The sequence below is a fragment of the Sarcophilus harrisii genome, chromosome 4 (genome assembly GCF_902635505.1).
Source record: "Sarcophilus harrisii chromosome 4, mSarHar1.11, whole genome shotgun sequence".
Taxonomy (NCBI): Eukaryota; Metazoa; Chordata; class Mammalia; order Dasyuromorphia; family Dasyuridae; genus Sarcophilus; species Sarcophilus harrisii.
The window spans coordinates 66,323,886-66,468,064 of record NC_045429.1 but is presented as its reverse complement, the minus strand read 5'-3'; the positions used below and the strand labels follow the sequence as shown (position 1 = coordinate 66,468,064).

General features: G+C 36.8%; 2 protein-coding genes and 1 long non-coding RNA gene across 3 annotated transcripts in view; all 3 read left to right on the top strand.

The window, feature by feature from the left end:
- Window positions 1-16,659, top strand: part of LOC100933224 (quinone oxidoreductase-like protein 2) — an 18,308-nt gene extending 1,649 nt beyond the window's left edge. The window contains exons 3-10 of the mRNA XM_031936935.1: window positions 1,132-1,228; window positions 3,279-3,337; window positions 3,925-3,990; window positions 5,516-5,625; window positions 6,136-6,217; window positions 8,819-9,000; window positions 11,833-12,061; window positions 14,914-16,659. Coding sequence (XP_031792795.1) covers window positions 1,132-1,228; window positions 3,279-3,337; window positions 3,925-3,990; window positions 5,516-5,625; window positions 6,136-6,217; window positions 8,819-9,000; window positions 11,833-12,061; window positions 14,914-14,982 — 894 coding nt within the window. The 3' untranslated portion in view covers window positions 14,983-16,659. The remainder of the gene's footprint in view (window positions 1-1,131; window positions 1,229-3,278; window positions 3,338-3,924; window positions 3,991-5,515; window positions 5,626-6,135; window positions 6,218-8,818; window positions 9,001-11,832; window positions 12,062-14,913) is intronic.
- A 7,649-nt stretch (window positions 16,660-24,308) lies between these two features.
- Window positions 24,309-95,754, top strand: SEC16B (SEC16 homolog B, endoplasmic reticulum export factor). Its single transcript, XM_012547697.3, has 26 exons — window positions 24,309-24,418; window positions 39,783-40,152; window positions 43,305-43,414; window positions 44,202-44,322; window positions 46,939-47,059; window positions 50,493-50,640; window positions 50,981-51,129; window positions 53,096-53,157; window positions 54,226-54,361; window positions 55,137-55,367; window positions 63,978-64,075; window positions 66,065-66,146; window positions 72,520-72,637; window positions 73,354-73,465; window positions 75,959-76,064; window positions 77,939-78,079; window positions 79,512-79,625; window positions 84,526-84,607; window positions 87,645-87,917; window positions 88,692-88,747; window positions 89,458-89,604; window positions 90,650-90,742; window positions 91,729-91,837; window positions 92,748-92,800; window positions 93,997-94,098; window positions 95,019-95,754. Exons 2-26 carry the CDS (start codon window positions 39,848-39,850, stop codon window positions 95,085-95,087), a joined length of 3,138 nt encoding a protein of 1,045 aa, XP_012403151.1. The 5' UTR covers window positions 24,309-24,418; window positions 39,783-39,847; the 3' UTR covers window positions 95,088-95,754.
- A 9,428-nt stretch (window positions 95,755-105,182) lies between these two features.
- Window positions 105,183-124,617, top strand: LOC116419070. The gene is made up of 3 exons (XR_004229296.1): window positions 105,183-105,798; window positions 121,725-121,798; window positions 123,713-124,617. It is a non-coding gene; the product is annotated as an uncharacterized LOC116419070 (long non-coding RNA).
- Window positions 124,618-144,179: the final 19,562 nt, after the last annotated feature.

Here is a 144,179-nt window from a genome sequence, read left to right as displayed (position 1 = left end):
CTAGGTTCTGCCTCTATCTTTTGTCACTGACAGCACCTGTTTTATGAAGTTGAACTGGGAGTATTTAGAAAACCTATTGGGTATAGCTTGCTCTGGCATGGTGAAGAGAGGTGTGAATTTGGAGTCAGAAGGGATCAATATTTGTATTCTTTTGGCTTTTTTTTCTTTTTTTTTAAATAGCATTTTATTTTTCCAAATACATGTAAAACTAGTTTTCAACTTCATTTAATTTTTAATAGTATTTTGTTTTTTCCAGTTTCATTAAAGACAGTTTTCAATATTCATATTTTGGAAGATTTTGAGTTCCAATTTTTTTCTCTCCCTCTTTCTCCTTCACCCTCCCCAAGATGGCAAGCAAGTTGATATAGGTTATATATGTTTAGTTACATAAAACTTATTTGTACTTTAATCATTAACATGCATTTTTTCTTTTGAGTTTCAAATTTTCTTCCTCTTTCCTTCCCTTCCCCTTCCCTAAAACAGTAAGAAATTATAGAATTATATATGTGCAATCATGTAAAACATTTTCATATCAGCCATGTCGTGAAAGAAAGAACAGACCAAAAGGAAAAAAAAACTGAAAAAAATAAAGTGAAAAATAGTCCCTTTGATTTTCATTCAGACTCAATTAATTGTTTCTCTCAATATGGATAGCATTTGCCCTCATGCCCAAATCCTTTGGAATTATCTTGGATTACTGTATTTCTGAAAAGAGCTAAGTCAGTCATAGTTGATCATTGCACAATGTTGCTGTTACTATGTACAAAGTTCTTCTGGTCCTACTCATTTCACTTTGTGTCAGTTTATGTAAGTCTTTCGCAATCTGGATATTTTAATAGCTGTGAGATCATAGGCAAGTAACTGAACCTTTCTGAGCCTCAGTTTCCTTATCTACAAATTGGGGATAATAATATTTGTAATACTTCCCTCACGAGGATCTTTCAAGGAAAGCCCTTTGCAAAACTGAAAGTGTGCTCTCTAAGGGTCCACTTTAACCAAGGGAATTTGGAGAAATATGGTAGAGGGAGGAAACAAGAGGTTTCTTGATTTCCTGTTCTGTTTTCTCTTCACTAAAGTGATTTGCTGCCTTTCTGTTGCACTATTTAGTTTAGTCTTGCTTTTTCTTTGCAGGTCAGAGTTGATGTTCATTTCTGTGGGGTTAACTTTGCAGACATCTTGACCTGTCGGGGGCTGTATCAAGAGAGTCCATCACTTCCCTTCACACCTGGTAAGTAAGAGAATAGTTTTGGAGTTACTATGGTGCTTCCAGGGACTTTTTGGGAGGTAGCACAGTTGGGAAATGCTGCACGATGGGTAGAGGAAGATCTCAGGGAGTGCTGAGATGAAGCCAGAATCCTAGCTTTTAATTGGTTATGATGATAAAGCATCCCTAGGTTGACATCTGTTCTGAAGAATGTGTACTCTCAAAGGAGGTACTTCATGGTACTGAGAAAACCATTGTTTGAAGTAGTAGAGTGTCTGCTAGTTTGGGGAGATACTTGTATTTGTGGCTAATACAATAACAGACTTCTAGAACCTGGAGGAGCTCTCTAGATCAGGTTGTAGTGAACAAGATTGGGGTCCTGAAGGATTTAGTTATTTGAAGATCATTTAGCTAGCTAGTGACAGCACTAAAACTTTGGTGGATTTTATAATGAAGGAAGCTAGATTGCTCAAAGGATAGAGTGTTGGACTTATAATTAAGAAAAGGTGAGTTCACATCTTAAGGTACTACAGAAATTATAAATACTAGCTATTATTAAATTCACATGTAAAAATACAAAAAACTATAGTGATTTTGAGAGAAGCACTAGCAGTTGGGGAGCATTAGGAAAGTCCCAGGAAAGCAATAAAATTGAGTAGAAAGAATCCTGTCTCTAAGGTTTCCAGGTTTGAATCCCATGTCTGCTGCTGGCTGCTTGTGTGATCCTGATCATGTCATGGAGTTTTCTTAGACCTCAGTTTTCTCATTTGCAAAATGAGGGATTTGTAGCCTAATGGCTTTTTAGGTCCTTTCTAGTATTAGATCTATGATGTTTTGATTATATTCAAGGTGGTTCTTGAGTTGAGCTTCAAAAGAAACTAGGAATTCCCTCTCTATATATCATAAATATAAAATGGATGAGTACAAATGTAGTTTGGGAAGAAGGCATTAGCTGTGGAAGGAGGAAGGATTTCGAAAGGCATGCCAAAGATAGTACCTGAGATGAATCTTAAAAGAAGGTGGAGGATGTAATAGATAAATAGACACTCAGGTTTGTCTTCTGCTTTCAATACTAATATAAGCCCTAGGCCTTTGGTCTTATTATTCCAAAACTCTATTTGCTCAGTCAAAAAATGTATTCAAAACCCCAAAAGGTTGTTACTAGACTCAAAAAAAGATAATAAATGATGCTATTTTAAATGTTTACAAAGACTTTATATGGTCATATTAGTTTAAGTATTTGAAGGACAATCATGTGGCCCCAGTGGACAAATCTAAGAGCAATAGGTGGTGTTGCAAGGAGGTATATTTAAAGAAATATATATTTTTTTCTTTTTTTCTGAGGCAATTGAAGTTAAATGACTTGCCCAGGGTCACACAGCCAGGAAGTATTGAGTATCTGAGATCACATTTGAACTCAGGTCCTCCTGACTTCAGGGCTGGTGCTCTATCCACTGCACCAACTAGCTACCCCAAAGGAAGAATTTCTTAACAATCAGTGGTATTCCAGGGTGGAATGGGCAGTATCAAGTGATAGTATTTCTTTCCATTGGGAGTGTTCAAGTAAAGATCGGATGATTCCCTGTCAGGAATGTTTTAGAAGGAATTCTTCAGACTGGGACTAGATGACCACTGAGATATTTTTCAGTTCTGAAATTTGTGATTTTGTGAGTAAAGTTGCCAAGGTCTTCCAGGAGAGTGTCACAAAAACTTAAATCAGTTGCCACATACTTAGGATGTAATGGATTTTGGGTGCCCTATCCTTCCTTCTTCACTCTCAATTACAATGGTTCTAAAGAATTTTTAGCCTTGAGTCCTTGAACTTATTTTCCCCTCCCAATCCACAAGAAATGTATTTCAATATAATTGGTTTCCTTTGTAATATATTATTTAATGCAATTGAAAACATCATTCTGAGAACGGATTCATACACTAGATTGAGAGGTCTATGGTGCAAAATTAGGAACATCTATGAGGAAGCATGGTATATACACCTTTTGTCTCCATAAAACTGATTAGAAAGCTGATAAAGAAACATGATGGCATGAGACAAATGATCTTATTTTCCTTTTAGGATTAGAGCTTGCTGGACAGGTATTGGAAATTGGCACAAATGTCAACACCGTAAAGGAGGTAAATCGGCAGATCTGAAAGACTCAAGGGATTAGTACATGTTATGGGGTTCACGGGAAATGTGTTGGTGTGATTAGGGACTTTTTAAAAGATCTCTTTGCCAGCAGTCAATGAAGTCAAGAGGGGTCAAAGATGCATATATTTAGAACTGGAAAGGATTGAATCCAATACCCTCATTTTATAGATGAGAAAACTGAGTCACAGAGTCCAAGTGTTATGCTGGCTTTATACAGCTAATATTTCAGATAGGATTCGAACCCATGAGGAAGGGGCAATACTTTGGTCTCTCAATAGTGAGAAGAATGTTCTTAAGTCCATGTGTTTGTGACAAAAATAATACCAATACTGTAATATATGTCACTTGAAAGTGTTTTGAATAACCTCTGTCTGCACTGTTGTATCCCATTTCCACCACTCTCTGCCAGTACAATTCAGATTGCTTTGACAATTGGGTATTGGAATTTTGGTGGGAGCTATCTTACTCTGAATAGGTTACCAAGGGAATCAAGAGTCTCTTAGTGTTAAAGACAGAAGAGTTTTTCAGGCCATAATTTGACTGTGATACTAATACTTTTTTTTCTTTACAGGGAGATCGTGTTATTAGTGTGAATAATTTTAGCACCATGGCTGAACAATGCATTGTTGATCAGAAGGTAGCTTTACTTATCAAAAAGAATTCTGAATGAATTCTCTTCTCCTTTTACTTTTTCCCTCCCTTCTTCCCTTCTCCTTTTCTTTCCCCTTCTCTCTATCCCTCTTTCCTCTTTTGCTCTGCCCTTGTTCTTCTTTCCCTTTTCTTCCTTCCCTTATTCCTCAACTCCCTCTTTGCCTCTTTCTTTCCTTTCTCTCCTTCTCTTATTCTTCTTTCCCTCTTCCTTCTTTCCTCTTCCATTCCTCACCTTTCTCTTCCCTCTCCTTTTTCCTCTCCTTCCTTCCCCCTCCCACTCCATTCTCACTCTTTCCTCTCTCTCTCTCTCTCTCTCTCTCTCTCTCTCTCTCTCTCTCTCCTTTTTTTCTATCATGAAATTCTTTCCTTTATCTGCCACATCTTCCATCATACTACATACCAGGTATGTGCTCACAGCCAGTGTGGGAGAGGGACTCTGAAGATCTTCCAATAGATCTTGCTTTTTGTCCAATTCCTTTTTTTTGCTTCTAAAGTGCCTTTTCATGGAGATGCTGCCAATGATGATTTTCTAAGGGGAGAAACAGAGCCATTCTATAAAGCTGTATTGGGAAGAATTGGCCAACGAACAAAAGAAATACAGTTCACTGACATGTTTCTTGTCCAAACTATTGTTATTTGGTCCATTTCAGTAGCAAAACTGGTTTGGTGAATTGATCTGAAAGTGATAGTTTATCACATTAGAGTTTATGAAAGAAATGAAATCAAGTAGGCTTAAAGTCAATCACAGAATATACTATATCTAATTTCCTGTGATGTAGATATTATTTGTAGTTGAAAGTGCATTTGAGTTTTTTAACCTGGATCACTATAATTTCATGTTTTTATGTGGCTAAACCAAAAGTCATTTGTTTTTCACTTAAAAGGAAGATTTTTACAGAGTTTCCTTTCTTTGGTAAGTCAACCAGTAAATAATAATAGTTCTTTACATGTTTTAGTTCATTTTATCCTTACAATAACTTTATGAGTACTGTGATATTGTCTCCATTTTACTCATGAGGAAAGTGAGATATAGAAGGGTTCACTGATTTTATGACTCGCTCATAATCCCATAGACAATAAGGACAAGAATCAGAATTTGATCCCAAGACTTGCCTAACTCCAAGTTAACTTTCTCCATAATACTGCAATTCCATCCTGAATCAGCAGCTATTTATGGAACATTTACTCAATGCAAGGCATTATGGGGATACAAGAAACTGTAATCACAGGATAGCAGAATTGGAGCCAAAAAAGACCTTAAAGGACATTTAGTCCAACTCCTTTATTTCATAGATAAATAATTCAGTAAACCTCAGAGGCTCAGTTTCCTCATTTGTAAAACGAGAGAGCTACACAAGATGGTCTTTGAGATCTTGTCCTCCTCTCGATTGATATTTCTATGACCACTCCATGGTCACACAGCTTGTAAGTGTTATTTGAACTCAGGTTTTTCTTCTCATCTTTGCTATTCTCTCTCTCTAAGTGAGAAACTCTAATTTCTTTGCTTGTAGAAACTGTGGCAGATTCCAGATGGGATCTCCTACCAAGAAGCTGCTGCCCTTCCTGTATGTTATGGCACTGCCATCTTAGCCCTGGAACAGCGGGCACAGACAAAGCCTGGGTAGGTGTTCTGAGCTGTCTCTGTGGTCAGAAAGTACTTTCACCATCTTGGGAGACAAATAGTGTTTTTCACTTTATTCCCATTAGAAAATAATGTCTTGAAAATAAGACATTAAGGGACTTGCCCAAGCTTATGAGTAAAGGGAATGAGTTTCAGACTTTGGTCTCCTAAATTCAAGGCCAGCGTTGTTTTCCCCCTACAAATAGACCTGTTTCTCTGCTGAAGAATAAGAAATTAGAGAGTAGGGGTATGGACATCTTGTGTGTTCCTAGGGTCCCTCTTTCCTTAAATTTGACAGGTTGAGAAAAAGTTCAAGGGTAGCCCAAACCAAGCAATGTCTTATTTGCTAGTATGGAATTATAGAATGTTAGAAGTGGAAGAGATCTTAAGGTTGGGTAACCTTAACTTAAGAAGGGGAAAGAGACTCCAGAATGTTTCAAAATCTGGAAAATTATAGTTTTGGGTGCTTAAACCCTGGAATAACATTGGTTTTTTTCCTTTCCAACAAAGGGAAACTGTTTTGGTGACGGCGGCAGCTGGTGCCACAGGTCTTGCCTTGATAGATGTAGCATCAAACATTCTCCAAGCCAAGGTATCTGTTGTTATGTTCTGTTTTCCCCTGATACAGGGTATTTCTTTCAAATTGAGACTTCTTTTCAGAAATAAGTCAAGGGATTCATTTCAGTAGGAATCCCTTATACATAGTTCAAGTCAATCTGTAAATATTTATGAAGTGCCTACTACTTGCCAGCAGTGTTCTAAGCACTAGGATAGAAAGACAAAAGACATTCCTTGTCCTCAAGGAATTTATGATCTAATGGGGGGACGACATGCAGACAAATATATACAAATAAGATATAGACAGAAAAAAATGGGAATAATCAACAGAGGTAAGGTATTACCATTAAGGGGGTTTGGAAAAGTCTTTCTGTACAAGATGAATTTTAGTGGGGACTTGAAGGAAGCCAGGGAAGCCTGGAGGCAGAGATGAAGAGGAAGGAAAGCAGAATTTGAATCCAGGACTTTCTTAACTCCAAGCTTACTTTCTCCATAATACTGTAATTCCTCCCTGAATAGCTATTTATAGCATATTTACTCAATGCAAGGCATTATGGGGGATATAAGAAACTGTAATCACAAGATCGCAGAATTGGAGCCAAAAAGGACCTTTAGTCCAACTCTTTTATTTCACAGATAAATAATTCAGTGAACCTCAGAGGTTCAGTTTCCTCATTTGTAAAATGAGAGCTACACAAGATAGTCTCTGAGGGAGACAGCCAGGGAAAGTGCCCATTTTTCAAGGAGGTAGATATTATTGGGTAGAAGAATATGTATGAGTGTGGTATAAGAAGAATTGGAAAGGTGATTGGCAAAAGAGTGTGTGTTTGTGTATGATCAAGTTATGGAAGGCTTTGAAGACCCAACATAGGATTTTATAATCATTCCTAAAAAAGATAGGGAACCAGTTGAGTTTTTGAGGTTAGATCTATGGCTACCATCTTGGACTGCTCCTTTGGCTACCATAGTGTTGACTTGGAACACTGTTCTTTTATAGCATAAAATCTGGGATGCTGAAGGAACTACTAAAGTAGATATTATTTTTTTTAATTTGTTAAGGCGAAAAACCTTAACTCTGAAAATGTTCATGGTGGAAGAAGAAATTAAGGTGATCTGGCTTTTGAAACCTGTCTCTCGACTTCCTAGTTGTGTGATCATGGACTGCTTACAGAATATATTTCATCTTTAATTTCCATATTTAAAAATGACGGTAGTAATATCTACCTTAGATCTTTGTTATGAAACTCAAATGAAATGAGGTACATGCAGTGTCTTTCAAACTTCAAAGTTTGAAACTTCAAAGTACTAAGTAAATGTCAGATATTATCAATTATAATATGAGATAAATTTTTTTGTAGTTTTCTACGTAGGATTCAGTCAGCCCATAAGCATTTGCTAAGATTATTTTTCAAAGTTCTTCCCATATGGTAGGCATTGTGCTAAACTCTAGAGATACAAAAAAAAGACAAAAACATGGTTCCTGCTCTCACAGAGCTCACATTCTGATGGGGAGAAATGCATAAATGACTATGTACATACAATATGAATATGGTATGAATGAGAGGCAATCTTAGAGGGTACGGATTAGTTGGCGAGGGAGAGAAACAAGGTAAAATCACATTTAATCTGAGTCTTGAAGGAAGCCCAAGAAATAACAAGGGAGAGATGAGGAAGGAGAACTTTGTAGGTGTGAAGGATAGCCAGAGAAAATGCTTAGAGTTGGATGATGTCAGGACCAGCAAAAAAAAAGTACAGAGTGCTGGAGAGGAGTAAAATGGAAGAAATCCAGAAAGATAGGAAAGGATAAAATGGTAAAAGGCTTCAAAAGGCAAATGGGAGTTTTTGCATTTGATCCTAAAGATAATAAAGAATCATTTTACAGATGAGGAAACAGGCAAATGGGAGTAAGTGACTTGCTCAGAGTTACATAGCTGCTAAGTGTCTGAGACTAAATTTTAACTCTTGTCCTCCTGGTCCCAGGCTGAGTGCCCTATACTGGGCCATGTAGGTGCCCGAAGCCAAATTATAAGATCACAGAATCTCAGAATCAGAAAAGACTTCAGTGAGGAGGAATTCTTAACCCTCCCCTACCCTCACACACTGTAGATCCCTCTAACAGAGACTATAGACTATCTTCTCAGGATAAAATATTAAAAAGAATTCTTAATCGGCAGAAATGCTGAGTTTCAGTTAGAGGTAAGTGGAAATGATGTCATTTAAAAAAACAATCACTTTTGGCTCCAAAGTTAAGAATTCCTTATTTGTTCTGGCCCATAATACCTGATCAAGAATTCCCTCTATGCCATACCTGACAAGTGATCTCCCAGTTTTGTTTGAAGGTCTCCCAGGAAGGGGACTCCCTCTTTCTCTGGAAGCCTATCCCACATCTTAAGGATGTTTTTCATCAAGCCTGAACCTGTCTCCTTTTAATTCCCACCTATTGCTTTTAGTTTTGCCTTCTGTTACCAAGGAAAACAAGTCTAATTGTTAGCTCTTCAGCTAATTGCAATCATATTCCTCTTAAATCATGTCACTCCCTAATTCTTCTTTCTTTCTCATGAAACCTGCCCAGTCTCACCAATCAATCTTTATAATGCATGATCTCAAATCCTTGTTTCCTATTTTCCTCCTGCAGGTGATTGCAGCAGCTGGAAGTGATGAGAAGTGCCAACTGGCATTAAAGAGGGGAGCAAAGGCTGCTGTGAACTATAGCCAGGGCAATCTGAAGGAGGAACTGAAGAGATTAACAGGTGGTCAGGGAGTCGACGTGGTCATCGATGGTGTGGGAGGTGATGTTTGCCTCACTGCCCTCCGCAGGTGCAGTAAAGTCACCCCTTGGAAGGGCTTAGAATGGTCGCTCTAACTCAGGACTTGTCAATGGCGGGGCTAAATTTCTGGTCACCCCTTGGAAGGGCTTAGAATGACGGCTCTAAACTCAAGGCTTGTCAATGGCTGGGCTAAAATTTCTGGTGACCATCTTCTGGCTCTGACTTTCTGCTTTGTCTGATGCACACTTCTGCTCATGGATTTGAAGCACAGAGTTGCAGCTGGGTGGGTGAGAAGGGAGGTTCTTTTTTTAATTTTTTATTTATTATAATAACTTTTTATTGACAGAACCCATGCCAGGGTAATTTTTTACAACATTATCCCTTGCACTCACTTCTGTTCCGATTTTTCCCCTCTCTCCCTCCACCCCCTCCCCTAGGCAAGCAGTCCTATATATGTTGAATATGTCACAGTATATCCTAGATACAATATATGTGTGCAGAACCAAACAGTTCTCTTGTTGCACAGGGAGAATTGAATTCAGAAGGTAAAAATAACCTGGGAAGAAAAACAAAAATGCAAACAGTTTACATTCATTTCCCAGTGTTCTTTCTTTGGGTGTAGCTGCTTCTATCCATCATTGATCAATTGAAACTGAATTAGGTCTCTTTGTCAAAGAAATCCACTTCCATCAGAATACATCCTCATATAGTATCGTTGTTGACGTATATAATGATCTCCTGGTTCTGCTCATTTCACTCGGCATCAGTTCATGTAAGTCTTTCCAAGCCTCTCTGTATTCATCCTGCTGGTCGTTTCTTACAGAACAATAATATTCCATAATATTCATATACCACAATTTACCCAACCATTCTCCAATTGATGGGCATCCATTCATTTTCCAGCTTCTGGCCACTACAAATAAGGCTGCTACAAACATTTTGGCACATACAGGTCCCTTTCCGGAAGGGAGGTTCAAAAGAAAAATCTCAAGAGATGCAAATCATCATCATAATAGATATTAATATATATATTATATAAATAATATTCATATAGTGTTTTAAAGTGCTTTAAAATATTAACTCATTTTATCCTCACAACATTTGTGAGAATTAGATACTATTATTATCACCATTTTACAGATGAGGAAACTGAGGCAGTAAGAAGTTAAGTGACTTGCCCAGGTTCACAGCTAGTGTTATTTGAACTCAACTTTGGACTCCAGGATCATTGCTCTATTCACTGTGCCACCTAGCTGGAAAACATAGAAGTAATTTGCTGAGAAAGTGATGTTTGTCAAATGATGCAAATGATATACTGATTATGCATAAATCTAAGATAAGTGAGCTTGTAGGATGTATCCCTCAGGAGGAAAAACTCATAAAACCCATCCTTTAGAAAAGATAGTGACTAGTATGGCCACCCTACCTCTACATTTATTTTTATTCATTCATTCATTCATTTATGTATTCATTTATTCATCCATCCATCCATCCATCCATCTATCTATCTATCATCTATTTTTTGCTGAGGCAATTGGGGTTAAATGACTTTCCCACAGTCACACAGTTAGGAAATTGTGTCTGAGACAGGATTTGAACTCTGATCCTTCTCTCCTTAGGACTTGTGCTCTATCCACTATGTCATCTAGCTGCCCCTACATTTATTTTTAGTAAATAAAATATTCTAAAATGTCCTTGCGGAAGCTATGGCTTAAAGACTCCAACAATTAGTCAATCAATAAACATTTATCTAATACATAGCTCAGGGCAGCTAAGTGGCACAATGAACAGAGTGCCCAGCCTACAGTCAGGAAGTCTCATCTTCCTGAGTTCAAATCTACCTCAGACACTTACAAGCTGTGTGACCCTGGGCAAATCACTTAATCCTGCTTGCCTCAGTTTTCTCATGTGTAAAATGAACTGGAGAAGAAAATGGCAAGCCACTCTAGTAAATCTGCCAAGAAAACAGCAAATAGGGTCATAGAGAGTTGGACATAACTGAAAACAACAGAGTGATGAATAAGTAGAACTACTCTGCTGGCTTCTGAAGAAAAAAATAAAAAAGAATGAAAGAAAAAAACAAAAATATTCTTTATTATCAAAAATCCCATTTTCTTTTGGGGATGCCTATAGTTAAGACAATTTTTTTTTTAAAGCAAATCTAACTTGAGTTTTGTATGTTTGGACTTTTTTGGATTTTTTTTAAACTTGGGATACACTTGTATAGGTAAGTATTTATAACAAGGAGAATTGAGAAAAGAAAGACTTTGTCCACCTAAAGACTCATTTGTCTTTCATCCTTAAAGTCAAGTATACTGGTTTCTTTTTATTTGAATAAACTCACTTAGTAAACCAGTTTAAGAAAGTGAGAATTATCCTTTGTGTTCTGCTGATCTTGGAGTCAGGAAGACTGGGTTCAAATCCTATAAGTGTATCATGCTGTAAATCACTTTTCTAAGTCCTCACTTATAAACGTTGTGAGGATTGAATCAAATAATGTATGGAAAGCCTTTTGCAAATCTTTAAATTCTAAATCAGTATCAGTTATTACTGTGATCCCGAGCAACTAGGTCAGTGGAGAGAGTACTATGCTTGGAAGACCTGAGATCAGATGCTGCCTCAGTTGCTTGCTAGTTGTATGATCCTGGACAAATCACTTAACTCTGTCTCATTCCCCATCTGTAAAATGAACCAGAGAAGGAAATGGCAAGACCACCCTAGAATCTTTGTCCTCAAAACCCTAATGGGACCACAAAATGCTGAACAGAACTGATAGAACTGAATAACAAATTATTGTGGTTTACTGGGATTTCTAGAAGTAGGAAAGAGGCGCTTTGCTTTTTTTGTGTTAGAACATTATTTGTTGTCTTTTCCCCCTTAGCCTGGCCTGGGAGGGCAGGATGGTGGTGATAGGCTTTACAGGAGGATCAATTCTGTCTATCCCGTCCAATCTCCTCCTGCTGAAGAACGTGTCGGCCATGGGCGTGTACTGGACCCGATATCAGAAAGAGAATTTCCCTGTCTTCTCAAGGTGCATGTCCTCAGCTCTTCAGTACTATAAGGAAGGATCCATCAGACCCCACATTGGAAGAGTCTTTAAGCTGGAGGAGGTGAGATGTTACTAAAAGAAGGGCAGAATGGGGTTTCCTCCTGGGAATGGCCAAATGGTCAGAAAGTCTACTGTGCCATTGAGTGTTGTGCTTTCAGTAAAAGTCTAAATTCTCTTCTCTCTCTCTCTCTCCTTTAATATGGAAGGAAAAAAAGAACTCAGGCTAAACTAATGATATCCCATAGACTGCTAGAAGGTAGGATTGTTGCCAGTATTTCGAGGTAGCCTAGTCAGAGAGACTAATGTCCTCCAAAGCCCTCAGTACCTAGGCATGAGTACCCTAGAGTATGAGGAGATAACTAAGCTCTAAAGGATAGATTCATCCTAGCTTGGAAATTTCTCTCTGTCTTCCTGGGCCATGAAACAGGGGTAAAATAACTGTGTCTTAGAAAACATTTACCATGTAGAATCATAGATTTAGGGTTGTCAAGGACTTTAGAGACCCTTTAGTCCAATCCTTCAGTTTATTAGTGAAGGAGCTGAGGTCAATATCCATTAAATTATCAGCCCAAGATCATACAAGTACTAAATGTCTAAGCAGAATTTGAATTCAGTCCCCTTGCCCAGCAAATTTTCTATTCTCCCAGGCTGCCTTTCTCCCTGGTGCTACTGCTGAGACTGTGCTGTTCGACAAATAACCTGAAAAGCAAACACTGAGATCATTTCTTGAAATCAATTGACCATCATTAATTGTTTCCTATGGGCTAAGCTAGTCTGGGGGCCAAATACCAAGAATGAAACAATTCCTACTTCCACAGACCTTAAATTCATATCAGTGGTCGGTTCCCCAAAAGATTATCCAGAGGAAAAGGGACTTTTGACCTTTGATTTAAAAAAAAAAAAGACATTTAAAAAGTTCTGCTAGATGATATAAATTGAGATCCTGTGAAATGAATGCTAAATCATGGTGGGTATCATGGGATAATATAATTCGATTAGTCACTGAAATTAATTTTGTTAGCAGTTAACTTCCTTTTTTCAGTCCCCCACAGTCCCATTTAAGTGGCTTTAAGCTTCCTCTAAAGTGTAACTATGTGCATACATCTCTAATAAACTTGCAAATGTGAATCTGTTCTGCATATGCTATAGAGCATTTATTTTTTTGAATACTTGGCTGGCATTATTTAAAACCGCCTAAAACTCTTCTGGTGACTACAACTTAAAATTGTGTGTTACCAGTAGGGAATTATTCAAATGGAACTCATCTGGGCTCCCCAAGCTGGTTGAGTGAGCTTCCCTGCCCACGTGTTTCCCAGGGAGCCAGTTTTCTTCCTTTTTTTCCTCTCCTGTGGAGAGATGCCTTTATCTATTTCTTTGGGGGAACCTGTCAACGAGGAATATTTTGTTTATCTTCCCACAATTTTTTGATTGCCTGTTGGCAGAAAAAAAAATAAGGAGACCAGGATAGAACAAAGTATCAAAATATGTTTCTTTTCCTTTTCCCATTCTGCTGGCACTCACTTATATCCTGTTTTATTTGAACCTCAGTTTCCCCATAGATAAAATGGGGTTACCTATACCTCTAATCTCTATCTCCTGGGACTGTTGCAAGGCTGAAATGGGGCAATTGGATGTAGAGAGGTTTGCAAACTTTGATGCACAATATTTTTGGAGAGTTATTATTTTTCTATTATATTATTTTTATATTTTATTCGTATAATGATATCTAGCATTATTCTACTACTGAGAGATAAAGGTGCTGGAGTGGATCCCCCAGAATAAGACCCAGATTATGTAAAGTAGACATTCTTGAGTCTCTCACACACTTTTTATTTGGTTTGCTTTAGATAATTCACTTAATCTCTCCTCACCCTGCAGTTGTTCTCTAAGATTAGGATTCAAATTCACCTCAGGAAGGGAAAAAAGTAATGTTGCTAAGAATCATCTGGGGTTTAGATAACTTTTCTAAGTTGCACCAGCCTTTGGGTCAACCTGGATCCAGTTTGTTTCTAGTGGAGATGCCTAAGAGAGGAAAGCCCCTTAAATACTGGAGAGACCTTTGATAAGTTTCTAAGCCCAGAAGGACCAGTTTTAGATTTTTTTTTTTGCAGAACAGCCTTCTTTTTCTTCCAAAGAAGCTCTAAAGAGGGGCAGTTAGTTGGCACAGCAGATAGGGCACCAGCCTTAGATTCAGGAGTCAAATCAGATCCTTAACACTTGACACTTACTAACTGGGTGAACTTGGACAAGTCACTTTAACCCCATTGCCTCAAAAACCCAAACAAAGAAGTTCTAACACTCAAGATGCAGCACAATAAGGCATGGGTGGCATTCAAAACCTTTGCGTATCAGTCCTTATTAAATATCAAAATCCATCATTTAAGTTTATAGACTTAGGCAGAGGGGGCAGAAAGTGGTGGTATTGAGAGAAATTTTTTTTTTAAAGGAAAATCTATTATATTGGATTACTTGCCATCTAGGGGAGGGGTGGAGGGAAGGAGGGGAAAATTTGGAACACAAAGTTTTGAAAGGGTCAATGTTGAAAAATTATCCATGCTCATGTTTTGAAAATAAAAAAGCTTTAATAAAATAATAAAAATATAAAAAAATAAAATAATAAAAACAAAATGTTTTCTTATGAGTTTCTGGCAAGTAGCAGGGATCCACTATTTTAGTAGTTAGTGGAAAGAGTGATGGTTACCATTCTTGGTCTCAGTTTCCTCAACCGTAAGATGTGGAGATTTGACTAGGTGATCTTAAAGGAATTTTCCTGCCACAACTATTTGGTGCAGAGATCCTACACTGTCAGATAAGTGTGAGTTTGAGGATGGAGCTCAATGCTTTTGCCAATGGCAAAAAAAGTCTGCATGTCTGTATACTTGCATGATATCTTGCTATCTTGTTTTCTTACAGATCAATGATGCCTTTGAACATGTGACCCAGCGTAAAACTACAGGCAAGGTCATCCTCTCTGTTAAATGAATCTGCTTGTGAAGATTTGGATGTCAAAGTCTTTCTTGCTGCTCCTTAGGAATATGTTGTCTCCACACTCCTGCAGTCTAGAGAGAATAAGAATGTGCAGCAAATGGGCTCTCACACTGCCATGTTTTTTTTTTTTTTCCCTGCACTGGACTCCCATATCTAGAAGGCACTTCTTTACCCCAGCATTCTAAATACACAGCGAATGCCACTTCCCAATCCTGTTCTCCACTCTCTCCTTCGCCTACTTAGAGCTCTCTCTTTCTGGAAATCACCTTGTTTCACTTTCTATGTATACTTTTCATCTGCACAAAAGCTCCTTGAGGGCAAGCTGTAATTTTAGTTTTTGGAAAGTGTGCATAGATTTAGAAAGAATGGACGCTTCCCCAGCATCACATCACCTTGTGCAAAGGAAGTGATTAAAGTAAGGGCAGCTGAGCACATTGGGTAGTGTGCTGGTCATGGAGTCAAGAAGATTTATCTTTCTGAGTTCAAATGTGACCTCAGACACTTACCAGCTGGCAAGTCATTTACTCCTGCTTGCCTCACTCTTGCCATTTGTAAAATAAGCTGGAGAAGGAAACAAAAAAAATATCCCAAAAGGGGTCATGAAGAGTTGGACACTATTGAGGAACAGGTGGGGCAGCTGGGCAACAGATTAAAGGAAGATCTGAGTTCAAGTTTAGATTCAGATACTCGCTAGCTATGTGACTCTGGGCAAGTCATTTGACTTCTGCCTTAGTTTCCTGTGAAAAAAGAGGCATAATAATAGACTCTACATCCTAGGACTTTTATGAGGATCAAATGAGATATCTGTAAAGTATTTAGCAAAGATTCTGGAATATAATAGGCACCCAATGAATGTTTATTCCTATCACTTCCCCCTGAACAATGGCAGAGTGACTTTAAACTTCTTTGTACAGGGCTGGTTGATAGGGATGATAGGAACCAAGTCTTTTTGGATAAGTGCTTTATGTTGTCTTGGGCACAGTGTACCCAAAATTTCTCTTTAGGTAGATATCAGATATTAGGTAGATCAGCATGGCTCCCTTGATACCTGCAAAGGATAATAAAAACCCACATCTCCTGGATGACATCATGCTGTGTCACCTACTGGGTGAGATTTGAATTTCTTCTTTGCCCAAGTCTGCATTGAAAAAAGCTGTTAAAAGCCTTCCTGAAACAGGACTTGATTGGTTGATTTTTTTTCATAAAAATCTTTGGTTTTGCTTTCATAAAAATCTTTCTAGTTCTAGAATATCACTAAGTAGTAGGGGTTTCTTAACTGCCAAGTTAATGAGCAGAAGGTTTAGTGAATTAAAATAAGGAAATAAACGTGCTTTATAGTGTGACTACACATTTTCTTTCTTCATGGGCCCTTTTCTTCTTTGTCCCCTTCCATGGTCCAGCCAAAGAATTCTTACATGGTACTCTGCTTGCCTTCTCAAAATATATGACATACAGTTTTTTCTAAAATAAAACAAATTAAAATTAACTTTACTTAGAGGATCTCATGATCCCCACTCAGATAGGAAAAATCATTCCAGATGTCAGAGGATCATCAGTTCTGCATTATTACATGCAGTTGGCAGATTGTCCAGGCTTAGCTTAGTCAGACTTTCTGACATATAGTAGGCGCTTAATAAATTCTAGGTGAATGACTTTTTTTTTAAAGTTTTTTTTTTTTATTTTCAAAACACACACATAGATATTTTTCAGCATTTACTCTTGCAAAACCTTATGTTCCAATTTTTTTTCTCCATTTCTTCCCTCCATCTCCTCCCCTTGATAGCAAGTAATCCAATATATGTTAAACAGGTACAATTCTTCTATACATATTTACACAATTATCACAAGAAAAAATCAAATCAAAAAGGGAAAATGAGAAAGAAAATAGAAAGCAAGCAAACAACAAAAAAAATGAAAATACTCTGTTGTGATCCACATTCAGTTCCTATAGTGCTCTCTCTGGAACTGATCTGAATCACCTCGCTGTTGAAAAGACCCACTTCTAGATGACTGACTTTGAAAAATGACCAGTTGGTGTCTTAAATAACGAAAATATATAGTATCACTTCCTTAGCTCAAAGTGACAATAATTAAGGCAGGTGAGTTTCTTTGCTTTTTGACAAGTATAGGCGAGAATCCCTAAGGAACTGTTTTCTGCTGTCCTCATGTTCCTGCTTCACTGGAAAGATTTGATTTGAAAGTATTTGACATATCTTCTCATCATAGATTTCCACTTGCACCATTAGGTAGCTAAGAAATCAATGAGGCTCCAAGAAACAGACTATATTCTAAAATTCCCAGGTTTACTTAGTTTTCTCTTCAAGGTAGAGATCAATCCCACCCACACCCCTTCTTAGTTCAGTAATATTCAGCTGGCTGTCCACCCACAAAAACTTCCTTATCAAAATGAATGGAGGGTTTGGGCTGAGAAGTTTGCAGTATGTATAAAGTGATGGGATAACTCTGTACAATCTGCTTGCTCTTCCTTTTTCTGTAACCTTTCCCATTTGAGCTATTCAGAGAACAGTGGGAACTTTGATATCTACCAGGTTGGAAAACATATAGGTACCTTCACTTAGTCAAAAGTTCCAATTAGCTGAGTTATTGCTTCTCTTGCTTTTTCTCTAAAAACTAAAATAGTGAATAAAAAGAGTGATTTTTTAAAAAAATAATCACCATTATTTGCAAAGGGATTTTGAGTTAAAAGTCTATTTATATTTAATTCTGGCAGAATCTGAGTAATATATTCTGCTTAGCCTCCAGCATTAGTGCATATTACCAGTGTGGAGGTTTTAATTGGAGATATCAGAAATACTACTTTCTGGAGCTTTTTGGATGATAGTTTGTCAAAGATAAGGATTTTTATTGTGTTTGTCTATTTTCTATTTGAAAAATGGTCAACTTATTTATACTTTTAATGAATCTAGTGGTTACATTTTAAAGTAAATACTTATTGTTGCTTTTTGGTGTCTTTTTAAAAAAAAAAAAATGTTGCTATTACTTCTTTAGACCATGCTCTCCCTTTACCTTCTCTTGTGTTAAAGGAGGATAATCTAGCAAAGAAAAAAAAGACACATTGTTGGTATCCAGTGATCCCTACTCTATCTTTCTACTAAGAGGAGAAAGGCATACTTTATTATCAATCTTCTGGAGGCCATTGGTCATTGCATTAATCTGAATTTTGATGTCTCTTAGTATTCTTTCTCTTTCTTTTCCTTTTTTGGCATGGGAACACATGAAACACTGAAAAATGCAAAATGGCTTCAGTCCTGTGTGATCCCTTTCCACTTCAGTAATACCAATTTTAGAGTGGTTAGAAAAGGAGATAGAAGCTATTAAAAATCATACAAGAATAGTTTGGTAAATCTAGGACAGTTTTCTCTATTTTTATGAAATGTGTTTTCAGCAAAGATTATTAAAAGTCAAATTATTTTTCTAGTATAATTCCCAAAATTATTTCCAGAATGTTTGAACCAATTCACATTTCCATAAACAGTGCATTAGTATGCGCATCTTCCCATAGTCCCCTCCAACACCAACTATTTCTGTCTTTTGTCATCTCTGCCAATATCCTGGGTGTGGGTTGAAACCTCAAGTTGTTTTAATTTGCATTTCTCTTATTGTTATTGCTTTGGAACATTTATGTATATGATTATTTATCATTTGATTTTCTTTTGGAATTGTCCATTTCTCCTTTGACCATTTACTGCAAGGACATAACTCTTGATCATTTGTATTTTCTTACACATTTTAAAAATCAGACTTCTATAAGAGAGTTTTGTTGTAGTTTTTCTCCAATTGACAGTTTTATTCTGATTATATTGATTTTGTTCAGGCGTAAGATTGAAATCTAATGTAATCAACATTTAAAAAAATTTTTTGTGATCTTTATTTCTTATATTTATTATGTTTATATACCTTTTGCTATTACATTTTCTAATAATAATTTTTCTTTTCCTGATAAAACAATTTAAGGAGAGAAATCTATGGAGTTTTAAAAATCCTAACCATGTTGTTATATTTTATATAATGAACATCAAAGTTATTAAATACCAATCTGTCCAAAATGCAAATCGAAGTGAATGTGTGTTCTTTTTATGTTTGTGTTTGTGTATGCTAACATAGGAAGACAAAGAACCATTTTCAGTTATTTAGTTCTAGTTCTGTCATTAACTTGCTTTATGATTTTGGAAAAGTTTCTTAAAATGAAGGGATTGGATCAGATGTCCTCAAAACTATCTTCTAACTCTAAAATCCTAATACAAGGAGACATGTAAGTTCTTGTAGCCATCACTGACACTGATTTGGGGAAGAGTAAATTTCTTAAGGTTAAACAAAAGAGTACTTAGCATTCAGTGGACTAAAATTCAATAGGAGAAATCAGCCCCAAAAGGATGGGAAGCTCTGTATAAATATGGGAAATAACATTCATAAATAAGCAAATTACAAAATACATATGTAGAAATAATAAAAATAATCCTTTTCCTTCTTTCTCCACTAATGATCCTTTAATGGGAGCGACAATATGAGTTTAAAGAAAAAATACATTTTAATAAATGGGAGAGCAAAATAAATGACAAGGAATATCCTCCTATATATAAGCTACAATGACCGTGTTTACTGCACCACTCACTGGTGGCAATATAAAGAATTTAAGGAATATGTGGCCAGGAATCATGTATGAGGTGAGCTTACACCTGGGGAATATATGTAGCCAGGATAACACATTGGAAAGGGGAACACGTAGGGAGCTTGTTAATTTACCCTCCAAGAGCAATTTCTGCAAGCAAAGCTCCTTTGTTTCGGGTCCTGTTGCCGGCTGTTCCCGCTGCGGAACTTTGGATCATTTACCTGCTCTCGAGATGTCATCGAGTTTCAGGCTATTGAATTTCGATCTCTGTCTTTCACGGATCCTCTGAGACTGTGTTGCTCTCTGCCGTCACCTGCCGGTCCTCGGTGTCTGCACAGGTTGTTGTTCTCTTAGGTCCTTTGTTACTCTCTGCTGTCACTGCTTGGAATTCCCCTGAATTACAACTGTTATTAGATTTTTACTCCTATGATTCTTCCCCCCTCTCCCCACCCCCAACTTTAGCTCTGTAGAAGAAATAAGAAGGGAAGGACATAAACCTAACATCTTTGGAAAAGAAAGCATCTTGTGTGAGAGGTGACATCCCAGTTGTGTTCTAAAGGAAGCAAGGGATTCTAAGATTGGAGATAAAGTGGAAGTACATTTTAGACATCAAATGCCTGTGCAAAGCTGGGAGATGGAATATTGTGTACGGGAATAGTAAGAGTCTGGTTTGACTGGAAGAGAGAGTATCTGAAAAGAAGCAATACAAAATAAACTCAGAAAGTTGAGTGGAAGTCAAATTGTGGATTTAAAAAAAACATGTAATGTTTATTTTATTTTTTCTCATATATAAACCAAAAAAATTTAACATGTTTTTAAAAATTTTGAGTTCCTAATTCTCTCTCTCTTCCCCCTCTCCCTTCATTGAGAAGGCAAGCAATTTGTTATCAGTGACACATGCATCCATGCAGAACATTTTGTGGAATGTTTTAACTATTAAGCTATAGCATTTATATTTTATCCAGGGAGAAGTAAGGAAACACCAAAGATTTTGAAGTAAGAAAATGACATGGTCAGATCTATGTTTTAGGCATGTGAATTTGGCAGCCTTGTGGAGAAGGTAAAAAGGTAGTAGATGCAAGGAAATCAATTAGGAAATTATTAAAATAGTCCAGGAACAAAATGATGAGTGCCCGAAGTAGAGTAATGTTTTGGTGAATGGTGAGAAGGGAAGGAGTATTAGAGATGTTGTGGAGATCTGATGATAAAACTTAGTGACCAGGGAAGAGACAAAGTTATGAACTTGTCCTCAACAGAAACAGGTATATTTCAAGGTTTGTGTGTGTGTGTGATGATTTCCATTTTGAACATGTTGAATTTGAGGTGCTTTTGGGAATCCAGGTTTTGATGTCTAGTAGGAAATTGGCAAAGTAGGGCTAGAATTCATATGAGAAAGTGGTTCCACCCTATATCAAAGTGGATATATGATTTGGGTGTAAAGGATTATATTATAAGCAAATTAGGAGAGCAAGGAATAGTTTGCCTATCAGATCTTTGGATAAGGGAGGAATTTATGGTCAAAGAAGAGCTAGAGTGGATTATGAAATACAAAATGTACAATTTTCATTACATTAAATTAAAAAGATTTTGCACAAATAAAACCAACACAAATGAGATTAAAAGGGAAGCATAAAGCTGGGAAAAATTTTTTATAGCCAATGTTTCTGATAAAGATCTCATTTTTAAAATAAAGAACTGTGTCAAATTACTACATGACTTGTAGTCATTCCCCAATTGAGAAATGATCAAAGTATATGAACAGACACTTTTCAGATGTAGAAATTAAAGCTATCTATAGTCAAATGAAAAAATGCTCTGAATCACTATTGATTTGAGAAATGCAAATTAAGACAACTTTGAGGTACCATCTCATACGTCTCAGATTGATTAAGATGACAGGAAAACATGATAAATATTGGAGAGGTTGTATGAAAACGGAGACACATTTTCATTGTTGGTGGACTTGTGAAATGATCCAACCATTCTGGAGAGTGATTTGGAACTATGCCCAAGTGGGATCAAACTGTGCATACCTTTTGATCCAGCAGTGCCATTACTGGGTGTGTATCATAAGGAAATCATGAAGGAGGGAAAATGACTTATATGTGCAAAAATGTTTGTAGTAGCTCTTTTTATGGTAACAAAGAATTGGAAAATGAGTAGATGCCCGTTAGTTGGGGAAGAGCTGAATAAGTTATGGTATATGAAAGTAATGGAATATTATTGTTCTATAAAAATGATAAGCTGATTTTATGAATTGATGCTTAGTGAAGCAAGCAGAACCAGGAGTACATTGTACATAATAACAGCAAGATTGAATGATGATCGACATGGTTCTTTTCAGTGGCAATCCTAATAACTTTGAATGGAAAATGCTACCCACATCCAGAAAGAGAAATATGGACACTGAATGTAAATCTACACAGGCTATGTTCACTTTTTTCTTTTTCTTTTTTTTCCTGTCATAGTTTTTCACTTTTATTCTAATTTTTCTCTCCCAATATGATTCATAAGGAAACATGCTTTTAAAAAATGAATGCACATGTATAATCAGAAAAAAATTAAAAATAAAAGAAAGTGGTTTCCATATTAAAATTTGGGAGTTGTTTGCATGCAGATTAATTTGATATTAGGCCACAATGAGAGACATAGCATTGAGGACTAAAGAAATGATAGTTGTGCTTCCTGTTCTACCCTGGTCAGACCAATTGGAGTTTTCTATTCAGTTCTGCCTACTGCATTTTAAAATCATTGCTAAACAGAAGAGGATCTAGGGGAAATAGCATGACAAAGAGTCTGAAGCTCATGACATCATAGAAATTAGTCTGAGAAATTAGATATGTTTGTCTTGAGGAGAATTTATAAAGAATGTTGTTGCTATATTCATATATTTAAAAGGTTGCCACATGGAAGAAGTATGAGCTTTATTCTCTTTGGCTCTAAAGGGAAGGGTTATAAGAAATGAACACTCAGAACTTTAATATTTGTTGAATTACACTGAGTAGAGAGAAACATGAGGTGCTTCTTATTGAATAGTATGGTGGACATGTTCTTAGAAAGACCTGATATTGACTAGCTAGATGACCCCAAGAAAGTCATTTACATGTCATAAAATAAGAGTAGATATTGCTTGAATCAATCAACTGATCAATCATTCAATCATCTCTATTCCAATTAACTGAATAGTTTATGTCCTAATATCTTAGTCTACTGTATCAGCTATAAAAGGTTTATTAAGACCATATTATGTGTCAGTGCTAAGAAATGGGAATACAAAGAAAGGCAAATGATGGTTTGAACTCTCAATAATCTCCCAATTCAGTTGGAGAGTCAGCCCACAAATGATTTTGTACAAATAAGATATATATATATATATTATATATGATAAATTCAAGATAATCAACAGAGGGAAGATGCTAAAATTAAAGGAGATCAAGAAAAACTTTGGTGGAATTTTAGCTGGCATAAGAAGGAAGCCAAGAGGACTAGACATTAATGATGAGGAGGAAGAAAGCTTCAGGAAAAGAGGATAGCTGGGCAATGTAATAGTACCTGGAATGTGGAGATGGAATATATTCTTTAAAGAATAGTAAGGAGCCAGTGATACTGGATCAAACAATATATGCAGAGGTTTAAGGTGTAAAAAAAACTGGAAAATGTTTTCTGTTTCTAAAAGTTAAGTAACTTTGGTTTATCTTAGTGATATATTGATAATCATTGTTTTGGGGGAGCATATCAGTTAAAGATTAGATGCCCCTATCAAAGGAAATTGTACCACACTCTAAAACCTGATCTTCTAGTATGTGTATATGGTTTGGGAGACTGAACCCTGCCATAATCTTTGTACTACAACAGTCTGTAAAATAAAATAATAATACTTGATAAAGATAGTATTTTAAAAATCCTTTGCAAATTGTATAGCACTAAAAGTGCTATATGAATGCTTATTATATTACATTATCTTAATTATATATTATTATTATATTAGATATTAGGGTGTTTGTGAAGATCATATGAGATAATATATTATAAAATTATTCAAAAAATGTTAAATCTATCTATCTATCTATCTATCTACCATTTATTATTAAGAGAAGGCTTAGGAAAGCATTTGTCTTTAACTCACTAGGTTAATTAAGCTCAAGAACTTTTTGAAATTTCCTATTTGGAATTCTGGAAGAAAGAAAGTTTTGATCAAGGACAATAAATATTTTCTCAATTAAAAAAAAGATACATAAAATTAAAAAAATTCCTTGATAGAATACCATAATCCACCTCAGGAGGCAAAATAGTTAAGACATATTTCATAGAATCAAAGAATTTATCATGTTTTCATCTGGATAATACTACCCACAAAAGGGCAGGAAGAGCCCCTAATGTGTCCTTATTTATCAAATACATTCACAGGTAGAAATGTAAAATAGAATTTGCTCCCTTGTCAGGTTTTAGCCAGTTGCCTTCTTTGGTTAAAAAGTTCATGACAGGGGGAGCTTGAACTTTCAGTTTCTGAAGGAAAAAAAAAAGCCTGTGACCTTCTTTGTTTAGACCTTCTCAATATGGTGAAGGGAACCACCCTTCCAGGCTCCGGTTCCACATGCTAATCAGTCCCATCAGAAAATGGCATCCACAGCAGAAAGGTTCCTGCCAGCTGACGTGGCAACTGACCATCCCTGCCAGCTGTGAGTCATACTAGCAGAGGCTGTGAGCATGGGGTGTAGCAGCTGCAGAGACAGCAGGCATGGGAACAGCAGCAGCAGCAATGGCAGCAACAGCTGCATCTTCTCTTTAGGTGCAGAGGATGTAAGTATTTCTTTTTTCATCATTAACTACGAAACTACAGGGAGCAAAAGTGGGGACATGGCGCGAACGAGAGATCTTTCCCCAGATACATTGGAAAGGCTTAACTTGCTCTGAACCACAAGCCAGGAGAGAGGGATGGAGCAATGAGACTTTGCAAGGAAGCTAGAATACACAAATGGGTTTGTTCCAAAAACTAGTTGGAAGGGTAGATAATTGCAGATGTCAGTTGCTGCTGCTTCATTCAGAGTGGTTTGGAGGGCCTTTCTGCATGCGGGATAAAAATGTTTCTAGCCCGTTGGTCTGTGGGATTGATGATTTCATTCTTCCATTCACCATTTCTAGCAGGCTGATCACAGAAAGTTGAGAGGACATTGAACAAAGTTGCACTGTATAGGAGAGAGCCTTTTAAATATTTCAGGAAGGCTTCTAAAGTTAGTTAAGAGACAGTTTAGAGGCTGGGTGGAAACTTGGAGCCTTAACCTATAGGTCTGATAACTGGCAAAATGCTATCAACAAGTGACAGATTAAGCTCTGGGAACTCTGCCCCCTTATCCTTATTCCCACCCCTACCTCCACTGGGAGCCGATGGCTGTTTTACACCAGCTGTTGTTGTTCCGGTCCCCTTCTTAACTTCTCTGATAAGAAATCCCAAATATCCTGATTTTTCAAAGTAGTGAGGGGCGGCCAGCCACTGCCCCTGAAATATGCACAATCTGGTGTTGAGGGTTCATTTTTTAGAGCTCACGAAGTTATAATTTGTCATAATTCTGTAGGAAGGAGTTGAAGTATGAGTATCTCATTTTGCAGATCACAAAATATTAACATTGTAAAGGACTTTAGAAATTTTGGGAAGTATATTGAATTTGGAATCCTGCTACATACCTTCTGAGCTGTGACCTCTGACTATTTCTCTTCTCAGTGTTCACATTTCTAAAATGAGGGAATTGGGCTAAGTGAACTTTTCTTTTCTTTTCTTTTTTTTTTTTTTTGTGGTACTGAATTCTTTTTTTAATTAAAGTTTTTTTATTTTCCAAACTTATGGAAGGATAATTTTTCAACATTGACCCTTGTATAGCCTCGTGTTACAAAGTTTCCCCTCCTTTCCCCCATCCCCTCCCCTATATGGCAAGCAATTCAATATTTGTTATACATGTTAAAATATATGTTAAATCCAATATATGTAAACATACTAAATGATCTTTTCACCTCAAATTTAGGAGAGGCAGTTGCACCATAGGGTGAATAATAGATTTGTACTCAAATGGCTTGGCTTGAAAACCTATTCTGTCCCTATAGTATTTTATAAAGCTCACCTGAGATAGTGTGTGGAAAACACACATGGTAAGTACTTAATCAGGGTATTTATCAATTTACTGACTAAAGTACTTTGAAAACCTTAGAGTACTCTATGTATGAGCTGCTGACAGAATTGTGTTCTTGATGGGGAAACTGAGGCCTAGAAAAGTGATTTCTTAAAGAAAGTGAAAGATTTAACTTTAAGATTCTGAACTCAGTCCAATGTTTGTTCCATCATACTGCACTCTCCCTGAGACATTGGTTTTAGTCCTTTAAATTGATAGTTTAGTCCATAGAAGAATCCTATAAATGAATAATGGCCTTCTAGCCAGATCATATTGGATTCCCCACAGCTTCAGCTTTTTGTCGGACATTTGGCCTTTTACTTCCCAGTCCACTTTCTTTCTAGGTATCCAAATTGTTGGGATTTCTCTTTGAGTAAGAGTGCTTTCTCCATGATAAGCCTCTTTTATGTGTCAGCAAGATCTCACTAGGTTATAACATGAAAACAAATTAGGTTATTTTTCATTTGTTCTGTAATTTTTTTGCAATGCAAGTGGGGATAGGGCAGAACCAGAGCGCTTCATAGAGAAGAGGAAGCAGTTTGGATCTGGGAGGATATTATCCAGTCCAATGTCATCATTTCTACAGAGAAGTAAACTGAGGCCCAGTGCTTAAGTGACTTAGGTATTGAGTGTCAGAGCTAGAATTCAAACCCACATTCTCTAAATCCAAAGATAGGACTTTTCCTATTACATTACATTATTGATAGGAGCTCTTAATATTAGATGGATTCATTTGGATAATCTCAATATCAAGATCCATTTACTTATTAATTAAAGCAGGTGCATCTTTCTAGCTGCCCTTATAGGGTACAAAGATATAAAATGTTGATATTGCTCAAAAGATGATTGTCAGACTCTATAGAAGGAATTAGGGTGTTTAAATGAAATCAAATTGTGAAATCAGATTGAAAATTGCAAATATCAATGATTATATTGGTACTGTGTGCCCTTCAATGCTCATTGTCATAAGTGGCACTCCTGTCTTGATAGTCACAAGGGGGGAGTCAAATAAATTAGAAAGCTAAAAGAACAGTGATTGATATTTTGAACTTGTCACACAGCTGGTTTAGAACAACACAAAGCCAATTTCTTGAACATAAATGCGTACTTTCTTATTCCTAATTCAATGAGACATGTTGGATGCTATGATTCAATAGTCACAGTCAGACTCTGGGCTTTGTACATTAGTTTGTATTCAAAAAGCAGTTGGGGAGCTTAGAGTTATGTCGATGTGTACTTGTGAAATGCCTGTCTACTTCAAATCTCCAAGGACTTATAACTAGCTATCTTAAAAATAACCTGGTGAAGGTGACAACTGGTGGGTTGGCAAGTTCCTTTATTTTGAAGCTAGGAAGAATGAAATGCAAAGATAATTGGCTTATAAAAAGACCTGGGGAGGAAGCTCCGAGGTCATCCAATTCCACCTTCCCCATCCTCAAATTTTATAGATGGGGAATTTAAGACCCTGAGAGATTCTAAAGGCTAATTACTGTTAGCAGAGCCTGGATTCCTTTTTCTCCTCTCTGTTCATACTAACCCCTCATTCTCATTGCTGTCGAATTATCTCACTGTTCAGTCTCTTTGAAGATTTACCTCAGATTTTGTGAGTCAAACTCGGAGGTGAAGATCTGAATTGACAGAATGATCGTTTAAAGATTTAAATAACTGATCTGGCATTGCCTGCTTTTAGGTGAGGAAAATAACCACTTCCCCTCTGCACAACAATTTATTAAGCACTAATTGCTGGGCATTGGGAATACAAATACTAGAAGATAGTCCCTGCCTTCAAGGAGCTTACAGTCTAATGGGGGAAGACCTCATCTAAAAGGAACTGAAAAGGAGTTGGGAAGATCTAAAGCACTAGAGGTTGGTTATTCCCTATTTTTGAAGAGGACCAAAATGATATCACTATGTTAGAGTGGAATTACAGTATGTCTGACCATGGCTGATCAGAGCAATATGAGCTTGGAGTGCTCTGCCATAGGTTGGACACAAATAGTCCATATAAACACTTGGGATAGGTTCTCTAATTTTGAACATTATTATAGGGCAGTTTGGAGAGGAATGACACTAAATTAAAGAAAATATAATGATTTTAAAAAATCTTGATACTTCAGTTAACCCATAGGTGACCTATTTCTAATTTCACAAATCCACTTCACAGACAAGTCAAGATGTCACCCCATAATGTCACTGGATCTCTTTGAAAGTGGAGGAACAACAACAAACATCTTATCTAGCTTTAATGAATAATTTCACATTTCATAAATGGTAGCAAAGATTTTTTTTGCACCAAAGATGATAGATAATACTTCGTTGTCTATCCTTTTACAATCTATAATTTCTAGACTGGGATAGGATCGGAGGCTAATTCAGCCAACTAGTGGATCTGGTTCCATATCACTACACATGGAAATTATTCTAAAGTATTTTAGGATGGGGTGATAATTTACAAAGGGAGGGGAGTGCAAGGGATGAATAGTAAGATAATATGATACTTCTCTAGAATGATATGATAGAATAATGATATATAATGATAGAATGTTGAATTAAATTATTCTAAATGAAGATAATCTTATATGGGAGAGACATGGCCTATAACTTTAACCAAGAGTCTAAGAAGAAGTTCTATCATCATGAGTTCAAATCTGGCCTCACATATTTAATAGGTTTGTGATCCCGATCAATTCATTTAACCCTGTTTTTCTGTTTGCTCATCTGTAAAATGAGCTGGAGAAAGAAATGGCCAATCACTCCAGTATCTTTGCCAAGAAAATCCCAAATGGGGGTCACAAAGAGTCTGGAACAATTAGACAACTTAAGAAATCTTCTTGTAAGGGCAGCTAGATGGCACAGTGGATAAAACACCCTCTCTGAAGTCAGAAGGACCTGCATTCAAATCCTGCCCTAGGCACTTAATACTTCCTAGCTGTGTTACCCCGGGCAAGTCACTTAACTCTATTGCCTCAGCAAAACCAAAAAAAAAAAAAAAAAAAAAAAAAGAAAGCTGGTTGTAAACACCCATTTTCTCATTTGTTTCCTTGAAAGGTGATAGGTACAGAATGCTTTCTCTGTGTTTTACATAACTCGGTGTTCACTAATTGATTAATCATAATATATGAGCTAAGTACTTTTAAGAAAAGGGTTGGAAACAGTATAGAATTTATAGAGAAGATACAATCTTGTTAAAGAATTTGAATTAGTTTTCTCCCCTTTTGGGTCTTTCTTGTCAATTAAAAAAAATCTTTCCTATTTGTAATGTAAAATGTTTAGAATATTGGAATTATATATATGTATGTGTGTGTGTGTGTGTGTGTGTGTGTGTGTTTGCATAGAGATGATCACAGAATCTATGGAAGTTAAGGAAGTTCCTAAATGATAATGTAGAGAGAAAGGAGGACCCAGACAGAGCCTTATGGAATACCCATGTTTAATGGGAATGTATGGATGATGATCTGAAAGGAGAGGAAACTCAGACAGCCAGGAAGAGAACCATGAAAACCTCGAGAAAGGAGAATATCAAAAAAGAGAGAGTGATTGATAATGTTAGGGGTTCCAGAGAAAGCAAGATGGAAAACAATTGGGAAAAGGCCATTAAATCTGGCGATTGAGAGAATTTTTACCATGTTAGAGAGAGCAGTGTTGGTTGAATGATGAAGAAATCAGAATGCAAAGAGAATGAGACTAAAAGAAATGGAGTCATTTATTGTAGATGATCTACTCAAAAATTTAGCCACATAAGGGAGGAGAGATTTAGAATGTTAGCCTGCAAGGATGGACATCTCTAATGATGGTTTTTTGAGAATAAAAGAATATGAGAATTTTTGTAGGCAAAGGAAAACTGTCAATAGACAGGAGCAATTGAAGATTAGTGAGAAGAGGAATGACAGAAGGGGCAATCTTCTAGAAAATATGGGAAGAAAGAGGATTTCTTGTACATGTAGTAAGGCTTACTTTGGCAAAAGAAGGGCTATCTTTTCATATGAAATGAGTGAAGGAGGGGTTAGTGGCAGAAAGCACCTGAGTTAAGTGAGATGAGGACATAATTTGAAATTTTTTTCAATGAAATAAGGTGGCTCTAAGTCTATTAAACAAGGGTTCCTAACCGATGGACTTCGTTGTCAGGCTCTTGTTTTAATACACAGGACTATAAAAGAAACTAATTCTATTGAAATATAGGAATCGTAATTTTTTTTTTAAGTTGAGGGAAGGAGGTTTAATGAGGGATAAAAAGTTTGGAAAAGACTCTGTGGTGGGTGGAATAGTATGTCCATCATTGAAGAATGAAGTCACATGATCATTTTCGAAAAAGAGCAAAATGACATTATCATGTTAGAATAAGTTACAGTGTATCTGACTGGCTGATCAGACCAATACGAGTTCGGAATGCTCTGCCACAGGTGAGACACAAAGAGTCCTCCATGAACATTTAGGGCGGATTCTCTAATTTTGCACATTTTGCATTTCCTTTGGGTTACTTCAATTCTGCTTTGCTCATAGAGCACAGCTCCTTCCCTGACGAGGGTATACCACGATGAGTGGTCCTGTGTCAGTGTCTCTTATGTCATACAACTAATTCTAAAGTCCATCACTGAAGAATGAATTCATATAGTTAATTGGCTGTAGAAGTTCAGCTTGGGAGTTAGAATTGCCAGGATGTGGTTGAAAGGGGCAAGCTGAGAAAGTGCTTGGAGCAGAATGGAAAGCTGTGCACCAGCACCAAGAATACTGCTGGAGTGAGATGAAATCATGAAATACAGACAAATCCTGTGGAACTGTAGGAAGCCCTAGAGGCTGTCTGGAGCTATCTTACCTTGGCAGTACATGTCCTGGTAAAATAAAAAAAGAGGATGATGAGGGAAAAAAAAGCTATGAAAAGCACCTTTCATTATAGCAGCAGCACATGACAAATGGTGAAAAACAGATATTGTTACAGAGGATTGCTTCATCCCTTTCCTGCTCTTAAAGTCATAGATTTGGAGTTGGAGGAGATCTTTGAAGAAATTTCACCAACCCCTCTGTTTTACAGAGTCCCAGAGAAACTGTGATCTGTAAAAGAACACCAGTAGTAATTGGCTCACTCAGTATTTGAATTCAGGTCCCTCTCTTCAAATCAATTATCCTTTATATGTTGCCACATTGTCTCTCTTAGTAGCAGGAATATAGTTAGAGAGCAACAATTGGGCTGCGTTCACTTGTACCTTAGTAGATGACTTTTTGATTTTGGTCTGTGTACCACTGGTGCATATATATAATGTAGCCTTAAGCTTATAGAACAAGGGTTTCAATCCTCTGGACCCCTTTGTCAGTCTGGCAATGTCTATGGGATGCCTCAGAATCTACAAAGGAAACTACAAAGGAAACTAATTCTATTGAAATACAGGGATCATTGTATTTTTTTTTTTTTGAAAGGCAAATTCTCTGGCCCCAGGTTAAAAATCCCTGTTTTAGAAAGCCAACTAGTGCTGAAGCCAGACCTTCACCTCCATAGATTGAAGATTGGGAAAGAATGCCTCTGACAGATTTGAGCAACCTGAGTATGGAACATGGGCCAGTTTTCTTTGGCACCCATACTGGTAGCTAGCTGTGGCAATAACTCCCATCTCTGCCGCTTTCCAGCTGGCTCATTGCACCATCTTCCTACTCCCATCTTGTGAGAAGGAAAAGTGTAAGAATTTTAGTATGAAATTTTTCAAAAGTTGTCAACTGGTTTAAGACACTAATAATAAGGCCTATCACCATGTGGTGATTTTAGCTCCTTGAGTCTATCAGTAGCTTCCCAGATAACCTTTGCCGTTTGCTAGGAGGCTGAACGTATCAGAGGTCATTGAGAACACAGTTTTTAGCATTATCATAAAGTCTTGGAATTAACCAGCCAGATCTATTAGCCTTAGATCCATTTGAAGTATAAATATTCAGTCAATTTTGTGGCTCTCAGTTAAGATATCAATATCTATATTTATATCTACATGGGCATAATACATAACACCATGCATATATAATATATCACATGCATACTTATTCATATATATGTATATCTATATATATATATATATATACACATCTACAAATATACACATATACCTATATCTATATAGGTATATGTGTATATTTGTAGATGTCTATATGTATATAGACATAGATACATATGTATCATACATAGATCTATATGTATCTAGTATACATTTAGATGTATCTATACGTACACAAATGTATCCAGATATAAAAGCACACATATATACAGACATTTTCTAGGTAAGTCTTATTATTGCTGGTCTATAGGCTCCAATAGAGCAGACTTTTGACTTTTATCTCTCACAGAATCTTAGTTGGAAGAGACCTTAGTCACCAGTCTCACTTCTACCTGGAAGAATCTCTTCTAAAACACAGGGGCAAATGGAGAGCCAGCCTTTGCTTGAAAGAATTGGGGTGAGAGGGAATCCACTATCTCCTAAGGCAGCCTATTCCATTTTCGAATAGTTTTAATTCTTAGAATACTTTTCCTTACAGTAAGAGTAAGTTTGATTTTTCTGAGGGTGGATAGGTAAATTCCACCCATTTCCTCCAGAGCCAAGTAGAACAAAACTATATCTTTTTCCATATGATAGTCCTTGGTCCTCAACACAATACTCTGCTCACCTTAAGTGCTTAATAATTATGTGTTGTTAGAATCCCTTCTCTTTTACTCTCTTGTTAGAGTGAATTTCTAGACAGTTGGAGGTTTCAGTATAACCTATGATTTCCTGGTTGTTTAGCTGTTTCAGAAAGGAGGTATATTAATGGTAAGAGGTCAAAAGAGAGTATACTCTCTATTAATTCCTTATTAATTTGACTTAATAAAAATTAATTTTTAGTGGTATAAACGAAATCATATTAGAATTGGTCACTTGTTGTGAACCCAGTTGAGACTATGGCACTCTGTCTTTTTTTGATTTTTCCCATTAAAGTTGATTATTTTAAAGAATGATACCACAATTATGTCCACTGCTGGGCAATCTTTTCCCTAGGGGCAGAAGATGATGTTGTGGAAGGTCAGAAATGTGGCTTGGAGGCTGAAGCTCATGGGACATGTCATCAGCCTCTTTCTTTGATGTCTTCCTTTCAAAGCAGTACATGGCCTAGATGTGGGTGGTAGGAGACATCAAGGGAGATAAAGAGCTAGACCATGAGTTCCTGGCGCACTTTTCTGGGGGTGCAACAGCTAGAGCCAATCATAACACTGAAGGAAGCAAGGGAGGAAACTCAGACCATTGGTTTGGAACTGCTTTAAGCTTCTCCAGAATCTTACTTTTTTACTTATTTATTTATTTATTTATTTATTTATTTATTTTATTTCCCCACTCTTCCTACACTGGGAATTTTGTCAGGCACTACGATGCTGGCTTAAATATCTGCTCTTTTTCTAAATAGGTCATTAATGGAGCCCCTAAATTTCATTCCCAGTGCATGTACCCAGCCCTTCACTTGATGACAAATTAAGATGAAATATAGTGTTTAGTTATAAGATGATATATGACATATTTTAATGAATATAAGACATATTTCAACAATTTACCAGATCGTATAAATCCAAATAAGTGTGATGCTTTCAAGTAGTTGTCATGGGAGTCAAACTTATTTGCTGCTATTGCTTATAAATATTTTAAAAACTCTTTTTTTTTGAGACTTGCCCTCAGAACCTATCAACAATCTATGCAGAAATAGTCTATAGTTATATAATATATATTTTGTAAATTGCAAAAGGCTTCGCATCTGTGTTTTTGTTTGGTATTCACAAGAGCACTTTGAGAAAGGGCGAATAATAATCTCAATTTACATATGAGGAAACTGAGAGTCAGAAAAATTCAGAAAAAAAGTCACACAATAAAAAGATGTAAAACTTTCACTGCACTGCTATATAGGGAATATCTCATTATTTAAAAGTTGTAATTGTTTTTTAAACCCCAAATAATATTTCTTGATTTGAAACCCTACCTTATTCATTGGATGTAGTTCCAAATGGCTTGGTTCCAAAAAATAAGCTGGTCCTTACAGGGCAGTTTTGTCACAGGTAGAGATGTTGAAAAAGAATTTGCCCCACAGACTCTGAAGGTAGTTTTAATCCCAAAGAGGTACTCCAAAGATGTTTTAAGTAGTGTTGGACTAAGGACTTTGTTCATTCAAGTCCCCAGTAGATTGAGGCTGCTGCAGAATGGGGGAGGGGAGACACTAACCATTGGTATTGATGGCCATACCTTTTTAATTCCTCTGCTTTCAAGTCACTCTCCTTCCTTTCTCAAGGAATTCAGTATCTGGTTCAATCTTTCCTTCCTCTCTAATGCCTCCCTCACACTTGGATAGTTACTCTTTGTATTCATATCCCTTCAAATTTATTAATTTTGATGATCAAGACCAGCATCTCCACTCTATCTCAGCTACCTGAAAGGGGAGTTACATCTTAGATTTTAGAATCACATAGACTTGGCTCATATTAACAATGCAGTAATTCAAGGCAATTCCAATAGATTTGGGATGGAAAATACCATCTGCATCCAAGAGAGAACTATGGATACTGAATGTGGTTTGAAGCTTAGTCTTTTTACTTTTTTTGTTATTTTTTTCTTTCTGTGATTCCCTCCCCCCTTTGATCCGCTGTTTCTTGCTCAACATGACAAATATGGAAATATGTTTAAAAGAATTACACATATTCAACCTGTCTCAGATTGCTTGCTGTCTTGGGGAGGGAGGGAGGGAGAAACATTTGGAACACAAAGTTTTACAAAAATGAATGTTGAAAGATATTTATACAAGTATTTGGAAAAATGAAATGCTTTTGGAACAAAAGATTATAGAATCACAGAATGTGAGAGTTGGAAAAGACCTTTGTGGTCAATCCAGGGGTTGCTAATCTTGGATACATGTACCCCCAGAGAAATGGCAGCTGGATGGTGCAAATGGTAGAATATTGCACCTGGAGCCAGGAAGACCTGAGTTCAAATTTGATCTCAAATAGTTGCTAATTCTGTGACTCTGGGCAAGTCACTTAACTCTAATTATCTGTTTCCTTGTCTGTAAAATGACTTGGGGAAGAAAATGGCAAGCTACTCTAGTATCTTTGCTAGAGACAGTCCAAGGACAGTATTGACATTGACATGGACATTGTGGATTCACAAAGAGTAGGTTATAACTGAAGTACCACAACAACGGCACTTATATAGCTCTTTAAAGTTTGCCAACTGTTTTATATGTTATTTCAGTCATGTTGAACTCTTCTTGATCCCATTTGAGGTTTTCTTGGTAAGGATATTAGAGTGGTTTGCCATTTTCTTCACCAGCTCATTTTATAGATAGGGAAACTGAAGCAAACAGGGTGAAGTGACTTGCCCAGGGTCACATAATAATAAGTGTTTCAGGTCACATTTAAGTTAGGTCCTGCTGACTCCAGGCCTGGTACTTTATCTACTGTACTATGTAGCTGCTTCAAAAATTTATTATTCTGGTGTTAAGACATCTAATTGCAAACTACCCTCATGGTGGCAGATCAATTACTTTATCCTTTTCTAATGGATCCTTTAGCCTATTCTCCACAGCAGCAATTGTTTCCGGCACTTTCTTCTTCTTTTCCTCCTCCTCCTCCTCCTCCTCCTCCTCCTCCTCCTCCTCCTCCTCCTCCTCCTGCTCTTCCTCCTCCTCTTCCTTTTCTTTCTCCTTTCCCTCCTCCTCATTCTCCTCCTACTTTTCTTTTTCCTTCTTCTCCTTTTCCTCCTTTTCCTTCTCCTCTTTCTCTTCCTTTTCTTCCTCTTTTTCACCTTCCTCCTCCTTCTCCTTTTCCTTCTTTTCCTCATCCTATTCCTTCTCTTTCTTCTCCCCTTCCTTCTCTTCTTCTTCCTCCTTTTCTTTTCCCCCTCCTCCTTTTCTCTCCCCAACTTTCCTTCTTTATTGCTTTATTGAGAATACTGAGCTTGTCTGTCATAAACTCTAATTTCTTCTCACTTCCTAATGCTCCTTCTAGCTTTTCTTTGCCTTGTCTCAGAGGAGAACTTAATGAGTTTACAAGGTAGAAATCCTTGCTTGTCCATATCTCTTCCTCATGAGTATGAACATGCCTCCTGGAATCTTTTTTGGTGGACAAAACCAGCTCTTAATTTGTCTTAATGACAGGGTCTGTTAGAAGGTGATTGACTTTGGCTCGAGATGCCTCTTAGTACCTCCCAGAGGATAGTTTCAGTAACTGGGGCTGGAACCTCAAGATGATCTCACTGGTTTGGCTTCCTAAGGGAGGAGCCACCTCTTTGTGTGGGTCTACAGAAGTGAGCCCGCAGACTCATTCAGCCATTTTGGTTCACCCCTTTTGATTTCCCCCTTTTTTTCTGCAGAGGTTTTAAAAGAGAGCAAAGGGAGAAGTTAAGTCCTTTGAGGAGGGTCTATGTCTGCCCTTTTCCCCATCAGCCTTCCTTGTATTTAGAAAGACCATATCATAAGATGAGACAATAGAAGTAGAAATAACAGAATCAGTCCTTCCTGGGAACATAAGATGCCATTTTGTGTTTGCATTTTCAGTGAGAAACATAGGTATTTTGAAACATAGACTGAAAAATACAACTTACGCCTCGCAGATAAGTCAAGTTAGGGGAATTCTTTTTTGGGAGAGGATTTTTAATAGTTTTTGTGAAAGACATTTCAAGTGTTCTGTGTTGGGCATTTTAATCAGCCTCTCTGAAGAAAACAGATTAAATAATACAGTAGGACCAATGAAAACCAAAGCAGAAGAAAAAAGGCAACAACAAACACTTTCTTTCAACTCTGATGACAGTCCTCCCAGTGGGATCATTCTGTTCTGATGAAAGGAAAGAAAGCATGGTAGGGGCCAGCGGAATTAGTTTTGGAGGCTACTTTTTCACTCCATTGCTGTGAGAGTTTAGATGTTTTATGTGAACCTGAAAAGTTTGGGCCCTGAGCAGGGAACCTGCCAAAGTTCTGAGTAAACAGTCATAGCCAGGCCTGGACTTTGCTCTGATTAATGAGCTCAGGAGAGGCCGGGCAGTTGTAAAGGTAACTGTGAGAGTCTGTGATAGTCAGGGGACAGGTAAGTATCAGTGGATGTGGCAGCTGGACTTTGATAGTTCCTTCCAGGAAAGGAGAAGGAGACCTAGTCCAAGAAGCTTTTAAAGCTGCTGAAGTTGGAAGGGGGGATCTGATCTGAGCTGTTGTATGCACGGTACAGTATGCATATATTGGGCCCCTTCTCTTAGATTTTGGCAGGAGACCTCCTGTAAGAGTCAGCTCTGAAATGACAGTATTAGTTGTGTCACTTATTTTGGCATACAGGTAGTGTCAGGATCAATATTGCTTCTCCGTTGGATGGCTCTTGGATATTTTTCAATTCTTTTCCTTGAATGTGGGGTTTATTCATCAGAATCATTAAATATCAAATGCAATGAGCATTTAAATATTAAGTTTCTAATTTGGATTAGGAACTGTTTTAGGCACTGGGAATATAAAGTCAAAAATAGTCCCTGCCCTTAAGAAGCTCACATTCTATTGAGAGAACAAAATGTATGAACATTAAATACAAAATCTTTATAAGATAATTTCTGGGGGAAGGGCACGCATGTATTATTAAGAATTATTTATTACCAGTATTACAAGGGTTCCAGGAGACACAATGGAAAAGTAAGATAGGATGGGACATACAAGTAAAAAAGGGCTAATAAGAAAGATTAAGAGCAAATGAGAAATGGTGGTCAGGGAAGAGAGCTTTAGACTAAGCAACCTACACTTGTGAATCATAGAGATTCCAAGTAGCGCCAGAGGGAAATAGATTCCACAGAAGCAGCGATCATGTTGACTTGATTATCAGTTCTGATCCTCTCGGTCAGTGGGAGGGGCAGGGGTGTTGTTTTGGCAAAGGATGACACATGCTTTAATTTTTGCAATACTATTGGCTGTCATAACTGTGGTGGATATATCCAGTGGAAATTTTAGGAGGATTATAGGTAAGATCCTATAATGTCCCAATGGCATGAGACTCAGCAGTATCTCTGGAGTATCTTTTACTGGATTCAGAGTCATTGTCTATTCTTTGCAGATTTGACACAAAGGGCTTTCATTGCACTTTATTTTGGTAATGGAGAGGGAATGGTTTTGGTTATACAATGCCACAGATTGTGAAAGTAATTGAAGAAGGGTTAGACAGACCAAGGAGTTCCCATGCTAGTCTTTTGTTGAAATTCCAGGAGTGTGTTCTCCCTGCTCGCTGCTAAGTTTTACTTTTGTGTTTCTCAAACATGGATGGAAGATTTCCACTTTGTAGGAATTCTCACTTCTTTTGACTTTTAGCTCTGGTCATCTTATCTAGATCAAAGTAGATATACTGATCAGAATGTTGCCATCCCGAAATATTTCCTGAGGGAGAAGAGGGGATCAGGGCTGAGATGGCCTGGGCATCCAGCAAAGAGACAATCTAGGTAAGGTTGAGATCTGCTGTCAGATATATGGGAGGCAGTTGGTCACTAAATATTTATTAAACACCAATTATGTGCCAGATACTGGGAATACAGAGGAGTGTCTTGTTTGCAGGACTGCAAGGAAAAAGAGGGTCTTTGGATTGAAATATAAGAAGTGTAAGGTGTAAGAAGTTTGCAAATGAAGGGATTATTTAGATTATGAAGTGCTTTTAATGCCAAACAGACAATCTTATATTTCATTTTGGAAATAATAAGGAGCCATTTGAATTGATCAGATACAAGAATGGTTACTTTTTAGGAAAATCACTTTAGCAACTGAATGAAGTTTGGATTGTAGTGGGGAGACACAGAGCAGGCAGATCCACCAGTGGGCTATTACAATAGTCCCATAGTGAGACATCAGAATGGTGGCAGAGTCATAGGGGAGAACAGGACATATTCAAGAGATATCATGAAGAACTGACAGACTTTGAAAGCAGATTGGATATGGTGGTGTGAGAGATAATGAGGACACATGAGTGAGACCAGTATTGCTAGGCTAGGGGATTGAAAAGATGGGGGAACAGGGACATTTGGAAGGGGACGGGTTAAATTTAATTGTGGGTATTATACTAATTTGAGTCTCAATAATGGAACTTGAGTAGTGGAATATGACAGATAGTCAACTGTTGTGAAGAGAATTGATTTCCTATTTTGTTACATAGCACAGTGGAAAGAGCACTGGATCTTGTGTCAGGAAGGGCTAAGTTCAAATTCTGTCTACTAACTGTGTGATCATGGGCAAAAGTTACCTAACCTCTATTGATCTCAACTTTCTCATCTGAAAGTGGGGCTAATAACAATACATGTCTGAAGGCTGTTAAAAAGCTTTACACATGCTAGCTATTATTAGAATGAATAAGCATTTCAGTTTTTCCCTTTGCTGGAAGTAAGTAGGAGGATCTGTGCTTAGAGAATTACTTAGGGATGTAGGAAATATATCTTTTGGGGATGAAATTTCACTTTCTTTCTACTTAAAGAATAGCCTTGGTTGCTCATATTGAAATAAAAATACTTTTTCCTATCTCCCATAGGACCTTTTCATATTCATTTAATGAACTGAATGAATGGATAGATGCATGTGTGAAGGATGAATAGATAGATGAATGGATGGATGACTTAACGAACAAATGTACAGCACAATGTAGAACCAATATGGTAAATTGATTTTTTAAATTTTGCATCAATTTTGTTTAGTTAGCTCCCATGATTCCCTTTCCATTAGCTGGCTTAGATACATTTCTTCTATTGTTTCTAAATATGACTAATATCATTATCTACAAATTACTTAATTCATATGCTAGTTTCATACTTTTCAGGTGTCTGAATGTCCTTTACATCTGTCTGAAAGAGTGTCTTAGGAAGCAGGTCAGAATGAACAAAAAGAACAAAATTCTTTTTGTTCAGCCTAACTCTAGACCATGTATAGACATGTTCTTAAATTTTGATGATGATGATGATGAGGAGGAGGAGGATGAAAATGATGATGTTGAATATTGTTCTCTCTTTTGTTCACAGGAAGATAAAGTAACTGCAACACCGATTGAATCAAAATTCAAGAGAAATTCTGAGAATAGCCAGGGATGAAACCCTGGGTTCCTATTCCTCAGCCCCAGCCTCAACCCCAGCCCCAGCCCCAAGGAAGACCTGTAGCACAGCCTAAGGGGTTTCAGAAAGGTGGCTATCACAAGCCCATAAACCCTCATTCTCAGCAAAGTGATGAGAAGTTCTACCAGTGGTCAGACCTTCGAGGGGGCCCTCCACCATGGCCAAATCAATGGGTAGACTACCAGCGGCCAAGCCATCCATATAGACCAAGCGACCAGAATAGGTCTCATTCTGGGACTGAGTATTATGAAGGTGGTTATCCCAGTCAGCTATATCCCAGGTAAGTTTTTAAGACTTGAGTAGAACCAGCAGTGACATCTCCTAAAAAGTCGAGAAGAAATGGTTTATATCATAGGATGCTGATAGCTTGTTTTTCTGAACAGGCTAGGCTGAGAGACTTGCTTATTCCGTTTACTTTTCACTTTTTATCCTCCTCCATACTGTGTTTCCTTAGCAACTTCCCCCTTTGTCTGTGCCAAACTCTTTTTGCTCCCAAATTGGTTACAGTGACTGAAGATAAATGACTGTGAACTCAGCCCATTGCTTTGTCTTATTTCTTCCCCTGCAGCCCCTTTGTGAGCCCACAGCCATGTGGCCAGTAATAAAGGTTTACTAAGAATTAGAAGACATTGTGGCAGTCAGACAGGAAGACAGGGCCCTGCTGTCTGAGAATCCCAAAGACAAAATCCCTGACCTAATAAAGGCCATTATTCTAGGCATAGCCATAGCAAAATTTGTACCAAGGGCAAGCAGCGTGGGACACTCCAAAGTAATATATTCTCACTGCCTCTCCTCCCCTAAACTTTTAAAGCCAATTTCAATTGACCTGAAGTGGGGAGGAGAAAACCTTAGAATGATAACATTTGATGTGGAGACAGAAGCCCCCTAGATATTAAAAAGCTGCTGCTGACCAGAATAATTTTGTCTTTACTGGAGTTTGACTACCTTGGGGCAGCAAGCAGGGAAGAAGAATGTCATTTAGTAACTTCCTTTTTAAACTAGTTATTCTTGTTAATGGAGAGAGGCAGAATAGTGTAGTAGACAGAGAGGAAATGTGCTAGACCTGGCTCAAGTGCCAGTTTTGACACATCCTTTGCTGTGGGACCCCAGGCATCTAAGTACCTGGAATACTAAGATTTTTCCTTTATCAATACAAAATTACAAATCTAGATCAAAGGAGAAAATATTTTGGTAACTAAGTGTTAAGGTTAGTTGCTTCTAGGTTGCTGACAGATTCAATATAAAGGTACTCTCCAAATTTATTATAGCTTTTTGTTTACAAGATATATGCATGGGTAATTTTTCTGCATTGATAATTGCAAACAAAACCTTTTGTTCCAATTTTTCCCCATCTTCCCTCCACCTCCTCCCCCAGATGGCAAGTTGACTAATACATGTAAAATATGTTAAAGTATATGTTAAATACAATATATGTATACATGTCCATATAGTTATTTTGCTGTACAAAAAAATTGGACTTTGAAATATTGTACAATTAACCTGTGAAGGAAATCAAAAATGCAGGCAGACAAAAATAGAGGGATTGGGAGTTCTATGTAGTGTTCATACTCATCTCCCAGAGTTCTTTCGCTGGGTATAGCTGGTTCAATTCATTACTGCTCTATTGGAACTGATTTGGTTCATCACATTGTTAAAGATGGTCACGTCCATCAGAATCGATCATCATATAGTATTGTTGTTGAGGTATATAATGATCTCCTGGTCCTGCTCATTTCACTCAGCATCAGTTAATGTAAGTCTCTCCAAGCCTCTCTCTATTCATCCTGCTGGTCATTTCTTACAGAACAATAATATTCCATAATATTCATATACCACAATTTATTTAGCCATTCTCCAATTGATGGGCATCCAGTTCCAGTTTCTGGCCACTACAAAGAGGGCTGCCACAAACATTCTTGCACATACAGGTCCCTTTCCCTTCTTAGTACCTCTTTGGGATACAAGCCCAGTAGTAACACTGCTGTATCAAATGTACAGTTTGATAACTTTTTGAGCATAGTTCCAAATCACTCTCCAGAATGGCTGGATGTATAGAATAAAGTCTTAATTGTTTTACTCTAGTTATCTAGTTATATCTAGGCATCCCAGAACAAAAAAAGGAGTTTTCTCACAATGGCTGGACTGCTTTGAGTGATGACATCATTAATTTCTTGCTATTTTGACTATTTCAGAAACTTCAGAGAATATCAGGTATCAGAAATAAATGACAACTGCTACAAATTCAGAAAACAGAGGGTTTGAGTAAACAGATTTCAGGTTGGAAGTTTCTGGACCCTGTGGCCTGCACCTAAGTTTCCCTTCCTGGTTTTTCACATAAGAAAGAAGAGGAAAAAAATAGCAGTTATAGTGGCATGGTAGTATTTTGCCCACAGGCTAATAAGTTGAATTTATTGCAAAGCAATATTTTGGCAAATAACAAAGTAATACTCATATTTGAGGTGAGTGAGAATTAAGACTGATATTCTTTATCTCATTCTCTTGGTCTGTTAGTTTTCAAAGGATGGCAAGTTAAGGACTGAGGAGGAGAAAATAGACATATTTAAAGTGACCTGACCCAAATCCTTATTTCAGTTCTTCATCTTTTATATTGATTCAATATATGACCATAAATTGAATCTTTCTACATCATTATGTCTAATACCACACACTTGTTAAATTGAGTTGTCTCAGACAAGGTTTATATAGGATAAAGGCTCCTAGGAAATCAACCTTTTGTGGTGTCATGGAGGAAAAGAATGAAGTGGAGAAGCATTTACTAAATGCTTATTAATAGGCAAACACTCAACTAAGTGCTAGGAATACAAATAACCAAGTAAGGGAGTCCCCCACTTTCAAAGAGCTTACATTCTAATACGGGAAGACAACACTTATAAGAGAGTTCAGCTTCAGGATGGATGAAAAGACTTTTGGTTCTTTGAGTGCCTCAGTTGGATAGGTGGAAAGTCCTTAAGGTTCAGTAGCAATATGGAGGGCAAAGTCTAGGGAGCCAGTCTATCTGGTGGGCTCTATCTTCTGGTACATCATGGTGGTCTCTGGGCTTTATAGAGAAGTTTTGAAAAGCACCCTTGACTTTCATGGAAGTAACTATAAGCACAGTATTTCTATGAGCACACTATAATCTACAATTTTAATAGCATTAATATGTTTTTGGACCTTATTTTCTTAATCTGTAAAATGAGAAGAATCATCCTGAGGTTCTTTAAGGTTTCTTGAAAATTTAAATTCTCCTGAATTCTGACTTTGTTTAGGACATGATCCCAAGAAGAGCATGAGTCACACACCAACTTTTGGCTTTGAAGCCATTTCTTCCTGAAGTGAATTATTATAACTCTTTTTTTTATCTTGATTTGTACCTTTCAGTGTTTTGTTTTTAATGTATGTGTGTGTGTGTGTGTGTGTGTGTGATTTCAGGTCAGTATATGAGAATCCATATCAGGACCACCCTCCTAAAAGCACAAGGGAAGAATATCCCTATGGAAGTTATTATCATGGACCTTCACAACTGCTGAAAGAAGACCGAGGTATGGATGCGATAGGTCCCTGGGACTTGGTACTAGTCCAGATAGGCTGATGAGCTTGAGGTTCACTAATAGATCCATCCATGGCAGTTTTGTACTATGGAAACCTACCCAAGAGAGGGAAGCCAGATATCTCTATTTCTTGATCTTGAGGGATGAAACCAAGGAAGGAGCTGCTATTCTTCATCTACTAAGAGAATACTATTGGTCTACCATCATTAAGACATGCCCCTTGATTTATTTTTGTAAATTTGAAGACAAGTTGTACTGATCCATCTCCCTTATAGTTTTTGTAACCAAGACCAAAATCTGAGAGCAGAAGGCAGCCAAACTACATGGAAACCAAGTATTTGACCTTAGTCTCATTAGTATACAGTGCAGTCTCATAAATACAGAGGTCCTGCTAGTCATTGTTCACATGTGGAAAATTTCAAATTCCACAGTTCTAGACAGGTAAGCAGCACATTCAGTCGTGGGTGGTGGGTGTTTCAGGCAGCTTGCGACAATGTTGGAGAGGAGAAGGAGTCTGTTTTGGTGCTGTCTTCACACACATAGACATACATATATCCCACCCCCATCTCCCCACCATTGTGTAATTTTTTGCTCTTAATAGTCTGTGGGGGATAAGAATTATATGTCAGAGGCTGGAATTTTCAGACTTCTCCTCAGTGAAGAAATTCTGCCTCATGACGTCCAAATACATTTTTGGATGCATTGCTTAGGTACCCTGCTTCTGGGAAATGCAAGCATGTCATTTCTGACCTCTCATTCTCTTTTTTTTTGGCTGTAGTTCCAAGGCAGGGGAGTCCCCACACTAGACCTGGAGATCATAGAGATCAAAACCCCTACAGTGACTACCATGAGGAAAGACAGAGCAGCCCGTTTGGAACAAATGGTGAAATGCAGTTTTGGTAAGATGGCAACAAAGGAAGGCTCTCACCTTGTTCTTGTCACAGTCACAGTGCCTGAAGCAAAACTTAGAAGAAAGGGTGCTTTCTTCCCTCAACTTCAAGTCCCATTCTGTGCTGGATTAGTTTGTCAATTAACTAACATTTATTAAGTACCTTTTTTGTCTTAGGGTATTGGGATAAACTCTAGAGATACAAGGAAAGTAAAAAAAAAAAAAAAACCAGTTCCTTATTCTAAGGAGCTATCCCTAATGGAAGAGACCTCTTTCTCTCTCTCTCTTTTCTTCTTCTTCTTCTTCTTCTTCTTCTTCTTCTTCTTCTTCTTCTTCTTCTTCTTCTTCTTCTTCTTCTTCTTCTTCTTCTTCTTCTTCTTCTTCTTCTTCCTTCTTCTTCTTCCTTCCTTCTTCTTCTTCTTCCTTCCTTCTTCTTCTTCTTCTTCTTCTTCTTCTTCCTTCTTCTTCTTCTTTTCTTCTTCTCTCTCTTCTTCTTCTTCTTCCTTCTTTTCTTCTTTTCTTCTTCTTCTCTCTTCTTCTTCTTCTTCTTCTTCTTCTTCTTCTTCTTCTTCTCTCTTCTTCTTCTCTCTCTCTCTTTTCCCCCCCTCTCTCTCCCTCTCTCTCTCTCTCTCTCTCTCTCTCTCTCTCTCTCTAATACCTATTTATGTATATATACATACATACACACACACACGCACACACACACATATATATATATATAGTGGGCACAGTTTCAGAGGGAAGACACTAAGATTAAGGAGTTCTAGTAAATGCTCTCTGTAGAAAGTGGGATTATAGCTGAAGCTTGAAGGAAGCTAGGGAAGCCAGCAAGTAGCCAAGAGAAGGGAGAGTTCCCCAAGCATGGAGCTAGCCATTGAAAAACATTCAGAGAAAGTTGTGTTTGAGGACCAGTAAGCAAGGGGGCTGATGTCACTGAATCACAGAGCATGTTGGGGAGGAGTATAAGATGTAAGGGAACTGGAAAGGTAGGAGGGGACCAGGTCATGAGGGGGTTTTAAAAGCCAAACAGAGGATTTTATATTTGATCTTGGAGGTAGTAGGTCAACAGCAGAATTGAGAGAATGGGGGAACAACGTGATAAGACCTGCATTTTAGGAAAATCACTTGTCAGCTGAGTGGAAGATTGTTTGGAAGGCCAAACAACAAATTATTGCAGCAGTTTGAGGGATCTGAAGGAGAGTAGAGGCAGTGTCAGGTACGTGATTACAGACTGCAGTGGACCTTGAGAACCTACTTAGCTTTGGAATACCCCAGATCTGATCTAGTCTTTCATGATAGATCCATATCTGCTATGGTCTCAGGATTCATTCAGTCTGGGTCATGGCCCCAAGCCTGCCCCTAGAAGAGACAACAATAGTGTTATCATCAGCCTCAGAGAGGCAGTTTGACATATATCTCAAGAGAGCCAGCTTTGGATTTAGGAAGATCAGGATTCAATTGTTTGATGATTCATGGCTGTTTGGCCATGGGCAGATCACTTTAAGTCTTAATGCTCTAGGTCAGTGGAGTCAAACTCAAACAAAACTGGATTAAAAATCACATATTGACATCATCTGTGTTGCATTGTATTTTTATTTATTTTGCTAAACATTTGCCAATTACATCTTATTCTGATTCTGTCAGCACTACAGCTAGGAGCTGTATTTTGACATTATTTTTCTAGGTAATTCTATAAGATTATAAATGGCAGAGGTCTTGATCTCCGCTGATGGAGGGAGCTTCCTCACTAGGAGTTCTTTCTATTAGTGACTCACATTTGATCCTTAATTTTTTTCCTAAATTGACTTAACCACTATAATGCTCTCATAGTTAAACTTGATCAGGACCTATGATGCTCACTTGATTCTGAACTGGTAGTATCAAAGATGAATGATCATAAACTGGCCTCTGGGCTGAAGAATGGAAGAACTGAGGCAGTCCAGGGAATAAAGGGAAAGGGAAAGAGGATGGAAATCCATCTGTGTTTGTATCTTTATCCAGCAAAGTCTCTCTCAAATCAAAGTATTTTTATTTAAACTATTTGAATCTACTTAGACCAAAAGGAAAGAAGTCTTTTCTATGGACTTGAACTTATTCCAGGCCATTGCACCAAGAACACAATAAGTTTTTTCTTATTTGTTGAGTTGCTAGGTAATGAAGGCTAATGAGGGAGAATGTATTCATTAGAGAAATGGTGGTATATAATATAAAGGACACCAGCTCCAGAATCAGTGAACCTAGATTCAAATCTCATTCTCTGAATATTACTGATTTTTGTGACTTTTATGTAGGGAATCAAATCTCTCTGGATCTCAGTTTCCCTATCTGTTAAATAAAGATGGACTTTCAGGTTCCTTCTTGCTTGAGAGCTAGGGTCATTTGCTTTATCTTCTGTAATATAAAAAGTACCATCTTGTAGCAGCTGGATGATGCAATAGTAGAGCACTGGCCCTGGAATCAGGAGGGCCTGAGTTCAAATTCAGCCTCAGACATTTAACACTTGCAATCTGTGTGACTTTGAGCTGGTTACTTAGTCCCAAATTGCCTGGCTCCCCCCAAAAAGTACTATTTTATTTGTGTTTGCTTAATGTTGGTTTCTTACTAGGTTTTGTTCCCCTTATTGCAGGTCTAAAAACTATGATAAATACAAGGAAAGCCCCGTTTCTGATTCTGCCAGGCAAGAAAGACCAGGGGAAGAGGAACTGCCATATAGCACCTTGGAAGGGGCCAACACCCAGCTCAATGAGGTACCTCACCCATGGGTCTGAAGTGTCACAATTAGGAAGCTTCTACCTTCATTCTCAAAGTCCGGTATCGTTTGGATTCTCTCCAGTGGCCAGCACTCTGCAAAGCTGTGGCCACATTTGGCTTAATCAGGGTCTTCTAATTTTAAATTCCACATGTATAAAATTTACCCAGAGCAGCAAGGAAGTACCATGGATAGAGTGCTAAGTTTGGAGTCAGGAGGACCTGAATTCAAATTTGACCTCAGGCAATTACTAGGTGTATGAGTCTGGGAAACTCCCTTAACTCTGTTTGCCTCAGTTTCCTCATCTGTAAAATGAGCTGGAGAAGGAAATGACAAACTGCTCCAGTGTCGTTGCCAAAAGCAAACTAAAAAACACATTAAAAAACTCTAAATGGAGCTTTGGAGAGTTGGATGGAACTGAAAAACAACTCTTTCCCTTGAGATTCAGTTGCTTCCTGCTATGTTCAATTTCTCATTATATTGTGAGCTTTTTGAGGGCAGGGACTGTTTTATGCCTTTCTTTGTTTCCCCAGACTTAGCACAGTGATTGTTATTTAGCATTGTTATTGAGTCATTTCAATTCTGTCTGACTCATTGTGAGCCCATTTGGGGTTTTTCTTGGCAGAGATACAGAAATGGTTTGCAACTTCCTTCTTTAGTTCATTCTACAGATGGGGAAACGGAGGCAAACAGGGTTAAATGGCTTGTCCAACAAAACAACAGCTAGGAAAGATCTGAGGCAGGATTTGAAATCAGAAAAATGAGTCCTCTTGATTCCAGATCTGGCCTTCTGTCCATTGTGCCATCTAAGTGGTATGGGGTATTGAGAAAACTAGCACCTCTGGTGTGAGGGATTGGTGAGCCCTTTTCAGGGCTGCTCATCCACCTTTGGTGTCTCACCTGATTCACCCAGCCCTCTTAGGGCTGTGGCTCTAAGAAGCTGTGTAGTATGTACAGTGGTCACATCCAGGTAAAATGCTCAGCAGTGTGGCTAAACCAGTTTGAATTGCCTAAACTGTACATGTTGGTCTTCTTATTTATGTTGTAAGTTTCCCAAAGTCAAGGGCATCTCAGGCCATCTTGACTTTTGTCCAGTGGCAGGACAAGTGCAAATCAAGATATCATCTATCATCTCATTGGTCCTCCTCTAAAACAAAGGGCAAATAACAGTAGATGCTAAATAAATGTCATAAATGTTTGTTGAGTTGAATTGAATTGAAACTCCTTGCCCTTGAACTCAAGTAAATTGGCAGTTTATTTTTCTAGGGGTTTGGTGAGCTATTGGAATATTTTAATTTAAGTAGGAAGAGAGAATCACACATTTTACCTACCTTGGCTAGCATGAATCTCTCTGCAAAACACCTATGGTTTTTATAATAGGTTCCAAAGAATTTAGTATTTGCTTTCTATTCTGTTTTATGTGGTTTTGTTATGGTTCAGAAGGAACTCCAAAAGAATGGGATCACAGATCCATGTCACAAGGTGTCTCAAAAGAATTTTCAGACTTGAACCCATATCCAAGTCAAGAGGCAAAGTTTATTATAATTGAAATACCAATTGAAGTAGGCTAAGTTCCAAAAGAATCAACCAAAAAACCAAGAGCAAGAAGATAGATTTATAGGACAAGGTTAGATCAGAGCTTACAGATAGGTTTGAGGGGTGATTTATTCACTCTTGTCCAAGGAACTTGGTTGTCATTGATCAAAAGATTACCTATTTGACAGTCAGTAATGTTTGTAGGATTATTCTAAGTCCAGAAGACTTAGAATCATTGACATGTTGTTAGAACAATAACACTCTAAGGTCAGAGGACCTCAGGATTCTTAATTTATCTTCCATAAAGTCTGAGAAAAAATATTATTATATTCCTAGGACAGAAGACTTTTATAATCATTGATAGATTGTTAGAACAGAAGCACTTTAAAGTCACAGGACCTTAAAATTATTGCTATATTTCCCCTAGAAGATGTACCCTATCATTTTCATGTATCTTCTCATTTAGGCTATAAGTTCCCTAAAGTCAAGGGCTATGCCTTATGGCCCACACCTGATTGTGGCCATGATCAGATGAAAATGTTTAAGAAATATAAATTTAATATTTAAACTATTTAACAAATGAATTTGATATTAGTCAAATTGAAATTAGTCAATTAGTCAAATGATATTGTCAAAATAAATTGAGAACTATTTAACAAAATAAATGAAAATAAAATAAATCATAGATAATGTTATATTTTGAAACTGAGCCAATCTGTGTCTCATAGGCATCCTTATGTATGGATTAGTGCTCCCAGTTTCTATTTGAGTTTAATATTGCTATTTTACAGTGCCTGGCTCAGTAAATACTTGTTGATGGATTGAACTACTAATGAATCCTTTCACTATCACATTATTTATTGAGGAATTGGAATTTTGGTTTTCTTAAAAGAGCATTAGGAATGAGAGGCCTCTGCATTGATTTACTCAATAGATGCAGTCCAATCTTCCTGATATATTTTTCTTTTTTTTTCTTCTTCCTTTATTTATTTATTTTTTATTATAGCTTTTTATTTACAAGATATATGCATAGGTAATTTTTCAGCATTGACAATTGCAAAACCTTTTGTTCCAACTTTTTCCTTCCTTTTCCCCACCCCTTCCCCCAGATGGCAGGTTGACCAATACATGTTAAATATGTTAGAGTATAAGTTAAATACAATATATGTATACATGTCCATACTGTTATTTTGCTGTACAAAAAGAATCAGACTTTGAAATAGTGTACAATTAGCCTGTGAAGGAAATCAAAAATGCAGGTGGACAAAAATAGAGGGATTGGGAATTCTATGTAGTGGTTCATAGTTATCTCCCAGAGTTCTTTTGCTGGGTGTAGCTGGTTCAATTCATTACTGCTCCATTGGAACTGATTTGGTTCATCTCGTTGCTGAGGATGGCCGGGTCCATCAGAATTGATCATCATGTAGTATTGTTGTTGAGGTATATAATGATCTCCTGGTCCTGCTCATTTCACTCAGCACCTGATGTGTTTTTCTTAAGAATTTTAGAAATGATTGTATGACATGGGAGACACTGGCACAGGACCATCCAGTGTGGAGTGCTCTCATCAGAGAAGGTGCTCTGTTCTGTGAATAAAGCAGAATTGAAGTAGCTCAGAAGAAATTCAAGATGTACAAAATTAGAGAATCCACCCCAAATGTTCATAGGGACTATTTGTTTCTGGCTGTGACACTACCTTCCGAGTTCTGATTAGTTATAATCGGACACACTAACTCTATTCTAACCTAGTGATGTCATTTTGGCTCTCTTTGAGAACATAGGACAGCCACTATTTCCAGATGTATTGCCATTGTCCAATGCTTAGCATGGTACCTGGTATATAGTATGTGCTTATTAAATGTTTATTGATTATTCACTTTAAAAAAAATTTCCAGCTTTCATCGACCGGTGGATCTAGTTTGCTCCAGCAATATAAGGAGTCGGGTCTTAGCTCCAGCAGCTATGAGCTCAGCCAGTACATGTTGGATCCATCTGATCAATTCGACTCTACACCTTCGAAGACTTGGAGTCCTGTTCAGACAGGTTAGCAGCAACCTTCTGCTGAGAAGCTTCTCAGTCACCTGCCCCATTTATAAATGATCCTTGAATTCCCTAATAAAATATAAACTCCTTCAAGGCAGAAATTATTTTTTGTTTTATCTTTGTATCCCCAGAGTCTACAATAGTATATGGCACAAAGTAAGTACTTAATAAATCCTGTTAATTGACTGACCTCATGAACTTCGACTGCAGGGATTTTAATTATGATGTTAATTTGAGGCTCTTATTTTCTAGTCCATCCAGAATCTTGCCCCAATTTCATTTCCATATCAACGTCTTATAATCCAAGACACCAGCTCTAACAATGATTATCTCTGATTAGAAGATGCATCAGTTGGTCCTGTGGATTCCATGAAGTTCTTCATCCCTCACACACCTGTGTGCTTTGGACCAGGAGGCCAATTGATCGTGGTGTGCCCCAACCATCCCGCTGATGGGCAGACAGCACTTGTGGAAGTACACAGTTTGGAGGTAAAACTATTAGAGCCCCCATCATGCAGACATGTTGGATACAGCCCTGCTCTTAACTTCTCCTTATACACTCCACAGTCTGAATTGCTAACCATGTAAAGAGATTATTGATTTGCTTTCACAGGAATCAAGAAGAAAGCAGTTTTTCATTCACTAAATAAGATAATATTTGTAAAATACTTTATTCAGTGCACATTTCTTCAATCATTTCTGACTCCATATGGGATTTTCTTGGCAAGATACTGGAGTGATTTCCATTGTCCTCTCCAGCTCATTTTACATTTGAGGAAACCTGAGGCAAACAGTGTTAAGTGACTTGCCCAGGACCACATAACTAGTAAGTTATTGAGGGTGGATTTGAACCCATGGAGATGAGATTCCCTGATTCTAGGCCTGGTGTTCTGTCTATTGCACCACCATCATTTTAAAGTTTCACAAATTAAGACTCTGAGAACTTTGGTGACCTTCCCATCACTTTATATCTAGAACGCTTCAGACAGGATTTGAATTCAGGTCTCCCTGATTCCAAGCTAGCATTCTATCCATACCAGTCATATTCATACTAGCTTAGGTCCACTTTTCCCTTGACATGCTACCAGTATGTTGCCTTGCCCAGAAATATATCACACTTTTAACATGACAGCTTGGTGGTGTTCTGAATCACAAGTAACCGTATTGTGTAGAGTTCCATTCTTGGACAAACATTACAGCTTAGTTGAGTGTCCTGAAATTTGAGTTTCTTGCCCAGATCGTTATCATAAGGAACTATGATTATAACAAGGCTTGAGAAGAGGAAGTAGGATGCTTCATTTCAAACATGACATCAGTGGGAAATATTCTGGATTTTTAGTCAGAGGACTTAACTCTTGGTTCAGTTTGGTTAAAGAGTTCAACTCTTGGTTTTTCCATTTACCAGCTATATGTTTCTCATTTGTAAAATGAAGGGATTGTATTATATGTGGGGTCCCCTTCAGTTTGGAATTTAAGTTCTTCCTTTTTTTTTAAGCTACCGAATATAAACCATTTATTTTATTCTTTAAATTTAGTATTTTATTTCCCCTTGTTACATGTAAAAACAATTTTAACATTTATTTTAAAATATTTTTGAGTTTCAAATTCTCTTCTTCCTTTTCTCTCCTCCCTTCTCATTGCAATTTGATATAGGTTATACAAATGCAGTCATGTAAAACACATTTCCATGTTAGTCATAGTGTGAAAGAAAACATAGATTAAAAAAATACAAAAAATAAAGAAAAAAGTATGTTCAATCTGCATTCAGACTTTATCAGCTCTTTCTCTGGAGATGGAAAGTCTTTCAGAATTCATTATGGATCCTTATATTGCTGAGAATAGATAAGTCATTCACATTGGATAACATCGCTATTACTATCTCTGATTCTATTCATTTCATTTTGCATCAGTACTTATGAGTCTCTGTGGTTTATAACTTTTAAGTTGGAGGGACTTAGTTTTAAACTGCCTGTCCCACCCGTTACATTAGAGATAATAATAATAGCTCACATCACACTGAAAATAACAAAAGTCAACCTATAACAACCTTTTGAGGTGAATTGTCCAAGTATTAGTATCTCTGTTTTACAGATGAGGAAACTAAGGAGCCAGTAGAGTAAGTGGCTTGCCTATTGACTCATCGATCTATAATATCTATAATCTATAATCCTATCAACTAACTAGTAAGTTAAGTGTCAGAACTAGGATTTTAATCCATATTTCCAAATATCAGCTCCTGCCTTCTATAATGCACTGTCTCCATTTATTAAAAGGCCAGTTGCTTCTCTTAGCATTTTGTTTTGAGTTAGGACAGTCTTGCTTATGTAGCAGAAATGTTCCAAAGTGATTTGTAAAATCATTCTCTCTGAAGGTTGGCTAAGGGAGGCTGACAAAACCTTTCCACTCACTGTTGCAGGCATTAGGTAGGCAGAGGAAATCTACTTTTGTTTTCCAGGTTTTCCTTAATGACACTGAGGAACAAGAGGAGCTAAGAGCTTTCTCAGGACCTCTGATCAGGTAAAGTTCCTGCAAGATTTCTGAGTAAAGCTTTTTTATTTGCTACAAGTCAGTTCCTTTTGTTCATGGCTCACATGCTTCTTATGTTGCTATCTGTTTGGCTCTAGCTTGCTTGCCTTTCCTTGAAGAAAAGATTCAGTAATGGATAACAAAGCAAACTCCTTTGTATTGTGAGACAGAGCCAAATGTGTCATTGTCTGTATTGATTTCATCATTTGTAGGTAAAGAGAACAAGAAAACAGGTTTAAAAGCAAGAGACCACCCATGGAAAAAAAATCAATTAAAATCTGTAGAGATCACCTCAAGGAAATTCTAGGGCTCTATATGAATGACAGCAGATGGATATTAGAATAGCACACCATTGTCAGAGTGGTTTCTGGGAACTTGCCAACGAGTGAATTAATGTTTAAAAAAAATAGCCTTAAAGCATGGATTCCACTAGGGAGAAAATGCATGATGGAATTCAATAGTTGGATTAGAATGATTGGGCACATCTGCCCTCTGTAGGTTTGAATTGGAGCGTCTCTATATCAGTGATTATTTTTCTCAGCTCTATGTGCGTTCCAAGAGGAAAAAAAAACCCAAACAAACCCCAAAACAACAGAGTATTTCTATGGCCACGGGGCATTCTCCTTCAGTTCTATGTGAATAAAAGCCTTGTTTTCTATGGCATATGACTACAGGGGAATAATGGAAAAAATTTTTGAATTGTGAACCAGGAAATCTAGATTCCTGGCTCATCTCTGTCACTACCTAGCTTGGCAAGTCTCAGTTTCCTCATCTGGAAAATAGGTGTTAGGTCCCATGATCCCCTTTAGGTTGAATATTCTCTTTGAGCTGATAACCCAAATCCATTCTCCTTCTTTGGGATGACAGCTTCCTTGTTGCCAGACTGCTCCCCACTGGATTTATGCGGCCAGGCTTTTTGAGAAATCCTCATGGATGAGCCCTAATCTCCATCTCTGAGGCATCTTTCATGTTTGTAGAGAATCCTAATTACCCTTCCCTTGATTATTGTAAAATATGATTGCCAGTGACTAACTCTGCTTCTTGTGTTGCCCCCCCCAGGGAAGACTTGCACAAGGTGGATGTGATGCTGTTTTGCCAGCAGAAGGCAGCTTTGAGTTCCAAGACTGAGAGTCCAAGAGGTAGAGATTTGGCCCTGCTCTGGAAGCTGCTCATCCTTCTTTGTCGGCAGAATGGAGTATGTAGACAAATGGCCCCATTTAGGGCAGATGGAAATGGAAGGGCTTCTGGTTGGATAAAGCTGTGTTAATTTCATGGACTTTTATGGCAAAATGTCAGAAGCAAAGCACTGTTCTGGGAGAAAAAAGTGCAAATAAATTATTGTTATTTTTGGTCTGGATCAGTGAATTCATTAGGATGGGGAGCTCCTGTTATGGGGACTCCCTCTACTGATATAGACTTATTTTGTAGAGACATAAAGGGCTGATTGGATCACTGAAAAAGTGACTTTCTCTTGTTCTATACTTAGAAAAGATCAGAGGCAAGACTTAAACCCACTCTTTTAACCTTCAAGACTGGTTTTTTTTTTTTTTTTTTTTTTTGTATACCACAAATACCAGTTTAAATATAGGAACCCTTCTATTTGCATCCCTACACTATGGATGGTGGTCCAGCTAGGAAGCAACCCCACAAAAATTTGCATTTTTTCCTCTAACTTGATCCTGGTGATCTTCCAGAGAAGTCATAGCTATCATCAATAATGTTAATGAGATGAATGCTGGTCATCCAAGTGCTTTATGAGAAACATTACACCTGTACAAGCATGTGTGTGTGTGTGTGTGTGTGTGTGTGTGTGTGTGTTGGGGGGAGAAATATTATTATATAAAGATGTTTTAGAAAGAAGTTCCTAGGTCATTGTTTTCTTAGCCTGAATCATAGATTAGGACAGATGTAGGCTGTTCTTGGAATCTTGTTATGGACCTCATGCTCTATTCTCTTTGCTCTTTTTTAAGTCAATGGTGGGGTCAGATGTAGCTGAATTGTTGATGCAAGACTGCAAGAACCTAGAGAAGTATAAAAGACAAGCCCCTGTAGCTAACCTGATCAACTTGACAGATGATGATTGGCCACTACCAAGCTCCGGGACACCCAACCTGCTTACTGGTGAGATTCCTCCCAGTGTAGAGACACCCGCCCAGATTATCGAGAAGTTCACTAAACTTCTCTTCTATGGAAGAAAGAAGGCAAGTAATCTTTAATTTTACACTTAAATCCCTCAAGGAGTTGTATTTTTAAAGCAGTCTAGAAATGGTGGGGCCAGCTAGGGGGTATAGTGCATAGAGTACCTGGAGTCCAGAAAACTCACCTTCTTGGGTTCAATTCTGGCCTTAGACACTTACCAGCTGTGTGCCTCATTTTTCTTATCTGTAAAATGAGCTAGAAAAGAAAATGGCAAACCAGTTTGAGTCTTTGCCAAGAAAACTCCAAAAGGGATCATGAAGATTTAGACATGATTGAAAGGACTGAACAACAACAACAACAGACTTGGTTCTTTAGTAAACATTAAAAAAAAAGTTATTTGGGATCTATTAAAGGGATTCCTCCAGCAGTAATATATGTTGGAATATAATGATTGCACCAATCCAGTCATATAAGAGGATGACAGGTTTGGGCTAGCCCAAGGTAGTACTGATAATCTAAGAGGCCCTCTTCCTTCTTTCCCTCCCTCCCTTTTTCCCTTCCTCCCTCCCTTCTTCCCTTCCTCTTTCCCTCCCTCCCTCCCTTCTTCCCTTCCTCCCTTCCATCCTCCCTTCCTTCCTCCCTCCTTCTCTCTCTTCCTTCCTTCCTTTTTCCTTCCTTCCTTCCTTCCTTCCTTCTTTCCTTTCTTCCTTCCTTCCTTCCTTCCTTCCTTCCTTCCTTCCTTCCTTCCTTCCTTCCTTCCTTCCTGTCACCTTGTGAGGTACTAAGTGATTTGCTTAGGGAAATACAGACAGCGCATGTCAGACCCTGGATTTAAACCTGAGTTGTTCTGATTTTGATTCTGAGACCTATCTCTAATCATAATCTCTCTCTCTTTCTCTCTCTCTCTCTCTCTCTCTCTCTCTCTCTCTCTCTCTCTCTCCCCTTTCCCTTTCCCTTTCCTTTTCCTTTTCCTTTTCCCTTTCCCTTTCCCTTTCCCTTTTCCTTTCCCTCTCCCTCTAAAAGGATTAAATGGGGAGTTTTTTTTTTTTTTTTTAGAATGAGCAATTTCTTCTTGCCTGAAGATAGAATTAGCTCATTAGCTCATTAGTGTCCTTAAATGACAAATTTCCTGGCATTGTGGAAATAATGGGTTACACTAGCACAGAGCTTACACACACTCTTCAATAAATATTTGTTGAATGAATCTACATTTTCAGGAAAAGTTAGATATATTTCCTTTCTCAAGGAGTCATTGACATGATTGATTCAGCCTTAGAGAGGTGTGAATATCATCTCTGATGGGAGCTGTTAGAGCATGTAGCTTTTATTCATTATTCATTTAACAAAAGAGTGCAGTGTCTGTGGGCCAGAGCCCATGGATACTGTTTTCAGTTTGCTTGTTTGAGGAGCTGGTTAATCCAACACTGGGATTAAAGATACAACACTAGCGTTTCCTCCTCTGCTTATCATGTTTTAGATACAAGGAAATTTTTTGATCTTTGCTAAGGTTAAGAACGGTTTACTTGGACTGGTCATCAGCAGCTAGACAGGGTTTAAAAGCAATAGCCTTATGGATCTTGATTTTGGGAAGGAGAAGAAATGAAGGAGCAAATTGGTATAAAAATAATTAATTAATTGGTGCAGTGAATAGAACATAAGACCTGGAGTCTAAGACCTGAGCAAGGTTCCTAACTTCAAGGAATTTATATTACATTGAGTTAAATTACTTTTATTTCCTCTCCCCCAATTTTTAAACATTTTTATTACAATTTTGAGTTCCAAATTCTCTTTCTCTTCCTCTATCCTTCTCTCCTTTCTGAGACAGTAAGCAATCAGATACAATTTATATATGTGCAATTATGTAAAACATTTCTGTATTAGTTATTTTGTACAAGAAGACTCTAGTAAAAGAAAAAAGTGAAAGAAAGAAAATGAAAAAATAGCTTGCTTCAGTCTGTATTCAGTCAATATCAGTTCTTTCTCTGGAGGAAGATAGAATACTTCATCATTAATCCTTTGGTATCATCTTAGTTCATTTTATATCTGAGGATAGCTGTCATTCATAGTTCTTCATCAAATAATATTACTGCTACTGTGTAGCTGTGTAGCTGTACTGTGTACAGTGTTCTGGTTCTGTTCACTTCACTCACATCAGTTCATGAAAATCTTTCCAGGTTTTTCTGAGTTCATCCTGCTTGTCATTTCATATAGCACAGTAATATTCCATTACAATCATGTGCCACAGCTTGTTTAGCCATAATCCAATTCGTGAGTGTTCCTCCAATTTCCAACTCTCAGCTACCACAAAAAGAGCTGCTATAAATATTTTTGTACAAACAGGTCCTTTTCCTTTTTTGGGGGATATCTTTGGAATATAGACCTAGCAGTGTTATTGCTAGATCAAAGGGTATGTACAGTTTGATAGTCCTTTGGGCATAGTTCCAAATTGTTCTCCAGAATTGTTGGTTCATTTCCACTCCACCAAGAGTATGTTGGCATTCTAGATTTCCCACATTCCCTCCAACAAACAGCCAACATTTTCCTTTTATGTCACATTAGTCAGTTTGATATCAGTGGGTGCTACCCCAGAATTGTTTTAATTTGCATTTTTCTAATCAGTAGCAATTGAGAGCATGTTTTCATATGACTATAGATAGCTTTGATTTCTTTGTTTGAAAATTGCCTTTTTTATCCTTTGACCATTTGCCAATTGGGAAATGATTTGCATTTTTCTAAATTTGACTCATTTCTTTATATATTTGAGAAATGAGATCTTTATTAGATACACTTGTTACAAATCCCTCTCCCCATCTGTTTTCCTTATAATTTTGGCTCCATTGGTTTGTTTGTGCAAAACCTTTTTAATTTCATATAATCAAAATGATCTATTTTATATTTTGTAATGCTTTCTACATTTTGTTTGGTTCTAAATCTGTCCTTTATTTATAAATCTGAGTAATAAACTTTTTCATATTCTCTTAATTTGCTTATGGGTAAATCATGTTCCCACTTTGACTATAACAGTATGAACTGTTGGTCTATACATAGTTTCTCTCATACTATTTTCCAGTTTTTGCAGCAGTTTTTGTGAATATAATGATTGTTCCAAATACATATACTACATTATTTTGGTCATTTATTATAATATAATTTGGACCTAATATTGTGTGTCTTAACTAGTACCAGATTGTTTTGAAAATTACCACTTTATAATACAGATTGAGATCTAGTATAACTAGACAACCTTCTTTTGCATTCCCACCCCCATTGATTCCCTTGATATCCTTAAGTTTTTGTTCTTCCAGATGAATTTTATTATTATTTTTTTCTAGCCCTATAAAATATTTTTGATAGTTTGATTGGTATAGCACTGAATAACTAGATGAATTTAAGTAGAAAGGTCATTTTTATTATGCCAACTTGGTCTACCCTAATATTTTGCCGCTTGTTTAGATCTGACTTTATTTGTGTGAAAAGTGTTTTATACTTGTGTTTATATAGTTCCTAGGCTTGTCTTGGCAGGTAGACTCTTAAGTACTTTATGTTGTCTACAATTGTTTTTAATGGAATTTCTCTCTCTATCTCTTGTTTGCTGCTGAATTTTGTTGTTAATATATAGAAATGCTGAACATTTATGTAGGTTGATTTTGTATCTTGCAACTAGCAACTTTGCTAAAGTTGTTAACAATTTCAAATAGTTTTTTTTAGTTTATTCTCAAAGGATTTTCTAAATAGAATATCATATCATCTGCAAAGAGTGATAATTTTGTTTCTTCATTGCTTATTCTAATTCCCTTAATTTCTTTTTCTTCTTTTATTGCTATAGCTATTAATTCTAGTTCAAAGGTAATAGGGATAATAATGGGCATTCTTGTTTCACCTCGGTTGTATAAGGAAGAATTTTAGCTTATCCCCATTACAGATAATGATTGCTGGTGGTATTAGATAAATATTACTTATCATTTTAAGATAAGTTCCATTTATTCATTTGCTCTCTAGTTTCTTAATAGGTATTTTGTCTAAAGTTTTTCCTGTATCTATTGCATTTTTGTTGGTTTTGTTATTGTTATGGCCAATCATGCTGATAGTTTTCGTAGCATTGAACCAATCCTGCATTCTTGGAATAAATTCCACTTGGTTGTAATGTATGATCCTGTGTTACATTGCTATAATCTTTTTGTTAGTGCTATGTTTTAAAATTTTTTTTGTATCAATATTCTTTAGGGAAATTGGTCTATAATTTTCTTTCTCTGTTTTGGCTCTTCCTGATTTGGGTATCAGGACCATATTTCTTTCATAAAAAGAATTTGGTAAGATTCTTTCTTCACCTATTTTTTCCAAATAGTTTATATCACATTAAGGTTAATTGTTTTTTAAATATTTGGTAGAATTTACTTGTGAATTCATCTAGATCTGGGAATTTTTTTCAGTGATGTTTTGTTCAATTTTTTTCCCCTAATATTGTATTTTTAAAGTATTTTATTTTTTCTATTAATCTAAGTATAGCTATTCACCCATTGCACATTTAGACTGTCAAATTTATTGGCACAAAATTGAGCAAAATAGCTCTTAACAATTGTGTTAATTATCTTTTTTTGATGGTGAATTCATTCCTTTTGTTTTTGATACTAGTAATTTAGCTTTTCCTCTTTTCTTTTTAAAAAATAAAATTAAACATTGGTTTATTCATTTATTTTTTCATAAATCCAACTTCTAGTTTTATTTATTAGTTTAATGGTTTTCTTACTTTCACTTTTATTAACCTCTCCTTTAATTGGTGTTTGTTATTTTTTAATTTTTCTAGTTGCATGGTTAATTCACTGATCTGCTTTTCTCTATTTTATTGATGTCAGCAATTAGAGATATAAAATTTCTCCTAAGTACTCCTTTGGCTGCATTCCATAAATTTTGGTATTTTGTCTCAATAATTCCATTTTTCACAATGAAATTATGATTGTTTTTATGGTTTTTTTCTTGACTCACTTGTTTTTTAGGATTAATAAATCCTATTAACTAATTAATTTTTAATCTGTCCATTGTACATAATTGAATACACTTACTATTTCTGCTTTTCACATTTGATTGTGAAGGACTTGTGTTCTAATACATAGTTGTTTTTTGTGTATGTGCCATGTATTGCTGAGAAAAAAAAGATATTCATTTCTATTTTCATTTAATTTTCTCTGGAGATCTATAATATCTAAATCCTCCAGAATTTTTTTTTTTCATCTCCTTAACTTCTGTCATGTTTATTTTTTTAGTTAGATTTATTTAGTTTTGAGACAGGAAAGTTGAGGTCCCCTACCATTATATTTTTATTATCAATTTCTTCTGTAACCTATTCAACTTCTCCTTTAAAAAAATTAGATTCTATAGCATATGGTGTATATATGTTTAATATTGGTATGACTTCATTGTCTATGGTCCCCTTTATCAAGATATAGTTTCCTTCTGTACTTCTTTTAATTAGATATATTTTTGCTTTTGCCTTGCTTGAGATCATGGTTTTTATCCTACATTTTTTGCTTCAAATGAAGCAAAATAGATTCCCCTTACTTTTATTCTGTGTGTATCTCTATGCTTCAAATGTATTTCATGTAAACAACATATTCTAGGATTCTGATTTTTAATTCATTCTTCTGTATGCTTCCATTTTATGGGAGAGTTTATCCCATTCATATTCATAGTTATGACAACTAACTATTTCTCTCCATGAAATTTTTTGCTTGCTTATCCCTGTCTTTCTGTTACCCCTCAGTTTTTTTCTCCTCACAAGTGTTTTACTTTTGATCAATACTTTCCCTCAAATACCCTCTCTTTTATGAGTTCTCATTCCCTCTTTATTATGCCTGTCCATTTTTACTTTACTTATTTTTTTTACTTTATTATAGATTTTTATATTCAAATGAGTGTGTATATTATCCCCTCTCTGAGCCAATTTTGATGAGAGTAAGGCTCAAGTTTTTCTCCTAACTTCCCCCAACTTCTTACACTCTATTATAGTAGCTCTTTCAAGCTTCTTTTATAATTTACCCTATGTAGTCTTTCTCCTTCTTCTTGCAATGCAGTTTTATTTCTCACACCTTTATTTTGGTTTTTTGGGCTACCATTCCTTCAAATAATTTTATATCCACACTCTCAATTTACATATACTCCTTACAATTGCTTTTATAGTAGTAATGTTGTTGAGTTACACATCTTATCTTGCCATATGGAAATATAAACGGTTTAACCTTATTGAATTTCAAATGTTTTCTCTTTTTTTGTTTTTTATTTGATTTATTTATTTTATTTGGAAATCAAATTTTTTATTCAGCTTTGTCTTTTTATTAGAAATGCTTGGAAGTCCTCTATATCATTAAATATTTATTATTTGCTCTTGAAAGAGTATATCTAATTTTGCTGGGCAGATGATTCTTGATTGTAATTCTAAGTCCTTTGCCTTCTGGTATTTCATATTCCAAGCCCTCCAATTCTTTAATTTGGCAATGTCCAAATTCTGTATAATGCTGACTATAGTTCCATAATATTTGAATTATTCATTTTTGACTCTTACAGTACTTTCTCTTTCATTTTCAATTTCTTGCATTTGATTATGATGTTCTTGGGAATTTCATTTTGGAACCTCTTTCAGGTGGTTATTGGTGGATTTTTTTTTCAATTTCCATCTCTCCATCTGATTCAAATATATCTAATATATAATATATTAGGGTAGTTTTCCTTGATAATTTCTTGACACCATGTTTTCTTAAAATTATGGTTTTCAAATAGTCTAGTAATTCATATATTCTCTCTCCTGGATCTATTTTTTAGATCAGTTGTTTTTCCAAAAAGAAAGCTCATATTTTCTTCATTTAAAAAAAACTTTTTTGATTTTGTTTTATTTTGATGTCTCATAGAGTCATTCATTTCTCCTTGTTCAATTCTAACTTTTAAAGGAATTATTATTATTATTATTTTTAGTGAGCTTTTGTGCTTTCTTTGCCATTTGGCCATTTTATTTTTTTAGGGAGTTATTTTCCTCACCAAATATTTGTGTATCATTTTTCATGCTATTGTTTCCTTTTTTCATGATTCTTTTGCATTACTTTCACATCTTTCCCCAATTTTTCTTCTACTTTTCTAATTTGCCTTTTAAAAATTCATTTTTTAAAAGATTACCCATTCTTTACCCTAAACCCTCCACATATCTTCTTCTTTGTGGTTTTCAAGAATAAATTGCCCTTGTGTCTCCTAGGCTACAGGTTTTCTTGTTCTTTATATTGGGATACCTCAGTATATGTGTGATTTTCCTTCAATAAAACTTTTCTGCTTTCAAGTAAAAAAAATCCTTTTTAAGTTCCTTCAGCAACTCTTTTGGGACTGGATACTAAATTACATTTTTCTTTAAGACTTCATAAGCAATCATTTTGACACTATTATCCTTTTCTAACTTTCTGCCTTGATCCTATCACCATAATATTTTTTTATACTCAGGTTCTTTTTTTTAATTTGGGTTTTTAATTTTTATTATTTTTGCTCATTTTTCTGCCTTTTTGTGACTTGCTATTTTTATGTGAGAATTGGGCTTTGCTGCTGCACTATCTCAAGCTTTTTGTATGGGGGTCTCACTTCTGGCTTTCCTGGTCTTCAAGGCTGAGCTGCATGCATGCTTTCTGGCTTGTACTAGGAAGTAGGGCATACTTGTTGGTCTCTCCTAGAAGGGGGTTTAGCTACTGGACTGTTCCAGGGATGGTACCTTGATGCTGGGTTGCTATGGAAACAGGATATTGCTGTTGGCCAACCCTTGAGTGGGGCTTCACTATTGATTAGCAATGGCTTGTGCTGGGAGTGGGGTCGCTAGTGTGGGACCTTGCTGCTATGCACAGACTGCTCACTTGCTTTGGGGGATGCTGGTTTTCAGGAAGGCTCTGGTGAATTCACTGGTGAATTGCCCCAAGTTTAGAGCCTTGCTACAGGCTTCCTGCTGTGAGGCTGCTTGCTGCTGCTGGACCTTGCTCCCCTCCCACCCCAGTGGGACAGAGCTTTCTTGCCATGCTGGTAAGCTATTTCCATGTTCCTAGATCAATTCTGAGGCAGTTTTCTAATTGTTTGGAGGGGAATTTAAATTTCTTCCTCACTCCTCCATTTTGATACCAGAAATTTCAATATATGATCTTCTAAAAAGTCCTCATAATTTGTTTTTACTATTAGTAGTAGCTAGTATTTATATAATTCTTTAAGCTTTATAAATCTCTTTACCTATGTTAATTCATTTGATCCTCACTCCAATATTATAAAATAGGTGCTATTATTATTATTATTCCTGTTTTATGGATCAGGAAACAGAATCATCAAGAAGTTAAATGAGCTGCTCATGATTATTCAGTAGGGAGTATTTGAAACAATATTCAAACTCTGGTCTTCTGGATTCCAAGTCCTATATCTCTGTCTCACTTAAATCTAAAAATCTAATTTATGCCCATGTAAGGACATTACTCTGAGATGTCATTGGTCCTCTTCAAAAATTAAGAGTGAACAACAAATGAATGAACTGCCTATAGACTAGTCACTGTACCAAATAATTGCCTCAACCTGAATCTAGTGAATAGACTCCAATCAAAGAAATACTGTTTTTTAGTAGTGGTACATCAAGGAAGCTGATACTGACTCAGATGTATTCTTGATTTTAGGAAGCCCTGGAATGGGCCATGAGGAACCATTTGTGGGGTCACGCACTCTTCCTGTCCAGCAAGATGGACCCAAGGACTTACAGTTGGGTCATGAGTGGGTAGGTAGGAACCTGTGTTTACTCACAAGTCATGGTACCTTCCCTACTTCTATTAATGGATTGTGGGGCTGTGGTAAAGAAGAGAATATAGGATTCCAAAAAATAATGATGTACACAGTATTTCATATTCTTTTTTATTGTGAACCAGATACAGATTAATCTTTTGCAGATTTCCCAAATGTAGACATAACAAGCCCATTTACAGAGAACCTTCTTAGATATTCTGACTCTTTTTTCTTGCCAAAAAAGAGTAAAGAATTTTAGTAATATTTTTATGGGTTATATGGTCTACAAAAAACTAAATGGAAAGGAAGATTATTCTTTAGTATTTATCTTCCCTTGGTTATATCTATAAAGCTTTAGTGTTTATTTGATTTGGTCCTGTCTCTTGTGCAGAGGAAGGTTGAATAGAAAAGGGTTATTTGTAATATTTCTTTAAGGTCTAGTGATTGTTAGGCTAGCAGGAGAGTTTATTCTACATAGTAATTAGTCCAATCATTTTATTGCCCCAGACCTCAGTTTCCCCAGCTGTCATATGGGATTCAGAACAGCCTTGCTTAATCTTCCTTAGTTCAAATATGACCTTAGACACTTTCTACAAGAACATTGCCTAACCCTTTTTGCCTCAGTTTCCTCTTCTGTAAAATGAACTGGAGAAGGAAATGGTAAACCACTTTAGAATCTTTGCTAAGAAAACCATAGAGCCACAAAAAGTCAGACATGACTGAAAAATGACTGAACAACAACAAAAATGTCAAGAAAATTTAAAGCAATGAAGAGTTCTATAATGACATTATTAAAACTTTCAAACTTCCAAGATCAGGGTGGTCTTAAAAAAGAAATACTATTCTGGGAAATAATCCCTTTTGGGTGAATAGTGATGAATATTCACCACTCCCACATTTGCAGGACTTGTCTCTGCTTCAGCTCTTTGCTTTGGCCCATTGCTCTTTGATGGGATCCAGTGAGTTGTGAAAAATATCTCCCACAGAATATCCTTAAATCTCAAATCAGCTGTAGACCTTATTATATCCTTGTTAAGCATATTTTGCAGTTTGTCATCAGTAAAATAATTTCTGGTCCCTGTTCCACGCCTCTTTGGCTATTGATAATGGTCATTAAGTGCTTGTGAGCACAGAATTATAAGCCTGGGCAGCCTTGTGCTAGTGATGAGATAGGGAAATAAATACCCACATTTGGGTCTATGAATTTGGCCCAGAAAGCTGATATGTAGGTAGTGGTTGATAAGTGGCTAAGGAGGAGAAAAAGGGGAGGAAAAGGAAGAGGAGGAGAAGGAAGAAGAGGAGGATGAAGAGGAGAAAGAAAAGGAGGAAGAGGAGAAGGAAGAGAAGGAGGAAGAGAAGGAAGAGGAGAGGAGAAAGAGGAAGAGGACAGGAGGAGGAGGAGAAAGAGAAGGAGGAAGAGGAGGAGGAGAAGGACTGCTTTGTGTAAAAGCCATAGAATAAGGATTGATAAGTTCAGACATCTCTGTGTTATGAAACCTGCTGCTCAGACACTGAAGTATTCTTCCTTGCACAAAATCCAGTGGTTCAAGAACTGTAAGGGTTCAAATTTCAAAGCTAAAGAGGAATAATTCCCTTTATCCTTGAACCCTAGCTAGATAATTCTATGGTCTTATAATTATATGGTACAATGAGTAACTGGGATCAGTTTCTTCATCTGTAAAAAGAGGATATTTATAATATCTACTTCATGGGGCTATTGTGAGAATCATGAAATAATGTATACCTAGTGCTTTAATAATCTTAAAGTATGCAATGCTAGATATGGTTATTGTTGTTATCATTATTAATATTACTGTTATTATCCTTATTGTTGTTGCTGTGACCCAGAGAAGCTCATTTTCATAAATGCATCTTGTCTAAAAAAGATTTTTCTATGTCTGAGGTGAACTGACACCATTGTTTTCTCAGCTTGGTCTGTGATCCCGAACAGTGGACTAATTATAGTTCTTTGGTTTGTTCTCAGCTTCATTAGCTCTCTGGCTCTCAACGATCCCCTTCAGACTCTCTTCCAGCTCATGTCCGGGAGGATCCCCCAGGCAGCCATGGTATTGTATACATGGGATGGCCCCAGCCCCACCCCTGGTGCCCTTGTTGTGGGGTAGATAATATTGGAAAATACAATGTTGGCTTATTTAACAGTGAGGGGCAGAAGAATCCCAATTTGCTTCTCCTTCTCTTCCCCCATGGGCCAAAAAGAGCTGATCCTATAAAATCTGTCACATTGGTTCCTGTAGAGTGATTTTCATGATGTCTCAGGTTGATTGCTGCTCCATGCTGGGAAACTGATAAGAAATTCTTACTCATGTCACATTACTCAGTATCATTTTTGATCAATAGGCTGTAATTTTGTAATTGGAATAATATGAATTTAATAATTATTATTGGAATAATTGGAAGTAATTTGATCAATCCCAATGGCTCTATGGAGAAATTTCATAGTTACTCCTAGTTCTGCAGACAAACAGCCTGAGACATTAAGAGTTGATGTTTGGGCTAAGATAGGATAGATATGATGTTAGAATTCATAATGGAGTTTTTTGATAATCATATAATCTTGAGGTACCATTTTATTCCCTGGAGTATTGTGATCACTACAAGGAAACTACTGATTGGACTTGCTTTACAAAGTCATGGAGTCTCAGAAGTAGAGGTAAAGGGGTTCAGAAATTTCTAGTTCAATTCCTTCTAAATATCTCTCTATGCAGCAGAAAACTCCCTTAAAATATTTCTAAAATATGGTAGTTTGTCCTTCACTAAATATCTTTAAATGAAGGTCAAATGACATTTTGCTATTGTTATTGTTCAGTTATTTCAGTGATGTCCAATTCTTTGTGACCCTATTTGGTTTTTTTGGGGAGAGATACTGGAATGGTTTGCCATTTTCTTCTTTAGTTCACTTTATAAATAAGGAAACTGAGGCAAATAAAGGTTACCTAAGATCACACAGCTAGTAAGTGTCTGAGGTCAGATTTGGATTCAAGAAAAGATCGATCTTTCTGACCACTCTATTCACTGAGATACTTAGCTGCCCAAATGACATTTGCTGTTGTTATTGTTCATTATTAATTCCTGAAGCCCAGAGACATTACGGAGATGATGTCTTAATGTGAATAGGTTTAAATGAGGCAGAACGGTGCAAAGTTGTCAGCCTCACTCTCTCCTCCAGGAAAATCAAAATCCAGTGGGGAAAATCAAAGTCAAGACTACTGGCAATAGTCTAGGATTTAATGGATAACCTTGGCTTTTCTAAATTAGTCTTTCCCAGGCTTCAGTTTGTCTGAGATATATAACATTTTATGAGGGACAAATCACCATATTCTGAAGCAGTCCATTACCCTTTTGGACAGCTCTAATTGTTAGGATCTATTTATTGTATTCCCTTACATCCCTCTTTGCAAATCCTGCCTATTGGTCCAAATTCTGTGTTCTGGTCCAACAGACCAAATCTCTAATTCAAATCTAGAATCTTCGAGATTGATAGACACCACTCTTTTTCTGCTGTACCTAAGTTGAATAAAATGGACCTGGTAGGTCCAATGAAGGAACCCCAAATGATCAACTCTGTTATGAATCCCCATATAAAGCATATTGTTAAAATGAAAATCTGAAGTGATATGATAGCAAAAGAGATTTTTTCCTATGTTATAAACAACTTCACGAATTGATCTGACCTCAAGAACCCTCATCATCCTAGTCTCCCTCTTAAAATTATCAGTGTTGTTTCTTCCTGATTATCTTCCTAAAATAAAGTGCTTAGGGCCAAATTCAATACAGCATTTGAAGTCTGGCTTGGGCAGAGTACAATGAGACTATAATAATACTTGTGTTACCTTTAGCAAGTCCCTTAAGCTTATTGGGTCTCTACTTTTTTCATCTGTTAAACGACAGCATTGGACTATTATTAATGTTCCTTCTAACTCATTGTTTGTATGTTTGTTTGGTTTTATTATTTTCAGATAATATTCATTTCTGATTTTTTTAGACTTTTTGGATACCATTCATTTCTTTAAAAAATTATCTTTATGGAATAAAACAAGCATTTACATAACAGTACAATAAAAATATAATTGCAAATGAAACTGCAAATCTGCTATGCACAACTTGCTATTCCTTTCAAATATACAATAAAATTGTCATATAATTTTTTTTCTTCCTTCCTCCAGTCTCTCTCCTAAAGTTGGCTACCTATATAAATAGGTATCTTTTTTCAAATGTCCTTTATAGTTCATTTGGATATTCATAATAGTCAAAATAACTTATTTCTAAAAGAATTGACTTTTTAATGTGTCCCAAGATAACATTACCTTTTTTTGAGTGCCATATTTCAGCATGGACTTACATCAATTCTAGAGTCCACTAAAATTCCCAGATTCATTTCAGAAGAGGTGATATCTAGCCATTGCTTCCCTTTGTTGTACTTGTAAAATTTATTTCTTTAAACCCAAGAGTAAAACTTTATTCTCTTCTCTATTAGATTTTGTTTTACTAGCTTACATCCAGCTTGAACCTGATTCTGTCATCTCACATAGTAGCTATACCTATCATTTTCAGATCTGATTAATATGCGCTCTTGGGCTTTATCAAATTCATTGATAAAAATATCCAATAGCATTGGTCTAAACATAGATTTCCCAAGTTATTTTGGTAGCAGCTTCCTTTCAAGCTGGCTTTGAGATACTGCTTGATTTTCTAGATGTTTACCAACCAATACTTTGATAACCTTTGAAATCATTTTCTCTCAGGAACTCAAAGCCTAACTCACTGATCTCAGTTTACATTCTTCATTGTTTTCCCTTTTAAAAAAATTACTTTTCTCTCCTCCTTCTATCCTCTGTAGCACATTTTACATTATCCATGGTCTTTTGAAGATCTCTAGTAGAGGATTCATGCTCATATCTGTTTCTTTTCAGTTCTCTGGGAACTTACCATGATTTATCTAGGCCTGGCGCTTTAAATATATTCATTAAGGATGAGTCTGTATTGGCTGACTCTCTCCCTATTTCTCTTAAACTTTTTAAAAAAAAATAATGGCTCTTTATTTTCAAAATATATGCAAAAATAATTTACAACATTCACTTTTGTGTCCCCAATTTTTCTCCCTTCCTTTCCCCTCCTCCTAGACAGCAAGTAATGCAATATAGGTTAAACATGTGCAATTCTTCTAAACATATTTCCACGTTTATCATGTTGCACAAGAAAAATCAAATCAAAAAGGGAAAAAAATGAAAAAGAAAAAAAAAAGCAATCAGCAACTTAACAAAAAAATGGAAATACTATGTTGTGATCCACTTCAGTCCCCAAAGTTCTCTCTCTGGGTACAAATGGCTCTCTCCATCATAAGTCTATTTAAATCTGCCTACTTTGTCTTTATCAGCCTCACTCTCTCAAAAGAGACATTCCAGTACCATCCTGGACAGGGGATTTGGGGAGGAAGGGAGTGTGATTATCGAACTGCCTGCAGATAAAAAAAGAATTATCTGGTCTATTAGCATTAATGATCTCCTACCTCTGAGCATAGCTGATAGAATTGAGTCTAAAATCAGTCCTCAACATCTATTATTTTTTGGTGGATTGTCTAAGTGAAATACAAACAAGTCTGGGACTAGAATGGTACAATGGAAGGATGTTGACTTTAGAGTTGGAGAACCTGAATTTGAATTTGAATTCTGCTATTTAACCCTGGACATGTCATCTTATCTCACTAGATCTTTTTCTTCATTTGATGACTTTCAAGATATTTTCTACTTCCAAATCTGTAATCTTTCATTTTAAGATTAAAATGAAATCAAAATGGTCTTTTTGGATTATTACCCTCCCATATTTAAAACACTTCTTTGTAGAAAATAAATTTATTTCTTCCTTCTTCCCTTTCTGCTTCTAATACACATTCCATAGACCTTGCCCCCAGTGTTGTGTTTCAGGAGAGGGGCAATTTCAAAGGTAGATATGGCCCAAATTGAGAAGTACGTTAAACTTGTCCTTGTTCTTCTGACTTTCATATCTCCCTGTTTGTTTGCTTTTCCCTCCCTTTCATACCAAGGGATATTCTTAAGGCCCCCTCAGTGCTCTCAGTCTGCCCTCTCTAAGCAGGTCTCTTACGCACCTGACTTATTCCATATAAGCATTCTCATTCCCTTGTGACCTTCTTTGTATCAGGAGAAAAACAGCCTGATAAACTCATACTCAGTGACTGCTGACAAATACTTCTGAAGTTCATAGATTTAGCACTGAAAGGGACTTTGACACTTGGATTTTGCAAACGAGGAAACTGGGAGACTTGCTCAGGATCTTGTAGGTCAGGGTGGAGAAGCTTTTTTTCTGCCAAGGGCCATTTGGATATTTATAACATCACTTGTGGGCTATAAGTGGGAGATTGTTGTACTTAGCTTTCAGCTCATTATTACCTGTAGTTGCCTTAGCAAATGATGCATGTAGATCGGATGTTTCCCTCTCCCCACATAGGTAATAAGTGTAAGAAGTGGAATTTTACCTGGGTTTTCTTCTGACTTCAACTTCCTTTCCATTAAAATTGATCAAGCAAAAATTAAGCACTTTTTATGTGCCACATACTGTGCTACTGAGGATATTAAACAAAACAGGATAAAGCAGAAAAACTGGCCCTGCCCTCTAAGAACTTACATTCTATTAACATTCTATTTAATTTGCTTAGACATACTTCAAAAGTTAGAGTGAGGCTTAAATCCAAGTTTTCTGACATAGGTCAGAAATAGAGAACTGGTTTCTGGAGTCAGATCTCCTAAGAAGTATTTGTAGTTTTTGTTTGTTTGTTAGATTTTTTTTGTGAGACAATTAGGGCTAAGTGACCTGCCCAGGTCACATAACTAGTAAATGTCAAGTTTTTGAGGTCAAATTTGAACTCAGTTCTTCTGGAGTGAGCTATTAACTATAATCAATTTGCTGCTGTGGGATTTATATTTTTAAAATTCATTTTTATCAACCTCCTCAAGATAAATTTCTCATCACTGAATTTCACTGTTTTGGGGAGGGATAATATTTCATAATAGGCGTACTCCTCCTACTCCTCCTCCTCAGCCCCATTTTATCAAAAATGAGGATAAAAACATTTGATATTTATATAGTATTCTTAAGATTTATACAGCACTTTAAATTACATTGTTTTATTCCAGAGCCCTTTAAGTCATTTGTGAAGAGAAGACTGAGAGGAAAATGTCGGCTGTGTTCAGATATTGGAAAGGCTGTCATGGAAAAGGGGGATTATACGTATTACTTGTAGCTACAAAGGGCAGAAATAGGGATGACAGGTGGATGGGGGTGACAGGGAGGCAGATTGTTGCTCCACATGACCATGAACTGCCTAACAAAGCTGTCTAAAATGGAGCTTGATTATTTCTTGAGAGAGTGAGTTTTCCATCACTGGTGATGTTTAAGTAGAAATAAAAGGAACCTTTTAATTTAAAGAAATTGCAAGCAGCTGGGTGGTAGAGTGATAGGGTATCAGAATGGAAGTCCCAAAGACTCATCTTCCTAAGTTTTAATCTAACCGCAGACATGTACTAGCTGTATGACACTGGGCAAGTCACTTAGCTCTGTTTGTCTCAGTTTCTCTACCTGTAAAATGACTAGAGAAGAAAATGGCAAACTGCTCTGGTATCTTTGCCAAGAAAACCCAAATGGGGTCAAGAAGAGTTAGACAAGACTAAACACTTAACTAAAAGAGCCCTTGGCCCAGATATTTTAGAACAGAAGTTCTTAAGCAGGAATCTAGGGATACATTTCAAGGGGTTTATGAAATTGGATGTAAATAAATGATAACTTTTTGTATTTAAGTACATTCTTATATAATTAGCTTTCTTGGTAATCTGTGTTCTTTATTTTATGCATTTAAAAACCTTATTTTGAGAAGGGGTGCTTAGACTTCACCAGCCTGCCACAGGGGTCTAAGACATAAAAAAAGATTAAGGAGGGAATAGTTGATTGGATAGGGATTGGGCTGGATGTTTTTCTCACTTATTCTCCTCTAATCCATGTACCTGGAACCTGGCATCCAGTTCCCAGGGTCACCTTATAACTGATATTCTCAATATACTGAGTTACCCTACTTGTTTATTTTTCCTGACTTCCTGCTTCATTAGGTGATAGTAATGCTACTGAGAAAAGATAGAGGTCAGGAAGAGCTGTTGGAATAAAGACAATCTGAAAGAAAATGCTAAGACAACAGAGATACTGATTCTCCAATACAAGAACACCTTGACCAATCCTGAGAGATGTTGGAGAGGGTCTCCTGCCTTTGCTGGGAAGTTGAAATGAATGAATCACCTTTACAATTCTGGGATTCTACCATCCCATGATTCTCAGCAGAGATCCCCTTCTCTCTTTGCTTGTAAGACTAACTCTGGGAAATGTCCCTAACCTGCCTTCTTTCTTCTTGTTTTTCAGTGCTGTGGGGACAAGCAGTGGGGAGACTGGAGGCCACATCTGGCAGTAATGCTATCCAATCAAGCTGGAGACCCTGAATTGCATCAGCGAGCCATCATTACCATGGGTGACACTCTGGGTAAGGCAAAGGAAACAATTTTTTTTTCTCAAACTCTCTCATAGAAGCCTCAATGTGCATTATGCCCCAATAAAGCTTGATAAGTGGTCTATTCCCCAAATACTCCATCTCTTTGCAAGGAAAGTCAATGAATCAACACAAATTTATTAAGTGCTCTATACTATGGTAAGGGTAGAAGGTACAAAGACAAAAACAAATCATCTCCTGCCTTTAACATTCTATTGGGGAGGGAGAAGTTCCTGGGAACAGGAAGAAAAACCTGCCCTTGATTTTGAATGCTCTTCTCATGTCCTTTGTGAAAATTTTTAGAAATGGGTCTCAACTCTATAGCGTCTCCGGCAGCAAGGTCTCACTTCCTACCCTTGGGAATTTTTAGAGATGGGTCTCAACTCTATGGAGTCTCAGGCAGCAAGGTCTCACTTCCTAGCCTTGGGAATGACAGCAGTTATTAGAAACGCCCATGAATTTCTAATAAATCCCTTTATGTGGATTAAACATCCTTCCATCCTGCCTCCTTCACAGCATACCTGTTCCTTACTTATTTGCCCAAATTCCAGAGACTGAGAATGTGGGAAGGGAACATGAATTTCTGGATTTGTCCACCAGAGAAAGTGCATATTCGGGACCTCAAATATCACCAGATTCACTGATTTTTGCGCGTGTGCTTTCTCTGGTGTTTGGCTCAATCCTCACTGGCTTTTGTTTTTCTCATCCAGCTGGAAAAGGGCTATTGGAAGCAGCTCACTTCTGCTACCTGATGGCCCATATGCCTTTTGGTCACTACACTGTGAAGACAGACCACCTGGTTTTGCTGGGCAGTAGCCACAGGTACATGGCACTGTTAGCAGAGGGGAAGTAGATGGAATATTTTTTTTAAAAAAAGACATTTTGAATTTTATAATCTTCCCTCTTGTATTCTATTTCGCCTCCCTTTCATGAAACCCCAAGGTTAGTATTGCTTCTGTGGGCAATATCCCTGGGCAGCATCTTGGGATGCAGAGAAATGGTGCATGAGCCATAACTGACCACCAAGGGCCTGCAGATGCTACTTGAATTAAGACATAATTTAGTGTTTGCATTGAATATATTTGTCCACGAGGTGGTGCTCTGGTTCCGCAGACTGAGAGCTACAAAGTTAGGTAACGTGGGAGGGATAGGGCAGGGCAATAGGAATCCCAGGCTCCCAGGAAATTTCTGCGAGAGCAATTCAGAGATTGGGGTTCTTTCTTCCCTTGCCATCTATTCCTCCTCTCTCCAACTTCCTAATGCTCCTGGCTACCCAAGCCCACCTGCCTAAACACTGCAGCATTTTATTACGACTAGTTCTCTTTAGGAATAATATGTTCTGAACCTTCCTCCCCAATCCCTTTTATTCAAATTTACCGATCTCGTTCTAAGAAACCCTTGTTCCTTGTCAAGCGACCATTAGCTCATCACCGAAGTTCTTCTGTGTTAATGCCATAATAAGGGTATGTTTCATTACTGTGTTACCCTTCTTGGATCCCATATTTGCATTTTAAGAGGGAGTTTTTGAAAATTGGGTCTTAATCAAGGGTTAAGTCAACAAGCATTTATTAAGTGTGCAGGGCAGAGTGCTAAACAACAAGGGATTCAAGGAAAAGCAAAACCAGACCCCTCTTTTCAAAGAGCTCAGTCTAATGGGGATAACTACATGCAAACAAATACGATTTATAGGGTGAATTGGAGGTGATGTCCAAGACAAGGCAAGAGTGTCTGCCTTTAAGGAGCTCACAATCATCAATGAGTGCAAACAAGATATCCAATTGGCTAAATTGGAGGGGTGAAACCCCAGAGAGAAGGCAACAGAGTTATAGGGGACTGGGAAAAGCTTCTTGCAAAAAGTAGGATTTGAGCTGAGATGTGAAGGAAGCTGGGGAAGTTAGGAGATAGAGATGAAGGAGGGTGAGCATTCCAGGTTTGGGGAACAATCAGTGAAAATGCACACTCAGAAAATGGAGTGTCACATTACAGGAACAGCAAGAAGGCTGGGTCACTGGACTTATCTGAAGTTATCTGAATATGTGAATATATATGAGACTATATGACTCTCACACAGTAAGATATCATTTCCTACTCTTGGGAACTTTTAGATATGGATCTCAACTCTACGGACTCTCAGACAGTAAGGTCTCACTGCCTACTCTTGAGAATTTTTAGATATGGGTTTTAACTCTTTGGAGTCTCAGGCAACAAGGTTTCACTTCCTTCAGAAGTTCCTTCAGAACTCACTGGAGTTATCTGAAGGAAATTAAGGTATAAGACTAAAAAGATAGGAAGGAGTTAAATGGTAGAGACTCTAAAGATGGAGAGGTCATATGATGGAATGAAGGAGAAAGTCAATCTGTGTTCAGATCTCATCTCTGAGATTTGAGTAAGTTTAAGGTACTTTCCTGAGTCTGTTTCCTCATTTGTAAAATTTGAGTTTTGGAGTAGGTGGCTCTGAGATCTCTTCCAGCTTTAAATCTATGATCATTCTGTGATTTTCAACTCAGTTTTAGGCACTGAGGCAAGCTGGTAGGGGAGATATTGAGCTGATGGCTTCCCTTCTGATCACCAAATGTAGAAACAGCTTATTTTGCCTCTTCACACATTCAATAAATGGGCACCCCTTTGATTTCTGCCTCAGCAGCATTTCTGCTATTTTCCTTTGTGTCATCCTTTCATCACCTCATCTGTGAATCTCTGATAGTTGCTTCCTCAATATCATTCTTTCTGGAATATTATTTCATTCTGAGGATTCATTGACTAGCAGCTATCTTGCACCAATGTTGGGACTCTGTGGATGTAGCTTCTCTGGATTTATCTTAGGGTGGCAGGGTTTCTCAGGAAAATGGTTGGGTTTTTTGGGCTTCAGGGTTTATCTGTGGGGACACTCTGGAAAATGCACTTCCCATGTGTCCCAGCAGAGAGAATTTACAGATCATTCTCAAGGCGAATGAAGTAGCCTGATAAGATTTTCCCCTATACTGCACAGAGAAGGATAAAGGGGAACCAGTATTCTGAAGTCAGCTTGCTTGGCTTGGCTCTCTAGTAAGAAATCCCCTGGTTATGTTTCATAGCTACTCAGTGGAGCATTCTCTTGTATTTTTCTCTCAGTTTTAGAGGGTAGTGGTGATGGGGGAGATCATTACATTTATGCTGGGTCTACTCCACCTCTCCTGAATAACTGTCATACTAAAGTAACTTACTCAGACATCAGAAGCCCACTCTAGGTAATGGTGTGTTTGTGTGACTATGAGGAATTCTCATTTCTTTCTTGCATCTCACATAATTTTATTTACCATTATTCCCTGATTTTAGTCAGGAGTTTTTGAAATTTGCAAACACTGAAGCCATCCAAAGAACGGAAATCTTTGAATACTGTCAGATGTTGGGACGCCCCAAATCCTTCATCCCTTCTTTCCAGGTAACTATATTCCTTGGTGTTATTACATATCAGATGCAGCATATCCATGATCAGCTAATGCCATTGATGTCCTTGGCTATCAAGTACATATAGTATTTATTCCAGGTTCCCTGTCAGCTTTTAGTCGTGGGAAAATTGATCTTTTTTATTTTTTCTGAAAAGCTTGTGATCTGCTTAATCCCTCTCTCCCCTCAAAAAGGTGGTCTTTAGAATAAAGGATTTATAGAACTAACAAGGTCTCAAAAACTAATAAGGATTTATAGAACTAACAAGGATTTGACTTAAGGTACTTTGTGTACATTATACCTAGCTGCCTAATCATCTTCATAGTGATGGCAATTAAAATTATGGGAGATGATGAAGTCATCAAAGAATAGAAGAAGACCCAGGACAGAGCTTTGAAGTATACCAGCAATTATGTGGGAGGGCGTGATACATGAAAGATGTTCCAGCAAAGGTTATTGTCATTTGTCCTTTGTTCTCAAAGAGAACCATGATGTCAGGGAGGCGATGTCATAGCATGCAAGTGAATTGGATTGAGTGATGAAGGGCTGTGCAAGATCACCGGCCTCACCTTTTCCTCAGAACCATCTGAGTCCAGCAGCCAGATAAAGATCAGGACTCGGAGATAGTGAGATCTTGGCCTTTTTAAGCCGAGGTCTTCCCAGGTCTCAGTTTGTCTAAGAAAACACCCATTTGTGATTAAAGCTAGGTAAGAAATGAGGCAAAGAATGGACCAAACAGAAACAATTGCTACTTACCTTCATTCTGAACCATCAGAGTCCAAACACTGACCAAATGAGGATTGAACTAGGATCTCTTGTTGTCTAGTCAATAAGAATCAGAGTGATTTGGATTTAAGGCATGGATATCTTGCAAAGTTTCAGTAATCAAAATTTATATTCCTTTGTATTTGGATAACAGACATAGTATATCACTGGGTCTTTATCTGAAACTATTCCAGCTTGATCAGATCTGCCAGAATTTATATTTGAAAGGCATAGTCTTTAGGAAACCCACACTATGATGAAACATGGCAGTGGAACTTTGGTGGAGAGCACAGATAAATAGAATACTAAATAACACATGATAAATATGTTAGAGAGATAGCTAGGACACTGACCCTGTCCTTATGGAGTCTACTGTGGGATATGGAGTGTTCAGAGAGCTACAGTACATTAAAAGTTTACTAGATAGATACGAATGTTGTATTATTACATGTGATTTCTCAGTTCATTTTCTTGTGTCCAAAATCTTGAAAAATTTGAGTTCACTTAATTTCCATGACTTCTACATGACTTGGTAACTCTATGCTGAATTTGGAATTAGACTTTTTCAGATTTAATAGTATGTAGTATCAAGATATTAGGACACCCTGTTTTCCAGAGCTAAGAGTCAGTGAGTTGTGCTCCGAGTTTGGTGTAACAATAATCCTTTGGACTCAAGGACTGATCTAAACTGGAACAGAATCCCAGAATTTTACTGATCATTAAGCCCCAGCTGTGAACCAAGCTTGTTATGTGGTTGCTGTTACTTCTCATTGTCTGGACTACAGCTCACTGAATAGCCATAAGTATAAGTACTGAGATCTCCCCTTATTGGGGTCCTGTTACTAGGGATGGAGTTTCAGCCCTTATGTCATTTCTTGAAAGCCATTTCCTTGCCTTTGAATTGAACTTCTGTTTGATTCCTAACCTACTCTGTTTGGCTCCAGCCACCCACAGACTAGAGACTGTTTGACAGTAGCTTTCCATCCTTAAGTAGGAATGCCTATTTAGAAGTCAGTCATCTGACTTTTAAAAAGTCTTTACAGTTCTTTCTCTTGTTTTCCCCTCCTGGACTCATTCATCATTGGCCCTCTTTTTCTTTCGCAGGTATATAAACTGCTTTATGCTTCCCGACTGGCAGATTATGGTCTCACATCCCAAGCCTTGCATTACTGTGAGGGTATCAGCTCAATCCTCCTGAGCCAGACCGAGAGCAGCCACCCTGTGCTATTAGCAGAACTCATCAAGGTGAGCTCCAAGGCTTCCGGGAATATGTTTTATCAGAACCACTCAATGAAATGGTAAAGCAGCTTAGGCGCCTCCATTCCCTGTTCTTTGAAGATGCTGTAAAAGTGGAAGCCGTGGAAGCCTTTGACCACATATGCAAGCCCAGATAGGATAAGCAAAGAAAGATCTAAACTGCACAAAAAAGGGCTGCCTGTACACACCCTGGGGGTAGGCATGAGATAGGTAAGAAATCCACTCTCTTGTGTATTTTCCAAATACAATAGAACTACAAAATTCCAAGTGTGTTCTCCTAATTATAAACACTGGGGCCTAGAAAACAGTGATTAAAATAGGAAACAAGCCTTATTAAAATATTTTTAAATGCATGGAATATTTTGTGACATACGGGATACATTTAAAAAGAAAACACAAACAAATCAACCCACAGCTTTGGAAAAAACCCATCCAAAATAATAAATAGAAAACCAGGAAAATAGTTGAAACTTTTTAAAAAAAAATATTGACTTCATTAGTTGTGGAGGAAATAGTCATCCTCTCTTAAAGTTTGTTTTAGAGGAGACCCAGGGGTTAGAAGGCTTGGGTTCCATAATCTATGAGACTGTTGGTTGGAGCTCCATATATTTTGTAATAGCTGCTGATGGGATCCGGTGGAATTAACATAACTTTGGAGATATCCATATTTTTTCTTCTTCTTTTTCTTTTTTTAATTAGTATTTTATCATTTTCTTTAATTACATATAAAGAGTTTTCAACCTTCATTTTTCTAAGATTTTGAGTTCTGAATTTTTCTTCTCTCTCTATCTTTCCTCTTCCCCAAGACAGTAAACAATCTGATATAGGTTAAACATGTACTGTCATATTTCCATATTAGTCATGTTATGAAAAAGTATTAAAAGGGAAAAATCATGAGAAAGAAAAAGCAAAAAAGTGAAAATATTATACTTTGATCTTCCCTAAGACAGTAAGCAATCTGATATATATTAAACATATACAATCATATTATACATATTTCCATATTAGTCATATTATAAAAAAGTATTAAAACAAAAGGGAAAAATCATGAGAAAGAAAAAGCAAAAAAAGTGAAAATACTGTACTTTGATCTGCATTCAGGATAGCCACATTCTTAGGGCCAGTAGCACTTTATGTCTGGCATTTTTTATGTGTTATTTATGGCTAGCCAAATGAGATAATGCATATAAATTACTTATAAACCTTAAAGCACTAAAGTATATACAGGAAAATTGTTATTCTTCTTATTCCCTAATAGATATGGGGATGAAAGCTGCTAGAGTGGTTTATTTCTTTCTTTCAAGATTCCTGTTTAGTGTGATTTTGATCTTCCAAGAGATTTTTTTCTCTTTTGTTACCCTTCCCCCACTTTTCTTGTATTTCTCCCTTACTCCCCTCTTCCCCTCTTCCAATATTACAGTTATCAGAGCAACTGAAGCTGTCAGACCCTCTGCTTTTGGAAAGACGTCATCGAGGGAAAGAGCAGGAGCCTGCATGGTTAGTAAAGCTTCGAGAAAAACAAAGGGAACTTAAGGTAAGTGAGGGTGAGGTGGGAAAGGCAAAGGGCAGGATTTTTTAGATTTTAGAGAAGGTCCAAGGCACTTTTGCATGTGTGTGGGTGAAGATGAAGAAAGAACAAGACTCAGTTCCTTGAGATTGATGTCATCTTTATCTACCTCTTCCATTGTACTCTATGAATCCTTGCTCTACTAGAAACGATCTTCTTTTATTTTTGGTCTTTTCTTCTTACCCTCCTTCCATCTCCTGAAAATAACAAGAACCAGGATTTCCTCAAAAGATACCACCTAACTTTTCTTCTTCCCTTATTCATAGAACCAGGTGACGAATGACCACTATTAACCTTGCTCTGTCACTTTTGGATATCACCTGTACTCCACCTACCTTGGGCATCCTCCCTTATCAATTCACTTGCAAGTCAAGACATCACCGTCCCAATGTCACTGGTCCTTTTCAAGAATGAATGATGAGCAACTTTGTATGATTCCAGCACCTTAGCTACAGTGCTCTTCACTTCCTCATCCTCTGTTATTTTCCTTAAGGACTTCCAATATTCATCTCAATTTCCCTTATAGACATTTGGTCTCTTAGTTCATCACTGCCTTCAATCAAAACAACTTAGAAGAGGCTATAATAATAGCTTAAATGATCAAATGACATTTTCGGCACAGTGAATTGAGTGCCAGATCTGGAGTTAAGAACATCCATATTCCTGAATTCATATCTGAACTCAGACTCTTATTAGCTGTGCACAAGCTACTTAAAACCCTGTTTGCCTCAGTTTACTCATCTGTACAATGAGCTGAAGTAGGAAATGGCACATTACTCCAGTGTTTTTGCCAAGAAAACCCCAAATGAGGTCACAAAGAGTTGGACGGGATAAAAAATGACTAAACAGTAAAGTTAACATTTTATATAGCCTTTTAAGGTCTGTAAAGCACTTTACACATGATCTCATTTGAATATTCTGAGAATATTCCTGGTAAATATTTGAGGCGGAATTCCAGTTCAGGTATTTCTGATTCCAAGCCATATTCCAAGCTTTGCTCACCTAGCTGACTGATATGATTTGCCCAAAGTCACATAGATGGTGCCTGATGCCAGGGCCTATCCATTAAGCCACCTAGTTTCTTCAGTCAAATGAGACTATTTTCTCCAGTTTCCAATGATCTCAATCTTTTTTCCATCCTTCTTGACTTTTGCATCCTTTGACACTGTTGATCATTCTCTTCTTTCTCCTCTCTAAGTTTCTGAGACATTATTCTCTCTTGGCTCCCCTCCTAAGTATCTGACCAATCCTTCTCAGTCTCCTGTGCTGGATCTCCATCCAGAGCAGGTCTGCCAAGAAAGCTCTATCCTGAAAGCTCTTCTCTTATTTCTCTACCTTCTTTTGCTTGGTGAGTTTATCAGCTCCCATAGATCAGTCATCATTTCTGTACTAATGATTCTCAGTCAATTTATCCAGCTCCAGCCTTTTCTCTGGCCTCCAGCCTTGCATCTCTAATATCTATTGGCCATCTCCAACTGGAAGTCCCACAGATATTGCAACTTCAACAAGCTCAAAAACTGAACTCATTTTCTTTCCCTCTCTCCTTCCCTGTTAGTGAGGGCCAGTACCATTTTTCAGGTAACCCAGGCTCACAACCTGAGTATCATCCTCAACTCCTCACTCTCTCACCCTCCACAGCCAATCTATTGCTGATTCTCCTTTTGCAACATCTCTTGTATATTCCTCCTTCTCTCCTCCAACCCTGATACCACCCTGGTGCAGTCCGTGGTCTCCTCACACCTGAACTACTGCAACAGCCTGCTGGTGGGTCTGCTTCATTTCTCCCTGCTTCAATCCATCCATCACTCAGCTGTCAAATCAATCTTCCTTAAGTTCCTAAAATGCAGATCTGACCATGTCATCTACTTTTCCTCTCCCCTTCCTCACTCCAAGCAATAAGCTCTAGGGCTGTCCTGTTGCCTCCGGGATCAAATATAAAATCCTCTGTTTTATGACTTGATAACCTGACTCTCTTAATTTTGCAGTGTTCTTAAACTTTACTTCCCTCAATATAGTCTAGAATCTAGTGGCCCTGGATTCCATGTACAGATTCCTCATCTTCTAACTCCTTGCCTGGAATACTCTCTGTCCCCTTGCTTCCCTGCTTCCTCAGCCAGCATCCAACCATCTTCAGTAAACCTTTCTTGATCCCCCACTAATACTAGGACATTCTCTCGCAGATTACTTACAATTTATCCTTTCTATATAATATTTATACATTGTTATTAGTGTGTTGTCTCCCTCATTAGACTGAGCTCTTTGAGAACAAAGACAGTCCTTGACCTTTCTTTGTATTCCCAGCACTTGGCACTGTGCCTGGCACATAGTAGGTGCTAAATAAATGCTTGTTGACTTAACAAGCTTCCTTTAAAAGTCAGTTAAAGTTAATTTATTGCTTCTAAGATTCTTGTTACTAATTAAAGGAATGAAAGACAATAGTCACTGTTAAAAGAATTTTAGGGCATTACTAATTATGTGGGGAAGGGTCTTTTTTTTTTTTAAGAGATCACATATTTATCATAGCATGTAGATGGCTTACTATGTCTACCTTTCCAATCATGTCTAATGTCTTTGGGAAGCTGGCGGGATTTCCAGAACAGCTTCTTGCTCTCATTCCTGAGGAGCTCCCTTTCCTTTTTTCTTGTTTAGTAACTCTTAGTATTTCCTAAACAGTCATTGCTGGGGATGTCACCACTTATATCACAGGCACACATGATGGACTAGAAAGGCTTCAGAAGGTGTAAAATATAACAGTTATGACTGATTTTGTAGCCTCTTGGTGGATATTGTGTTTAAGAATTTGGACCATTTACAATACATGGTTTTTTTACGAGCACACTCATGCAATACAGGGAGAAGGGAAAAAAATAAGCATTTATGTGATACCTACTACATGCTAGGGACTGTGCTAAGTGATTTTATAAATATTATCTTATTAGATCTTTATGACAGCTCTTTAAGGTAGGTCCTATTGCGATCACCAGTTTACAGTTGAAGCAAGTGAGGCAAACAGAGATTAAATGAATTGGCCAGGATCACAGAGCTAGTAAATGTCTGAGGCTAGATTTGAACTCGAACCTCCCAGACTGTAATCCCAGTGCATCAACTAGTGTGCCATCATCTGAAACACCAAGGAGAGACACAGGCAAAGTCATTAGGTAACCATATTCTCAAAGCTGGACTGATCTACCATAATATGGTCCTGCCTTTCTTGTTCTAATGCAATCAATTCTGTAGTTATAGTATATTAATATTAATGATGATGATAATAGCAATTTAAAGTTTGCAAAGTACTTTATAAATGTTATCCCATTCGATATGAGACAAGTTAAGGAACAATTGTCCTAAAACATGATTTTTTCTTAATTTGGAATGATGCTTAGAGACAACCTCAGGGTGGGTTGTACTCTGGTGGAATGATAACAGTAGACAATAGCTGCCATCATTTTGCCCATCAGCTCAACTGCCCTTCCTCTCTCATTATGGTAATGGTGATTACTTCTTACCTGTGACTCCAGGAAGCTATAGCATGTGCATTGATCATATCTTGGTAAGCTGCCCTGGTAGATGGGACCAAAAGGTCCCAAATCCAGGTGAGTTAGGGGATGTCTACCTCAAGCATATGAAGACTTCTCCCAGTGGAATGGGCAGATGAGAACAATTTGTTCCACTGGTCATGAAGGCGGCTGCAAGAGACTCCGTGGAGTGCTTAGTGCTTGATCAAATATTAAAGAGACCAAAGCCATCCATTACATCCTGGCTTATATCTTGCCCCTGGACTTTGGTGACTCTGGAAGAGAGAATGAAGCTGATGATTTTGTGCAACACTGCCTTGCTTAAAACCAATTCACATGCAATCCAAGATATCACATAATGTCATTGGTCCTTTTCAAAAACAAAGGATGAACAACAGCATCCATAGGTGCCGATGAATGACAATATGGGAAGCTCCTGATAGCTGGGGATCATTGGCTCTCCATTTTGAACTCTAAAGAAGTAGATCACAGCACCCAAGCCCTATCTCTTAGAGCTGATGGAAAAGATTTTAGGTAGAAGCTGTCTTAGAATAAGTTCAAGCAAAAACTTAGAGGCTTAAGATTTAAAAAAAATTAGTACTCAGAGACCCCCTCCAATTTTAGAAATGATGCAAGGATAATTTTTTAGAAGTTATGGTGCAAATGTTAATTACGAAGGGGAAATGTGAGTTTTATATATATATATATATGTATATTTAAATATCATATATAAATATTAATAATGCATTTTAAACTTGTGACACGAATATATAATGTATTATATATACATATGTGTGTATGTACAAACATACATACATATATACATACACACATATATATGTATGTTGAACTTTTATCAGCCTGTCTGTGAGCCAAAGGACTAGACTTTGAATTCTGGGTTCTGCCATGTGGATAATCTAACCTTGGTTAGTTTCTGGGCTTCAGTTTCCTTAACTGTGAAATGAAGGATGGTTGGATTAAATGCTCCTAACATTGATTCCAGTACTAGATTTGTGCTGCTATTATCTGGTGTCTCTCCAACCTAACTATTTCATTTTCCAGTGAATAATATGTGGGAGAGTGGCAGCTATTGTCTCCAACCATTTCCTGGAAAGTGAATCAACATTACTCTTCAGGAGAATTGACGGATAAGGACATGGCATCATGGGTCAATACCCAAAGGCCATTATGATTTGTTAGTGACCCATTTAGCTTCTGTTTTATTATCAATTGCCTTGTAATTCCTATCACTATAGTGAGTTTGCCTTTGGCTTCAAGTTTGTAAAATGCCTAATTTTCTCCTTTTTCTCCTCCGTATTTTTTGTTTGTTTGTTTCTTTGTTATTTTAAAAGTTTGTGAAAAAGGCAGAAGAAGACCTTGGTGATCCTGATTTCATTTACACAGATATTTTAAAAGCCAGGCAGTCCACAGCAGGTATCTATGCCAGAAGTTATATGTGTATAATTAACTAGTGGGGCTGATTAGCTTAATCTAATCTGATCTAACTTAATATGTTATAATATGATGTAATAATTTAATGTGATAAAGTGTAAATGAGAGACATGTATTATTGTAGATAGAGAATATCAATTTATAGTAAGGAAATTCTAAATTCTGATCCTGCTTCTGACATATACTACTTGTATGACATCGGGCAATCTGTATCCCTAATTCCTGACACTTAGTAGTTCTTAAATTCCGATTGATCGGTCAATCAGATTAACCATTCAGTACCTTCCAAGACTGTAAACTGTAGAATAGTGATCTGCATTGGCAAGAGTTTCTTTACTGTGAGTTCCCTCTACCAATAAAATCAAAGGAATGGTTCTCTGTTCCCCAAGAAGGCAGTATGGCTTGGTGAATAGAATACTGGTCTTGTATCCAGAAGAGCTGAGTTCAAATCCCATCATAGATATTTACCAGCTCTATTGGAAAATTCATTTAACCTCTGTGTATCCCCAGAAAACCTTCCAGGACTTTTCTGCTAGGCCACAGACACTTTTTTTGTGTGAAAGGAATTCCTACACCAAGGAGAGAGTAGATCTTTTTCTTGTGACTGTATATAATAGTAATGGTGATGATGATTCTCTTCCATTTGATGGGAATGAATTTTTTACCTGATCAATTCCTACCTATCTTAAGGTCTCAATAATCTGAGTGATATGACCTGTTTCTGAATTATGACATTAGTAGTCAATACTAAAAAAAATCACTTAATTATGTATTGCCTTATGTTGTTCTGTTTTTTTACTATTTTATTAAGCTATTTGCAGTTTAATAAGTAGTTTCTTTAAAATTTTAATAATATGTTATTTTCCACCTATATGTAAAGATGGTTTTGAATATTCATTTTTGTAAGATTTTGTATTCCAAATTTTTTTCTTCCTCTTCCCTTACTTCTTCCCCTCCTCTAAACAGCAAGCAATCTGATAGATTATACATGTACAATATAATTGGCTTCTTGAGTTGAGAGCCAAAAGCTAAAACAATATTATATCTTTATATCAGTTCAGAACAAATAATAGGTATACAATAAATACTTGTTAGTTGAGTGATTTTTAAGTTGAATTCTGTCTCCATCAAATCCAAGGAGTTTCAAAAATCTTACGACCCTTTCAAGTTTTAAAAGCTTAAAAATGCATCAAGACTTTGGGACACCACATATTTCTTCTAAAAAACAATGAAACAGCCCAGCACAGAAATAAACATGAGTAACTGAAGTTTATATTGCTTGAACAATTCAATTTCTTTCTTCTTCTTTCTTATCTTCTAGATCCAAATCGATATACCCTGCCCTTTTAAATGAGTAATATGTTCTCTGAAGTTGTAGTTTGTTTTATCTGAGGCTATTCCATCTTTTACTGCCATTTTCATGTTCACCTTGCCTGCTAATCTGGCCCATTCCAGCCTGTACTTTGCTTACTTTTTTGTATTATTAGTACTGTAATCATTTAAAAAAGATTCTTTTGCTTAGCCCAAGTGGTTGATGAGATTCTCCACTTTGCTTTACCTTTTATCCCTTTATTTGAATGGCTTTCACATTTGGTGCCTCAATTGCAAGAAATATTGTTACTTCCTCTTGCTCTCTTCTTTTCTAAGGTATTTCCTTTTTGTTTTCCTATTTTCTGAATAATCAAGCTCAGAGCTTGTCTTTTTGTTCTCCCCTTAATCCTAATGGAAAGGCACCATATCTCCTCCCCCTCCCAAGTAAATACTAGACCATTACTTCCCTCTTTCAAACACTTTCTTTACTTTTCTCAAGTTTCCTTTGTTCTCTGCATGTGCACTTTGAAGATTTTGCTCATCTCTAGTTTTCACAGGGAGTACTTGGAAACTATCAATTCTAATAGTTTCTTCCCCCTTCCCTTCTTTATTGCTAATGAATATTCTATGTGATTATTTCGACTCGAATAATTTTCCAATATGTTAATTTTTAAAGATAAAATTATTTTTGAATACAAGTCATTTTCCTTTGTTTTTCAGCCTATCATATTACAACCTTCTTTTCCCTTTTCTTTTTTGTGGCCTTCCCTTCTCCTTTCCTTTCCTCCTTTTCTGTGGTTTCCCTTCTTTTCCTTTTTCCTTCTCTCCTTCTGATTGCCAATGAATAGTTCTGTGTGATTATTCTGACTGAAATTTCTTGCATACAGTCTCTGTTCCCTACCACTTGAAATATTCTTTTTGATCTGGAAGCTATGGAACTTAATAACCACATTTTTATTGGTTGATTAAATATCACATATGTAGAAAGAATAAATGTTTGTATAGCATAGTTATTTTTAAAGTGCTTTTTACAAAGTACTTCATTAAGGTTTAAAATATCATTGAGAAGCAGGTAGTTATAAGTATCCCTCGAGAAGCTTAGTTCCTTTTCCAAGATCACACACAAAGTCAGATGGCAACCCATGCTCTTTCCAGGGTGCAACATTTGATTACTCAGATTCTCTCTTTCTCATTTTACCTGTCTTTTGGTCATTTCCCTGTTGCTTAGCCCCTTCATCAGAAGACAAGCAAGGGAAATCAAAAGGATGGATATTTCTTGCATTTTTCAGTCCTGCTTATTAGCAGGATTAGTGATGAGGTTGGGTTATTTTTGGATTTCAGATTTCTTTGTGAACCCATATCCTTGGGTATCTCAATTAAAGGAAAGTTGGCTATGTTCTATTCAGGAACAAAGGACAGCCATCTATGAATTTTTGAGATTGGACTTGAAATTTTCATTGATCACTTTTCCAAGGCTGAAGTAAATGATCCTCGAAGGATGCTCTTAAATAGAAAGGTAGAGCTTTAGTTCCTATTCATCATCAAATGAGAAAATATACCTGAAAGCAAATTGACAACTCCAAAATATTGTGCTGTGAGGAAGGAAATCTACTTTCTAATAAAGACATTAGAATTAATAATTTTAGACTGGCTTAATCAAAACCTACCTCTGAGCATCTCATTCTTTTTCTTTCTCTTTTGTCCCCAGAAAACACCCTTCTCCAAGATCCCTATCAGGGTCAGGGCTACTCAGAAGCCCTCAGCTATCCCTCATCCATGCAGCTGCCACCTGAGGGAACAGGTCTGAGTCAGCCAGATCTGCAGCAGCCCCCTCCCTTCCAGCTGGGCCTGAATCCTGCTGGGGAAGGACCAGCACATCCAGGAACATCAGTACCTCTTTATGCCAGACCAGAGACAACAATGATAGTATCCTCGGTAATAACACAGCCAGAGGAAGAACAGCAGACATATCTACCCCATGGTAAGTGTCTGGTATCTCTGTTGAAGAGCTTTTGCTGCCAAAACATTTTAAGGGACCTGGATGTAGGCAAGGGGGCAAAGGAAGTCAAAGAGGGTGATGGGTACAGGTGGGAGCCAGAACTGATAAAGATGCTGGTTCTCTTTGGGTATCAGGCCCTTGAGGGAAGAAAATATATTTTTGATTTTATAACTCCCAGTCAGAAGGGGAAGAATTAGTGTGGGGAAGGAAAATCTCTTGAATTATGAGGATTCTTGGACTGATTTCATTGTCATGTAAGACAGGAGCTCTTTTTGGAGATCATCCACTTAACATATGAGGATAAAAGAAAAAAATATTTAGGAAAATTTTCCCCAGATTTATTCTAAGTTCCTTCATATGCAGCCTGATTCCTGGACAAGGTTGCTGACTACGCCAGAAAAGAGCTATGTACAGAAGAGAAGAGTTAGACAAAAATTAGCATCTCTAACTTTTTCTACCTTCCAGAATAGAGGCAGGGATCAAGTTAGAGAGAATAAGATGGGGAACCATTTTTTATTAGATACATAAAGTCTTACTGATCTTGAAAGTGCAGACTCACGTCATCATTATCAGTCTTTTGGGCAGGAAGGTGTTGGGTTAAAGTCTCCTGTTATGGTTGGACTTGAGCAGGAAAAGTGTAATTTTTGTTACCCTTAAAATAATGTTTGGGTTAGGCGATCCTAATGCGCATACCCTTGAATGCCAGTAACTTTGTGGATCATTTCTTAAGTATATTATTTTGTTTTTCTATCACAGAGGATATCCCAGAATCCCAAAAATCATACCAGTATCAGTATCCTGAAATTCAAAAGGTAATTTCCAAACTCTCAATGAGAGAAGGTCTAAGACACTTAAGTCAGTTTGTACAGTTTATCTAATGTAAGTTTTGATTATGCTTTGCATGTTTGGACATATGCGCTTTCTACCCAAAGATTTTTCCAACTGCTTCTAAAAATGTCCTTTCTCTTTTATTTCTTCCTATATCCATATCTGTAAATTCTTTAGGTTATGAAAACCAAGAAAGAACATGAATACTGTTTATCCTAACCCTGCTAATCTTGGTGAAGGCAATGGACTGGGAAGGAAATCTAGATCACCCAATCCAAGCCAAATTTGCTTGGACTTGGTATTCCATCATCCCATCACAATATTTTCTGTAGTTTTTTAGTTTGTTAGGAGGAAAAATAGGAAGACTGACCTAAGCAGGGGACTTTATCTGATCATTGCAGTAAGACTTAGGGCCATTTTCTACTCTAATATAAGCAAGAACTCCCAGATTTGTTCTCTGCAAAGCTACACAATTAATCTTAGTTTGTATGTTTATGATAATTCTGTGTCATGAGCTGAAATAATTTCCTAAGCTTTCCAGCATGGCTGGAGTGGGAAAAAGTCTCTGAGCTCCTATAGCCTGGGTGGGGATGTCTTAGACTGTCCCTTTCTGGATCCTTGCTTTGGTAACTCTTTGCTTCCATTCCTTAGCACCAGCCCTCTAAGTTACCTGATATTCTCTTTCTTGTTTCAGGCCCCAGTGGCTCCTGGAGTACAAGACATTTCAGAGACTTCCACCACTTCTTTTGATGGGGAAAAAGAAAAATCCTCAGATGATGATGAAAAGCAAACTGTCCAAGATAATGTAAAGAGCAAGAAGGAATCAGAAAAGAATACAAAGGTAGAAGGGGGCTGACCTCTTCTTATATATCCTCTGTGTCTACTCTGTACTTTGGGGATTTTAATTTATCTCTGAGCCTCAACAATAAAAATTCATATTTATAAAAGTATGTTATGGTCTAGAACACTGTCCTTGGATTTGGGAAGACCTGAATTTAGACCTGATCCTGGACAAAACACTTGCAATCTCTTGCTGCCTCATAAGATAATAATAATAATAATAATAATAATAATAATAATAATAATAATAACAGATCCTATCTCATAGGGCTGTTGTAAGATTCAAATATATGTAAAGTTCTTTTGCAAACCTTAGAGCATTGCATATCAGCCATTATTATGATGAATTATAATGCTGTTATAGAATCAATAATTATTAAAATACATAATTATTGATTAAAATTATATGTAATTAATAATAATAATAATGAAACTCTTATCTTCATGATCACCCAGTGAAGTCATGTTATCTCCATTTTAGAAGAATAAAATAAATTCAGAGAGATTAAGTGGTAGAGATTGGCTCCTGACTCTAGGCCTTCTGATAGACTTGAGGTCCACAATCCTCTTGTTTGTTGGCCCAGCCCTTTATGGTTTAACCTGATCCCAAATCCTTTGACCTCACTAGAATTCTCTATGGAGAAAAAAGGGGAAGTGAGAGTATTAGTTTGGGGAAGAGCTGCATTTTTTTTCCTGTTCTTCATTTTATCTGGAATAGGATGTGAATGTTCCTAGAAGAACCTGTTCCCTTTTCCTTGGTCTCGTGGTTCTCTGAAATTCTTTCTCCTTGCTCTAGGGCAATAAGCAGAAATCTAAACCATCCTATCTAATTACTCTCAGTCTCCCCTGCTCACTTGAATGGATGTAAAAACTCATTCTTCCCAAAGCTATCTCTTCCCTTTCAAGCGGCACAATAGGGATGGAGGAATCATGACTTTCCATGGTATTCCTTGTCTTCTTGCTCAAGATTGTGATCACATTATACTGGATTGGTGGACAGAAAGAACTCAATGGATAAAAGTGATTTCCTCTTCCTCTTTCCTCAGAGCTATGGATTTGGATGGTTTGGCTGGTTTCGATCAAAGCCTGCTAAGGTGCCTTTTGTGGAAGAGGATTCCTCTGATAGCCCCGACTCTGAGGTAATTACTGAGTGGACACACTCATTTGGACCTTTCAGCCATTCAGAGAACTTCCTTGATACCTCCAAGGCATCAACTGGTACCTTGTCTCTTCTCAGTTTTTCAGCAGAGGGGAATGGTAGGAAATAAAGTTGGGTTGCTAATAATTATATTTCATAATATCAGTATTTTTAATCACATTTTTACAGAGCTTTAAGGATTACAAAGTATTATTCTTATAATTTTTTAAGGTGGGTGGGGCAAATTCAATTATCCCTGTTATTTGTTCAAAGAAAAACCGATTATATATATATATATATATATAATTAAAAAATGATTGACTTGTCATCTAATCTAATAGATACATCTAATAGATATTGGAACTGGGATCTGAATTCAAGTTTTATGAAGGGTGAAGGGAATAAGCATTTCTTACTATGTGCCAAGAACTTTACTAGTATTATATCCATTTGATTTTCACAAGAACCCTACATGATAGATGCTATTATTATCTCCATTTTACAATTGAGGAAACTGAGGCAGAATGAGATTAAATAACTTGCCTAAGGTCACATAGCCAGTAAGTGTCTAAAAGTGGATTTGAACTCGGTTCTTCTTGATTCCATGTTTATCACTATGTCTACTGTGCTGTTGAGATGTCTCATCACTCTGAATTGAGTAATCTTCGCATTATATGAAGATCTTTCAAATCCTGACCTAGGAATGTTGATTTAGTAGACAAGTAGGTAGCTATTATAAGTTTTGAGAAAGGGAGTGAAATAAAAGCAGTGTGTTTGTAAGATGAAATTAGTAACAGAACAGAAGATGGAGTAGAAGAGCAAGGAGCTAAACTAATGTGGCTGGTTTTGCAGGTTTTATGGTAATTAAGGTGCTATATTTTGTTCTAGAATTACATGGCTTTTTTCTTTTTTTTTTTCTCTTTTCTTTTTAAAATTTTCCTTTTTTTTTCTTAAGCAGCATTTTTAATCAACCTTTTTCCATTTTAGGAGACATCAACCAAAGATCAATTTCCCTTGGCTAACACAACCCCTTCCACATTATCTACTCCTTTTTTTCTGCCTCACCCAGGTACTGACACTGTTTCCAGAGGTCCAGGTAAGTTTTATTTTATTTAATATTACCTTCTTCCTGAAGCCTTTGCTGAGTCTTTCAGTTGCTGGTACACCCCTTTTCTCCCCAAATCAGCTTTCCATTCATTATGTATATTTTCTCTCTCTATTTTTATGTATCCTTGTTCCCTTGCTTCGAATGTAAGCTCCCTAAGGGGTGGGATTATTTCACTTATTTTTGAATCTCCAGCACAGTGCCAGGTACAAAGTAAGCATTTAATAAATACTTATTTATTGATTGATATCCACATTCATGGAATCAAGAGGGCTGTGCTGTGAGTGTAGAGCCTTTCTAGGCAGCAGCTGCTGTCAATAGCCTTTTAATGAGGGCCCTATTTTCCTTCCCATAATGGAGATAACAGTAGGCAATAAATAAAAAGCTGTGATAGCTCAGGCTCAGGAGCTGGTGTCCTAAACTGGCCATTATATCGTGATTGCAGAGCTGTTGGGGTTGGAAGGAGGGAGATCAAGAGAAGCAGTTGGCAACTCTTTATAGCAGAGCATTAAAGCTCTGGTCAGCTTTCCTTGTATATTTTTGTGTTTCCTTGTGTTTGTCCCTGAGACAAGTCTTATGTATTATCAGGATAACTCTACTATAAACTGAAATTTTAAACACAGAATATACCAAAAAAAGGTCTATGTGTTGTATATTTTTAAATACAGAATATTATCTTCCCCCCCCCAAAAAAAAAAAAAAGGTCTATATGATGATGTATACTGCCTCAGAGTCAGTGACCATGTCCTTTACAATGGTTTTTGAGACCTTGCTCTTCCTTGGCCATGGCAGGGGCCGAGTGATTCTATTTTTGTTGACACAACTCTGAGGGATTTCTAGGAATGGGGAGTCCCTGAGCCTGGGGCAGGTGTGAATTTTCATGGACTTAACTATATTCTAGGTGAGGGTGAAAGAAGAGGATCTACAATTAATACAAATCTACCTGCAATGGAGGTGAGTGATCATAGGGAATTCTCCCAGCAAGTGCCTGAAACTTGCCTTGACTCCTTAGTCTTGGGGGATAGTAGGGTGGGTCTGCCTTCAAGGGTTCTGCCTCTTCCAGGAAATCATTAACTCATGGAACACTGGGAGAAATCCTTCAGGCAAAGTACCTGAGTAAGTACCTTTTGGTCCCAAGATATAGAACTTTCACTGGGGAAATGAAATCGTTCCCTTGCCTCTCTGTAGACTCTAATGCACATGATGTTCATATCTTATTCCAATAATGGCCAACTTTACCAAGATTAGGAACCTAATTAACTTGTTTCATTGCATTGATAAAGGGCCAGTCAAGTGTTAACATTGTTATTTTCTGTAGATCTCACTGTCATTATATGAAAATATTTTTCTCTGTTAGAGATTGGTTAGAACTTTTTCAACTGTCTCTCCATTGTTATATTTTGGGAAACTGCTTTCAAAGGATGATAATAATATTTTTATATAGATATAACTAGCTTTTCACCCTTTAATAGATGTAATTAGCTTTTGATCCTTTAAATACACATAACATACTTTTGACCCTTTATACAGACATAACTAGCTTTTGACCCTTTAAATAGACATGATGGACGTTGTGAAGCTATAAATAGAAATAACTATTTTTATAACCCTAAAAGACTTTGGGAAGATCACAGTGTTTTCAGCCTCAGTTTCCTCATCTGTAAATTGGGGATAGTAGCACTCTATAGGGTTGTTGTGAGGATAAAATGAGGCACATATATAAAATGCTTTCAAATTTTAAAGTGGCATATAAATATCATAAATATTATTTACTTACATATTATAATATATAATTATCATAAATAAATAAAATCAATAAATATAAATTATTATTAATGTAATATATTAACAATATAATATGTAACTTTTAATATAATGATAGATTATATCATCATAATATTATCTAGAATGGCATTTACACTTTATATTTGATTCAAAGATCACACATGGATATCTTAATAGTCACATATAGTCTTCATTGTAAGGGTTGCCCAACCATGCTTATGTTCTTCCTATTGGGTTGAGATTCCTTGGTTTCTCCATGAAGGGCTTACTGTGAAATCCACTGACCAAATCTGATATACAAAGAGACTCTTTTCTTTGGTCTGGAGAAAACTCGGGATCTGTTTCTCTTATTCTTTTTGTTCCAGGGTACTCCCCACGTACATGGTTTCAGTCCCAGTGGTCTACCTCCTCCTCCTCCCATCTTAAGCAATGCTGTCCCACTCTATAATCCATCTCAGGTGCCTCAGGTAAGGATGCTTCCTTTTGGTATTATAGTCAAAAGAAGAACAAGCATCTAGAAGTGGGAATGGGGAAAAGGGGAGGAAATTGGAATACAAAGTATTGCAAGGATCAATGGTGAAAAATTATCCTTGCATATGTTTTGAAAATAAAAAAGCTTCAATAAAAAAATAAGAACAAGGAGAGATCTTATCACTGCTGCCAATTTTGAGGGGGGTATTCCCAGGGTTATTGAATATATGATAGAGATTAAGATTTCAGTTTTTCAATCTGATTAAACACTATCCCTCCCCAAAAGTTTTTTTTTTGAGGGCAGAGACTCTTTTTGCCTTTTCTTTGTATCTTGAGTGCTTAGCAAAGTTTCTGGCACATAGTAGGTGCTTAATGATTAACTGATTGACAGGCATATTAAGTGCCTAGTATGTGCAAGCTCCTGAAAATGGGAAAAAAAATTATTAGTCCCTGCTTTCAAGAGCCTTACATTCTACTGGTAGGACAGAGTGGAGATACAAAGACAAGGGCATTTTCAAAGGGCAGAGCATCATTGCTATGTGTATGAAGAAGTATTTCCCAGGAAAGGTGGTCATTGAGCTAAGACATCCATAGGGCAGGCTCATAATGGTTCATGTTGCAGAAAATGTCCTGTGTCACTTACAGGGTAGGCGGGGGATTGGAGAGGATGAAGATTTTCCTTGTCGTTTGTGATAACTCAATTTCTTCCCCCAACTTAAACAGTGGAATGTGCCTGGAGTACCAAACAGGAGGCTCAGAGGGAAGTGGGCAAGGACAGATGTAGCTCGCAGGACTCTCTGGGAGAGCCTTTCTCTGCTTGCCTGGACCAATCAGTCAATCAATCAATCAGTCAGTCCAACAATACCATTCTTGCTTTCGCTGTAATCTCATCCACCATCTGTTCCTTCTCTTCTAGCTCTCCATGACTGCGAGCGTGAATCGGCCAAATCGCCTAGCTCAGCGGCGCTATCCCACCCAGTCATGACCAGAATAAGTTAGAGCGTTCTTCTTGGACTTCAAGTTTTTCTCCCCCATAGCCAGGATACGAGGCAAGGGTGCTGCCTTTACATCTGGCTTATTTTCTTAACCTCCTAATGCCTTGTTCTGCCTTCTTGGGAAGCGATGGGAGTCCTTATTACTGGATCATTATCTCCACAAAAGACCCTGCAAGGCCAGGAGAGTGGTCTGGTTCATTATTTGTTGAACTGTTTTAGACAAATGGCGGGGTATTGCTCTAAAGGGTGTATTTTTTTGTGTGTAAAAACAGACAATTAGTGCACTGAAAACTCAGGAAAATAAGGATCCACAGAATCCTTTTTTGGAATTACTTATAACACCACTTGACTGAGTTAGGGAATTCACTATGGGGAGAAAGATGAGCATGTTGGAGAATAACTTTTTACCTATACCTAATTCCTAGGAGTAAGTTCTTAAGATGTCATGTGTTAGAGGCAGCTAGGTAATACGCTGGATACAACATTAGGAGGAGCTGAGTTCAAATCGGCCTCAGATACTGAGCTGTGTGACTCTGGACAAGTCACTTAACCCTGATTATTTCCCCCCTCTAACCCCCGAAAATAAAAAAGGTATAAGGAATACAGAACTAGTCCTGGAGTCAGGAGAAGCTGAATTCAAATCTGCCTCAGATACTGAGCTGTGTAATCCTGGCAAGTTAAGTGACTTGATTTCTTCTCCCTACTAGCCCCCCAAAATAAAAAGATACCATGTGGTATATGGAATAGAGAGCCAGTCCTGGAGCCAGGAAGAGTTGAGTTTAAATTTGACCAAAGGACATTTATTATCTAAGTGGCCCTTGGTGAGTCATCTTATCTCTCAGTGCTCCAATCAATAGTCGAAGAAGATAAACAATGGATGAAACCACGTTCTCTATTGGTGGATGGGATTTTCACATTCAGAGTTTTTCACCACAGATCCAAAAAAATAAATCCCAATCTAAACTTAGATCAGGTCTATGCACAGTAATGCAAGGCAGAGGCTTCATGCAAAAGCCTTTATAATATTTCATTTCCTGTTTCCCTGACCAGCACTGCCTGGGGGATTTTCTTATGGTCCCAGTTTCTTATGCTATTTTTCCAAGGTTGATATTGATTTCTTATTTTTGAAATTATGTTTTGCTCTTTGGGTATATACATGAGGTCTTATTGACCTATGGGGAAATGAAACAAATAGCTATTTCTCCTATTATGAAGCTTTGGAAAGTCTTCCAGCTGATTATTTCATCTGTTTGGCTAACTTAACAAGACTGGGACCATCTATTTTTTCCCAGTTGCTAATGACTGCTTCCTTTTCAAATTATATTTTATTATCTGGATTTGTCTTTATAGGAAGAGGTCCAAGATCATAGAATCATAGATCAACAGCAAGAAGGGACCTAAGAAGTCATTTAGTCCAATCCCTTATTTTACAGATGAAGAAACAGATCTAGAGATATAAAATCATCTGCCTGAAGTATTGTAAGTGGCAGAATCTGGATTTGCAGTTAGATCCATCAATCTTTTTTAACCCCTGGTATAGAATGTAAGTCCCTCAAGGGCAAGAATTATCTATTTCAGAAGGGTCTTATCAATCAATTAATCAATAAACATTTATTAAGTGCCTACTATGTGCCTAGCTCTGTGCTAAGTGCTTTAATCCCTTATGCTTAGCACAGAAACAGTGTTTTATAAATTTTAAATGAATTGACTTGAACTGTTTTGAAAACACAGTATATAGTCTTGAAATGCTTCCATTTTCCCTTTACTGGGCCCATTTCTTTCCAGTCTAGTCCTCAGGTCATTATAGATCCAGTATGTCACCATGACTATAGTTGCCAAGTGATACCACTGGGTAGAAAATCAGTACTGGTAAATAAATAGTGGGAAATTTTTCTAAATCCATTTTCACATGAAGAGAGGAAGTACCCATACCTGCTGCCTTCCCTTAGATACCTCAGTTCTTCTCTCTATTCTTCCTTAGGAAATTTTGAATCTGGAGAGCCATTGGGAGGAGATGGGAATTTGTGAAAAACCTTCAATTTCCCTCTCACAATTAAAAGCATCTTGCCTCTCATAGAGATCACTTACCAGTGATTTAGTGACTTATATCTCCTCTATTCACTTGTGATGATACCTTACCAAAAACATGTTTGTGTATCTAAACATAGCTTTATAGAAATAGGTTGGGGTATAAATCACAAATAAATAGGTACAAAGTATTACGTACAAGCCTTTGAATTTTGATGTATTATTGATTCTGATGAGAAGAGATTAAATTCACATAATTTTATAGTAAATGCTTGTCTCTGATTCATCTTTGCAAAGGAAAAAGTGTATGCAAGTAGTTTCATTCCTAGAAGGCTGGTCCTTCAATTGTTCAATGACCTTATCTAGGAAATGGAAGTGATTTTTAATGGACTCTGCTAAGTGACCTCAAGAACCATTGTCACAAAATTGCCAATTCCTGATCTTCATGTTGCAGACTCACTCTCAAAGAGGATGGGTCTATTCACTCTTTAAAAGCAAAACATAACAAAAATACAAAACAAAAATAAAACCTGTCCTTGCAATTTAGGTTCATTGCCACCTATTGATGGTATTGTGCCATAGGTCATAGAGGTTGAGGAAAGACAAGATGGAAGACAATAGAATTAGAAAGTTGGATAGAATCTTAGAAATGGCTTTGGCCAAACCTTTCATTTCACAAATGAAGAAAGTACTGGTCTTTACTGGACGTATGTTGTACAATGAATTTTTGATTTGTTGTGTTTCAAAAATAAATATTTATTTAAATGACTTATGTGAATAACATTAAACACTCAAAACATACATCACCACTCTGGCATACTTTTAAAACAACAAAAAAAATTTTATTTAAGATTCGGTTGAATGTCTTTATTATTTAAGTATCACTGTCTCTAACTCCTTTCAGTCTGGATTCTGGTTATACACTGCTGGGTAATGGTCTTCCCCAAAGTCACTAGTGATCTCTTGATTGCATCCACCTTGACATTTTTGCAGCTTTCATTGCTATTGTCTTCTCTCTTTTCTCCTGGGTATTCTTTCTTCCCTTAATTTCTTTTATACTTCTCTCTCTTGGTTTTGTTTCCACATATTTGACTTTGGCTTTCAGCTTCCTTTATTGGTTCATTATCCATCTCTTCTCCTCTAAATGTAGGTATTCCTCTAAGACTCTATCTTGGGACCTCTTTTTTTTCTCTCTACAATCTCTTCCATGATGATCTCCTCTCTCATGAGTTCTTATCTTTATGCAACTGACTGCCAGATATATGCTGCAGCCTCTATCCCCAAAACTAATCTTTCTCAGAACTCAGAACTCTTGTTCTGCATCTGTCTGTTGGATACCTTAACCAGATGTTCTTTTAAAATCTCAAACTTGTTAACTGTGTCCAAAATGGAACCCATTTTCTTCCTTGCTTAAATCTGCTCTTTTACTAAAATTTTCTGCTACTGGTAAGGGCAACCCCATCCTGCCAGGGTTTTATAATCTCTGAATGCTTATGTTTTTCTTTTTGTACACATCTAACCAATTTCCCAGTGTGGCTGATTCTACCTCTCCAACATCCTTCTCAAGTATCTTTGCTACTCACACTTCCTTTACTCTAGGTCAGCCTCTCATCATTTTTTCCTTGGACTACTGTCATAGCCTCCTAATTGGGCTCTCTGCTTCCAGTTTCTGTCCTTGCTAATCCTCTATTTCAATACTTTAATGGTTCTCAGCAATGTAGCTCCTACCTCCAAATGGCTCAGAGTGTAACTCATCAATTCCATCTTGGTCTATGTGACTCTTCCATATCGTTCCATAAACCCTTGGCCCTTGGAGACCAAGATTATTTAAGCAAAAAGTGGGACTGTTCTATATGCAACTTCCCTTAGTTTAGCACATGAACTTTCCATCCTTCTCTATTACTACATGATTAACCTACTATTTCCTTCCCCCCAACATTTGTCTTTCATGTTAAAGGCAGTTCAATGCTTGGGATGTTTTTTCCTAGTTATACATATAATAAAGGCAGAAATCTTGGTGAGGAGGATGGAAGAAAATAACTTTGATTTGTTGGCTTGATCCTTGTTTAGCTTCATTTGTATGTCAACAGCCAAGGTATTTAGATCTGGATTTTATAAAAGCTGAAATTTCCTAAACCCACACAACCTTTTGTACTTATTGGAATTCACCTTCCTTTCCAAAGGATTTGAGAAGGAATTCAATTTGGCAATCAGGAATTAACTGAGTTAAAGGGGATGTTCTAACCTTAAGTTAGAATGCTATAGAGATATTGATCTTGCTATCAGCAGGAAATGAGTTCAAAAAGTAGACAAATTCATGTAGGCACTATGTAGCTTGAATGACTGGAATTACAAAGTTCAGCTCTTAGAGGCTAAGGTTGAGCTGCTATGTCCGCCTTCCCTTATGAATCAAATGAACTTTTCCCACTCTAGTGATTGGATATATTAAGTCCTCCTTTTCTAAAAAAAACTAAAGCTTAGCCTCTGGATTTTTAGCTTAAAGAGAGATGGCAGAGCTCAATTCTCTGAGGACTCTTGGAGGAAGAGGTACTCCTTGAATTGAGATTCCAGTAAATGGTGGTTAAAAAAGGCAGGGAATAACAGAAATTTCATAGGTTCAAAACAGCAAAATGAGGGCATCTCCTGAAAAAATTGGTTTTGTAGCTTAAGAGATGTGATATATCTATATCTATATCTATCTATCTATCTATCTATATACACGCATGCACACACACACACACACACACACACCTCCTTAACAGACATATGTACCACCAGTGTCATTCTTTTTCATGCTCATTCTTCTTCCTGATGATATGTATTTATGGAAGTGTACTTTAGGTATGTGGAGAATAATTTTTTTAAATTTTAAATTAGGCCATTTCATTAAATGTCTTTGTTTTGAACTCATTGTATTCTCTGATTAACTAATAAAAGTAAACCCATCAGTGGCATCTGTGAGCTATGATTATGAATAGAACCAGACCTCTTGGTACCCTGATCCTGGAGCAGCATTTTTGGCAGCCCTACATGTGAGAGAGGGTTGCCCCAGGTGTGACACTTTATATCTTTTATACCGCTTTTTGTATATGAATCATTGTTGGAAATACGCCACAGCTTATTTATGCCCACTATAAATCTCTCCATTGCCCTTCAGGTAACCCACAATTTGGATTTCTTTTGGAGGTTGTGTTTGTTGTTCCATGATTCATAACAATATAGCCTCAACAGAATAAAATCAGTGTCAAAAGATGAGCTTTTGTTTTAAGGAGCTTAGAATCTTCAGATGTGCTGAATAATTTCCTTCCCAACACAGCTGCCAAAACAATCTTCCCAAGGTACATATCTGACTATGTCAATTCTCTGTCCCCTTTCAAATCTAGAAAGAAATGAAAGCACTTTACACTGACACAATCTGGCTCCAGCCTACTTCCCAACCTCATTCCTCTTGATGCATTCTGTGTTCCAAACAAAATGGCACACCAGCTATCTCTCGAATTTGACATTGTGCTTCCTCCTTTTATGCATTCATACAATCTGACTCTTGTAACTGAAATGTGTTTCTGCCTCAATACTGTCTTGCTGAATTTTTCCTTCAATGCTCAGCTCCTGTATCACTCCTACTGTGAAACTTCTTTTGATTCCCTTAGTTGTCTCTCTCTCTCACTGTCTCTCTCTGTTTCTCTTCCTGTCTCTCTTTCTGCACATTTCCTTGTATTTGCATTTATTGGGCACATGTTGTATCTATGGTAAGCTTCTTGAGAGCAAGGGCTATTTGGTTTTGTCTTTGCATACTTATGTCTTGCCCCATAATAGGAACCTAAGAAATATTTGTTGGAATAAAATGAAATTGTTCTCTACATGTGGCACTTGAGAGAGAATTTTGGCTCCTTTCATATTGCAGCTTAACTTGGTATCAAAGGGCCCATCTGGCAAATTTATTCTCAACTCCAGCTTAAAGGCTTGTTTAGCATCAAAGACCCTCCAGCTTGTTTCTTCCTCAAAAGGTTTATCTTTCCTAGTCTTTCTTTCTCTCAGCTAGCATGAAGAAGAAACATTTAAAGGGAAGGGAAAGACACAGTATCTGGTCCTGTGCTAGAATCTCTCCTCCCTTTTATCACCCTATGAGAATTGATATAAGATGTCTGGATCCTTGGGAATGACAAGCCCAATATGTCTAGGATCCCTTTCATCAAAGAAGTTTATTGTCTCTCAGTGATTTTTTTCTTGAAGACAGCAGGAAAACAGTTCCTTCTTCTTTGACTTCTTTACCTTCATTTTTCATTATTTAGGAGACAACAAAAATAATTGTATTTTAAGCTTTAATTGGATTCTATTAATTAATAATTTGATTAACTACATTTATTTGATTTGTATTTAATTGAATAAACATCTCTTATTTTCCCTCCCCTTTCCTCCCATGCTGTAATAGAGAGAAGAAAACCTTCATAAGAAATAAGCATAATCAAGTAAAACAAACTCCCATTTTGGCCATGTCCAAAGTGTGTGTCTCATTCTTCATATGGATATATTGTTCCCTCTCAGGAGGTGGATAGCATGCTTCATCATCCTTAAGAATTATAATTGATCACTGTGTTGAGGATTCTTAAGTTTTTTAGAATTTTTGGTTTTTATGGTAAAAATTGTTCTCCTGGTTCTTTTTGTTTTACTCTGCATCAGCTCACACTTTCAGTCTTTTTAGCTTTCTCTGAATGCTCCCACCTCATCTTTATAATTTGTTTTTTAAAATTAATAATTTTTATTCAATTACATAAAATTTTTTTAAACATTCATTTAATAAAATTTTGAATTCCAAATTCTCTCTCTCTCTCTCTCTCTCTCTCTCTCTCTCTCTCTCTGTCTGTCTATCTCATTTCTCTGTTCCCTGATGTGGTAAGTAATTCGATATAGGTGACACAAGGCAGTCATGCATAACATTCTTCTATATTAGTCATATTGTGAAAGAAGACAGATCCAAAGGGGAAAAAAATCTACAAGAAAAATAAAGTGAAAAATGATATGCTTCTTTCTTCATTCTTATTCTCTCAGTTTTTTTTTCTGAATGTATTTTCATCATGAGTCCTTTGGAATTGTCTTGGATCATTGAATTGCTGAGAAGAACCAAGTCATTCACAGTTGATTATCATACAATAGTTCTGTGACTGTCCTTGGTATGACTTCTGAATTTCTCTATTTCTCAGTCTTTCCCCAAGACATTATCACTGTTTTGACTATACTGTATTCCCTGATCTTGATTCCTTAGTGAATCAGGTAAATTCTAAACTATTTTTAATTTTTAAATCCCTCATTCCTTTGTCTCATCACTGAAAATGCTTTGCTAGATCCTAACTCTGAATTACTCCATCATCTATTCACTTGTTTCTTATTCATCTAAGTTTTCTGGAGAAATGGAAGAAATCATGACACTGTGCTGGTTAAAGTCAGTGCAAATTTATTCTAGCCAATCTGAATTATTAATTATTTAGGAGACAACAAAATAATCATATTTTAAAATTTTCTATACTGACTTCTATTCCTTTTTAATTGATTCCTTATCCCACTAATACAGACATTTCCCCAACCCTTCTCTTCTCTCTTAAAGCTTCTCATGCCCATTCATTTTTCCTACTTTTCCTACTGAATACCTCAACCGTTGTCCCATCCTGGAACTTCCCTAAGCACCCCAGGAATCTTTTTTGATCAAACATCCAAATATCCCTATGGCCTTCTTACCCTGGAATAGTCCTCTGAGGGGTTAGGCTCCACTTTGTGGAGATCCCAGATCCTACAAATTTAATTTCCCTTCTGAGTTCTCTGAATTTGTTTAGCCCAATAACACTCATAATTTTCAGCTATTTTTTGTGTGTTGAGGGCAGCCATTGTTGTTATTTTTGCATTGTTGTTATATATCCAGCACTTAATACAGTACCTGCCTTACCACTTCCTCCTGAATCCTTTCCTCTCTGGATCATCCTGATTGCTCTTCCACTTGGTTTTCTTCCTGTCTCTTTGCTCCTTCTCAGTCTCTTTTGCTGAATCTACACCCACAACTTCATCTGCTACCTGATACCTGTGGATGTATTCCAAGGACCTGTACTGGACTCTTTTTTCTACTTCCCATACTTTCTCAGCTGGTGATCTCATAAACTCCTATTTTCTTTTCTATACAGATGATTCTCAGACTCAGTCTCTTTCCTGAGGACCAATCTGACATCATCAAGCTGCTAATGAAACAGTTCAAACTGGATGTCCCATTGACATTTCAAGCTCAGCATTTCTAAAACAGAATTTCTTATATTTTCTTCCACTCCTTCCCCCGACTAAGAACTTTCCAATTACTTTTGATGGTTTCATTTTACTTCCATTCACCTGGGCCTAATCCTTGATTCTTCACTCTTATTTATTCCACATATATAATCAGTTGCTAAATCTTATTTTTTATTTCTTTTTATCATTCATGTGAACTTTTTCTTTTTAAAAAGTTTTATTTATGCTTATTTTTTTTAACATTCAAAACATTTCCAAATCATTTCCACTTTCTGAAAATTCTCTTGTAACAAAGTAAAACAATTAAGCAAAATGAAATACAGTGATTTCATCTGAAAATGGGGAGAGAGGAAGGGGAACAAACAATTATTGAGGGTCTACTACATACCCTTAATACTATCTTGTGTGAATGAGAACATTTTGTTCTACTGGCCATGAAGGTGGCTGAAACAAACATGGTGGAGTGCTTAGAACTTTTCATTGTTGAAGACGCCAACATCATCCACGCCATATTAGACCATCACTAGTCTTCTCGACTTTTATCCTACCACTGAACTTCAGTGACTCTGGAAGAAGGAGTGAGGCTGGTGAATTTATGCCTCTATGTCTTACTTAAATCTAATTCATATGTGAGTCAAAATGTCACTCTAGGATGTCACTGGTCCTCTTCAAAAATGGACAAACAGAACCCCAGCAATTATGTCCCCTGTGCTGTGATAAATGCTTTTACAAATATTGATCGTTCCAACAATCCTGTGAAGTAAAGTGCTATTATTATTCCTTTTTGCAGATGAGAAAACTGAGGCAGATAGAGATCAAGGGACTTGGGGGGGGGGGTTCAAACAGCATCAGAGACCAAATTGAAATTTAGGGTTTCCTCATCCCAGGACCATTACTTTATCCATTGTGTCACTTAGCTACCTTCAAACTTCTACTTCTACAGTTATTCTCAGTTTTTAAAGTGTTTTATTTATTAACAGAAATATACTTTTTTTCCTTTCACTGTCTGCCCTCTCATTGGAAAAATATATATATGCTCCAAATAACTTAATAATTTGAAACATTTTTATATGTTTATAGATAATATTGATTATTCCATTGAAAACTGTATGTACATATGCTTATTGGGGAATTGCTCTTATTTTCATAAACAATAAACATTATGATATAACTATTCTTAAAACAACTGGGAAAAATCCTACTTTTGATAAAGTTCCTTATATATCTAGAAAGTGAGACCTTTTCTAGAAAAAAAACTTGCTACAAGCCAATTTTTTGTAGCTAATTACTTCCCTGTTATTCTTAGTTTTATTGCATTTGTACAAAATCTTTTAATTTTATCACAATTTCTGTGATAAAAATTATCCATTTCATTTTCTGTGATCTTTCTGCCTTGTTTGGTTGTGAACTTTTCTTCTATTTGTAGCTCTAATTAGTATTTTTTTTCATGTTTCTCTAATTTGTTTATGATGTGACCATTTAGATCTAGGTCACATTCATTTGCAGCTTATTTTGGTATAAGATGTCAGGTGTTTGTCTTAATATAATTTGTTTCTTTAAAACTATAAGTAGGGTTGAAATCTTCCCACCTCATTTAGCCCAAATACATTAATTATGGCAGCTAAGTGTTGCAATGGATAAAATATTGGACCTAGAGTCAAAGAGATTTGAATTCAAATCTAGGTTCAGACACTTCCTAACCATAAGTTTGGGCAAGTCACTTTACCTCTGATAATTGCCTCATCTTCCTAATCTATAAAATGATGAGAAAATTAACAACATCTACCTTCTGGAATTGTGGTGAGGATAAAATGAGATAAAATTTGTAAGAGCACTTTCCAAACCTTGAAAAAAACACAGAACAAATGTTAGCTATCACCATTATCAGAAAACACATCTCAACTTAGCCTTGATTTATTTATTAGAGGAGAAAGTCTTAATCAATAAATCAAAGACTTTTATCTAAATACAAAAAGTACTTGCAAGCCATTAGATGCAGTGATGTTGTATCACTGAGAAGTATGTTCTGAATGAGTGAGGGATTAGCTAACATCTTTTGCATCCTACATAAAATCGTGGATCTCATCCATAATGCAAGAAATTAGAGCATGTAGAGAGGGCAGAATATACCATCTAATAGCCTGTGAAGGACTTGATGAATGGGAAATCAGCCTCAATATAGGTCTCCTTCTTTTCCTTCCCTTCATCTTTAGTAAGGGAAGGAACCTTTGAATTTTGAAAGGTCCAAAGCATTTTGGACTTTCTATTTTCCCAATAGCATCCCAGTAGTATCATAAAAACAACTGGCAGTGACTATGTCAGAGATCTGAGGACAGACTGGGCAAAGATTCACTGTTCTACAAACAACTTAGCAGAAGGACTCCAGCAAAAACACTTCCAAGAATTGTGAGTTACCCTTTTGCTATAATGTGCTTACTAAGTTTGAGCCACTTTCTCCTGGATTTATTTACTGGGTACAAAGTACATCACAATCTTTATTTTTTTTGGGGGGCGGAAGGATGGGGGATAAAAATTAACATACTATTAAAAATCTTAAGTTTGGTTAAATGATATTAATGATAATCATTGCATGCCAGTGGGGGCTCATGAGGGCTTAGGTTTTTATATGCTATAGTTTCTGAGGAAATTATGCTTTGGGGACCTGGATTCATCAGTATGATCACTTGAAGTAGTTACCCTATAGCATATGCTACAGTAGTGGTATCAAATACTCAGCCCAAGGCATTCCCAAGTGTGATTTGAACCAGATTTTAATATGTTGAAGCATTAATTAAAAAAAGAAAAATATAAACATGGTTTTCTAAGTCTATTCACAAAGAAGCCTTATATTTAGTTTAATGACCTTAGCTTTTTTTTTTAATCCCACTCTCTACAACACATCTTGCAAATCCCCATTTCTTTCCACTCATACATCTATTGTCCTAGATTATTTTCCCTCTTGCTAGGGCTATTGTAATAGCCTTCTATTTGGTCTGCTTACCTCCGTTTTCTCTCTACCCTGATCTATCCTTCACATGGCTGTTAAAGTGATTTTCCTAAAGTGTATATCTGACTATGTCATCCCCTTCCTCAATAAAATATAGCATTTTTCTAATTAAATTTAATATCCTTGTTTGAAAACTTTTCAAAACCTGAGGACTCCCTACCTTTCCAATCTTCTTACATTCTTTTCTGCTCCATGAACTCTTCAATCTAGTGATACTGGCCTATTTGTTGTTCCTCATCCACAACATTCCATCTTCCCACTCCAGGAAGTCTTTTCTGATTCTTTTTTTATTTTTAAATATAACATTTTATTGCTTAGATGGTTCAATACAGAACAGCTTTACTTTCCTTCTGAATTTGGAAGTACTGTACAACTAAATAAAAAGAGGAATAAAAAGTACCAAAACAAAACTTGTGATTCTCTGTACATGTGGCATAGATCGGTTTTGTACATAACTTGTAGCAGCAGTTTTAAGTTCCCTTTAGAAAAAATATGAATTCTACACACTTATTTATTATTTATTTATTATTATCTGGTTCCTTTAGCTGCTAGGGCCATCAACTCTAAGGCTGGTTTCCATCCACTATTTGTTTTGACTTAAAAATTATCATTGACTGTAATCTCCTTGAGGTCAGAGACTTTTTCCCCTTTTCTTTGTATCCTTATGGCTTGCCATTTCCTTCTCCAGCTCATTTTACAGGTGAGGAAACTGAGGCAAATGGGGTTAAGTGACATGCTCAGGGTTACCTGAAGCCATATTTGAACTCATGAAAATGAGTCTTCCTGATGTCAAGCCCTGGCTCTCTACCTACTGTACTCACTTGCTAGCTGCCCACTTGGTATGTAGCAAGCACTTAATAAATGTTTATTAATTTTTTGATGTTCTGGACCTCAGTTTCCTCATGTGAAAAATAAGAAGGCTAGCCTAAACATCTTCGAGGAATGATTTAGTTTAAAGTTTGGTAACCTTTGAGTGCTGCTCTCTGTAATGTAGTCACCTAATGAATGAATCCTTCAGTCATCTTCGATAGATCTATTATCCATAATTTTTTCTTAAGTCTTTCTGGGGTAGTGGTGGTGAGAAACAATTTCCATATTTAGCTTCCACTAACTCTTAGGGGTTTGAGTTTTATAAGTTTAATACCTGCTGTGTAAAGTAATATATTTGTGTGCTGCATTTTAAAGTAAAATATGAAAATGGCAAGTGTCCACAAAGTCTAAAGGAACTGAGGTGATGCAGAACATTGAGAGCCCAGGTTGCCTTCAAAGTACAATCCATATGGAAGACAATCTGTTTTCCATCTACCCAGTGTGCCAATGGATCTGACAGCTTATTGCTTTGCTACCTCCTGCAGTCTTCAAAATTCTGTTAGTGAGATAGGTTGCTGCTGTTGTTGCAAACGTTTTGTGGAAATACCCCCACAGGGAAAGACCTAACACAACTACCAAAGATACTGGGAGGATAGCCTTCCTGTGGATGTGAGGGAGAGTGAAAGGGAGGGGAAGAAGGAGAGACGGGGAGATAGCAAGGGAGAGAAATAGAGGGATAGGGAGAGGAGAGGGAGGGACAGAAAGACAGACAAACAGACACATACATGTATGGGACAAGAGATAATCAGGGAGACAGAATCCAAGAGACAGAAATAGGCTTGTGGAATATGGAGGAAAAAGGGGAGAAAAAGGGAAAGAAGAAAGAGAGAGGGAAGGAAGGGGAGAAGGAAGGGAAAGGTGAAGTAGGTTGGAAAAGAAGGATGAGAAAGTGTAGTGGGATGGTGAGATAGGAAGGTAGGGAGAGAAGAAGGAATGGGAGGTACAGATAGGGAAAGAAAGAAAGAGATAGATTAATAGATAAGAGGCAGAAACAGAAAGACAGGGAGGGAGACACAGAGAGACTGAGACAAACACACAGAAAGAGGGAAAGACAGAGACAGAAAGAGAGGGAAGCAGAGAGAGACACACACAGGCAGAGACAGAGAGGCACAGAAGAGAGAGATAAAGAGACACAGAATAAGACAGAGACAGAGAGAGACACACACAGATTTCTCTTTGTGATAATTAAATCTTGTGTTGTGGACTGTTCTCTTGATACTCAAAGTTTCTTTCTCCCCAGCTCCTTGTCTTTTTTTATTCCTTATTTCCTTTTATTCCTGAAATGACCAATTATTCCCAGGGGAGCAAAGTACAGGCTCTCCTTGGGGGTGTCTTTTAAATTAAATAGTAAGACAAACTGACAAGCAGATCAGAATCTCAGATTTGGAAGGAAACTAAGTGTCTAAATCTCATTGGTTGCAAAAATCTTTACTATGAAAGAAAAATCCTTTTCCCTGACAAAGGATTGATTGGTCTGTCAGAATTCTTAGTGATGGGGATTTTAGCATCCCAGAAGCATTCCATTCTATTTTTGAAAATTTCTCATTATTGAGAAAATTTTTCTTACATTTAACTGAACTCATCACTTCCACCCATTTGGTTTTAGTTTTGCCTGTGGGCTAAGCAGAATAAATCTAATCCTTCTTCTGTAGATTTGCCCTTAAATATTTGATGACAATGATCATGTCCCTTCTTTTCTAGATATTCATGCTCCTCTCATTAATCCTTATTTGGCATTATTTCTAGTCCCCTTTATGTTTTGGTGATTTTCCCTAGCTTACCAATATCCCTTCTATAATGTGGCATCCATAAAGGAACATAATATTTTAAATTGATTAGACCATGATACTATGGGAAGATTATCATATTATTTATTCTGGACAAAGTAATTCTACCCTTATTGTGAGAGACGACAGCACTGGGAATCAGGAAACCTGTATTAGTTATTCTCATAGCTAGACATGTGACCTTAGGAAAGACTTTCCTATCTGAGTCTTACTTTTCTCATTTGTAAATATTAGGGGGATTGTATTAATGATTGTTAAGATTCTGTTCCAATATTTGCTTTAAATTTTTAAAAATTACTCATTATATTCTTTAAAGATGTGCCCTCTGGATCCCATTAGCCAAGATTGGGGGTACTGGTTTGCTAGACCAATTCACTTATTGAAACTAAAGGTAGTTGAAGTAATATTAGAGAGCAAAAATAAGGGCCAACACAATATAAAGGAGCTTGAAAATGAGAGGGGCAACAGATTATATCCAACAGAAACATTCTTGGAGAATTTCACATATATTTAGATAATGGAAGCCATATTAAAAATACATGAATTTTATTTTTATTTAAAAAATTAAAAATTATTTTATTTTAAAAAATAGAATAAGAAAAAAAGAAAAACAGAAAAGGAATGCAAAACAAAATGAAAGAAAACAAAAGAGAAATTGTTATGTGCCCAGCAGAACATTAGGGAGGATTCAAAATAGATAGCAAAAAATTACCAGATGAAGGGGAAAAATATATATTAATAGAAGGAATTCCTTGTAAATTGTTCTTTTGTTCTCTGCTGTATACCTTTTTTACTTTGTTCTTTTTTCCCTCCTTTTTTTCCCCCATCACCTCCAAGCAAGCTACAGTTAAGAAAAAATATATTTATGTATACGTATTTTATATCTATGCACATACACATACTTACACATTTTTCCTATCCCTGTTGTTGTTGTTGCTTTAATCCTGCTCCTAACTTGCCTTGGTATTCACCTTCTCCATCCAAGGATCCCTCTCTTGTTTTCTTACCTCACCCTTTGCTTCCCCATCTGCCATCCCTCCCCCCTTATTTCTTTATAGATTTTGGAGGGTGCTCTACCCTTCATGGTATATATGTAGTGTTGCCTATTGAACCTATTACTCATGTGAGTAGGTTTTCAGAGCTATGAGCCTTCCTCCCTCCTCTAATGCCTCTTCATCTTATTTATATAACAACTATTTTTACCTTAACTTTGCCCCAATCTTTCTTTTGAGCTACTATATAGTTGATGTCAATCTTAAACATATGGTGTATATATATGGAAAGAAGGGAAAGAGGGAGGAAGGAAGGGAAGGAGGCAGAAAAGGAGAGAGGAAGGAACGGAAGAAGGAAGGAAGAAAGGAAGGAGGGAAGGAAGGAAGGGAAGGAATTCAATATGGTAAACAATTTGTCCATGTTGAGTTCCTTGAAATTGATCTTTGGTATTGACTCTTATATTTTAAATTTTTTATCGTTTGGGTTTGGTTGATAGAAAGTCCTGAAAAACTTCAAGTTTGTTGAATGTCCCATTTTTTTCTCATTCAATATTATAGATAATTTTGCTGGATATGATATTTTTAGTCACAAGCCTAGTTCTTTTGATTGTTGGTAGATAAGATTCCAGGACCCGTGGTCTTTCATTATGGCTGCTGATAAGTCCTGTACAATTCTCATTTTAGCTCTGGTGTATTTGAATTGGTTTTTTTTTCTTGTTTCTTGCAAAATTTTCTCTCTGATGTGGGGGTTTCTAAATTTGGTGATAATATTCCTATGTGTTTTCCACAAAGGATCTCTTTGAGGTGGTGATCAGTGGATTTTTTCCATTTCTACTTTTCCCTCATATTCTAACACTCCAGGACAATTTTCTTGGAATACTTCTGGCAATGTATCAAGGTACTTTTTTTTGGTCACAACTTTCAGATAGTCCAATTATTCTTAATTTTTTTCTTCTTTTTGTCCAGAACTATTGTATTTCTTATAAATGTTTTGCATTCTATTCTATTTTTTCATTTTTAATAATCTCTTTTATTATTTCTTGGTCTCTTATAGCTTCACTAGCTTCCCCTTGCTAAATTCTAATTTTCAAAGAATTATTTTCAACTTTAAGACTCTATCTCCTTTTCTAGTTGTTAATTTTTTTATAGTCTTGTTTTTCTTGGATGGTTTTTATTTTTATTTTGCTTTAGTTTTTCGTCAATGTCTCTCATTTGATTTTTAAATTCTTTTTTGAGTTCTTCTATAAATTCTCTCTGGGCAGGGAGTCATTTCATGTTACTCTTTGGGGTAGAAACTATCTTTTTACTTCAGTGTCCTCCTCTGAAGAGGAACCCTGGTTTTCCTTGTTCCCATAGTAAGTATCTATGATTGGGTTCTTTCTTATCAGCTCATTTTTTTTTAAAATTAGAGTCATTAATGTAACTACCTCTAATCATGGGGTGACGGGGGATTTGTGCTTCTGCCTTCACTTCAGCTTTTCCCTCTGACTTGGAAACCCAAACAAAGAGCTCCTTCCTCCAACAGTTTCTTGCTCCATTGCCTCTGAAGTCCCTATATGCTTGTTCTTTTTTGCCCAGGCCCATGACTCTGCAGCCCAGCTGGGCCTGGGCTCCCAATCAGCTGAGATTCATTCAGTTTGCCTGAACCCATACCCTGCCTCCATAAACAGTCCAGGAGGTGAAAGTTCCTGTGGTTTCTGCTGAGGCTCTAGCCCACCCCAGCCCATCCCAGTTGGTGTTTCTGTGGAGCCAGCCTGGAGCTTTTTTTGCACTTCACACAGGTCAATCCCTAGTCCGTGACCTTTTGTCAGATCTTCTCAGGTTGTACCAGGAGGACCCTGTTCTGCCCCAAGTCTTGATTTTTCACCAGTCTATGTTCACCCTGTGGTGCAAATTTGTTCCATTATGGAGGAAGTCCAGAGAGCTTGAAATTTTGCCAACCTACTCTGCCCTCTTCTCAGAATTCTCATGAGTTTTCTTTTTAAAGAAATCCAACATTTAGTTTTCTTGTGAAGATTTTTTTTATAAAGAGAATAATAATAGCCAGCATTCATATAACAATTACAAATTTTATTACAACCCTAGGAGTTGTCTTTTTTACAGAAAAAAAAAAACTGAGGTTCAGAGATGTTAAATCACTTGCTCAGAATCACCTAGTCTGAGGAGCAGTGATTTCATCAATTGAGAGGTTCCCTTCAGTACTAGAGATTCCAACCCATCCACTCCTTCTTATCTATCCTTTTGTCCACATTTGCCTAAAAGTTCACTGCAGAGGTTTGTTACAAGTCATGAAGACTTTCCTCCTTTTCTCTACAATAACAGAGAGAGGAGAGGAGCACTTGGACTGTCCACCTGTCAACTTTCATTCTTCCTACCAGGCCAGTCCATCCTCTCTCCCCATCATACATCACCTTGATAAAGTCCTTTACGTCCTTTTAACTTTAAAATCCTCTTTTAATTCCATATTTAAAGTTTGCTCACAATCTCCATGCTCATGTTGTGAGGATAAAACATAATCAGAACCAAAGAATTTTAGAATTTTGCATTAGAAAAGAACCTCGGAGAACTTTGAGATCAAATCTTTCTTTTGATGGAACAATGAAACAGAGATTCATACAGAGTCAATGAGCTGCTCTCTCTTGGCTTTGCTCCTACCCCCTGACCATTCCTTTTCCATCTGCTTTTCTGGGTTACATATCATCACTAACTGAGATAGTGATACAAGCTCTGTCTTGGTTCTTTCCCTTTTTTTCACAACAGCAACTGGCACATAGTAAGTGCTTAATACATTGTGTATTAATGTGTAATACATGAATACAAGTGCTTGGTGACCTAATCAGCTTTCATTGGTTCAATCATCATCTCCACGCAAAAGACTCATATATCCAGCTCTTGACTCTCACTTGAGCCCCATTTCTTCATCAAAAACTCCTATTAAATATTTTTCACTTGGGTATCTCATAGGCATCTTAAACTCAACATGTCCAAAACAACTCATTTGTCTTTTCCCCCAAACCTACTTTTTGTTTTTACCCTACTGGGCACATAGTAGGTGCTTAATAGATGATTATTGATTAATTTATTGATTGTTTGATCTGTTCAAGGTTACCTAGTGACTGAGCCTGGATCAGAATTTTCTTTCAATACGCTTTCATTTTAGATTTGAAAATGCTTTGGAAAGTTACAAATGCCATGTCCCTCTGAATTCATGAAGACTAAAGTTCAATTTTGGTTGTTCCCTGAGATTTCTTAGATTTGGGCTTCAGCTTGAGTTTCTCCAGGAATGTAAAAATTGTGTTTGGATCTACGCCTACTCTAAATGGGAAAGGATCTTCAGCTCCTAAACAAAAACTTGGGCTAACATTGAATATATGATAGGTTTTATTTACTCTGATACCATATCCCAATTTATAAATTCCACCTATATACTCCTCCAGACTTATAGTATTATCTGGGACATGTCCCATCTGTACAATGAGAAATAATTAAAGATTTCTAGAGAGTTAGTCAATCAGTGAACATTTATTAAGAGCTAGATAGTATACTTAATGCTGGGAATACAAAGAAAGGCAAAGGACAGTTCCTGTTCTTGAGGAGTTCATAGTCTAATAAAAGTGACAATATGTTGCATATAAATAGGAAATAATCAACAGAAGGAAGGCCCCAGAATTAAGAGGGATCAAGAAAGTCTTCCTATAGAAACAACATTCCCAGTTTTCCTGACTCACAGCACTAATTTAAGGGCTCCATACTCAACAAGGGAAAACTATTTGGGATTGCTAAGGGGTCAAGAACCTCGTTCCTATCTTGGGTCCCATCTCTCCTGATACTTATAAAGTTCTTTAGAATTATGGTGTTATTTTGGCTGGTTTTCCAGGTGCTGGCAACTGTCGTAACCTCAGATGTCAGAATGATACAGATATTAACCTGGAACAAGTAAGGGATATAAAAGACAGTTCTCTGTAGCTTGTAAAGACAGAATTGTTGAACACTGAAAAAGGAGAGTTCTGATCCTGGTCCTGCTCTTGTTTGTGCCAATCTCTCCTTGTCTCCACTTGGCTCCCAAAGACATCATTCACAATGGTGGCTGGTGGATCACACGATACCCACATGAGGAAATAGGATGTTGCTTTGGTAGGGGCTTTAAAAAATTAGGGTTATTTCAATTCTAGGATTTACATCATCAGCATAAAGCCTTCTATGAAGAGGCTTCCTTTTCCCTCTCTCCCTTGCGTCTCACTCTCTGTGAACCCATTGTGTTATTTTTTGGGGGGCAAGTAAATCAGAGTGGCTTGTCATTACCTTTTCCAGCTCATTTTACAGATGGGGAAACTGAGGCAAACAGGGTTAAATGATTTGCCCAACATTACATAGCTAGTAAGTTCAGATTTGAACTCTATCTACTGTGCTGCCCTGAAAATTACAGTAGGAGGCTTAGAATTTAGATCAGAAAAAAATGAGTATTTTCCTGATTCTGAATATTCTTCTTAGTTATTAGAACCCCTCCCCTACTCCCCTTTATCCATCCTTTCCTCTTTCTCCCTTGTGTCTAACTCTCTGTGACCTCATTGGTGTTATTTTTTGGCAAGGATATCATAGCAGCTTGCCATTACCTTCAGCTCATTTTACAGGCAGGGAAACCGAGGCAAGCAGGGTTAAATGACTTTCCCAGCATTACACAGGTAGTAAATGTCTGAGTTCAGATTTGAACTGTATCTACTGTGCTGCCCTGAAAACAGATCAGAGGAAAGGAAGTATTTTCATGATTCTGAATGTTCTTCTTGGCTGTTGGAACACCCCCCTACACCCATCCTTTTCCCTTTTTCCCTTTTCCCTAGGAACAATAGTCCCAGAGAGGATGTGTACAGAGAGAGAGAGCAGATCTTCTCAGAGACCCCTCTCCCTGGCAACCGAAGGAAGGAAGGTGCCCTATGTGAGGTCGGGAAAAGTGATGTCCTGCATTACCAGTTCCTCATTTGACCCTGGGGCCACTCTTTCTGGCAGAAGCATTTCCTGGTTTTAAAAGTCACTTTACTCCTTTACAACCTATATAATTGCTATTGGAATGCCATGCCCTGGCAGTGCCTTAATTAGGTCAGATTTTATGCCAAAGGCTTTAACTTAATGCTACATTTGCAATTCTAAGGCTCCCTTCTAGCTCTCCCTCCTGGAGGAAAGATCCACATCTTCTGGGGAAGGGGTTTAATCCTGACCCTGAGTTTGGGCTACTGACTGAGTTTCTTTCATTGGGAGCAGATATAACAAATCAAAGAAGAATGCTTCTAGAAAGAAAATCAAATCTTAGTTTTCCTACCAGAAGCAGCTCTCGGATAATTTAACTATCTAAGCTAAATTATACAGTTTTGTTCTCTGTGGGTTTTTTTTTTTAAATCCTTTTTTATTATCTGCCTTTTATCAAGCAACACACGCTACCAAGGACACACCCTTCCTCCATCAACTCACCACACTGATAATGAGAAAGTCAGCCATCTGCCAAGAAAATAAATGTGATACAAAAATTGCAGCACTATATAATCTCCAAAGCACAAGAAAGAACCCAGCTGCCACCTGATACCAAACAGAAAATAACATAATGTTTACCCAGCATTCTAGGTGCCTCAACAGGGGAGGGGAAGAGGTCAGTTATGAGAATCAACTCAATAGGCTCTGTCAAAACAGGGACATTGTAAAAATCAATTCTGGCAAGCTCAACAGTTGCAATTCCCTGATACAAATACAGCTTAGGAGACACCTGAGAAACTCAGGTCATCAATCTGTCATGTTAAAGAGAAGGGTTGGGGGGAAACAAGTCATTGGAATTGGACTTCATGGAGGGCTTTATGGCAGGAAGCTGTGATAAGAGATGCTAGTCTGGGCTCTCTGTATGGTGAACTGGTGAAAGTGATAATGCTCCTGAATTGTGGGGGGGGGCGGTGGGGGGGAGGGGAGGAATAAGAGAGGGAGACCTCAAATACTGCAAATGGCTGGGCAGACGCTCAGGGAACTAGTGAGAGAAAATGAGGTTCACAGATATATAAACAATTGCTAAACCTCTCCCTTCAATCCTAAGGTAAATTTGAGAAGATGCTCCTTTCTCCCTTCCACTCCCTTCCTTCATCTTTTTGTGAGTGTTTTTCCTTTTATTTTTTTGATGTAGGTCCTTGAAGTTCATTTCAATCAAGTTTCACCTGTATAAGTCTTAAGGAAAGAAGAGAAGGACATTTTCTGTGGGTGTGATGGGGCATCCCAGATCCCTTGTTTTGTTAGGAATGGCTTTGACTCCAGTTACCATCACGTGAAAGGACAGACAGTTCAAGAGAAGAGGTCCATGTAAATCTTAGCTTTCTCTCTTTCAAAAATATTTCCAGCTTTTCAGATCCTCTGTTACATAAAATCTGATCCAGGTGTCTTCTGATTTTGCTCCAATTTTGTTCCATTATTTTTCTAGTTATGACATGTCAGAAGAAGGACGAGGTAAACTGCCTTGTGAAAATGGTCATGGTTTTTTCATCAAAAAAAGAACAGGTTGGACAAGATGATCTCAAAGGTCTCTCCTAGGTCTGATATTCTATAGTCCTATGATTCTAAAGTGATGAATTTGGTTGATTGAGGAAAAGCCATAATTTCCCAGGGAAAGAAACAACTGCAACAAAGTAGGGGAATTTGTTTTGGAATTTGCGAGCAGCATCTAGAAGATTTGAGAATTTATCCTACAGAAAATGATGCCTTCTGGCTGTGCTGGGCAATATTATTTGCTCAATCAGTCTGATCCTGGCAGAATTTAAGATGTGTTTTGTAAAAGGTAAATAAAGGTTACTCTCTCCTGGTGTTGTTATCTGCCAGAGGACACAATGAGAATCAACGAATCAATTAACAATTATTTATTAAGTGTCTATGGATCTAGTACTGTGGTAGGCACCAGGACTACAAGAGCCAGCTAAATGGCGCAGTGGATGGATGCTGGATCAAGCTTCAGAAAGTTCTGAGTTCAAATCCTGTCTCAGATACTAACTAGATGATCCTTGGCAGGTATTTCACTGGACCATGCTTCAGTTCACTCATCTATAAAATATAGATAACAATAGCACCTATTTCAAAGTCGATGTAAAGATCAAAAGTAATATTTGGAAAGTGTTTTACAAACCTTAAAGTACTATTTAAGTCTATATAAAGCTCTCCCTCTCTCTCTAGCTCCTTCCCTCTCTCTCCTTTCCCTCCCTTTCTCCTTCCTTTCCTCTTCCTTTCCTTTTTCCTCTTCCTCTCCCTCTCCCTCTCTTTGTCTCTGTCTCCTTCTTCTCTCTCCCCCTCTCTCCTCTCTGTCTTTCTCTCTCTGTCTCTCCTTCTTCTCTCTTCCACTCACTCTTCTCCCCTCTCTGTTTCTGTTAGTTTGTCTCATAATATACTATTGTTAGGGGCAGCTAGGTATCAGAGTTACAAAGCTGAGAAGACTGATCGTCCCGAATTCAAATTTGCTCTCAGACACTTTCTAGCTATGTGACCCTGGGCAAGACATTTAACTCTATTTTCCTTAGTTTCCTCACTTGTAAAATAAATTGGAGAAGGAAATGGCCAACCATTTCAATATCTTGCCAAGAAAATCTCAAATAGGGACATGAAAAATCAAACAGAACTGAACAACCACAACCACTATTATTATATGTACAAAGAATAAAATAATATCTATTCTTAACTTACATTTTAATGGAAGAGACAAGTCTCCTAAATCTAAAAATGTATGCAGCATAAATATAAAGTGAATATATACACACATATATGGTGTAGTTAAATATAAGATAGTTTGGGAGAAAAGGAACTAATATCTGAGAGGTTTAGGAAAGGCTTTATATGGAAGATGGTATTGGAGGTGAGACTTGAAGGAAAAGAGGGAATCTATGTAGTGGAAATGAAGAAGGAACATATTAGAGGTATGGCCAGAGACTATTGGGATGGCCAGAGATGGGAGATAGGGGAGCAAAGAAGCCAGTGTGAGTGGATCTCCCAATGAAAGGAGGAGTAGACTAACATGTATGTTTCTAGTGCAGATAGAAAGTAGTAGAGCAGGGATGGCAAGAAAATGGCAAGATGACCTGAATAAAAGGACCTTAGTCTGAGGCAATAGTTTATCAAAGGCTGACAAATGCCAGAAATTGGCTATCTTGATTATCTTGCAACTGATAGCTAAAGACCAGAAGAAATCTGGGAAATAACACAAATAAAATAAATCTCTCTGGATACTTTTATGATGTAGAGAAAATCAGGAGAGGCCCACATTCACTCAGAGGAAAAGGTGGAACTAGAAGCCCTATCTCAAATTTTTTTTTGCGGTATTTCTTACTTGGGCTAATAATGCATAGTTTTCATTACTTCTGAATGAATTTTATTGTCTTTTATATGGTAGTGTGAATGATCTCCTAAGTGGGATCTGTGGTACTACCTAAGGGGAAAGTGATCAAGACAGATTGCATTGCACCTTCCAACACAACTCTTTATTTCCCAACATTTTCCTAGTCCACTCCTTCCCTTTGTTATGTTAGGCCCTCCCAACATAATACTTTTATCCTTATTGCCCAATCCTTTCCTACTCCACTCCTTCCTTCTGATGGATAAATTTCTAAATGTCTCTCTCTTCCCTCTGCTCCCATTTTTTAACTTGATGTCATTTTCTTGGCATAGGCTTGGAGTCAGGAAGATTTATCATGTGACCCAAGGCAAGTTACTTAATCCTATTTGCTTCAGTTTCCCCAATTGCAAAATGAGATGGAGAAAAAAAAATCATAAACCTCTCCAGTATCTCTACCAAGAAAACCTCAAATTGAATCACGAAAAGTTCAGTCTGAACAACAAAATACAGTTGAGAGCATTACTATCTTTTTAGACATCTATGCTCTCATAACATGTTATCCTTGACTCCTAACTTTCCCTCACACCACATCCAATTGGGTTTCCTAAATCATCTTGGTTTTACCTCCTGATTGCTCATCTCTATCCTTTTTTCTCTATTAACATACTCATCACTCTACATGAGGCTTTCATTACTTTTTATTTGCCATTAGGGGTATATGGGGTATACTATCACCTCTAGTCTGAAGGCTTGCAGAGCCCTTTTCAGGATTGTTTGTCCACTTATGGTGTCTACCTGCCTGCCAATTTTTACCCATTTCTCCAAGAAGCTTTAATATGAATAGTGACAGCACCCTGGTAAAGCCTTCTTGGCTGGTAGGCTAAACCAGGTTGAGGGTAACCAATAGGCTTTAATATCTATTAGTAAGTCAGGCAGTGTCTAACCCAAGCCTGTGAAACCTTCCTCTGGTGCAATGTGCGGCTGAGAACAATTTGTTCCAATGACATGAAGGCAGCTGAAGTAGGCTGTATGGAAAAATTAGGGCTTGATCAGAGACACCAAGATCATCCTCTTCATCTCAGGCCATCTCCAGTATCCTGACTCTTGTTTTTCCATTGGGCTTCTATGACTTTGGAAAAGAGAATGAGGCTGACAGTTTTGTACAGCTTTGTCTCATTTAAATCCAATTCACACACAAGTCAAGATATCACCTCATGATCATTGGTGCAAATCCCTCGAACAACCAATAACCTTATAATTGGTCTCCTTGCTTCCAGCTTCTCCCTATTCCATTCTGTTCTCATAACTATCAAAATATTTCTAAAGTGTGACTCTGACCATGTCTGTTCTTTACTCAAAAAGCTCCAATGTTTCCCTATTGACTTTAGGATCAAATACTATTTCATTTTTATTTCTATTTGAATGTCTGTTTTTGTGTTTTATAATACAGATAATCATCAGTTTAGCAAAACATACAAATAATTTTAAAAGAAATAAATATACAGATTGGAGGTATGTCATCAATAGTATTTTACTGATAGAGATATATTATCAAAAAAGTTTGGAAACAACTAGTCTAGTGAATAGGATTATGATACTGCTTTTTGCTTACAGGGAAAAATAAAAGAGGGATCTATATTTATTCTTCCTTTGAACATCTTGAACTGATAATGTCTTCCATTCCTTAAATAGGTCAAAACTCTTCCCCAAATCCCTATATTGATATTTGTAACACGAATAAGAATTTAGCTCAGGAAGAGGGGAAATGATTGTGGGATTGGAATTGGAAGATAGTTTTCTGGACAGTGGAAGCTTTGAAGCTTTTTGGATCAGGATGTTGAGAAAGAGAATTGAAAAGAGTTTTGGATAGAGAGAATGGTAGAAGAAGAATTGATAATGTTTTCTAGGAGACTCATTCCAGGTCTTATACAATTTGGAAACTTTTTATTTCCCTGGCTCATAGTTTGAAAGAAAACAATAGAAAGTGACTGAATTATGGAAAACTAGAGAAAATTTGGGAACGATGGAGAATCTATTTCACACACCTTTTCTCCTTTCTGTTTTATTGTCACATGCAGTGGATGACATGGTTCATTACTAAATATTTCTTTGCAATTTTAAATTTTGCTTACTAGTTCTTCTTTTAAATAATACTTTACTAGATAAAGATAAGATTATTTTCATTGCATCCTGAGCTTGTGTTTTGATAGGAAAGCATGATAGGGAAGAAATCCTCATGATAATTGATTATCCCAAATTCAATTGGCTGGGAGACCACTTTCCCAGTTTGACAATAGGCAGATTGCCTTGGGATTTGGAACATTTTATAAATTTTATGCAATCTATATTTTAGAGATTTGTAGCTTTGCTACATGAAAGTCTTTCAGGAGATAATTTTGTTATCTCTAAACAGATAAGTCACCTTTCAGGGAATTTGGAATTTGGGGGGGTTATCTCAACTTGAAGCCTCAGTAGATGAGACCCTAGTGAATTGAGACAGCCATTGTCAATTCAACATATTTACTAAAGGAATGCTTATGAAAAAAAGTGCCCCTTATCTATACTCCCCAGTAATAATCTCTTCTGGGTATCACCTGACACAGGAGCCTTCCAAAGTTCTGGGGTTCAGGAACCCTTAGGCTAGAGTATATCTTGTTAAAACCCTAATCCAAACCTGTTCTATTGTGTAGTACTCAAGAGGTTATCTCCTCTCAGACTTTCCTTCCCAGAAGTCTCAATGCAAGTTTAAAGAAAGTTATTCTTTAGAGTCTGATGTCTCCATGGCAATGATCACTGGGCAGTGGCTTGGGAGCTAAAGCCATTCCTGACTTAATCTGGCCTCCATTACACATGTGAAGAAAATATTTTCTCCTTTCTCAGTGTATCCCTGGTACGTGATGTAGCTGACAGTATCAGAGTAAAGTCAAGTTTACACTGACTTCTGTTCAACATTAATCAAATGTTCTTTTGGTGGGTAGACACCAAAGAATGTGTATGGGGGGCTCAGGGAAGATTAGCATTTGAAGGCTGGTAAGCCCTTCAGGGCTGCTGATTTGGTGGCTACCTGACACTCAGCCCTCATCTGTAATTCCAAGAAGCTACTGTAGCAAGTGCAATAGATACTCCTGGGTAAACTTTCTCAGCAGATGAGCTAAACCAGGTCAAGAATAACCAATAAGTTGCAAAACCATTGTTAGGGGGATGTCTACCCCAAGCATGGGAAGACTTTTCCTGGTGGGCAGATGAGAATAATTTGTTTCAAGAACAAAAACATCAAGATTAGATGCAGCATCCTGAACCATCACCCAGTTATTCTGATTTTTATTTTGTCCCAGGACTTTGATGACTCAGGAAGAGAGAGGGAAGCTGATGACTCTGCAAGTCTGTCTCCCTTAAATCCAATTCACATGTAAGTCAAGGCGTCACCCCATGAATTATTGGTCCTCTTCAAAAGCAAAGGACAAACAACAAAACTGCCTGAGCAATATCTCTCTGTGTATGTTTGTACATGTGTGTATAATTTTATTGAGGAATTGAAACAAATATCCCCGTTTGTCTGCAGAAATTTTCCTGCCTGAAAAATAAGCAGGTAGCAGGTTCCATGAACATAAAAAGCGTGCTTGCATGGTGATTTGGAAAGCATTAAAAGCTCAACTATTCACACAAAAAAGAGGCTAGTTGCAAGCTCCTGAGGTAGCATTATACAGGGTGTAGTGATACAATCCTTTGTTTGGATCAAAAACTGCATGATGAACAGAAGAAATATGGGGTATCCTAGTGCAATTTTTAGCTACAGTTTATGGGATACCTCCCCCACACAAATATTGAGGTAATTTCATGTATGTATATGTATGTAAGATATATATATATATATATATATATATATATATAAAATGTAAGGAGGTAAATTCTGCACACATATAAAAGCAAAGCATCCTAATAGAGCATGAAAAATATTAGGTGTTCCCAAAGTTTTAATGCACACTTGAGTTATAATTTATGGGACTCTATATATACATATATACATATGTGTGTGTATGCATACATACATATGAAAGTAAGTTCAGTGTACATATTTATATACATATATCAGGTAAGTAGATAAATTCAACACATACATACATATAAGGTAATATGGCAAGTTTAATTTATATGTACATATAATTAAGGAGGCAAATTCCCTGTTTTGACTCCTTATATTTATGTATGTGTGTACATACATACATATATATATATATATAAACACATATGCAGAATTTGCCTCTTTATCTTATATTATATATGTATAGTAGCAAACAAATTTAGTATTTAAATATATTGAATTTGTCTCCTTATCTCACAAGCTGGTTATCAAGTTGGCACAAATGCCAGGGCAGTCTAATTGTTACTGTGACTTTAGTAGTCTTGCTTCGTGACAGCAAGGTGATAATTTTTGTTCAACAACTGGTGGCTATATTAAAAAACACCAACCAGGTGGTTTTTATCAGTGTGTTTCTGGGGTGCCCAAACAGGCCTCCTCAAAGGCTGGAATAAGCAATGTTTCCACTGTCCAAACTCAGATTATAATCTATGTATTCTTAATCTATTTCCCTCTTATAATTCCTTGACCTTGCAGAACTCCTCATGACAAAAACAGTGATCTAAGGGTATGGAAGTAAAATACGGCACATAGACACAAATATTTCCTATCATTTAGATGTTATTCAGTCATGTCTAACTTTTTGTTGCACTCTTTTGGGGTTTTCTTGGCAAAGATACTGGAGTAGTTTGCCATTTTCTTTTCCAGTTCTTTTTACAGATGAGGAAACTGAGACAAACAAGGTTAATGACTTGCCTAGAGTCATATAGCTGATGTCAAAAGTCAAATTTGAACTCAGGAAGATGGATCTTTTTGATATTAGGCCTGAAACTATCCACTGACACACACATATGCACATATACCACATACTAGCATATATATGTATATTCATACACATAACTCACAAATAGAATATATATGTATACATGCAAATATGTATTGTGTTATGTGCCTATGTACACATAAATATTTGTACATTGGTATGCATAGGTAAATGTACATATTTATATAGATGTACAGAGAGACAGAAATAGAAAGAGAGAGACAGAGATTATCTCCAATTTTAGAGCTTCTATGACTGACAAATGTCAACTGAACTCTCTGCCATAAGACTTAGGTGACTGACCAATATAAATGTGATTTATTAAAATGCAATGAAGTAGAATTACAAAGAAACTGCTAAGTGCTTCTCTCTTTTGAATATTTCACCTCATTATTTTTCCAAATCTCTTCCTTCATTTTCAGGTCATAGGTGGGAAAAATGGAAGATTTTGTGTTTGGAAACCCATGTGATGAATTCTACCATAAAGTGTCATGAAGAAATTGTCATTGGTAGAACTTGCCATCAAACTGATTCTAGCAGGTGCTGGGAAAGTCCTGTTCTGCTCCTGCCTCTGTTTACTAACCTACTGTTTCCTTCCCTCCCTCCCAATATCTTAGTCCCATTTCTGCCCCAGTGACTCAATCTTTGTAGTGCAGATTCCCATGGTGTTTGTCCTAGCTTCTTCATGCATTCCAGCTTTTGCTGTGATAGTTCAGTTTACCTCAGGAAGCTATTGGGGGAGTCACCTGCTTCTCTAGCAGTTTACCTTTTTTCCCCTTCCAATCCACCTGGAATTGAATGGAATTATGAGTAGTCTATCTCACCAAAAACTGGGAGAAAATAAACGAACAAAGAAAGCAGACCTGATTGTGTTCCTGCATCCAAAATTTCACTTTGTTCCATGATCCCTTTGTGACATCATCGTTATCCTTAGTGCATCTGTGGACAATCTTGCTTTCAGTGGTCAGTTTTTGCTGTGATGGTCCTTTGTGTCCCTTCAGCTCTCACAGAGCTGAGATACATTGAAGAAATCCTGTGTACAAATTATTATAACACAATAGAACAAGATAAATTCATAAAAGAAGTATAGACAAAGTACAATGCTAGTTCAGAGAACATGAAAGGTAACTTCTAGCTCAGCATATCGAAGGAGAGGGACAAGAGGAAGAAACAGTAAGTTGTTGGCAGCATTTGACTTGAGTTAAATGTTAAAAATTAAAAACATTAACAACAAGAATAACTGGATTTATTGAGTTCAAGTTTGCAAAGGCTTTACAGAATTACTTTGTATTTATTTTGCATTTTTAAAACTGGTATTTTTCCATTACATTGAATTCTCAATCCCTATATTTTTGCCCACCTGCATTTTTGATTTCCTTCACAAGCTAATTGTACAATATTTCAGAGTCTGATTCTATTTGTACAGCAAAATAACGGTTTGGTCATGAATATTTATTGTGTATGTAATTTATATTTTAATATAGTTAACATCTACTGGTCATCTTGCCATCTGGGAGAAGGGGTAGGAGGTAAGAGGGGAAAAATTGGAATAAGAAGTTTGGCAATTGTCAATGCTATAAAGTTACCCATACATATAACCTGTAAATAAAAGGCTATTAAATATATATATATATATTTCCTAAAAAAAAGACTGGTGTTTTTAATATTCATAAACAAATATATTTATGTCTGTATATATATGTGTGTATCTCTCATTACATATATATACATATATATGTATGTGTATATATGTATATATATCCATATATGCACACATACATACTTGTTTGTGTATGCATTTTGTTTCACCTCAAGAAATAAAAACATCTTAAGGGCAAAAGCTGCTTTTTCCTTGTTTTTGTATCCTCAAAGTTTTGCTAATGTTAGCTACCTGATAACTGTTGAGTTGAATTTTTTCATTCCTTTCTACAACAAGCTTCTAAGATAAATATTTCTATTTTCATTGTACATGTAGAGATACTATGACCTAAAAAACTTAAAAGTTGCATGTTTGAGTCCAGTTTTCCCAACTCCTTGCACTTTTGGGGAAGGGCCATTGAAGGTATAAGTTTCCTGCTTCAAGTGAGCAAAGATGTGGAAGCAGGAATCCTGATCTTCATAAATCCTTTCTCCTCAACAAGGCTCTAACTCTTCCACATTAGGGAGAGATTCTTGTCCTTCCCTTAAATCTCATAAGATGCTTGCCAAAGGACAAAAAAAAGAAAACATCTAGTGTTCAATAATATTTGTTGATTGATCAACATTCCTTATTAATTAGAAGTTTTACCATGCTCAGAGGACAGTGGACTTCAATGATTTATTTATGATATCCCTGATATCTGGGATTCCGGAGACCTGGCTTCCAGCCTTGACTGATTACAAGACCAAGCATTAAAACTGAATCTCTCCTTGCTGCCATTTTCCCATCACTAAGATGAAATAATAATGCTGACCTACCTTACAGAGGTGTCATTGTATTAACTGTCTAATGATTTTAATGCACTTTGAGAATATAAATGCAAAATATAATTATTATGGTTAATACAATTCTTAGATTTTCTTGGCAAAGAGAAGAGGATGAAAGATAATTTAAAGAAATAGTGAATAGTGGTTTCTGGCTTGTTCTTAATTTACTATTCTGACTTTGATCTAAATAACACAAGAATTAGGGATGTAATCTCACAGCCCTGTACTCAATTATTTCTACTTTAGGGCAATTAGGTCTCCCCAGTCTTTTTCTTCACCAAGCATAAAACAAAGTGGGGGGAATCAAGAATTCCTTTTAAAAGTAATATTATCTTTGTGAGTAATATCTAGTGTCAGAGCCCTAAAGAAAACTGTATAGTTGCTTGTAAAAGATACAAAGATGAGTTGAGATGGCCTTGCTTTCTGTCCTTGACAACTGCCTCTGGACAGTCAGAGGTGTTAGGATTAGGAGAAAAAAATGAGGGTTCTCAAACCTCACTATTAGGATTTGTTGTGTGCAAAATTTTAAATAGGAATTCAGTGAGTTATATAAGGGGACACAATGTGGAGTCTCAAAGATCTAGGTTCTAGTCTTCTTGCCTCTGAGTTATCCTGACTATATGAGCAGCAGAAAATTTTTTGGAATCACCTGTTCAAATATAGGGAAGATTTGAAGTTCCTGAACAGTCCATGGCTTTCCTATTCCATCAAATATCTTATTTAAGCCTTTTATTCTCTCTCCTTTCTCTAGTAATAACTTTTCCAATCTCAGGAGAAAGGCAGGCTTTGGGGCTTGGTATTTAGGCAGGTGTTTTCCAAAGTGATCACAAGTGAAATGTTTGAGTTGGCTCTTCCTCGTGGTATACTGGGAAGACATGAGTGGAAACACCTGGATGATAGGAATTTCAATTCATGTCAGGGACTCCTGCGTTGATTTTGCCAACCTGTTCCTCACAAAACAGAAGGTGTAGCACTGAGGGAGACAAGTGATGGGAATCTGTGGTTAGTAAATTTGTAAAATACCCAGAAATCACTGTCTCAATTGTAAATTTTCCCCTGACTTCCACATAGATGTAAGGGTCTTTTTGGAACAAAATTTGAATCCCATTCAACCTGAATCTTTTTTCCCCTTCTGCAATAGTTTGTCAAGTTTCATTAAGGTCAGGAAGGAAGATTTTCCCTGTTTCCCATTTTCTTCTTTCTCACTTACCTGCCTACCTAGAACTCTAGTGCAAAGTTTCAGGATCTTCACTGGGAAGAGTACTAGTGCTGGAATCCAAAGAAATAAGTTCAAATTCTGACTCTGATTACTTGTTTTACATTGACCAAATCCCTTTACCTTTATAGGTTTCCTTTTCCTCATGATCTCTAAGAACGCTTCAAGTTATAAAACTTATAAGAACTTTTTAATTTATCTTTAGCATATTTCCCCATCTCAAACCAGGATAATTTCTAAGAAAAGATAAATTTTCAAGGTATTTCCTGCTTGGATAATAAGGCAACTGAAAGGAGTTGGGAGGTATGGAAAGTGAAAAGGGTGATACTTTGGTTCTGACACTTGGGAAATCCACCAGAGCATCCCTACCCCAACCTCTGTTTCTCTACCTCTGGCACCAGTAAGTAATTATGTCAGTTTCTCAGTCAGATTTACTACCTGAGGCAAGGAAATAAATGAATTAAGCGTCTTCTTTGGACCTTAATTTGTTCAAATCAGATAAAATCTTTCTCAAAATTTCCAGCTTTAGACTTCATATGCTAGAAATTCTTCTTTCCCTTGTGTTTGTTATAGTGCTGAAAACCGAGAGAAATATGTAACATACTCTCTGCCCCACAGAGTTTCCAAAATAGTGGGAGATATAAATCAGTCAATAAGAATGTTTTAAGAATTTACTGTGTGTCAGGCACTGTTCTAAGCTCTGGAAATACAATTACAAGCAAAAAGTAAGTACTTGTTCTCAAGAAGCTTACTTTCTAATGGCGGGGAACATAAAAAAGGAAATTGAAAGAGGGAAGAGGAAGGCATGATGGAGCTAAGAGGTACACAATGAGGGATTTGGCACTAAATTATATTTGAATTCTCTTTTAGCCCTGAATTTTTTCATATATCATGTACATGTTGCTGCTTGGCTTTTTGAGTTAAGATCAAGTGTAATTTAGCATGTACACTAGTAATTGTAGTGTAGAGTAGCAAGATAAGGACCACTAAAGAGGAATGACTGAAGTGATCTTAGGAGTTCTGAAGAGGGTAGGTTGTTTCCAACTCTGGTAGTCAGGAAAGACATTTGGAACAAGTGACATTCTAGTTTAGTCTGGAAAGATAGATGATGACCCTCAAATATATGTTCCTAATCCCTGTTCTTGAACTTTTTAGACCCAGGTCATCAACTACTCTCTAGATCTCTCTATCTGCATGTGCTATCAACTTCTTCAATTCAGTGTATCCCACCTGAAATTCATTTTAATTCAACAAATATTAGATCACAGAATCAAAGAATTCCATAGTTAAAGCCAAACCCTAAAGGAATCCCAACTATATCATCTCTGACAAGGGTCAGTAAGCTTTTGTTTGAAGGGATAACTTATTATCTTCTTATCTCACTTTCAGAGAGTGCTAATTGTTAAAAGCTTTCCCTAGCATCAGGTCAGTTTGCCTCTTTGCCACATTTACTCATTGCTCTTAGTTCTCTTGGGGCAAATGGAGCAAGTCTAATTATTCTGACACATGACAGCACTTCAAATACTTGGAGACAGTATTACTATTAACTAAAGATTTTTCTTTTCTAGATTAAATACCCCAGTTCCTTAAAATGATGCTTAAATCTCTCTAAATCATTCAGCCATCTATTCTAGATATCTTGTCATCTGTCCTTCTGCTTCCCATTTCTCCCTACCTGGAACAACACCATCTAGATTAGATTTCCAGACACCATGTTCCTATTTCTAGGGGGAGTTGATGTATTCAGTTTTGGAACTCAACCCTGAGACTGAAGTTGTCTTGACTGATGAATGAGTGCACACTGTTCTAGTTCACGCTTTTTAGGTAGGACCAGACCATGTTTCTTATCTTATATTGTCATTCATCCCAAACATCTTGTCACCAAATGTATAACCATTCCCCTGGCTCTCCCTCTATTTCCACTTTTTGCTCCAGAAAGTCAACTATTATTTAAAAGGACAGAGAGATCAACTGTCTTGTGGCTTCACTACCATTCCTGTCATTCCTCAGATGAAAATTCCTTTCCTTGGCCACCACTTTCTTGCATGTTTTGTCTCCTCTTATTAGAATGTTAGCTCCCTAAGGCCAGTGGCTGTCTCATTTTTACTATAACACAGTGCTCAGCCAATCTGAGAGGCTTCTTTTTATTAATTGGGATGGAATGAATTTTTTCATCAATTTATCATTTTCATCAATTTAGTTGATTCTCACTAAATGTAGATATTGTCAATTTTATTAATGCTCTTCCTAAAATATGGCAATTAGAAATGAAAATTATTCTAGATATCATCTGACCAGGACAAGGATAGAAGGATTATCACCTCTTTATTCTTGGAATCTATACTTCTCAAAATCAGTGTGAGATCATTTTTGTTTTGTTTTGTTATATCATCATCCTGTGGACTCCTATTGAATTTGCAGTTCACCAAAACCTCTAGACCTTTCCCCAAAGATGTGCCTTTTCCATTATATACTTGCAAGACTGAATGTTTGAACTTAAGTGTAAGCCTATTTATTTCCTCCTATTTAATAATTTTAAATTCAACTTAGTGCTCTTTCTAGTCAAGTGCTTTTTTGGATTCTGCTTGTTATCCAGTAAGTTAGCTATCCAACCCAACTAGTAGTTTTTAGCAAACTTGATAAACATCCTATATGTGCCTTTATCCATTAAATAATATAGAGCCAAGCACAGATTCCTAAGGTGCAACAATCAAGTCTTTCTGCCAATTTGAGTTAGATTATCAAAATAGTTTTAAGTCCATCCAATTGTCCAATCATCTAGTACGCGTCTCATTTTTTTACACTCTTGCAACAAGGGCTGTTCATCTTTCAGGCATACTGGATTTTGTGTTGTTTATAAGTGTTTGCATATCCCATGTACTGATGATTAGTGAAATCAAGTTTGCAGAAATTTTGTGTCTGTGTATGTGTTTTGACTGCAGGGTGGAATCTCCACCTGCCATAGTAATAGGCCAGGGTTTGGTAAGACAATAGATTTTAGGACACTTTTTCTTTATTTTTTAAAATTAAAACTTTTCATTTTCAAAACATATGCATGGATAATTTTTCAAAATTGACTCTTGCAAAACTTTGTGTTCCAGATTTTCTCCTCCTTCCCCCACACCCACCTCTAGATGGATGGTAATCCAATATATGTTAAACATGTTAAAATATATGTTAAATCCTAACATGTATTGGACTATCTGCCATTGAGGGGAGGGGGTGAGGTGAAGGAGAGGAAAAGTTGGAACAGAAAGTTTTGCAAGGGTCAATGTTGAAAAATTACCCATGCATATGTTTTGTAAATAAAAAGCTATAATAAAAATAAAAAATATATGTTAAATCCAATATATGTATACATGTTTATTTACATAATGATCTTGCTGCACAAGAAAAATCAGAACAAAAAGGAAAAAAATGAGAAAGAAAACAAAATGAAAGCAATGATAACAAAAAGAGTGAAAATGCTATGTTGTGAACCACACTCAATTCCCACAGTCCTCTCTCTGGATGCATATGGTTCTTTCCATCACAAGTCCATTGTATTTGGCCTTAATCACCTCACTGTTGAAGAGAGCCACTTCCATCAGAATTGATCATCACATAATCTTGTTGCTGTGTACAATGTTTTCTTGGTTCTGTTCACTTCACTTAGCATCAGTTCATGTAAATCTCTCCAGGCGTCTCTGAAATCATTCTGTTGATCATTTCTTACAGGACAATAATATTCTATAACATTCATATACCATAACTTAGTCAGCCATTCTCCAACTGATGGGCATCCATTCAGTTTCCAGTTTTTAGCACTACAAAAAAGGGCTGCCACAAACATTTTTGTACATGTGGGTCCCTTTCCTCCTTTAAGATCTTGGGATATAAGTAGGACACTTTTTCACTTCCTCACACCTGGAGGTGAGGAGAGTGACCCAAGGGGCTGCTGAATCCCACTGCTATTCCCAGTGAGAAGATGACCATATGTCCAGAATTGTCTATGTGCAGGATTGTAACTACATCTCTCAGGGTATCCACCCTGCTGCTTCATCACTTCCCCATTGCCACAGAACTTTGAGATAGAATTGGTAAAAATGGTTTGATTCATGCATAAACTGGATTTAAATGAAATAGAACTTCATGAAGTTATTAGACTTTTTCAGAGTCATCACTGTCCAATGGCAGAATAGCCAGAATGACTGGTGTATGATTTGAGATGCAGTGGATGCCTTTGGTGACTTTGGGGGTCTAACCAAGTTCCAAGTGCTTCATAATATATACTTCAGCTGCCTTCATGTCTTTGGAACAAATTGTTCCCCATCCTCCCATTCTACCAGGGGAAGTCTTTGCATGCTAGAGGTAAACACCACAACTTCCTGACAGTCGAGACCCTCCAGTTACCCTAAACCCAGTTTATCCTGTCTGCTAAATGGCTTATCAGGGTATGGCTGCTGTGAATGCTTTAGCTTCATGGAGCCAGAGCAAGAATACAGGTGGATCAGGTGGAAAGCAGTCCTCAAAAGGGTTGAGTAGCCCTCACAGCAGAGGTACAAGTTTTCCTGAATATACTCTATGTCCAAGGAAAGTCGGGGACAGATTCCTGTGTAGACCAAATAGCATGGGTTAAGGGTGGAAAGCAGGATGAATCCTGGTTAAAAAAAAAAGCTCATCAGGTAAAAGAAGTACATTGGCTATTGGCTTCTTATTTGAGCTAATTATTCTTGCTAACTAGATGCTAAACTGTTGTCTCTAGCTGCTGAACAAGCTCAAGTTCTATCAGTATTCTCTGAATTCTGCTGCCTTTGGGACAAAGACCCAACCTAGTTATAACTCTTGCCCTAATTGAGAAATAATTCTTTGGGAACACTGACTTTTTAGAAAATACTGATATTACATTATATTATCACTGTACTTAGAATTTAAAGAGTACTTAAACATATTTAATAATAATTTCTTGAAGAAAACTTGTGTCCTGAACCAAAAAAACAAAGTTACTATTTAAATACTTCAGTTATCTTTAGGGAGATTTTATCCATAAAGCAGGATTATGCCTAATGTTTTATTCAGTGATTTTCCTTAAGTCAATTTAGACTTGATTATTTGTTAAATTGTTCACTGTTTCTTTAACATTTTTGTTTTTCCCTTGCAATTTATATTTTAAAATTTTAAGTGAAAGGTCTTGCTTTGTAGGTATCACCTCATTGTTTTGAAGTCGGAAGCATCAGCATCAATATTAATTCCTTATATATGACATTACATATTCATAGCTCTGAGAGTGACCTTGAGAGATGAGTTTGGGCTCCTCCTCTTGAGTAACACTGTTCTTAAGCCTTCCAACCAACTACTATCAAACCAATTCCCCAGTACAACACTCAGAGGTTGATGTGTCCACAAACTGGCAGGAGATGGCCCTGTGCTGATTTATGTGTGAGGTGTAAAGAATCCTGAAGGACTTTACTCAGAAGAACACAATCTAGTTGAAAATGTTTTGATGAGTTGTTTTTGTTGTTGAAAAATTTCAGTCATGTCTAACTCTTCATGATTTAACTTGAATTTTCCTTTCTTGGCAAAAATATTGGAATGGCTTGTTATTTCCTTCTATTATTCACTTTTACAGATGAGGAAACTGAGGCAAATAAGGCTGATTTGCCGAGGATCACACAAATATTAAGTGTCTGATTTGAACAGTACTCTATCAGTTGTGCCATCTAGCTGCCTATATTTTGATGAGTGCAATGTTTTAAATTCATCTTGCTTTCTCATCTTCAGACTTGTTTTATATTTGTATTTTTGTTGGTTTAAATGGACTTTCTTTTTCTAATGCTTGTACTGTACTGAATTTAGTAAATATCTAGCCTTTCTCTTTGTTGGCTTCTTGAAGGCAAGGATTATATATTAATTATCTTTGTCTATTTTTTTCAATAATAAAAGTCCAATTTAGCTCCACATTTCCATGTGTTTTTTAAGAGGGACTGTGAGGGAAACAGTTCACATCAAAGGGCCTCAAGTCAAAATCACTTTTCTCTTAACTTTTCATTATGAAGAAAAAATGAAAAAAATATTTTAAAATTAATAAAACAATAAAAATATAAAAACTCAAATATTAAAAAAGTTATTTTTCTTTAAGTCTAACTTAAGGAGTAAGGAGTCTAACTAAATACTTAATAGTAATAATCACAATCATAAATAGCATTTATATAATGTTTTTAAGATTTGTAAAGCACTTTGCATACTGTACCTCATTTGATCCTTATTTCTATGAATATAAAATACATCTCACTTATCCTCTATCCCCTTTGCATAGCTAGATTTCCCTCCCCAAGTTGTTTATTTTATTTTATTTTGTTTTTGGTGGGTTCCTTTGCTTTGCTCATTTTACAGAAGGGGAACTGAGCTATCAAGGGTCCCACAGATACTATCTATGTTTGCTTGAGGCAGAACAATAGGTCTTCACCAAGTCTGCCACTCTACCAACTGTACCACCTACCTGTCTTTGGTGTTCTGTAGCAGTCTGATAAATATCTGAGAACAATTTAATGTAAGTTTGTATTTAGATACTCTGCAAGCAATAGAGGCCTTAGAGCATATTTGTTCCAACTCTATGGTTTGGAGATCAGAAAAGTGACTTATCTATTTCTGCTTAGAGGAAAGAGAAATATTTGTCAGTAGATTTATGAAGTGAGGATTTGTTGAGGTATTGATCAGAGTACCAATGTTATTCAATATTGCTACATTATTACGGTCACTGTATAAATTGTGTTCTGCTTATTTTTGTGTCAGTTTATAAAGTCTTTCCAAGTTTCCCTAAACTTTTTATTTTTGCCATATTTTTTTCATGATGAATTTATATTCCAATTTGTTTATATATCACCATTGCATATGATGAGAACTCACTTAATTCACATTATTTTGCTCCTACAGAAACTGATGTGGTATTTTGGCATTACGATCCCTTTCCCACTTTATTTGAATTCCTTGGGTTAGATGACTTCCATTTGTAAAAATGTTTCATTTAATGAATTTTCCCTTTATTTCCTTATTTATATCTAAATTTTATGCTTAAACTAGTGGATATTATAATTTAGCTAGAATATGTTATTATCACGAATATTTTAAATATTTTGGAAAAAAAGGAGAGGTATCAAAAGACTGGAAAAGAACAAATACTGGGATAATTTTTTTTAGAAAAAAAGAAAGAGAACAGAGCCTGCAAATTATAGACTAAGGAATTTAATTCTGATAACTAGGAAAATACAGAATAAATCATTAAAGAGAGTTGAACATTATCTAGAAAGGAAAGTAGTAATAACAAAAAATGGATATGACTTCTTCAGGAACTAGTCACAACAGACTAATATTGCTTCTTTTTAAAAAGAGGATATTAAACTAGTAGAACAGGGTGTGTGTGTGTGTGTGTGTGTGTGTGTGTGTGTGTGTGTGTGTGAAGTAGACTAGATAGAAATACAGTTGGAGAGATTCCGAGCCAGTTGAATGACTGAACTCAGAACACTTATTGACAATTAAGAACTGGCATTCAAGCTGTTGAGTTCTCGCTCCTGGGAGGATTTTTTGTATAGGCAATAGGTATAAAAGAAAGGTTTATTGTGTGTAATCACAGGCACTTACCAGGTAGATAGTTGGGATTTCTTAAGTGTATGGACACTGAAGTTCATTTTAAATCTTAAATAATGGAATTCTCAGGTTATATCTTTTTTTGTGATTCAGAAGTTTGACTCATGTATTACTCTTCATGACCCCTTTTTGTCATTCTTGGGAAAGATACTGGAGTGATTAGGTATTTTTTTCTCTAGCTCATTTTTACAGATGAGGAAACTAAGGCAAATGGAGTTATGTGACTTGGCCAGGACCACACAATATCTGAGGCTAGATTTGAATTCACAAAGATGAGCCTTACTTACTCCAAACAGGGCATTCTTTCTACTGTGCCATTTAATTGTCCCCATATTTTTACATGGTACTTCCTTATTCTCTCTTTTATCCTTCAGCTTCTGGTTCTACCAAAAAATCTACTTTGAGATTCTTTCTCTATTTTATTTCTAATAATACAAAATACATCTCACTTATCCTCTATCCCCTTTGAATAACTAGATTTCCCTTCCCCAGTTGTTCATTTTATTTTATTTTGTTTTTGGTGGGTTCCTTTGCTATCTTTATTTTCATATATTTTAGTTCAAAGAAAGAGGAAACATGGTGTAGTAAGTGTTTATCTGCATTTGGAATTGTGCAGTTTGTTCCTATCCCCTGCATTTACCACGATCAGTTACTATTTCTAAGGCTAGGTTATTGTATCTATGGGTATATATCTTTCCTTTATCTCTAGGTACTGGCCATTCCTCACAACCTACATTTCTCTTATTTTGTGGCAACCTGTAGTCATGGGAACTGCATCCCTTACTTGGAGACGGTGGTATCCAATAATTCCCTTTTCTCACAAATAAAATTCATTATAATGGCCTATTTTTCATCAGGCAGCCTATAGACAGAAAACAAGTATTTATTAATCAATTATTATGTGCCAGGTACTGTGCAAATATAAGCAAAAAAAGAAAAACGATCAATGTTGCTCTAAGAAGTTCACATTCTAATGAAAGAATACAACTCATTAAAGAGAGCTAAAAATGATGATGGCAGCAGGGAGAAGAAGGGGCAGGGTGGTAGAATCAGAAGCCAATTAGAAGAACTTACCAGTGGGAGAAGGAGGCTGCCATGGTAGAGGGATGTTGCAGAGAGATAAGAGCTGGGAGCTTCAAGGGTGAGAATACTGAGAATATTGATAAGCTATAAGTACCAAAATTGAGGAATAAAGACAAAATCTGGAAAAGTTAGAAGTACAGCTAGAAGGAGAATATTCATGGCTCTCCAAGCTGCATTGGTGACTCAACTTCAAAGGACTTTCTCTAATATGTCCTATGGGCATCCATCCTCCACTCCTCAACCTTTTCAGCTCTATCCCTTAGAATGGAAGTTCCTTGAGGGTTTGTAATCTTTGCTTAAATTTGTATAACCAGCACTTCTCACCCCTGACTTGCTTCTAGTGAGTTCTTAATGAATGCTCATTAAGACATCACTTGATTTGATATAGTAGGCACTTAATAAATGTTTATTCATTCATTCATTCATTCATAATGCTGAGCTAATGACAGCACACATTTAAACGGTCCCAGAGGATGTAAAAAGAGCAGTATACTTACAACACATTTATACATGTACATGTATACGTATAGATAGCTATATTTATATATCCCAATTAAATGTTAAAACAAATGTTTTTAAATTTTTAATTCTAAATCCTATTCTGCTTTTCCTCCTTCTCTCCCTTCTTCCTAGGATGGTAAGCTAGTTGATATAGGTTATAGATGTGCAATCATGTAAAACATTTCCACAAAAGTCACTTTGTACAAGATGACTAGAAAAGAAAGAAAATGAAAGATTGCATGCTTCAGTCTGTATTCATTCAGTATCAGTTCTTTCTCTGAAGGTGAATAGCATATTTCATCATGAATCTTTTGGGACTGTTTTGGATCATTGTATTGCTGGAAAGAGCTAAGTCTTTCCCAATTCTTCATTGTAGAATATTGCTATTACTGTGTACAATGTTCTGGTTTTGCTCACTTCAATTTGCCTCAATTTGAACAAGTTTTTTCAGGTTTTTCTGAAGTGTCCTCCCTGTCATTTCCTATAATAATAATACTATTCCATTTCATGTACAACTAGTTCAGCCATTTCCAAATCTATGGACATCACCTTGATGGTCAATTCTTTGTGACCACAAAAGGGAATTCTAGAAATATTTTTGGTACAAATAGGTCCCTTTCCTTTTACTTAAAACAAATCTCTTTTGAGATATGGACTTATAGTAACACACTGCTGGATCAAGGAGTATGCAAAGTTTTATAGTCCTTTGAGTTCAGTGGAGAAATTGTTCTCCAGAATGGTTCGATCAGTTGGCAACACTGCCCCCAGACAGCGCTGTCCCCTTATTGATGGAGATCAATGTTCCATTCTGTAGGAAGGATTAGACAGAGTTGGGAGGGTGGGAGTGGTGGCCCCAGACTCTTTGTGGGCTCTTTCGTTATTTTGGTGATTCTGGCTTCCAACTTTGAAGAAGATGGATGATATCAATCCACTTCAGACTGCTGAAGAAAAGGACTGAAGGGAGAGGCTGACATGAAAGAAGCTGGTGGTCTCCATCATGTGCCTATTCCCATATTGTTATTCTAGAGATTTTGGGGAATTTCCCCTTGGGTGATATCTAGGACTCAGTCTTGGGTTTGTTTTCTCTCTCTCTCTCTCTCTCTCTCTCTCTCTCTCTCTCTCTCTCTCTCTCTCTCTCTCTCTTTCTGTCTTTCTTCCTCTCTCTCTGTTTCTGTCTCTCTGTCTCTGTTTCTCTCTGTCTCTTTGTCTTTCTCTGTCTCTCTTTTCTGTCTCTGTCTTTATCTCTCTCTTTTTTTCTCTTGTCTCTGTCTTTGTTTCTGTCTCTATCTCTATCTCTGTCTCTGTTTCTCTCTCTCCCTCTCTGTCCTCTGTCATCTTTCTCCCTCTATCTCTCTTTCTCTCTTGTCTGTATGTTTGTCTGTCTCTCTTCTCTCTCTCTCTCTCTCTCTCTCTCTCTCTCTCTCTCTCTCTCTCTGTCTCTCTCTCTCTTGTCTCTCATCTTTCTCTGTCCTGGCCCCCCACACTATCTTCTGTATCATAGCTAGCTTCTCCTCAGATGCCCCAAAACTCTAGGAGGTCACTTGTTTTCCTCGCTTAATGATGTGTTACAGGAAACAAGCTTCTATCACTTGCAAAAGTGTGACTGGAGCATGAATATTAATAACTCCCATGGGTTCCCTGTGAACATCCATCACTTGATTTCGACTTGCCTGGCAAGGGGGTGGTGATAATAAACCCTTCATGGCCGCAGCTCAGGCAGGGCTCTTTCCAGGCCTTTGAAGTGGTGGACACACACAGGGGCTGCAATGGGGGAGAATGGTGACCTCCATCTAGACCTGGAGATGCTAAACTGTTGGCAGGGACCTAGCAGATGGACAGGAACCCTGAGAGGATCAGAAGAGCGCTCACCTCCTTTTTACCAAAGATTTCTCTATGACACCATTAAATCTAAGCAAAGATAAATTTAGCTGGAGGGCTTTTTGTGCTGTTCCTTACTGGGAGGCTGGGTGGGATTGTGCTTAGAGGACTGGCCATAGAGTCATAGTAGACTTGAATTCAAATTCACTCCTTACCATGTTCTGGCAGTGTGACACTGGGAAAGTTATTTAACTTCTCAGTGACCCAGGCAACTCTCAGAGACTCGGGCAACTCTCAGAGACTCATGGATTTAGAATTGAAAAGGATCTTGGAAACTAATCTGGTCTTAATCCTTCATTTTATTATACATTATGATATTACATATTTTACATTTATATTATAATCACTTTATTTTTAAATTAAATTAAAATTTTAAAATCAATAACAATCCACTTCCTCTCCCTAGAACCTTCCTTCCATTGCCCTTCATGACTAAAGAAAGAAAACAAAAACTGATTATAAGCAGGTATAGTGTCAAATGACCCTGAAGGAGGTTCCTTGGAGTGCTTCCTCCCAGGAAAGGGGGCAGGTTTGTTTAGGGAGAGGAAGTTGGATAAAGTCTTCTGAGGGGGTCAGAAAAATGGTCTCAATTGCCAAGTCCCAAAGCTGGGTCAGAATCTGGAGCTGAGACTTGGGAATCATTAAGGGAAAAATAATCTGTCATATCTCTTAAAATAGAAAGTTGTTTTTCTGAGGGAAGAAAAAGGGAAAGTTGAGGATTGTTGAGATGTTGCAGGTAGATATAAAACCCAGGGGTCATGGACCTTGCTGACCATGACAACTTTCTGAGAACTCAGCTCCTTCTCAGAGCTGATCCAGGTCACCTTTGGTTCTGGCCTTGAGGCTTCTCTGGGCAGTAGAATTGAGTGGAAAGAAAATTGGTCTGGGAGAAAGAACATGTGAACTTGTTCTCAGTCTTAGACAGTTTCTGACTGTCCTGGAATTATTATTATTATTATTATTATTGTTTTGTAGCGATTAAGCTCAAAGGAAAGGAATATTTTATGAGTTCTTTCCTTTTTCAGTGAATAAAGGGAAAAGTTTAATCAACTAGTGATGAAGTAGGAATGTGTATAAAGCTCTAGAATTTTACCGGCAGTTAGGGAGCTTTCTGATTCAGCAAGTCACAAGAATTTAAATTTCCTTATCTATAAAGTGGGAGTAATAATAATCCCAATGCTTATGCCACAGGGTAGTTTTGAGGAAAATACTTTATAAATATTTTTAAAGTTCTAATATTCTTTTCATATTCATATAAACCAATTTTAACCTTTTTTTAAAAAAAAGTTTGAGTTCCAAATTCTTGGCCGTATTCTTTCTCCTCTCCCTACATTGTGAAGGCATGCAATTTGATAAAGTTTATAAATGTATAATTCTGAAAAATATATTTCTGTATTAGTAATGTTGGGGAAGAAAACACATACAAAAAAGCCCAAGAAAAATAGTGAAACTAAGGAAAAAATCAGTATGCTTCAATCTGCACTGAGACATTTCTTTCTCTGGAGGTAGATAACGTTTTTCATCACAGGTTTTTTTGTAATTGTCTTGGATCTTTATATTGCTTTATAGATCATAAATGAAATATGTAAATATGGGAGTTATTATTACTCTCTCCTGTTGTTCCTTGATCCTCTGACCTCTGGCATGAGATTCCAAGTCCCCCTGTCCTTCTGTAGTCCCTTATTCTCCTTTCCTTGTCACCATACACTGATGACCACAAGAGTGTGTTCCCTAGCATTTATCACCACAGGAGAAGAGTTGGATGTTCATAATAGGATTCTATTATGCCATGAGGAAAGACAGAAGAGAAAGTTTCAGAGAAACCTGGGAAGACATATATGAAATGATGTAGAGGAAAGTGAGCAGAACTGAAACAGTAATTTACACTCTAAACAAAACAATTTTAAGAGACTTAAGAACTCTGCTTAATTCAATATCTTAATTCACTGATTCCAGAGGACTATTGATGAAGAATTCTACCCACCTATTAACAGAGAGGTGATGGACTTAAGATAAAGAACAGGTATCTTTTCATTGATATATTTTTATCACATATATGTATACACACAAACACACGCTATATATACATACTTATGTTTATGGATGTGACTAATTCAGAGATCTGTTTTATTTGGTTGTATATTTTTTATAATAGCTTTTTCAGTGAGCAAGAGGAAGCCAAAAGAGAAAATAAGTACTTATTAATAAAAAAAAATAAAAAATAGGGTTGAAATGAAAATACTTATAAAAAGAATATTACCCCATGAACTTGATAAACTATCTTTGAAACATTTTTTTTATCAAAGCCCCTTAGACTGAGCTTGACTAATGATTAAGTGTTTGGAAAGGTATTTTATAATATTCCTGTCTTAAGTATCATGATGCAATTCTTCCATATCCCCCCTTCCATATTCTCCTAGCCTTCATATCTACTAGATAATAATTTTTTAAACTTTCCCCCATTTTTCCTGAGCAAGTAGACCAGTCCATAATTTGTTATAAAGTGTTTTATTGATGATTTTTCTTGATTTCTTTTCTCCAGCCCCCCTCCCAGGAAATCCTTTCTAATGACAAAGAAAATCTATTAAACAAAATTGTTTGATAAAGTGACTGCATTTGACAGTATTTGCAACACCTCAACCCTGCAGTTCCTCACCTCTTTAATGAGATGATTGTAAAATCATAAAGCTAAAGCTAAAAGGGATGTCAGAGACTTTCGGGGGAAAAAGAAAAGAAGGAAAAGAAATAAAGGAGCAAGGAAGAAGGGAGGGAAGGAAAGAAAATGAAGGAAAGAAATGATGAAAGGAAGGGAGGAAGAAGGGAAGGAAGGAAGGAAGGAAGAAAGGGGGAAAAGAAAAGAGGGAAAGGAGGAAGAAAGGAAAAAAGAAAAGAGGAAAGAGAATAAAGAAAGGAAACAAATACTTATTAAACACCTGCTATATGCCAGATACTTTGCTAGGCACTTTACAGATATTATCTCATCTGATCCTCACAATAGGCCTGGGAGGTGCTATTGTTATCCCCGTTTTACAGATGAAGAAACCAAGTCAGGTAGAAGTTAAATAACTTGTAGCTAGGACATGTCTGAGGCTAGATTGAACTCTCTTGAACCAGAGTTCTATCCACTGCCCCATCTAGCAGCTTCCAGGGAAATGTGCTTCATCCTTTTTTATTTTTTCATTAAAATTAGTGTTTTTTTTTAAAGCCTTTTCTTCTAAATTTAAAGGACAACTTAAAAATATTTCCATATATACAGGAGAAGCCAAAAAGGGATTATACATGAAACCAAAACCACAAATCTCTAATAAAGAATTTATTTATTTTAAAAAGCATATAATAAATTCAGCATGCTACTTTCAAAGTTAACCTGCTTGTCTGTGTTTCTTTCTGTTCTCTTCTATATATTAGAAAATGACCATTTTTTTCTTTTCTTCCCTTTTGGGGGGATGAGGAATACTATTGAGAGCTTTTCTTTCTCAGACAAGAGTTTTTCCTTCCCATCCTTTCATTTTCTAATAAAGAAAGGCATGGCCTTTATAGTAAAAAAGTATGGTCAAATAAAACAAATATATATATATATATATATATATATATTTTTTTTTTTTTTCCATGTTCAAAATGTATGTTTCAATATATGTCTGGATTTTGTTACCCCTCTGATAGGCGTATGTAGCTTGCTTCATTGTTGGTACTTTAGAACTTTGATTGGTCATGGTATTGATCAGAATTCTTAAGCTGTTTTTCTTTGTGTTTTGTAATTATTTTCTCCTGGTTCTGTATTCTCCACTCTGTAATAATTCATACAAGTCTCACCAGCTTTCTCTGAAACTATCTTTTTCATCATTTCTTATGGTGCAATAGTATTCCATTACATTCATATACCAGAATTTGTTCAGATATTTCCTCAGTAATGCTTCCTTTCTTTGTTTCCAGATTATTGCTAGCATAAAAAGAGGTATGATAAGAATTTTTTGTATCTTAAAAAAAAACTTCCTTTGGAGTAAAATCTAGTAGTGTTGGTTCGGAAGATATGTAAAATTTATTGGCTTTGGGGGCATAGTTCCAAATTGCCTTGCAGAATGGCTAGACCAATTTATAATTCCATCAATAATGCACTAGTGTGTCAGTTCTTTAGCAACTGTCATTTTCTTTTTTACTCATCTTTTCCAATCTGACACATCTGAAGTGAAACTTTATAGTTTTGACTTAAATTTCTCTAATTATTAATGATTTGAAATATTTCTTCATTTGACTGTTGATTGCTTGGATTTCATCCTTTGAAAACTTTCTGTTCATAATCTTTTTCCCAGAAGTTTTTGTTGAAAGAGTCCTTAACCCAGTAATGATGATTGAGTTTATCTAACACTAAAGTACTATATTTATTTGCTTCCCTAAGTTCAATATCTAAACTATTCCATCGATCAACTTTTCTAATTTTTAAGAGTTGTGGTGACTACTGCTTTGTAGGATAGTTTGAGATTTGGTACTGCTAGACTTCCCATCCTCCCACTTTTAAGAAATTATATATTTTTTGAGAATCTTGACCTTTTGTTCTTTGAGATATATTTTGTTAATATCTAGGTTTTCAAAGTAATCCTTTGCTAGTATGATTGGCATGATACAGAATAAATTGATTTATACAGCATTATTTTGTATTATATCAGAATGCCTTAACTGTAAACAGTAAATATCCTCCTACTTATTTAGATCTTAATTTTTCTTTTTTTTATTAAAACTTTTTATTTACAAAACATATGCAAGGGTAATTTTTCAACACTAACCCTTGCAAAGCCTTCTGTTCCAAATTATCCCCTCCTTCTCCCCACCCCCTCCTTTAGATGGCAGGTAGTTCAATACATATTAGATATGTTAACATATGTTAAATCCAATATATATATATACATATTTATACAGTTATCTTGCTGACAAAGAAAAATCGGATCAAGAAGGGAAAAAAACTGGGAAAGAAAACAAAATGCAAGCAAACATCAACAGAGAGAGTGAGAATGCTATGTTGTGGTGCACACTCAGTTCCCATAGTCCTCTCTCTGGGTGTAGATGGCTCTCTTCATCACTGAACAATTGGAACTGGTTTGAATCACCTCATTGTTGAAGACAGCCACGTCTGTCAGAATTGATCAGTATATAGTGTTGATGTTGCTGTGTATAATGATCTCCTGGTTCTGCTCATTTCACTTAGTATCGTATAAGTCTCTCCAGGCCTCTCTGAAATCATTCTGCTGACCATTTCTCATAGAACACTAATAATCCACAACATTCATATTCTATAACTTATTCTCCAATTATTTCATAACCATTCTCCAATTGATGGGCATCCACTCAGTTTCCAGTTTCTGGCTACTACAAAGAGGCTGCCACAAACATTTTGACACATACAGGTCCCTTTCCCTTCTTTAATATCTCTTTGGGATATAAGCCCAGTAGAAACACTGCTGAATCAAAGGGTCTGCACAGTTTGATAACTTTTTGAACATAGTTCCAAATTGCTCTCCAGAATGGTTGGATCTGTTCACAATTCCACCAATTATGTATCAGTGTCCCAGTTTTCCCACATCCCCTCCGACATTCATCATTATCTTTTCCTGTCATTTTAGCCAATCTTACAGGTGTGTAGTGGTATCTCAAATTTGCATTTCTCTAATCAATAGTGATTTGGAGTACCTTTTCATATGGCTAGAAATAGTTTCAATTTCTTTGTCTGAGAATTGTCTGTTCATATCCTTTGACTTTACTAATTGGAGAATGGCTTGAATTCTTATAAAATTGAGTCAATTCTTTATATATTTTATAAATGAAGTTTTTATCAGAACCTTTGAATATAAAAATGTTTTCCCAGTTTATTGCTTCCCTTCTAATCTTGTCTGCATTAGTTTTGTTTGTACAAAAACTTTTTAAGTTAATATAATCAAAATTATCTATTTTGTGATCAATAATGATCTCTAGTTCTGGTCACAAATTCCTTCCTCCTCTACATATCTGAAAGGTAAAATATCCTCTGTCTTTCTAATTTGTTTATAATCTCATTCTTTATATCTAGATCATGATCCCATTTCAACCTTATCTTGGTATACAGTGTTACATGTGGGTCAATGCCTAGTTTC

Excerpts from the sequence above, each read along its gene's own strand:
- SEC16B (XM_012547697.3), top strand. The coding sequence starts at position 39,848 with ATGAAACCCTGGGTTCCTATTCCTCAGCCCCAGCCTCAACCCCAGCCC. Across the intron at positions 54,362-55,136 it reads TTCTTTGTCGGCAGAATGGA|TCAATGGTGGGGTCAGATGT; the intron begins GTATGTAGACAA and ends CTCTTTTTTAAG. Across the intron at positions 90,743-91,728 it reads CTGATAGCCCCGACTCTGAG|GAGACATCAACCAAAGATCA; the intron begins GTAATTACTGAG and ends TTTCCATTTTAG.